This window comes from Halichoerus grypus, chromosome 8 (assembly GCF_964656455.1).
Source record: "Halichoerus grypus chromosome 8, mHalGry1.hap1.1, whole genome shotgun sequence".
In the NCBI taxonomy this organism is placed as follows: domain Eukaryota; kingdom Metazoa; phylum Chordata; class Mammalia; order Carnivora; family Phocidae; genus Halichoerus; species Halichoerus grypus.
In genome coordinates this window covers 125,739,304-125,860,166 of record NC_135719.1, presented here as the reverse complement: position 1 = coordinate 125,860,166, position 120,863 = coordinate 125,739,304, and the positions used below count along the sequence as shown (strand labels likewise).

General features: G+C 47.6%; 1 protein-coding gene, 1 long non-coding RNA gene and 1 other non-coding gene across 4 annotated transcripts; all 3 read right to left on the bottom strand.

The window, feature by feature from the left end:
* Positions 1-26,432: 26,432 nt before the first annotated feature.
* LOC118523291 (uncharacterized) lies at positions 26,433-95,515 on the bottom strand. Of its 2 annotated transcripts, none has more exons than XR_013440785.1 (4): positions 95,375-95,515; positions 91,334-93,781; positions 83,044-83,213; positions 26,433-27,692 (listed from the first exon to the last, which is right to left on the bottom strand). It is a non-coding gene; the product is annotated as an uncharacterized LOC118523291 (long non-coding RNA). The 2 variants fall into 2 exon arrangements; XR_013440784.1 differs by lacking the exon at positions 26,433-27,692 and adding an exon at positions 77,602-77,995.
* Positions 83,883-84,011, bottom strand: LOC118523306 (small nucleolar RNA SNORA17). Its single transcript, XR_004911045.1, has one exon. It is a non-coding gene; the product is annotated as a small nucleolar RNA SNORA17 (small nucleolar RNA).
* Positions 95,516-104,168: 8,653 nt separating the features above from the next.
* Positions 104,169-107,609, bottom strand: FOS (Fos proto-oncogene, AP-1 transcription factor subunit). Its single transcript, XM_036072783.1, has 4 exons — positions 107,297-107,609; positions 106,284-106,535; positions 105,743-105,850; positions 104,169-105,616 (listed from the first exon to the last, which is right to left on the bottom strand). Exons 1-4 carry the CDS (start codon positions 107,435-107,437, stop codon positions 104,975-104,977), a joined length of 1,143 nt encoding a protein of 380 aa, XP_035928676.1. The 5' UTR covers positions 107,438-107,609; the 3' UTR covers positions 104,169-104,974.
* Positions 107,610-120,863: the final 13,254 nt, after the last annotated feature.

Sequence of the window (120,863 nt, the reverse complement as noted above, 5' to 3'; positions counted from 1 at the left end):
AGAGGGGATCTCAGCACGTTTTCATCCTTGGACACTGCATGCCTGAGGGAGTGAGGGAAGGATCTCGCGAGCCGCTTTTATTTTTCCGTGGAGAGGATGGGCGGAGGATTGCCCCCACCTACTAGCCCACCTGGCCACCGCGGGCGCCCTTCGGCCCCGGGTGGCTCGCTGCAGGGGGCTGCCCTCCTCTGGGGCTGCGGCCAGAGCCCACCGCTTTCTCTGGGGACAGGCTGACCCCTGGGCTTTCTGTCCCACTCCAGCAGGCTTCTTTCGGCTCAGGGACACTCCCGTGAGCAGACCCAGCCCTCAGCCGACCCCAAATGGCCTCTTCTTCCCCATTAGGACTTCCACTGCCAACATACTCCCACCTTTCATCCTCCTCGAGTGGTAGATGGTTAATGGCGACTCCAGAGGAAATGTGCCCTCCAGTATGTAAAGGCACAGAGACACAGAGCCCTCCTGCACACATGTGGCTCCCGAGGCCTTGTCACCCTGGTTGGCATCTCCTACCTCCAGACCCCCTGGGTGCCCAGCCTACCTTTCTGCCTAAGCCAGATAGGAGTGACAGTGTTTATATTCGGTAACCTTCAGCCTCCTTCCCAGAGTGATGTCAGGTCATCACCCAGAGAAGAAAGGAAGTGAAAGAAAAAGTTCATGCCTTCTTGGAGCGCAGATGCTCAGAGTGAAAGAAACAACAAGACTTGAGACAGATGGGAGCAGATGAGCAAAACCGAATGAGCCTGTCTCTTCAGCGTGAGTACAGTCAGGTTTTATTCTCCTTACTTCCCATTACGGTGGAATCTTTCTGGATGACAGGACTGGTCTTACCAGGGAACGGCGGATCAAGCACCCATGACACTGACTGACCGGGTTCACCTTCACCATCAGCTCTCTCCCTCAAAACATTGAAGTGAGCAAGTAAAAACAAAGTAAGGTCCTCAAGGAATATACAATGGAAAATGAGTAGTAATCTGATAGTCTTGTGGAAGAACAGGACTCTGAGCCCCAGAAAGGCCAACTACACCTTTACTACAGCATAAAGATCAAAGCTGCCTTATGAAACTGCCTTATGATGTTTCCCCCATGAGACTGAGGTCTGGACGTTTATATGGAAGAAAACATTGAACAGGGGCAATGTTACTTTATGTGTCTTCATCTGGGACTTTGAAAAAACTAAACTGATCTATGTGTGGGGACTAATAAGTAGTGTGTGTGGTTAGAGCGAGTCCTCTCCGGGGCCTGCTTTGGACGTGGCTGGGCCACCGGCAGTCCTACTGGGCCTTTGCTTCCCCCACAAATTAAATACGCTACAGGGGTGGCACCGAGGGGTAAATAGGGGATCTTCGGCCCCCTCCACCTCCCTATACTGCCCATTAGGTCTTCTCTGTTATTTGATATGGATGTTTTTGAGCCATATATGGAATGCCATGTAAATACAGCTTCAAGCCCTCCCTTCCAGGCACACTGCCCCCTCCCAGATCTCTACATAGTCATTGACTCTGGAAGTAGCTGGAGGGAGAGGTCACACACTGGCTCATCTATGGAGATGTTGGCCTGCTTCTTCCTACCCTGCTGGATGGAGCTGACCTACCACTGACTCTTAGGGACAGGCAAGAGACCCAGCCTAAGACTGTTCGAATTTAGCTTTCCTATCACTTGCAACTAAAAGAGGCCCGATTAATACACCCACCCCTGGCCAGTGGCCTGAGTGAGAGATTGTCACATATCCTAAGTGGGTCTGATGAGGCTAGGAATTTTGAGGATCTGCTGGGAAGAGAAGCTGCCAGAAGCTTGACCTGAAACTGCCAGAGGGGGACTACTGAGAGTGAAGCTAATGCAAAGAAGAGTAGAGTATAGCCAAGCAAGGGAGGGAAAGACAGATCAAGTTCAGATGGCACTGCCAGCCATGCCTGATGTTATCCCTCCCTCTGGAGTTTTTAGCTGTAGGAATCAGTGAATTATATCCTACCTAAGGCAGTCTGAATTTAGATTTCCTATTACAACAGTCCTTAACGATGGTTCGACTTAGGATTTTTCAGTGTTACAATGGTGCAAAATCCATATGCATTCATTAGAAAGCATAGTTTGAATTTCAGTCTTTTCTGGGGCTAGTGACATGCGCACGATACTCTGTCCTGATGCTGTGCAGCGACCGCCAGCCGCAGCTCCCGGGCAGCCACGCCATCACGAGGGTAAACAACCACTACACTGACCACCATTCTGTACCCACGCAACTGTTCTGCTTTTCACTCTCAGTACAGTGCTCAACAAACTGCATGAGCTATCCAATGCTTTAGTATTAAATAGGCTTTGTGTTAGATAACTTTGCCCAGCTGTATGCTAATGTAAGTGTTCGAGCACATTTAAGGTAGGCGAGGCTAAGCCACGCCGTTCAGTAGGTTAGGTGTATTAGATGCATTTCGACTTTTGATATTTTCAACTTATCATGGGTTTATTGGGATGTAACCCCACCGTAAGTCAAGGAAGATCTGTAGTGCAACTAGAAAAGTCCTGATTAACACAGTGAGTTTTGCATCTCCGACTTATTTAGACGATTGCATTTGAAAGCTTAATGGACATCCATGACTCCCAAGCTCTTTGCAGACAGGAAGAAAGTGAAATGGCAAGCTGAAATAATTAATTCCCCAGACCTGTTTCTCCAATATTAAAGAAGAAAATGATAGTCCTGAGTAATCAGCCAATCCACGAGTCTTTGTACTAGTATTTGTTGGTTCTGTATCGTGTGCCTGTGAGGTCCACAGAGTTTTAGACATGATTCCTCATTGTCCCCGCCTCCTATCTACTTAGGAACACAGTCTTGAACACTAACGAACAGCAAGACCGGGAGTCACGGAGAGCTGGTGTGTGACACAGACGATGGGCACTGTAGGAGTTCCGATAGGATTGCTGCACCATAGGAAAGGCAGTCATCAGTTGTTCCATTCAAACCGTGTAGGCCAAAAATTGCAAAGTGGCAGGTTGAATTTGGTTTTGCTGACTCAACCTTACTTTTTTTTTTTTTTAACATATCAAAGATGTCACACAAAAATCTAGATTTCTAACTTTTCTTGAAAAAGATGAGTCAGGCAACATTTAATAGGATGAAATAGGTAATGCAGCAGTACGAAACATCCTCCAAAACTCAGCAGCTCGACACAAGAAAGGCTTATTTTTTTACCCACCCAAGACAAATGTGGGTCCAGGTGATTGTCCAGGGCAGAAGTCCCACAGGGGATGGCTCAGTACTGCACCGCCATATCAACGAGTGTATCCATGGCCGCAGTGGCAGAGAAAGAGAGAGAGAGGTTGGAGAGAGCCAGGCACCAGCAGTTATAGGTTTCCTCCTGGAGTGAAATATGTCACTCTAGGGTGCCTGGGTGGCTCAGATGGTTGAGCGTCTGCCTTCGGCTCAGGTCATGATCCCGGGGTCCTGGGATCGAGTCCTGCATCGGGCTCTCTGCTCCACGGGAAACCTGTTTCTCCCTCTCACACTCCCTCTGCTGTGTTCCCTCTCTCGCTGTGTCTCTCTCTGTCAAATAAATAAATAAAATATTTAAAAATAAAATAAAATTACATATATATATATATATATATATATATATACACATATATTTCAGAGACGCCTGGGTGGCTCAGTCGGTTAAGCGTCTGCCTTCGGCTTGGGTCGTGATCCCGGGGTCCTGGGATCGAGTCCTGCATCGGGCTCCCTGCTAGGCGGGGAGCCTGCTTCTCCCTCTGCCTCTGCCTCTCTCTCTCTCTCTCTCTGACTCTCATGAATAAATAAATTTAAAAAAAATTAAAAAAAAAAAGAAATATGTCACTCTAGCTTATATTAGCCAAAGCAAGTCACATGACCATTTTTAATCTCAAAGAGATAAGGAAGCTCAGTCATCCCAGGTGCCGTGGAGGGGAAGGGAACCATGTATTGGTGAATAATTAATATCTACCACAGCATGTACTCCTTAGTGGCGGTAGTGGGTTGCAGCCCACTAGAAGCTGCCCCTTGAGATGGGACTCAAACACCCCAGTTTGACGCAGTTTCCACCCACCCTGCCAGGTCCTTTAGAAGACCAGCTGGGCCCCAGGGCAGGTGGGGGGCATTTGATTTTGCAGTTCCTGGTACAGACAAAGCCAATTTCAATATTAATTTTTCTGTGTCCCTGGTGATTCATGGAATTATCACAAACTTTTCAAAAGCAGGTATTTTTCTTAATTTGCTAATTTTAAAGAAAATGCCATAAAGAATTCTTTGGTCCAGGGCAGGATGGTATTATGAAATCAAACAAAAAGTTGAAACCAGCTATTATATATTCTGCAAATTACAGAGACCTATTCATGATGGTTTCTTCCTCCTGCTCTTCTCTTGCTCAAGCAAACACCTACCAGAAGAGACCAGGAGAAATGAACCTCCCACTCTCTTTCTTCAGGTGGGAGAAGAAATTACATGGTAGTGATCTTGGGGAGTGGTTTGGCTTAAAGTTTTCAAAGATATACATATTTGATATATTAAAAAATATGTATGATATATGATAAAATATAATAAAATATACATTTGTATATTATATATTATTAAAATATATATTATCCTATGTAATAAAATATATATGATAACATATATCATATATATGATAAAATATATCAGATTAAAATATATATGATATATATTTTTTTTCAAGGCTGAAGTATTTGAGAAGAAAATTTGTGAGCTGAGACTGAGAATGCTTTTCTTCCAATAACCACCGATGAGAGTTTTATAAAACAACAGGTATGTCTAAAGGTTTTTTTTTTAAAGATTTTATTTGAGAGAGAGAGAGAGAGTGCACAAGCATGAGCAGGGGGACGGGCAGAGGGACAAGCAGACTCCCGACACAGGGCTCAATCCCAAGACCCTGAAATCATGACCTGAGCCGAAGTCAGCCGCTTAACTGACTGAGCCACCCAGGTGCCCCTGTCTAAAGGTTTAATAATAAATTGGCACCCACAGAAATGCAGCCATTTCTGGGGAAAGCCCAACACTTTCTCTTTAATCTAACACAATAAGTCTTTAGAGGGTGAAGAGATAGTAAATTCTCTGGTTAAAATCCTGGGCCAGGTGGAATTAGGGAGAGAAGTATAGTGGGTGTATGTTGTTCTCTTCAGCATTCCTTTTATTTGGAGAACCACTACTCTCCCTCTCTCCGTGGCCCTGGAGGAGTCTCAGTCCTGGTGCCCTCTTATCCCCCCACCGAATGTGGGTGTGTGACTGGAGTTGGCCAATTAGAGTAGTCTATTTTCAAAGCTGTGGTGATTGGTTCAGGGGTGTGCACATGATCCAAACAGGGCCAATCAGAGTCTTCTCTGAGATTTGCTATGTGAATGTTAAGGAAGAGGGGCACTCCCTTCCTTTAAAACACCAGTGTGAGAATGTAGTTTGTGGCTGTCAGTGGCCATTTTTCCTGTCATGTGACAAGAACCTGACTGAGAATAGACTCAACACGCAGAAGAAAAGAGAGCCGACTCATACAAAGAGAGAAACAGCTATGAGGTCATCATTTGAGTCCCTGAACCTAACATACCACAAAAACATGCTGAATTAGTCTTTGGACTTCACAGTGATGGCGTCAATCCATCCCCTTTCTCTTGCTTGCTGAGATAGTTTAAGTTGGATTTTCTGACACTTGCCACCAAAAAAAAAAAAAAAAAAAAACCAACTGAAGAATACATGAATAAAATGGCCCGAAGTCAAGCTTATAAAGGACAGCTGAACTGACACTGGGGAATTTTATCTGCTTACTATTCCTCCCTCATCCATCAAATGCCACTCAACCATCTGAGACTAAATACAGAACTGCACCGAGCTGCCTTCTTACAGCTCAGGGTTCAGTTAGTCATTTAAATAATTTAGTCAGACAACCTTGTTTGAATATTTGCTATGAGCCACACCCCATTTGCCATTCTGTTTGAGGATGCAAAGCAAAAAGAAGGTATCATCCCTGCCTAGAAAGGATGACAGACCAGGAAGATGAATGATGTTCATAGAAATGGGGGAAATGAGGACCTGAGTGATCTGGGGGAAATGTGATACATTCTGCACCCATAATATCGTGTTTCGAAATTGTCCTGAAGACACCCGGGGAGAAGATGAAAGATCGTGTTGGGGATGGCATCGTGTAAGTCCTTCATATGTAGGTGCTCCCTGAAATTAACACCAGGATTGTTAGATAGAATCACCAAACTCCCTCAGATCAAAGATGATTTTTAGAAATATTAAATTTCAAATAATAGGTGATTAACAAGTTTTGAGTTAATGAATAAGCAGAGGCTGGTCTATGACTCAGTCTTAGGAGATGCTAATAATGAACAAACTGGAGAAATAAGAGGAAGCAAAGAAGTTAGCAGACAAAGGGTGCCGCAGAAGGTAGAAGAGAGGAAGGCACAGACACAGGAGCACAAAACCTCAAAGCTCCTCAAATCCTCTCTCTCCCTCGACGACAGGAGTGGGCTTCCCACTGGCAGGGAAGCCAAAATGGGTTGTCAGTATGGTCACATAAAACAGAGAAATCAGATTTGAGATGAATCAGTTGCATTTGTTCAGACCAGAAAGGTACATTATAACCTTAGGGATGTATATTCAAGAAGCCTCAAGCCATTTTTAAAAGAGGAAGTTTAGGGCGCCTGGGTGGCTCAGTTGGTTGGGCGACTGCCTTCGGCTCGGGTCATGATCCTGGAGTCCCTGGACCGAGTCCCGCATCGGGCTCCCTGCTCAGCGGGGGGTCTGCTTCTCCCTCTGACCCTCCTCCCTCTCATGCTCTCTGTCTCTCATTGTCTCTCTCGCAAATAAATGAAATCTTAAGAAAAAAAAATTAAAAAAAAAAAAGAGGAAGTTTAGTCTAAAAATGTAGACATTATGTTACAAAGATGTTTCCACCTAGCACCCACATTAATACTGCTCCTAGAGGGATTGAAGACCCTTCTCCATTCTTTCCTTCTTTCTCAATCCTGGTCTGCTTTGCTTCCAGAAGGTGTTACTATGGGTTGGTCAGATTCCTCGATAAAATATTTGGACCTCAGTTCCGTCATCTGTTAAATGGGGATAATACTGGTGCCTGATTTAGAGGGTTGGTGTGAGGATTAAATGTGATACTTATAAAGCACCATATCAATACCTGCCACATGCTGAGAGTTCAATAAATGTGGCCATATTCATATCATCATTACCATTCATCATCACCATTATCATCATTATAACCATCAACATCATATTTTAGCCAACCCAAGCCCTACTTCTATGGAGTCTTCTTAGATCTGTCAAACCCACAGTGATCTCTCCATCCTCTAAACTTAAGGAGCACCTCCCTGCCCATCTAACATTAACCATATGTTATTTTAGCAGACAGCTTCTCCTTTGCTGTCCCACCCGCCGCTCCCTGCGGTGTAGTCAATAAACTTCTACCTCCTTTTAAAAAAATCATATTCTATCTTAAATTATTCTCTTTATTTCATACACGTATTGTCATTCCGGTGGGCTTGAAGTTCCCTTACAGATAGCGACAACACCTTACATTTTTAAAACTTCAATAGCACCTACCATAGACTGAGCTTACCGTTGGCACTCTAATAAATGAGAGGCGGGGGCTAGGAAATAACAAATAACTTCTTTCGCATCTCCAATAATGCCGAAAGCAGGCTGGGCTCTTGGCACTTGAAAATTCACCGAACAGGTGCTGGGCAGAATGTGATGACCAGTCACTCCCCATGCAGCACTCGCTGGTAGGATATTAAATGAGAATGGGGCCATATTTTATAGTTGAGGAAATTGAGGCCCACACTGATGACACAGATCTAGCCGAACAAAAGTTATGATGGGAATAATTCTCAGGACGCTTTTTGTGCTGTGTGTTTTAAAACAACCACCAATAAAAAGTTATTTCAGCAAATGTTTATTCAAAGGGAAAAAAAAGTCCCCTAGGTTTTCTGTGGGAGGTGGCGTTTCCTCTCACACTCAACAATTTGGTGGTGTGGTAGAGAGAGGTGTGGGAAGGAGCCAAGGGGGCCCAATGACTGGGCTGTTGTGTGGGCCTGGTGTGTGGGGCAGGGGTGGGATTTTCACTTCTAGGAAAGCTCTTCCAGCTCCAGGTAGTCCAGGCCAGGTTTTGATGCCTGCTTTTCTAAAGCAAGGCCCTAAGTTGGCCCAAACGGCTTTCCAGAGAACACCACTCACCCAGCTGGTACCTGGGCTGGGGAAGACCCTGGGCCAGACTCAGGGAAACTCAGCCAGGGACCAAAAGAGTTTCCCACACCAGGAACCGAGGGGGAATCTGCTGTCCTTGCGTAATTGAGGATAAGACAGTTACAACTAGAACTCACTTCTGTACCAGGAGAAATCTCTGGGCTGGTCTCAGGACGAGGCTCTGAGGGAGGCCTCACGTCCTGCCCAGGGAGGCCTCCGGACAAGGGCTTCTTTGGTAGCCCTGGCCAGGCTCACAGGCTCCCTTTCAGGTTTTATGCCCACATTTCCCTACTCTCGCCTCCACCAGTGTTTCTCTATCTCTTAAATACACCTCCCTAATCCTCTCCTTCCTCTTTTTTAAAGCCTGCCTTTCCTTTTAAATACTTCCTCAAATGCCAACTTGTTTTTGCGCCCTCCCCTCCAAGAGCCTTCCCCAAGAGCTCTGGCTGAAAGTGCACTTCAGACCACAGGGCTGGACTTTCACTCACTCATTCATTCATTCACTCATTCATTTATTCATTCAACAAATACTGGATTATCTACATGTGCAGGGCTGTAGCAATACAGTTAAGAATAAGACTGGCCCAGTTCTTTGGTGAATGAATAATTAGCTAATTAACTGTATGATTGCAAGTGTGCAAAGGAGAATTAAGGGCTATTATGAGACAGAGACAGAAACCATCAGAATCAACCTTCCTCAACTTGTCAGAAATTCTTATCAAAATCAGCTTGGTCGCCTGGGTGGCTCAGTCGTTAAGCGTCTGCCTTCGGCTCAGGTCATGATCCCAGAGTCCTGGGATCGAGACCCACATTGGGCTGCCTGCTCAGTGGGAAGCCTGCTTCTCCTTCTCCCACTCCCCCTGCTTGTGTTCCCTCTCTCGCTGTGTCTCTCTCTGTCAAATAAATAAATAAAATCTTTAAAAAAACAAAAAAACAAAATCAGCTTGGTGCCCCAGGCCTATTCCACTCCCTGGCACAGGGGCAAGTGTCCTTTAAAAGCCTTTCTGGAGGGGCGCCTGGGTGTCTCAGTCGATTAAGCATCCAACTCTTGATTTCAGCTCAGGTCCTGATCTCAGGGTCCTGAGTTCAAGCCCTGTGTTGGGCTCCGTGCTGGGTGTGGAGCCTGCTTTAAAAAAACAAACAAAAACGCCTTTTTGGAGACTTGCTCCTTCTTCTGGTAGGTCAAAGAGTCAGTGCTCCAGGGGATCTCCACTGCCCAGCCCTAGCTCTCTCAGACTTGTTCACTATCTTGGTGTCTCAGGTTGTCACCCATGGCCATACGTGTGGTTTTCAGCTAGTTACCTGGTCTTTTAAGGTTAATGCAGCATGCAAGGCCATAAAGCCTAGTGGTAAAGAGTGTGGACTCCAGAACCAGACTGTCCCTGTTTGCATCCCGTCTTCGATGCACACTAGCTGTGTGGCCTTGGGCAAATTACTTAACCTCTCTGTGCTCAATTTCATCATTATTAAAATGGGGTGAGTGTGATAATATCGGATTCAGAGAGGTATTATAAAGATTTAAATATATAAATATACAAAAAGTTACTGTCTGGAAAGCTCTTGGAACAATGCTTAAAACAAGTAAGGGCTCAGGAAGGGAGCTCTTTTTTTTATATATATATATTTTTTATTTTATTTTAAGTAGGCTCCACATCCAACGTGGGGCTCAAACTCACAATCCCGAGATCAAGAGTCTCACGCTCCACCGACTGAGGCGCCCAGGAAGGGGCCTCTTGAATGCTAGAGTTTGGATCTCCCCTGACAAGGTGTCCAGTCTTGGCTCCTGGAACTCAGCCTGGGTCAGTCTCAGGCTGCTGCTTCCCTGGGAGGAGAAGCTGGAGCTTTTTTAAAGAGACAAGGCATTGGCAGCAATGAAGACTGCCCAGAAGCTAAATAGACAAGGACGCTAAAGCCAGCTGGATGTGCAACAAGTTGATCTCAGTTCCCTAATACCAGGAACCACTCCAACTGTTCACTGCTCGAGCAAGGAGAAGGGAGCCCAGAGATCTGGTTTCGAGGAGGGCTCACTTACCCATCTAGCTTCTTATGTGGTGCTGGGCAAAGATCATTTCTATACTTCAATTCCAGTATTTATGGCAGAGGAGAATATTCATAGAATCATGGAGTTTGGAGTAAAATTGACCTTAGAGAGGCCATATTATAAACCCCTTATTTCCCGTCTAAGGAAATTGAGACCCAGAAATGTCATGTGACATGGGCAACAGAGGCTAGATTGGAATCCCAGCCCCAAGACTTAGTCTCTTCTCTGAGGTTCATTATACTCTTAGGTAAAGTGAAGGTAGGAATTCCTACTAAGTAGGGTCACCATGAAGACTAATGGGGCCACATATGATGCGCCTCACCCACAGTCTGCAGATGGTTGGGTATGTACTCATAAGGGCATTTCCCAGTGTCACATGACTTGTTGGTAATTCCTTCCTTACCTTCTTTATTGGGTTGACAAAAGAATAAATTGAACCAATAGAAGACTCACTCTAGAAATAGAAATTCCATGCAATCATTCTGTGCTGCTAATGTTATCCTCCAATTAAGATTACTAAACCCATTTGAGAAACTGGCCAGGGTACTAGGAACAAAGGGGTTGATGTCCATGTGTAAAAACTTAGTTTCTGATTATTGGAGGTTTCTTATGGGACAGAGCCTCTCAAAGAAGAAAGGGTTTTTCCAAGCCACAGTGCTTAGTAATCATGGTCTCACAGAGAAAACTCACTTAAAGAGGGCATCCTTGCCTGTCACCCTTCCTCCCGCTGTGCTGAAGCATCAGAGTAAAGTGCCTGCTTGGTCTGGGGCTTGGCTGTCAGCCTCCTCTGAGAGCAACCGGGGGTCCTGAGTCCATCCTTGCCTGTCACCCTTCCTCCCGCTGTGCTGAAGCATCAGAGTAAAGTGCCTGCTTGGTCTGGGGCTTGGCTGTCAGCCTCCTCTGAGAGCAACCGGGGGTCCTGAGTCCATCCTTGCCTGTCACCCTTCCTCCCGCTGTACTGAAGCATCAGAGTAAAGTGCCTGCTTGGTCTGGGGCTTGGCTGTCAGCCTCCTCTGAGAGCAAGCGGGGGTCCTGAGTCCACAATGCTCCCCTTGGGCCAGCCACTCAGGCACATCGAGCCTGGACAGCTGCACCCTCTCCCAGGGGTGGCGAGGCTCCCTGCCCCTGGCCTGGGTGTAACTGGTGCCAAGTGCCATCAAACCATAGACCCAGCCTCGGTGCCATCCAGAGATGAGCCAAGGCCCACGGGCCCAGACTCAGAGGAAGTTAGCCAGGTGCTCTTCAAAAGAGGACCACATAAAGTAGGAATCAAAATAAAGCAAGTCCAGTGGAAATACAGAGTTCTGCCCATCAGAGAAAGAAGACAGTTTCTTTTCCCTACTCAATTTATAAGGTGACAAACCTCTTTCTTAGGCCTCCCCTCACATCACATTGGCCAGACTGAGTCACATGCCCACCTCTAGGCCCGTCTCTGGCCAGGGTGCTGGGATGATGGTGATTGGCTTAGTCATTTGGAGAAGCCATAGGTACCTGAACAAAATAAACTGGGGCTCTGCCCCTGCCAGGCAAGAAGGAAGTGGGCTTTTAGAAGTACAACCGGTGATCCCTACTCCAGCCACCGGGTCACATAGAGCAAAGGGAGAAAGTGTTAAAACTTAGAGGATCAAGGGATGCCTGGGTGGCTCAGTTGGTTAAGAGTCTGCCTTTGGCTCAGGTCATGATCCCAGGGTCCTGGGACCGAGCCCCGCATCGGGCTCCCTGCTCAGCAGGGAGCCTGCTTCTCTCTCTCCCTTTGCCACTCCCCCAGCTTGAGCTCTCGCTGTCTCTCTGCCAAATAAATAAATAAAATCTTAAAAAAAACAAACAAACAAACTTAAAAGGATCGAGTATGGCTTTGAAGCCAAAGAGCTGGGTCCAAATTAAGCTGCTTAGCAACTGAAAAACCTTGAGTGGGACTCAGCCTCTGAGAGCCTCAGATTTATCTAACAAGGCTGCTGTGACGTTCAAATGATGTAGCTTAATGTTCATGTGAGCCCTGGGTAGACTTTCACATCTAGCACTGTAGGATGTCCTCTATCACAGCGATCATTATCAGTGAAAGTGGGGTGACATGGATAAATCTTCTTGGGAGGGGAAAGTGTAGTTGCCTATTGAGGGCACTCACTACTTGGTCTTTAGAGGCTGTGACCAAGTGACCCTTTTTGGCCAAGGTCAACTACAGGGCCTACAGTTCTTAATTACATTAATACCTGGCTCATTCTTTATCTGTAAGCAATATATATCATTTAAGATTCTTAGGGCCTAAAAAGAATATGTCCTTTAAAAAAAAAAAAATCCTAGGGCAACCCTCTCGGGTCCCCTTCCTCTTTGGGAGCTTTGTACTATCACTCAATAAACCTGCTTTGCTGCCCACCCAAAAAATAAAAAATAAATAAAATAAAAATCCTAAATTGAAATGCAAACTACTTGTTTTGATGTATATGTGCATAAATTCCAAACACAATAATGCCATTAGAACTATTTGGGAGAATGTCCAATAAGTATTACATGCATTTTAAGTATGCAGCACAATGTCCAAGTTCCTCTAACAGCCCATGGCACTCAAGGCTGGTTGCTATGGTCAAAAGATAGTAAGATCACCTTAAGCTTGAACACCAACCTTAGTTTAATAGAACACAGAGCTTTCTTCCCCAGAGTGACATCAGAAACACAACATGCTTGGTTGGTGAAAGAAAGAATGGGGACTGAGGGACCTGCCAGGTCACTCAGGCAAATGAGACGTAGATACATCACTGCTTTTTCTGCCTGATTCATTGGCATGGTCCCATCAAGAGGCATTTTCTCTGGGCCTCAGAACACGTGTGGGCTTGGAAGCTCTGGCTCTCAAAAAGATCTTCTACCCCAACATACAGCAGAGAGAAGTCATCCCATCAGGCATCTGATTGTTTATCCTAAGTGCAAGGGATTGCTATGGTCAAAACGTAGTGGCAACCAGTTGATTGGAATCAGCTCTTTCAAAGGTTCACATTTTAACAGTAGCTGATATTGATTGAGCACTTACCAAATGCCAAGCACTGGGCTAAATGCTGTAGATTTATTAATTCATTTAATCCATGCAAAAACCCATGAAGCAGGCACTATTATTATCCCCATCTTACAGATGAGGAAACCAAGGCACAGAATGTTGAGCTAACTTGCTGTTGGTCACAGCTAGTTAGGCAGAGTCAGGCCTCAAACTCAAACGGTTGAACTTCAAAGCCTGTGCTCTTAACCATGCACTATTTGGCATTTTATTTGGTTTTGGTTTTGATTTTTACAGACTTTATTTTTAAGACCGTTTTAGGTTCACAGCAAAATTGAGCAGAAGGTACAAAGATTTCCCACTTACAGTTGACTCTTGAACAATTCAAAGGTCAGGGGCACTGACCCCTGTGCCACTGAAAATCTGTGTATAACTTTGGACTCTCCAAAAACTTTACTAATAGCCTACTGTTGCTCAGAAGCCTTATCGATAACATAAACAGTCAATTAACACCTATTTTATATGTTATATGTATTATATACAGTATTCTTACAATAAAGTAAGCTAGACAAAAGAAAATGTTATTAAGAAAATCATAAGGAAGAGAAAATATATTTACAGTACTGTACTGTATTTATTGAAAAAAATCCACGTATAGGGGCACCTGGGTGGCTCAGTCGGTTGGGCATCTGCCTTCAGCTCAGGTCATGATCCTGCGGTCCTGGGATCGAGCCTCACATTGGGCTCTCTGCTCAGTGGGGAGACTGCTTCTCCCTCTCCCTGCCGCTCCCCCTGCTTTTACTCTCTCTCTCTGTCAAATAAATGAATAAAATCTTTAAAAAAAAGAAAAAGAAAAAAATCCACATATAAGTGGACCCATGTAGTTTCAACCTGTGTTGTTCAAGGTCCACTATACTCTCTGCCCCCTCCTCCACAGTCTCCCCCATTACCAACACACCTACCAGAGAAGAACATATATTACATTGATGAACCTGTAGTGACACATCATTATCACCCGAAGTCCATATTTTATATTAAGGTTTACTCTTGGCATTGTATAGTTTATGAATTCGGACAAACATATGACATATATCCACCAATATATCATCTAGAGTAGTTTCACTGCCCTAAAAATTCCCAGTGTTCCACTTATTCATCCTTCTTCCCTGCTAACTCCTGGCAACCATGGATCCTTTTACTGCCTTCATAATTTTGCCTTTTCCAGAATATCATATAGTTGAAATCATATAGTATATAGCCTTCTCAGATTGGTTTCTTTCACTTAGCAATATTCATTTAAATTTCCTCCAATGTCATGGTTTGTTAGCTCATTTCTTTTTAATTCTGAATAATATTCCATTGTCTGGGTATACCACAATTTATCCATTCACCTATGGAAAGACACCTTGGCTGCTTCTGAGTTTTGGAACAAAATTGCTAATAAACATTTCTCATGCAGGCTTTTGTGTGGACATCGTTTTCCAACCCATTTGGGCAAATGCCAAGGACTGCAGTTGCTGGGTTGTATGGTTAGACTATGTTTCCCTTTGTAAGAAACAGCTGGACTGTCTTCCAAAGTGGAGGTACCATTTTTGCATTCCCATCAGCTTCTAATGAGAGTTCCTTTTGCTCCGCGTCCTGCATGACACCCACATTTGGTGGCATTGGTGTTTTGGATTTTGACCCATCTAATAGGTGTGTAGTGGTATCTTATTGTTGTTTTAATCTGCGATCTGTAATCATCTGTGATGTGGAGCATCTTTTCATATGCTTTTTTATCATCTGTGTATCTTCCTCGGTGAGGTGCCTATTCAGGTCTTTTGCCCATTTTTAATTGAGTTGATGTTTTCTTTGTGCTGAGTTTCACAATACAGCATTTTTAGGGATGCACTTATGGATTCATAGAATTTCAGGGATGAAGGGTCTCAAAAAGCATCCAGTCTATCCCCCTCATTTTCCAGATGTAAAAATGACAGCCAGAGAAGCTCAAATGGGGCAAAACTGGAAGCAGAGCCCAGGGGCTCAGTGTTCTTCCCCACAGTGCCTGCCGTTGGGCAGTTTCCTTTGTGAGCATTTAGCCCCCAGAAGGACAGGAGTCCCACCTGACCATCTGTCTGTCCTTCCCCCACACGGTGCTTGGCACACATTCAGTGAATGTTTGTGGGAGGAAGGAAGGAATGACTCTCCTTTGGCATCCATGCACCCTCCCCAAAGTGAAGACCTCTGCTCTAATCTGGGAGAGAGGGAGAGAAGAGAATTAGCATTCTAGATCTTCCATGGGCCATGGTGGGGGCAGAGACCAGGTCGGAGTGTAATCCTAACCTTGGCTGTGTGTCAGCCTCACCTACAGAGCTTGTGAAGGACTGGATACCTGAGCCGCATTCCCAGGGATGCTGATTCCATACATTATTCTTGGTTGGTGTTGACTGTGTACCAGATCCTGAGCTAAACCCTTTATGTGAATTATCCTGCTTAATCCTTCTTTTTGCAATTCTCTTATGTGGGCCCTATTACCATCCTCACTCTGCAAATGAGGAAACTATGTTTCAGAAAGGTTAAGGAGCTCACTAAGGGTCACACAGCTAGCATGTGCTGGAGCTGCCCTGCAAAAAAAACCAATCTAACTGCTTTCAGAATTGCTGGCCAGCCTCTCTGTCTTGCACACGTGTGTGCACGTGCACACATGCACTGAGGTCTTTACACTCAACTCTGCGTTTGGAGCCCCTGAAAGCTACAAGGCCCCAACAGGCTGCCATGAGAAAAGTCTTCACAAGGGTGTGCCTGTAAGACAAGCCTTAGGGGGCCCTGAGAGCTGCAGGTGAGACCCAGAATTCCAGCATCAGCTCCACCAAAAACTGAGATCCTAGATGCCTATACCTTCATTCTAATTTGCACACCGTTCAGAAAGGGCCCCACTCTTTTATTTTTCTATACTTTAAGTGCATTTTTTTTTATTGAAGTGTAACATACAAACATAGAAGTTCACAGATCCAAAGTGTGCAACTTGATCAATGTTCACAGGGTGGACACGCCTAGTAATCTGCTCCACTTAGTTTAAGTAATAGCGGCTTTACGCATCTCCGGTTATCTTAAGGGGTTTCACTGAAGATTTCAAAGCAAACTCTTTTTTTAAAGATTTATTTATTTATTTTAGAGAGAGAGTATGAGCAGGTGAGTGGGGGGAGGGCGGGGGGGTGGAGAATCTCAAGCAGATTCTGCGCTGAGCACCGAGCTCCATCTCACAACCCTCAGATCATGACCTGAGCCAAAATCAAAAGTCAGATGCTTAACCGACTGGGCCACCCAGGCGCCCCAAAGCAAACTTTCTTTATTGAATTTCATATCACAGATAAATGTCCTTTTACAAAAAGGATATTTATAAAATCAAAAGAAAGAAAGAAAAAGAAACAAGCAAAAGCAACTGAGCATTACAAGTCTAAAAAGACTAGAAATCACTGTGTTGCTATTTTAAACCAAATTTGAACTTCTGAGGAGGCGAGTTGATATTTATTCCAGATAATTAAATCCTGGGAGGGGTGCCTCTGATATATTCTCTCCACAGGGCATGCAATGCACAACGGCAGCGAAAGGGAAGGCCCCTCTAACCTGGGCTTGCCTTTTTATTTCCTCTGGTTCCGTTTATCCATCTCCCCGTACGTACGTGCTTGCTCCCCTGCGGGTCTGCTCACAGGACTCAGACTGAGAGGCAGTGTGCTAGCGGAATCAGCAGGGGCTCGACAGTCGGACAACCTGGGCTCAATTCCAGGTCCCTACCACCGCCTGGCTCCGCGACCCCAGGCAAGCCACTTAGCCTCCCCTAACATGGAACATGGGTGCCCTCCCCTGCAGCCTGAGCTCCCCTTTGTATGCTATGTGGCTGTAGTGGGGGCAAATGAGGCATGTGAGTGCTTATCACAATGCCTGGCATGTGGATAAACTATTGCTTAGTCCTTATGAGGATAACCTGCATCCTATTTCCTGGAAAATATGCAGGGAAAGAGAGCAGTCAATGTAGATCCAGTACTAAGCAAGGAGGACGGGAGCCAGCAAAGGGGAGTCCCAGAAACATTCCTCCTCCAATCAGCGGACGTTTGTCGCCTGCCTTCAGGCCCTGACTCAGAATGTGGAGGGGCAGTCTTATTCCTGCCAGTCAGCAAAGGGACTTCCGTGCCAAGCCAAAAATACAAATATTGATTCTTACGGTTGAGTTCTGGAAGTCCAAGGTGTCAAAGCCAGAAATGTGACGGTCCCTTTATCTAGAGGGTCTCTCGGTCCAGCCTAAATCAACACTGTCAGCCAGGAAGTTAACAGCTTGCCTTCAGAAACATCCACACCATCTGAGATCGGCTCAAGGAGAGGTTGCCGTAACAACCCAGAGGGCTAGGTCAGCTGGTAGGGTTGAGCCCCTCCCCCCCCAACACACAAGTGCGCACACCACATGCTCAGACCCACCTCGGAAGGACCTGGCTCTCTGAGCTGCATCAGTTGGGTCCCAAGGTCAGGAGAGAGCATGTGGCTCAGTTGCCTCCTGTCCACGGAGCACTCCAGGCTCCCTTCCCGAGGCCTTATTAGACTGTACTTGACCGGGATGAAGGTGCTCTCAGAATCATTGCCCACACCGAGGAGTAGCTCGCTGAAAATGACCAGCCTTAAGGCCTCTGGGAATCAGGTAGAGAGCTAACCTTGGGCTCATCAAGGCCCCAGGGGATAGGGGCGCAGGGCCAATTAAACACTTTTATTCTGCCCCACTCCTCCCTGCCCTCAGGCCTCTACTTGTGACCATCCCCCATCCCCCAGCCCCCACCCCCACTGGTCCATTAAACTCTCCCTACTCTGGTATTATAAAGGCTTAGGGGATGATACTTCCTTGGGGCTTTTGCATTTTAACAGAGACTCTTGAAAATCAAAATGCTTTCAGCCTCAAGGAATAAGTCTTTTAATGGGGAATTTTGGGGCTCCCTGGGAATGGTGGTGGGGAGTAGGAAGTAAGAGGGAGATGGCGGCAGAACCAGGGGAGAAACACCCTGGCCAAAAAGACTACAGTTTGGGTTTGGAGTCCCACAAGTTTGGCTTTAAGTTCTCCCTGTATGGACCTTGGGTAGGAGCCTCAGTTCTCATTCCTGTAAAACGGGCTCATGATACTTCCGTCACGGTTGTTAGCACGAAGCCTGGCACAGAGCCTGCACAGTGTCTCGAGACCTCAAAGCAGGAATGGCCAAGAAGACTGTTGTCCACCCCCAGCCAAGGACGAGGATTGTTCTGACAGTCTGGGCTTGGGCTGGGCGCTTACCCGTAGCACCACATCCAGCTACCAGGGATGGAAAACGGTGGGAGAGGGACCTGATTAAATAACCAACACTCTGATGCAATTGTGTTTATAAATTTGGTTTTTCCTCTCAGGAGGGGAGACTGAGAAAACCTGCTGGCACTAGGCACTTAGAGCCGGAAAGAGAGAGAGAACGTGCCAAAGGGGCCAGAGAAAGGGAAGCCCTGAGGACCACCTGCCCCGTCACTGCTTAGCTCGGGGACCCACAAGACACAAGCACTGCTGAGCAAAATGCTTGAGCTGTGGGCAGAGGACTTGTTTCTCTGCAGGGTGTCTCCACCAGTGACAGGGGCCGGTGTTAATGCTGTCCATGCATGACCGTCTGTCCCACAAAGCCATCGGCCGCTGCCCTAACTGCAACGGGGTGACGTTTATGAAGCTAGTGTAGCTGCGGGACACAAAGGATGCTGAGCTAGAAGGATCCTAGTCAACTGGGGAGAGATCTCGATTGAAGACAAACCCCCAGTAACACTTGGCACACTCTGCTAAGAGCCTGCCACCCTTCTCTTCGGGCAGCGGTGGGATGGAGCGGAGAGAGCCGTGCCCCGCACCATCCCAGCTCTGCCACGTCGGCTGCGTGCCGGGGGCGAGTCCCGCAGGTCTTGAGCCTTTGTTGTCTCATCTGTGTAATGACAAAATAATTCTACTTGGATGGACTGTGAGATTAAATGTCATATACATGAAGCAACTAGGGTAATAGCCTAGGATGTAAACATGCTCGAGAAATGTTAATTTCCTTCTTTGACGAGCCGAAGAGTAGACTCTATTCTCTCCTTCTCCCAGCAGCCTCGCTGGCAGCCACTGAGACACGTCTCATCGGGCACGCTACCAGCTGCAAATAACAGAAAAATCTATCAACGGCGGACTAAATAGGCATTCGCTTTCCTTAAATGAGGAGAAGTCCAGAGATGAGTAGCCACTGGATCTGGTTCTGCGGCTCGGCAACGTCTGTACTGTTGTCTCTTTGATTCTGTTGGCCTTTCTCTTATGGTTAAAACATGGCTACTGCAGCTCCCAGCAACACAGCGCAAAAAAAAAAAAAAAAAAAAAAAAAAGGCAGTGAGTAAGCCAACCAGCCAGCCCACAGTGTCAGCCACAGCGGTGCCTCTGGTTAAATACAATGTTTCATGTTTTGTATTCAACAAGTGAGTATTGACCATCTATTGCACTCTGAGCTGGGTGCTGGGAGGATTGAGGAGTAAAATCAGACTTGGTGCTAAGGGGTGATGCGCCTTTGGCCTGACTCTGTGCGGGGGGTTGTGGGAGCACAAGATCTGGGGGGAGGGGAGAAAGAGGACTTCCTGCACAGGTGCTGCCAATGCCTAGGAGTAAGCCGGGTATTTGGAATGGAGAGAGGCGGGCAGGCTGTCCATACGGCGCTCCACGCAGAGGACCAGCACATGCAAAGTCCTACCAGCAAGAGAGATCATCGTGGGCATTCAGGGAACGAATGAAAGAAGGCCACCAAAGTTTATTCAAACAAGAAAGATCAAAAGCAGGGCCCACAGATGTGAAGTGACTAAATCTGACTACAGGACCATTAAACCATGGTCGGCCAGTCCCTTCCCATGGGGGAGAGAAAGCCCTGGCAGCCTTTTTAAACACAGAGGCTGCAGGAAAAGCAGAAAGCGTGGGGAGCTGCCGAGGACAAACTCGGCTACCTCTCTGGTAGTCCTCTGAGAGAGGAGAGATGCAGACCAGGCCAGCTGGGTCCTGCACTCAGGGCGGGGTCTCTGCCTTCCCTAGAATCAATGACAGGAGGCCTTAGCACCTGCTGTGCCCTCTGCCTGAAACCCCTCACTCCCATGCCATCCTCACCTGTGAGATTTTAGTTCTGGCCACAGGGCCCCCCCACCACCACCACTCTGAAACATGTCACTCGTGGGCCAGCCATGCACCGGGGACCTCTACCTTGTAGCAGTTACCTTAGCTGTGATATTACGTTATTTGTGTGGATTTTTTAAAAAGTAATGGCTGTCTCTCCTGGTAGACTGTGAGGTCTAAGAAGACAGTCACCAAGGCTGGCTTGGCCCACTGCTGTGTCCCTAACACTCCCGTTGTGCCTGGCCATAAGAGGAGCTCAAGAAATATTCAGAGCTAGACCCTATCAAACTGACACTATTCAACAATTTTTGACCTACAGAGTGGCAATTTCATCCTAATATTAATTGAATGAATGCATGCATTCAAATTTTTCTGTGCACTATTTACTGCCGCATGGAGTTCAGTACTAAGAGTGTCCACCATGGGCCTGTTTAAAGGGTGGGTTTTCCTGAAAGTGTAAAGAGCTGGGGTGTCTGTCTGGTCCCTGGTCATGGTCTAGGCTGGAGTGGGGCTTTTCGCACTTCAGTGTGCATTCAAAGTAGATTCTGATCCAGTAGCTTTGGGGTGGGGCCCGAGATTCTGCATTTATAACCAGCTTCGAGGTGATGCCTATGGGGAGGCAGCCAGAGGGAAGGAAGGAGGCCAAAATGCAGACTTGGAGCTGATTGGTGAAAGTGCTCTGTGCCATCCCCGAGGAGCCCCAACTAAGGCTCCTCTCTCTTTTCTCTTTTAGCCAATGCAAAATTCAGAAATTCACTAGAAAATAGGTGGGACCCCAGGTCACTACCTATAATCTCCATTGGATGGATAGAAGAAGCTGAGCAGGTATCATATATAAATGAACTTTCCAGACCACCAAAACTTAGCCCTCCACGTGCCCAAACTCTTTCCCTTTTAAGTGTGGAAATGTTTATAATGTTATTAAATGCTATCTTGCCTTCTTCAACAGAGCAAAATGGACAAAACCTGACTCTTGTTTTTTTTCTTCCTTCTTTAAAAAAAATGGTTGGTGGGATATATTCTATATATAAGTAAAACACGCATCTACAGTTTAAAGAATATAAATCAAGTAGATACCAACAGAGCCACCACGTGGATAAGAAAAAGAATATCACCGTATTACCTCAGGTACTACACTCAGCCCCCTCTTTCCATATCAGAGGTAACCAGGACACCAATTTTTATACATTAATCCTATCCTTGCTTTTCTTTATTGTTTTACCACATGTGAATGTAGCACCAAACAGTAGAATTCATTTTGCCTGTTGTTGAACTTTATATAACTTGAATCTTACTTGTGTATTTTGTTGTGAATAGCTCCTTTTGTTGAATGTTGTGGTTTTTAGTTTCATGCATGCTGCTCTGTGTGGCTGTAATTTGTTGATTTTCTCTGCTGTATAATATTCCATTGCAGACCATACCACAGTGCATTTGTTCATTCTACTGTTGGGTGGTTGTCTGAGGGATGTTGAATACTATTTCAAACAGCGCTGCCATGAACTTTCTGGCTCATGTCTTCCACAACCATGGGCAAGGGTTCTTTCCACACAGATCTTCCTCAACTTACGATAGGGTTGTAAATATCACGAATTGAAAATGCATTTAACCTACCCAACATCATAGCTTAGCCCGGTCTGAAATTTACTGAATCCTGTACTGAAAGTGAAAAAACTGAACAGTAAGTGTCTTGGTCTTGTATCCTTGCGAATGCGTGGCTTACTGAGAGCTGCTCCTTGCAGCCGCTGCCTATAACATCAGGAGACAATATCGTGCCACATGGGCCAGTCCAGGAAAAGATCACCATTCAAAATTCAAAGTACGATTTCTACTGAATGCATATGGCTTTCAAACCATCATAAGTCAAACTATCATAAGTCGAACTCTTGTAAGGCGGGCCCATCTGTATGTAGTAGGAGAGGAACTGCTGGGTCAAGGATTCTGCACGGGCTGGGCTTTATAAGGTGCTGCCAAACCAGTTTCCTAAGTGGTTATTCTCCCACCAGCAGTGGGGGAATCCACCCACAGTGCTCCAAATGTTCACCGACACCGGATACGGGCCCACTTTTGAATTTTTCCTAACTTTCCACGGTGCTCAGGGTTTTCCTGAGTAACGCTGTCTGGGGGCTGTTTGGGCTGCCATAACAAAATACCACAGCCTGGGTGGTGTATAAAAACAGAAACTTACTTCCCACCACTCTGGAGGCTGGAAGTCTGAGGTCAGGGTGCTGGCATGGTTGGGAGAGGGTCCTCATCCAGGTTGCAGACTCATTATATCCTCACATGGTGGCAGGACGGGGAATCTCTCTGGGGCCTCTTTTGTAAGGGTGTTCATCTCATTTGTGAGGACTCCACCCTCATGACCTAATCACCTCCCCAAGACCCCACCTCCTAATACCCTCACCTTGGGGATTAGGAGTTAGCATATGAATTGGGGGGGACACACTCAGACCACAGCGCACACCGCCCCAATCTTGGATGGACTGTAACACAGGGTGGTTCCGGTTGGACTGAATGGCCCCAGAGGCTGTGCGGTGCTCTCCTGCCTTTGTTTCTGCCTTTAACACTAACAAACATCTTCTCATTCCTATCAGAACGTCAACCTCCGGCAGCCTCCCCCTCCACACCCTCAACGTGCTTTTTCAAATCTGCTCTGGAATGGGAAGTTCTTCACCCAAATTTTCTCTGGAATTGTGTCTACACAAAGAGTAAAACTGAACGAGGGTCTAAATGGTTTGCCTCTGGGTAAATGCATAAACTGTGAGGGATGAGTCCTGGGACATTTATTTTGGCTGTGAGTGCTCTTTTTTGTATTGTTTTGAAGGTGGTTATTTGTTTCCTCATCAGTTTTTAGGTTTTGTTGATTTTCGCTCCTTTTCTGTTTCCTGTTCCAAATAATTGAGGTTGCTGTATGAATCACCTCTGGATATGTGAAGTGCTACTGCACTTGGAATATGTTTCTAACCTAATTTTGTATTAAATTTAATTAAATTCATATTTAATTTTGGTTGCTGGTATCCTCCCAAAATACCATGGCTTTAACTAGCAGATGGCACATATCCTTGTGACAAGAGACACCAAATATTCAAAGGAACTTAATTCTGCCCCCATCAGAAGCATCTTTAGAAACAAGTGTGTTGGAAAATTCCGACTTTTAAATGAAATTCATGCCTCATGTTGAGTCTGAATTAACGGATTACAGATTCATCGGTGGATTCATTTGATGGCAAAAACCAACACTCTTGGTGAAATCTTACTGCCAAAAAGTATTTTGACAGGGGCTAAGACTGTGGGTTACTGACCAACTCTGACAGATGTGACTAGAAAGGGAATTTATTAACAGGAGATTGGATAATTTGCTGGAAGACCCAGCTTGAAACCATGCAGCCAAGAATAGGCCAGTTCTGCCTAGTGAGGACATGCTGCCCTCACCAAGCACTGGGCCCTTCATCTTGTCTGACCCACACAGCCAGCACTAGACACTGGATGCAACCACTACTCTAGGAACTCAAGCTCCCTGCTGAGGCTGCCTTGACCAGAGAGCCTTTCTTAGGTAGAGCCTGGTCACATGCTGTGCCCTAGCTGCAAGAGAGTCTGGGAAGACAAATACATCATTTGTGAACACTTGGGTTCCACGCCACATAATGGAAAACTCAAAATAGCTGTGGTGTAAGCAAAATAGATGTTTATTTCACTCTGTGTAAAAAATTGGAAGGCAAAGAGTGCAAGATTGCTACTGAAGCTCCTTTGACTGCCTTTGCATGCTTCCTTATGGACCAATGTGGCTGCTTGAGCATCTGCCATCAAGTCCATATTTCAGCTATCAGGAAAGAGAAAGAAGGAGACGCCCTTCCTTTACAACCGCTTCCTGGAAATCACACACTTTGCTTACATTTCAGTGGTTGAAACTTGATTTGGCCACATCTAGCAGAATGTAGTCTTTGATCCAGATAGCCTTGTCCCCAGCTAACAATTGGGGGGTCTCTTACTAAAGAAGAGAATAGATATCACAGGAGATGATGGTGGCATCTGCCATAGCAAGTTCCTAGCATTTTTGTCCTCTGTACTGCGATGTGAGCTCTGTTCCCTACCAAGGCTCATAAAAGTGCGTGTGTGTGTGTGTGTGTGTGTGCACAAACTTGCGCACAGGATAGAGACATTTCCCAAACACAGAAAAGGGGTTCAGAAGCAAGGCAACCAGAAAGCACAGACAGGGGACACAGAACGGTACTACTCCAGACCGCTGCCCTTACTATAACCATGGGAAGCTAAGTAACCGAGTCGCATAGCATTGGAGCCTTTGAACGTAGTCATTTGCTAGAGGAAGACTGGGACAGGGAGAAAAAGACATCTGGAGGCACAGCGGGAACTAAAGGTATCCAAGCTGGGCAAATCTTTTATTTTCCCCTAGGCTTGTGGGATCAAGGCAAGAATTCAAATCAAGACCCACATACCATATATCTAAATATTTAAATGCTATTAGTCAAGCTAACAAATTGTTAAATAAAATATGTCTTGAGGCACCTGGATGGCCCAATCTGTTAAGCATCTGGCTCTTGATTTCAGCTCAGGTCATGATCTCGGGGTTGTGAGATCGAGCCCTGTGTCAGGCTCTGTGCTCAGTGCGGAGTCTGCTTGGGATTCTCTCTCTCCCTCTCCCTCTGTCCCACGCCCCCCTCCCAGCTCGTGCGTGCATGCACACTCTCTCTTTAAAAAAAAATTATAAAATAAAATAAAATATGTCTTATCCTTCTACCCTCACAAACATACCTTCCTCAACTTCTGGAAGGCCAAGAGTGAATTTAGAATTCTCAGGCTCCTCACACCAGAATGTGGGAGCACAGGGACAGGCCATCCCAGATCAGGGCTGGTTTCCCTTTTTTCCCACCCTCAGTGAGGGGCCTGGCTCCCGTGCGTGCACCTGACACCAGTCTGCACCTCCACATTCTGTCCAAGTGCCCCAAGCAGCCACCTCCAGGCTACTGGCTGAATAAGCCACCCTTGGGAGGGAGGACCTTGGTAACGGGCCCACAGGGGCCCTGGAAGCAGGCTTGGGCCTTGTGGGCAGAGATTCTAGGGTCCTGAGTACCAGGAACGAGGACTAGACCAGGGTGGGTGTGGGCCTGGGCCTTGGCTCTGGCTGGGCATCTCCCTTGGTCCTGAGGCTGTCTCACTCCAGGGCGGCAAAGGAATCAGGGCAGGGGGCTTCGAAGGTCAAGACCTGGGTCTTGGGGTTGTACTGGGTCACATAGTCACACTGACCCAGGAGGCCCGTCCATAAAGTGAATTAAGAATAACTAAAAGTTATTTTGAGAGTTTTTCCTGTTTGATCTGGGGACTGGAGATTGCCGCTGGATTATGGACTATGGGAGAGGATTTCTTTCTTTTTTTTTTTTTTTAAAGATTTTATTTATTTGACAGAGCGAGAGACAGCGAGAGAGGGAACACAAGCAGGGGGAGAGGGAGAGGGAGAAGCAGGCTTCCCGCCGAGCAGGGAGCCCGATGCGGGGCTCGATCCCAGGACCCCGGGATCATGACCTGAGCCGAAGGCAGACGCTTAACGACTGAGCCACCCAGGCGCCCCTGGGAGAAGATTTCTTTCGCTGTGACTCTGCATCGGGGACAGGATTCAACACTAAATGTATGTCTCCTCATCTCCGGAAACAAACCCAAACTCAAACACCAAAACCAAAATAGAACAAAACAGGAATCCCTCTTCCGCCCTTGACATGCTCAGCCTATTTCTCTCTGCTTCCTCCTGCTCTGACACCCTCCAATCAGGCTCTCTCCCATCAGCCTCCTGCTTTTCCCTGCTCACTTTCTTCCCTCCACCCTCCTTCCCTGGCTGGAGTCTTAATCCCTGCCATAGCGACAGGGAAAACAACATAACAGTGGGGCAGATGAGAGCTGAATTTCAGAGCCCTGCTAAGAAGTGCGGGCTAGCAGGACCAGGAATTTCCATAATGATGCAGACCAGGGGAAGGGCTGGAATCTTGGAGAGACGATGAGGAAAACTTGGGGGTTGGCAGAAGAGGGCACATCTCAAGAACCCAGTGGAGGTCGATATAAAAGGGGTAAGGAGGGGTGCCCTGCAAAGCTGTAAAAGGTTAATATTGTTCCCTCAAAGGCTGTACAGCCCATGACCATCCCCAAAGACAGTCAACATTCTATGGCATGAATTATTGGCAGAGCGAGGAATGGTGGGGGGCAGACAGTTCTCAGGAAACCTGAGATCCCTCTTCAGAAAGGAGCTAAAGTGTTAATATTTTGTGAAGTGGAACCCCAGCATTGGAGGCCTGGTGGGATGGTAAGGGGTTAACACTCCCAGGGAGCAAAACGGATAGCCTGGGAGAGTATGGTCATGAAATTGATTTATTTTAGAAACATGGAAATCCAACGAATGTGCTTCTGGCCACGAGACAGGACAGGTGAGAAAAGAGAAAGGAAGGAGGGCTGGCCTCTGCTGCCTGGAAAGGGGGTGTTGTTACAGATCTCCCAGGGAGCACACACACCCCTCTTGTAAATGTATATAAGGCCTGATTACTTGGCTCACTCTCTGCGGCCCAGCGTGTTCCTGGTGGCTGCGTCCCTGGCGTTCTGGCACTTGGGCTGCCAACACGGGCCAACAACAAGGAAGCTGGGTATCGTGCCTGCAGCTTTGGGAGGCTACTTATGAAAGAGATGACTCAGCCCTGCGGGCAGGAGGAGGGTGCAGCTAACACCTAGCTCAGCAAGAAACGGTATGCTATTGACTCAATCCAACTGGCACAAACCAAGTGCCAGCCATGTGCCACATCCTGGAGATGGGGGACATGACGAGGCATAATGGGAAGAGGACAGGTGTGCCCATAAGGAACTGTAATCAGAGGCATGAATCCTACAAGAGAGGAGAATAAAGAGTCTGGCGGTGGAAGTGATTTCATGGGGGTACGTTGATGGAGGCAGAAGGAGGAAGGAGAGTGTCTCCCTGTAGTCAGGTGATGAGTCCGAGTCTTCCTGAAGCACACCCTGGTCCTCACGGCCCGTGATCCAGTCAGCCTGTCTTCTGTCACCTGAGTGGCCCTCAAACTCGCCCCTCTTCTGCGGTCTCGGCTCAGGTCCTCATTTCTGGCCTTGATCCAGGCTCTGCACTCAGCACCCCAAGGCAACGTCCTCCCACGTGGGTCAGTCAGCTCATACCCTGCTTGAAAGCCTTCCATGCGAAGAGAGGCAGCCAATGAGGCCGTAGGAGGACCAGAAACTGAAGTGCATTTATGGTCATGGGGACAGGCAGATTTCTGCAGTTGGCAGGTGGAAGAAAGGAAAACAGAGGCTACAAAGCAGAAGGAGATTAGCACCTGAAAGGAATGACCAAATGGAGGTGTAAAAGAAACAAAACGAGGTACCAAAAAAACCTATTTTCTTTCCCCTTACAAATAATTATATGGAATAAAGTTCTCAGGGACCATTTAAGAATTCCTTACTAATAGAATTTTCTTTGGGGTAATACTTGCCCATGTAAGTCTTTAATAAGCATGCAATGTCAAAGAAAGAAAGAGAGAGGAAGGAAGGAAGGAAGGAAGGAAGGAAGGAAGGAAGGAAGGAAGGAAGGAAGGAAGGGAGGGAGGGAGGGAGGAAGGAAGGAAGGGAGAAAGAAAAGAGAAAAGGAAAGAAAAGAAACAAAAAGAAAAAAGAAAATTTTCTACGGTCTTCTCTGGCCCCCAGAATGAAGGCTAACCCCAAGGTCTCTCACACTGTGGCCTAAGTCTGCTAAAGCCCTAGGGGTAGAATGAGCTTCAGGGTAAGTTTGGCCCAATGGCTCAACAATGTCATCAAAGCCCCTGCTTCTCAGGATGTTCCCTCTGCCCTCCATGGTGTTGTCTTCCATCCTTTGGCAGGCTTCTCTCATGGTGACAAAATGGCTGCAACAATTCCTGGCCTCATACCCACCCTCCAGGCCATGTAGAAGGAGAAAGAGAGAGAGCTTCTTTCCCTGAAGCTGCCGCAAGGGCTTCTCCAGTCTCTTGAGTTAGAATTGGGTCACTTGCTTATCCTTAAGCAAGAAGGGATTTTGCTGATGATTCTATTCTGGGACTATTCACCTCACCCCTAGGGCTAGGGCGGAGTCAACTTCCTCAGAAGTGTGTGGCTCTGCATCTAGTGTAGGGAGGGTGCATACCCAAAGGAAAATGGAGTAGTTACCAAGAGGGAATGGATATTGAGGAGACCACCACAGTGCCCCCTGCAGCACCCTTCCGGCCCCTCCTCCCCTCAAATCCCACCCAGCTATGTCCTACTCCCAAATATGTCATGTTCTTTGATGTTTCTAACCTTTGCACATGCTGTCCGTTTTACCCAGGGTGCCTTTTCATTCCTCTTGCTCAGTGAACACCTACTCATTTTTTAACCCTGCCCATCATCACCTTTCCTATTCTTCAGATATTATGATCACCTTAAGGATGGAAGCCAGGTTCTTATTCACTCTCAGCATAATATAATACCTGGCACACAATATGTGCTCAATAAATTCGAGTGAATGAGTGCTGCTGATGAGACAGTAGTATTTCCCAAGTCTACAACAAGGGGCTGGTGTGTCTTCAAAATCTTGCCCTCTCAAAGTCTAAAATGTAACAAATGTAAACAGAGTTGTACTGTGAAAAACTATGATGAGGAAAGGATGGAGCCCCCCAGAAGCTCAGAGAAAGGACTGTTGAGGGCAGGAGTTCGTCCAGGGGTCTCCAGTGCCATCCCAGAGAGAGGGCTTCCTCACGGCTGGCAGGAATGTTTCAGGTCTCTTGGCAGGGCGATATGTCCTTAAATGGAAAGGGGTCCATCAGGCCATGATAGCCTGATCCATTAATCTTCCAACCATTTAGATTATCCTACTGGGAAGAGTTTGCAAGAGTCAGCAGACCCAGGCACTCCCATCTGGCTGGCAATTACAGTCCCATTAACTCTTAATAAATTGGCGTCCTGGTTTACCATTCTAATCTGCATTTCTTTCGTGTGAATTGGTCTGAGACCAACACTACCAGTTGATTCTCAATATATGCTCTCTTTTTCTTCCTTAGTCACAGAACCCTCAAATTTTAGCTGGTCACATGGTTACTTAAAATCTAGACTACATTTCTCAGGCTCCCTTGCAACTAGGTAGGGTCATCTGACTAAATCCCGGCCAAAGGCATGGAAGTAAAAGTAATGTGTGTGTAACTGCTTAGAGTACCATTAATAGAGGGTTTCTTCTCTTTCCTTTTTCCCTTCCTGCTGGCTGGAATGTGGGTGCGCTGGCTGGAGCTGAAGCATTCGTCATGGACTGTTGAGGAATTTGGAAATGAAGCCGTGCACGGTGGGACAACAAGATATAAGACAGAAGCAACAAGAAAGGAGCCTGGGTTGAATACTACCACAAAGTGCCTCATCACATAACCTTTCATGCCTACCTGAACATTTATATAAGATAAATGTATTTCTGTGTTGTTTAAGTCACTTTTGTCATTAGCAGCCAAAACTAATTCCAGCCTCATACAATTCCCCGGAGCTGTTCTGGCCCATACATGTGGCTACTGAGCACTTGAAATGTGGGCAGTACCAACTGAGAAGTCCACGCTGCATTTTGACTTCATACCGAAAAAAAGAATGTAAGGTATCACATTAATAATTTTTATATTGAGTACCTGTTGAAATGAGAACATTTTCAAGACATTGGGTTAATCTATTCTTTTTACTTTTCAAGATACTACCTCTAGAAAATTTTAAATTACATGTATGGCTCTGCCATATTTCTATGGAATGGTGCTTCCCTGGTGCTGGTCACCTATGTCTGAACTGATAATATCAAACTATTGAACGATCGAAAGCTGAGAGGTGATCAGAAACTGGGCCCCTACTTACTCGCCAGGGTCCAGACTCGAGCTTTGCGTCTAGCTTTGTCCGTCTGCCTGTCTGTTTGCTGCTCCCTGCCACCCATCACCCCATTTGCTAAACTACCTTACCTGCAGTAAGAATAGATACAAAGCTTGGCACAGAGCATGGTTAAGCCCGGAAAGAATGAGAAGAGAAAACAGGAGGCGATCAGAAAGTTTAAAAGACATGACTCTGGGGTCCAGGCTGATGAATCTAGCAGCATCTGCTTCAGGTAAGCCGATGCCGGCCGTGAGCCCCCGTCTTCACCAATCTCTCCAGATTTCAGGGTGCTGATTTGCTCTGCAACCCCCATTCTCTGAGGAGTTCAAGAAAAGTCATTGATTTTTCAGTTTGTGCTTCTTACTGTTATAAGCACAGGAATGACAGCATCTAAGCTTTTTATAGGCCAGAGCTGAATCTAGAATTCCATTGTGTGGTGGTTTGTTTTTTTTTTTTTTTTTCAATAAAATTCAAAATACATAGTAGTCTGGGCCTGCTTAGTGTGGCCTCAAGCCATCCTGTATACAAGATCATAAGGGCAGCGGAGCCCTACGGGAGGCACCCCAAGTCACGTTCCAGATATTCTATGAAACAAAGCAAAGAAGCATGCATACATTTTTTTAAACCCATCAAAATGATTTAAATTTGAGTTTGGGCACCCAAGTTTTAACCCTTCAGAACAACTTATCCCTCTGGGGTTCCAAATAATTGAGGTCTTGTTACACAGGCTCAAAATAACTGAGTGAAGAGATTCTAAATCAGGTTGAAGTCTTCCTTTCTTTTCCTTAGTTATTGTTTAAGAAACCTTAATTTAGAAATTTATGCATAAGTCATGTTCCATGTGAATGACCCCGAGCCATACTCTTCCTGGTGCCCGGAGGCTGGGCCCCAGGCCGCTACCGGAGGGATAGGCACCCAGCTCTACTCTGACCTGGAAATCTCTGCTCAGCTCCTTCTCTCTCTGACAGGCGAAGCTGGCCTCTCAGAATTCCCCCACGTACCCTGGGAGCTGGGATTGCTAAAACAGAGTTGCCATAGCTGATGTGCTAATGAATTCATGAAGCCGCCTAGTGGAATGAGGTTACAGGGAGGTGGAGGAAAAGTTCCTCTCTCTCTTTTCTTAAAAAAAAAAAAAAATTGGTTTTTCTTTTTGTGAGTGTACACACACACACACACACACACACCAGGCCTCTAACCTGAAAAAACTTTCCTTTCCAACTGCCCCAAATTACTCAAGGTGATTTTCCCATCTCCGAGAGCTCAGAGTGTTTAGGTTCTGGCCTGATTCTGCTCCTCCCCTTCTGGGATCAAATTCCCTTTCTCAAAACGCAGGTTTCTTCATTGCTCTCACTTGCATGCCATGCCTCCCTTTTTATGTCAGTATCTTCTCTCTTCTTGTAGACCGAAAGCACATCAAGAGCAGGGCCCATGTCTTATTCTTCTTATTAACTCTTGTATCTTCCAAAGCGCCTGGCATCCACAAACCTCACTCAAACACTCAACCAATGTTTATTGTGTTGACTTATTCCTCCAAAAATAATAATAATAATAATAATAATAATAATAATAATAATAACTACCACGTATAGAGCATTTACTATGTGCCAAACAGTGTTCTAGGTACTTCACATGGATGAATTCATTTAGCCCTCCCAACCAACCCTAATATTATCCCCATTTTACAGATGGGGAAACTGGTAGACAAGTTGGTTAAGTAACTGTCCACAGGTCACAGGACCCGTAAACCATGGCAGAGGCGAGATTTGAGCCCAGGTCTTTATCTGGCTCCGCTGACTATCTTCTAAACTATTTGGCTATGTAGCCTCATCCAATGTGCATAAAGACCTTGACATGATTTACCAGTTTAGTGTCCCGAAAGATAATTGTCACTGTCCTAGCCACAGAACCACCAGCAAGGTCTGACTTCCCAATGCCTATTTGCAGCTAAAGTTGTGCCATAAGTGAGCTCATGGTTTTGCTTCCAACCAGGCAGCCCTTGAAGCACTGAGAAGCCCACTGACCATGTAGAAGGTATCGTGGGGATGAGGAGCTGTAGTTGATTCCTTTTCAAATTTGCCATCCGGGGGAAGAAAAGCAGACTTATGACCCTGGTACCAAGCAAGGACACTGTGATGGTTAATTGCATGTGTCAACTGACTGGGCCGCGGGAGGCCCAGAAGGCCGGTAAACATGATTTCTGGATGGATCTATGAGAGCGTGTCTGCATGAGATTAGCATGGAAATTGGTGAATTCAGTAAAATAGATTGCTCTCTCCCATGTGGGTGGGCATCACCCAATCTACTGAGGGCCTGAATAGAACAAAAAGCAGAGAAGAGGGCAATTTACCCCTTTTTTCCCTGCCTGTCTGTGTGAGCTGGGACACTGGTATTCTCCTGCCCTTGGACTGCGCCTTCCACCTTGGCTCCCTGGTTCCCAGGACTTCTGGACTCCAACTGGAATTACACCACCACTTCCCTGGGTCTCCAGACTGTGGTCTATAGAATGATGTGGGGAGAACCAGGACGCCCCTGGCCTGTAGGTCACTTGGATTTGGCTGCCGCCATCATCTGTTGGTTCTTTAGAGCTAAGTGCCTTTGGTCCTTCTCTTGAAGCGTACACGTTTCCTGAAGAAAAGTCATGTGTAGTGTCAGCAAAAATATCTTTTGATATGGAGTGGGGAGACCTGGAATCGATCCCGGTCCCAATCACTATCTCTGTAGGTAACAGAGATCCAAAATCCCCCATCCCCCCGTGAAATAAAAGGGTTGGACTGGCTATCTCTGAGGACCCTTCCAGCCACAAGAACCTGCAGTCTTTGATTACAGCTGGGCTCCCTGGACAGCCTTCCTCCGGGATAGGGCAGAGAGCACAAAAGCCCAATTAGAAGACGTTCATGGATCTGGGTTCAAATCAGCTCTACCAGAGATTTACAGGCCCTATGACCTGTGGGCAGTTACTTAACCAACTTGCACACCAGTTTCCCCATAGCCTGAGCCCTCCTCATTTTCGCCAGAGCTGACTCTGGCCAAAGGCAAGGAGAACCTGGGCCTGCGAATTCTGCCAGAGCTCAGCCAGCTCCCACAGCCCCTGAGCTCCACATTAGCAAAGCTTTGTTTTGGAAGGGTTCAGGGAGAAATTTATTGATGTAAGCTGGAAGTTGGTTGGTCACATTAAGAGCTCAGCTTCCCCCTTCCCTTGGTCCCACTGGCTACAAAAGGAGCTTTGTGTGCGTGGGGGCAGCCAGTGCAGGACGTGACCACCAGACGGAATTCAGCCTTTAATAGGCTGCAGTGTCTGCTCAGAAACACACAGCCCCGAGCTTCTGCACCTCCAGTGCTGGCTGCCCTGGGCATCAGTGCAGGTCAGAGTGACTGGGTCATCCCTCTTGTCCCATGCCTCCCATGCTTATGCTGAAAATGAACAGAAATGGCTGAGAACACAGCCAGGTGAGCTGAGGCACTTTCCTTTCTCTGGTTCCTGTGACAAGAGCTGCCCAGGGGGGTCTCACCCGGGTCAGGAGAGAGTGTGGAGCATGAGTGGGATAGGTAGAACCCTGTACTCAGAGGCTGCAACATCTTCCCTTCCACCCTCTCCCCAACTTCCTGCCTCACTCGGTGACCAATCAGCCCCCATCATACCCGAGGGCTAAGCTGTGACATGGAGAAAAATCTGTCTCAGGCACCCCACTTCTCTGTGGCTCCTCTTCCATCCAGGCCCCCCGGGGCCTTCACACTCTCCTCTTGCACCATCCCAACCCACATACCCAACCCTCTACTAGCCCTCAGATGCTCCAACGTCCTGCTGTCAGCTAGACCTCATGGTTGGGAAGTGATCTTAAACTAAACTCGTTGTGATTTCCCTGTGCGCAGGGATTATCTTTTCTCTGTGGGTCCCCAAGCCCTCCACAGTGCCTGGCACACCAGAGTCATCTAATACGGGGGAGTGAGTGAGTGAGTGAGTGAGTGAGTGAATGCTAATGTTACTAAATTATACTTGATGTGATGCCCCTCCCAGAGGTATGTGCATTTTGTTCCCTTGATTAAATCCTACTGGAAGAGATATTTGATGGCAGAGCACTTTCCTACGGCCATCAGACCTCACCAAAGAGGTGGCTGCCCTAAAAATAAGGTTTCCATGCGGTGGGGGTGGGGAGGGGCTGTTTGTGGGGGAGGGAAGCTACATTGGCAGGAGGAAGGAAGCAGTAATTTTTGGCTCTCTGAAAACGTTGCCTAGAGGCATCTGGATTCTGCCCAGCCTGCAAAAAGAGGATCATTCAAGACTGTGGCTGTTCCAGCTGTGGAGAAAAATGGAGAGAGTTTGGTCCATCCCCAGGCAGCCAGCCAAGTGTGTGGCCATAAGAACTCTCATAGCCAGTGGGAAGGAGTAAAAGCCAGGGGAGAGGGTGGGACTGCGTCTAGTTGGAGATCAGGGAAGGATGATGATGGCAGAGGGAGCTTGGAGAAGGGAAACAGGTTTGTACACACAGACACTAGATTCGGAAAGGCCTTCCAGGCAGAGGGGCAGAGTCAAGGCCCGATGGCTAGAAGACACAGGTGCGCTGGAGAAGAGTTTGGCAGTGCACAAGGTATGTGAAGGGAGTAATAGGACATAAATTTGAAAAGGTCAATTGAGTTTCAATTATAGAGGGCCTTGGGCTATGCTGAAGAGTTTGGACTTTCTTCCATAGGCAAGGGGAGCGTTGTAAGGTCTCTTAGCAAAAAAAGTAACTTAATTAAGGAAATAAACCAAAATGTGCTTAGCACCAAAGATCAGGCACTCGACCAGTGTTATCACATGTAATCCTCACAGCGATTCCATGACATGAGTGACATAATCCCCGAGTTGTAGTTGAGGAGATTGCAGTACAAATTGGTTAGGGCCTTGCCCGAGTCACACAGCTAAATCCTCATGGGAGGGCTTGATATTTCCTTCTTGTGCATGCTTCGTGGATGCGTGAAATGAGAATGTACTCTAACAAAACCGGAGTGAACATCAAAGGAACAAAAGGATAAGGTGAAAATACAAGAGATGGTGCAATTAACCAGAGTCCAATGGAAAAAAAAATCCCAGAAATGATGGCTGCCTCCAAAGAAATTGGGGTCCAATAAAATGTCAATGGTTCCCAAGGAGAAAGCTTTTTAGAAGAATATAATAGATTCCCAGAAACACATAAGATGAGTAAAAAGCTAGATAATATTTGCGACAGGAGGGCAAAGACTTAGCTTTCTTTGCCCAAACAGAAACAAGAAAGTCATCAAAAATTCTGGGAAAAGCAAACCACTAGGTCAAGAAAGTCATGGTTCAAAAATGAAACAACAAAAGAGGTAAGATGAATTTGAGCAAATGCTGGCACATAAAACATCTATTTGATCTTGGGGCTAAGAACATTGTCCTTTGAGTGACACAGGTATCTTTCCCTTGGACATTCGGGGAAAGAAATACAATCATAGACCATCACCGGGCCCTGTGATATTCACCCACACAAAATGTACTACTCCGGTTGCTATTCATTGGTCTTCAACTTTTAAAATGGACTGCGAACAAAGAAGGGAAAGGTTCACTATGATTTTAGGACAGGATATAATGTGACCACACTTGACAATGTAGAAATTAAAAAATAGCTGAGAGAAGCACTTAGCAACCTAAGTGTCCATCAATAGATGAATGGAGAGAGTAGTTGCGGTATTGATACACAAGGAATATTAGCCATAAAAAGGAATGAAATCTTGTCATTTGTGACAACACAGATGGACCTAGAGGCTATTACACTAAGTGAAGTAAGGCAGACAGAGAAAGACAAATACCATATGATTTCACTTTATGTGAAATCTAAAAAATGAACAAATGAAGAAACAAAACAAAAGCAGACTCATAAATATAGAAAACAAACTGGTGGTTGCCAGAGGGGCGGGGGTAAGGGGCAAGGGGTGAAATGGGTGAAGAGAATTAAGAAGAGTAAAACTTCCAGTTATAAAATAAAGAAATTACAGAAAGGAAAAGTACCACAGGGAATATAGTCAATTACATCACAGTGACTCGGTACAATGACAGATGGTAACCAGACCTCTTCTGGTGATCATTTCATAACGTGTAGAAATTTCAAATCACTATCTTGGACTCCTGAAACATAATAGTGTATGTCAGTTATAATTCAATAAAAAAAATCAGCTGAGCGAAGAGTTGGGAAGGGAGGAAGACAGGATAATGATACTAGTATCCTACCTCATGGGATAAGGAGTCAGGTACAACGGAGAGCTGATGGAACAGAGTCATCAAGAGAGGAACTGGGAGGGGGGGCACCTGGGTGGCTCAGTCGGTTAAACGTCTGCCTTCGGCTCAGGTCATGATCCTGGAGTCCTGGGATCGAGCCCCGCATCAGGCTCCCTGCTCAGCGGGGAGTCTGCTTCTCCCTCTACCTGCCGGAGCTCCCCCTGCTTGTGCTCTCGCTCGCTCTCTCTCACAGATAAATCTTTAAAAAGAGAGAGAGAGAGAGAGGAACTAGGAATAGTGACTGCATGAGTTAGAATTCAAGAAAATAAGGAGCCGTCAGGGGGACTAGACCTCACGCAGTTCCAGGAGCTGCTTAAACGGTATGTGTAAGCCCCCTGCCTCTGTGTCTGGTGTTGGTCCTGAGGTCAGCAGCCCTGGCAGTTGGGAAGAAAAGATGGAAGTGTGAAAAAGGAAGAACCCCCTGGAATCCGCAAGGGCAACCAGAAATGTGCATCTGTCTCAGTGCCTCCGGTCTCCGTGATGTGGCTGAGCTCCCGGCAAAGCAGGTGCCCCCGTCATGGAGCCGCACGTGCATCTGGCCCAGGACACGGAGGAGCTGAAGGAGGAGAAGGGGGTGGAGGTGGAGGAGCCCCGGGCAGCCCACCAGCAAGGTGAGGCCCCGGCGGTGGCAGCCTTCAGCGAGCAAAAATGACTACTGCTTCATTTCTGCCTTCCAACTTTTGCACAAACGTCCCTCGTGGCCAACCCTGACTTGGAACCACCGCGGGGAGGGAATGTGGGGGAATGTAGCTCTTATTCAGTCAAGTTGACACAGTACAAATTGATATACGCTGAGAAACCACAAGAGGGACAAGGGTGATTGTGGCTGGGGGCTCCCTGGAAGCAGACGCTGAGATGGGGCTTGGGGTGCATGGTGTTTATTAGGAGGGACACCTGTGAAAAAAAGGGGAAAGAAAAAATTGGCTGGAGAGAGAAGTCAACTGTGATGCAGACCCAACCAAGCCGGCCCAGAGCGCTGTGGGGAGCATCCCCCATTAGAGCCCCACGTTGGGCGGAAATGGCCTTATTCCCTCTCACTGTGCTCAGTTACTGGGTGCAGGCTGCCCCACAAAGGCTGTGACCTGGGGCCAGGTGGCTCTCAGTGCCTCCGGGCTGACCGGGCCGGAGCTGACAGCTGGGGGCCATCTCCTGCCCATGCTCCCCACAGCTGGGAGGCAAGTCCATTTTTGAAGGTCTGGATGGTGCTTTTCCATGTCTTCGCAACCGTACGCATGAGCTAAATCCTGCTTTATCAGAGCGGGGAGACAACAGATAATGTCCCCGGAGGATCCACGAGAAGACAGCAGTATTCGCGTATTACTAAGAGATAGGAAGGTAAACCGGCAGAACCCAAAACCGAAGCAGTTAAAAGCCGTAGCCCCTGAGAAGCAAGACTGAATCCAAGAATGGAATGGAAATCTGTTTTTAACTATAAGCCCTCTGTACCATTTTATTTTTCTAACCATGTGCATGTAGTTCTGCAATTAAATATTTGTAAAGTTTTTAAAAATTCACGTCTGTCTGATTCCAAAGCCACATCCCAGAGTTGTGCCCCAAGCAGGCCTATTTGGAGGGGGCAGACAGAACCTTCCCTTTCTCCAGGGGAGGCAGGCGCAGCTGTGAGGGCCTGGCCTGGGCTTGGCATGCGATGCCTGGCCCATCCATTCCCAAGGCGGGAAGCTGGCCAACTCCTTCATCTCGTGCCCCAAATGGATAGGCGCCCGGCCCCGAGAGTCAGGGGAAATACCAGCCCCTGCATTGCACTGGATCGGGGGCCTCTCCATTTCCACTGGCGAGCTGCTGAACTGCAATCACCGAGAACAGGGGTGCCCTTTGGCATATCCGGGCCCCTCCTAAGCTTTAATATCTCGGATTCAGACTCCAAGCCGAGGGCCCAACACCTGGAGAATGCCAGCAGCCAGGCTGGTGCAGGAAGATGGGCTTGTCCGCTGTGAAGTACTCCTCAAAGGCTAGCTGGACCGGTGGTTAACGTGGGAGGGTCGTTTGTCGGGTGACGGCCCTTCTTATTTAAAAAAAAAAAAAAATTATATTTATGAATGGAATACAACTACAGCACAGAAAGTTAGAGAATAGAGACCAGTTAGCCTAACCCCACCACCCTAACACAGTCATTGCCTGTTACCCATGTTTCCTCTCACTTCTTCCTCCTCCGCATCTGGGTTTTTTTAAGCCAGTTGTCATCACACTGTACATAAATTTTGACCCTTGCATCTTCTGCCAAATCCATATCACACTCATTTTCCATGTTGTTACCTAGGCTCCGTAACTATCATTTTAAATAGCTGCATCATGTGAGGTCGGGGATTTTGTCCCAGAACCTACCAACACAGGACCCTGGCGCACAGTAGACAGTGAATACATATATTGTGTCATGAAGGGAATGAGCGACTGGGCCCTAATTTGTTTTACTCTTCTCCTACTGTGAGGTATTTAAGGAATCGGTTTCTAATTTTTCAGACACATTGTCTTATTTCTTTCCTGGACATCCTTCCTTTTTTTTCCTTTTTCATTCAGTTCCCCAACAAACCCCTCTACTCTGCTCTTTGCCTGCCTCTCCCAAATCCCACGGACTCTGTCCTTCATGTGTCATAAATCAACCAGGTGTGTGTTGAGCAAGCCCCTGGGTCCCCTGCGAAAAGGCAAACCATGCTGACGGGTGGCTTGCGGGGTGGGAAGCGTGGGGCTCGTGCGAGCCGGGCCTCCACGTACTTCAGGGTCCCTGTGCTGGGTCAACGCTGCTGTCGCCATCAAGTACGCTTCGTCTTGAAATAGTGGCCCAGACCCTGCCAGCTATTTCATCCCGGTGCTTATGTTTTTCATGTGAATTTAAACATTCAAACATCATGAGCATGAAACATAAACACTCAACCCGCCACAGCATTTTGATGAGGTTCAACTGGGTTCAGTACGTTCCATTACTTACAATTGTGTAAAAGCTTCTTGACCCAGATCACTTCCTTAGGTCTGGCCCATTACAGCCAAGACAAACTTTGTGTCTTCTGAGCACTTTAAAGGTTGGAGGGAATTATTCTGGGCAGATGGTGAACACAGAGCCCCCCCTCGGCTCTGATTAGCTGAGCCAGCGGTTTATTTGAGCCACTCAAAAACTCCTAAAGAGGAAAAGGCTAAGCGATAAACCACGATCAGAGACCATCACTCACTTGCCCCGAAAATGCTCCCACACACCTTTGCCTTGTGCCCACGCTTTTCCAATCAGAGCCACCTCTGCAGCCCTTCGATGCTTCTCATGGAGCAAGGAAAGAGTTTTTCGTATCCCCCTCTAACAGGTGTGGCAACAGGGGTCTAGAAAGATAAGGTGACTTGTCCAAGACCACAGGGCAAAGAACTAGCTGTCCAAAGTTCCTTCTACGCAACAGATTTAGGTACAGACTGAGCCGTTGTAATAAAGAGGCTTCACAATAAAGAGGCCAGAGCACAGAGAGGTGGTCCAGGCCATTAGATGACTCTGCCATCCTCAACACACGGTTTCCCCTGCGTCGTCGGAGATGGCCTCCCCTGCGGCCCTCAGCCCCAGCTGTAGGAAGAGGAAAAGGGGAGGGGGGGTCATGCCTTCCTGTTAGGGCCAACTCAAATGTGGGTCACGTCTACTCATGTCCCAGTGGCTGCCTAGAGTGGTATGGCCATACCAAGCAGCAAGGGAGGCTGGCGGGGGGTTGCTCAGCTCAAACTCAGGAGTTCTACCACCAAATGAGGGGGAGCAGATATCAGTGGACAAGCAGCCCGCTCCAGCATACACACCATGGGTGACCCCACGGGTGGTAGGGACGGGCCAGCGAGAGCTCTGGTTGTCCTGGATTTGCTCCCCAGTAACCGAGCAGGGCTTGTGGCCAGCCTCTCTCTGTGAGACCCCTGGCCACAGCAGCACCAGGGGACTTGGTTATGACCCACGCCGTAACTGGGCTTGGTGCAAAGGAAAAATGCACGGGAACTGAGGAAAATCTCGTCCATGGGGAGCTTACAGTTTAAGAAGCAACAAAGCAAGCCACAAACAGGACACGCTGCTGACCAGAGACCAAAGAATGAAACCAGCTGATGAGTGAATGGCAAGGTGTGGACACACACCCCGGGCAAGGGTTTCCCTTCCAAGGGACCAGGGCATCTAAGGATCAAGTGAAAACCCATGCACTGGGCTGGTCTTCAAGCTTGGCCTCCTGCCCACCCTCGGTTTCCCACCACTTGCCCCTGTGCACCGACTCTCCCCACCCAGACAACTCACTGCCCATCCTCAGAGCCTGCCAGACACTTACCTATTTCCTTCGTTCTGCTAGTCTAGCTCAGATATCTTCTTCTTTTTTTTTTTTAAAGACTTTATTTATTTATTTGACAGAGAGACACAGCGAGAGAGGGAACACAAGCAGGGGGAGTGGGAGAGGGAGAAGCAGGCTTCCCGAGGAGCAGGGAGCCCGATGCGGGGCTCGATCCCAGGACCCTGGGATCATGACCTGAGCCGAAGGCAGTCGCTTAACGACTGAGCCACCCAGGCGCCCCTAGCTCAGATATCTTCTTATCAAGAGTTCCCTGAATCTCCTGATCCAAAATTAGTCACTTTTATCTCTATAATCCCAAAGCACTTTTTTTATATGCAGATCAAATCACTTATACATTGTATGTATTATGATTAGTTGGGCATAAATGTGTCAACCTAGCCAGAATAAGAATTTCGCCAAATCTTGTACACCCAGTGCCTAGCACAGTACCTGGGAAACAATGAAGGTTAAATGAATGAATGACTTAAAAAGGCAGAATTGGGGGCGCCTGGGTGGCTCAGATGGTTAAGCATCTGCCTTCGGCTCGGGTCATGATCCCAGGGTCCTGGGATCGAGCCCCACGTCCGGCTCCTGGCTCAGCGGGGAGCCTGCTTCTTTCTCTGCCTCTCCCCCTGCTCGTGCTCTCTCTCTCTCTCTCTCTCTGTATCCCTGTGTCTCGAGTGAATAAATAAAATCTTTAAAAAAAAAAAAAAGGCAGAATTGTATCTTACTTATCACCATACACCTGGTGCACAATACATGCACATGCTTGGCATATAGTTGGTGTTCAATAAATGGAGCTTGATTGACTTAACTTGAACATAACTAAAGAGAAGCGCAATCAGGTGCAGCAAAGACAGGCCCCAGAAGGCACAACTCGGCTGGTGCCAACCCAGTCCTGTTACACCAACGGGATTTTTTTTTTTAAGATAAAAGATTTTATTTATTTATTTATTTGTGAGAGAGCAAGAGTGAGAGAGAACAAGCAGTGAGGAGCAGCAGAGGGAGAGGGAGAAGCAGGCTCCTCGCCGAGCAGGGAGCCCCATGTGGGGCTCAATCCCAGGATCCTGGGATCATGACCTGAGCCAAAGGCAGCTTAACCGACTGAGCCACCCAGGCGCCCCTCACCAATGGGATTTTCAGAGTCTATAGATCCCACACGGCCAGCTTGGTCTGCCCCATAGATGTGAGGCTTACAGTGCACTTGACAAAGGTTGTCTGGAGCTGGGGCCAACCATACTGCACATTGGGCTCCCACTCCTTTTCTCTCCCCATACTCCCTCCCGGGGCTCAGTCTTTGGCCTGTGACTCAGGTCCCCACCCTCTGTCCCCCAGCAGAGACTCAGCCTCTCAGCAGGGCACTACTGGATCACTTTGTACTCAGTGTCTCTTGCATGCTAAGCACATGCTCGTCACTAAGGTAGAACAGTGAACTAGTCAGGGAAGGTCCCTGCCCATGTGGCACATAACACCTAGCAGGGGACTACACTAAGCTGAATGACCCCAAAGTGACCTGCTCAGGTGTCCCTTTCACCTTGAGAGTAGCATCTTCCTTCAGGACACCAGGCACTTCACACTCAGCATACCTTCTCTCCTGAATTGGGATTCAGAGAAAGTGAGTGTGAGTCTGCCATCTGAGTTCCAGACCTGTCCCCCGCCAGCTACGAGCCTATCATTTATTCTTTCCAGACTTGTCCCTCATCTGTAAAATGAGGTTGGTAACAACACCTGTTCTGCCTGTCTTTCAGGGTTAGATGAGGGCTAATAAGGTATGTGAAGGGCTGCCTACTCTGTAAAGTAATAAATCTTACTTAGTACTATTATAGTGAATATAACTATTCCTGCGTAACCCTTCCTCCTAATTTTCCCTCTGATCATCAGTGCTGCCGACATTCTCCCGGTCCCCAAGCCTAAAGAGGGCTATTGTCTCAGTCTTCCCATACTTTTTCTCCCCTTCATCAGCCACCCAAGCTCCCTTTCCCTGAGGGCAGTGCATTCTGCGTGGCACACATTTCTGGGCTCAGAAGCCTCCATCCCTCTGTCTACAGTGATTGGCTCAGAGATGGGCACACGACCTAAGCCAGTTAATTGGAGTCCTTCTGGGATTTTCTCACTAAAGCTATGAAAGAAAACTGTCCCTTTCTGCTGACAGAGCATGATTCTGGGGCTCCGGCAACCACAGATGCCACGGATACCACGGATGTGGTATCAAGAGGAGGAGAAAAAGAAATACTATCCTGGATCAAGCTGTTCCTAAAGCCAGATCTCCCCGGACTTCCCAGCCACCCAAATAAAGATAAGCTCTCTTTTAAGCTACATTGAGTTGTGTTTCTATCGCTCAAAAATGGAAGACTCCTGATCAGTACAAGACTCAAAACTTGGGTGATATGTTCTATTTGTCCTTTGAGCCCCAACGTTTAATCTGTTGGAGCTTGCCCACAAAGTCCCTTCCACTACATGTTTCTTCCACTGTCATGGCCAGATTCCCTTTGTCTCATACTTGGGGGCGGCCTGGTGGGAAGAGCTGTGGGATTAGAGCCAGACATAGTTGGAATGAATCCGGCTCCATTACTTACTCCTTGGTCATGTGATCTCGGGCTTCTCTGGCCCTCAGTACCTTCATCTGTAAAGCAGGACAAATAATCCCTACCATGCATGGCTGCTGAGTGAAAACATGTCTATGAGGGTCCAGTGGAGGCTCAATAAGAGGTAGCTATCATTCCTATAATAATATAGTGGCCTCTTAGCCCCATCAGTAAGGAGAAGGTAATACATTCGTCCTATTTTCAGTTGGGACCCTAATTAACTTATCTAGACTCAAACGTAAAAAAATGACAGTAGCCCAGTCTGAGAAAAGGCAGCCCAGGCAACTGTAGATAGAACAAGAGGGGATGTAACTGCTGGAGGAACAATGCTTAGGCAGGGGTGGTCCCAGCACCAATGAGAGGGGTCCTGGGTCACAAAGCCCCAGCCACTGCAGCAGCCAATCAGAGGCGAGAAGTAAAGAGCGTCCTCTGCCAGGTGAGGTTGAGGGTGGGGTCAGTGCTGAGGAACTTAGTATTCAGGATTGACTATGAGTGGATAGTTTGTAGGCTCCCTGCAAAATACCAAGCTCACAGCCCACTCTTTCCTCTTCTTGACCACTGGTCTGGCTTATTGTTCCTGAAGAAAGAGAAGAGGACTAGGAGTCCGGTACCTGGATTCCAACCTTATTTGCAGTTGACGAGCTCTGTGACCTTGGGAAAGGGGCCTCCCCTCTCTGGGCCTTGGTGGCCTCCCTGTAGAGGGGGATGGAAAGGGGTGGCTGATGTTCCCTCAGATCCCTGTGAGAGCTCACATTCTGAGTCCAGGCCATCCTCAAGCCCTAAGGGTTAATCAGACATGGTCCCTACTTACCCCTGACTGCACTGAAGACTTTTTTGTTTTTCCAAGGGACCCGAGGCAGGACGTGGGGAGGGGGCAGCCTCCTAGTTTCTGCAGATGTGTATCCTGAGAGAAATGATGGGGTGTGCATTGAAGGTGGGCAGCCCTGGGGACTCTCTCCCCACGGGACAGTGCTGCCTCTGTGACCCCCCCACGTGGAGAAAGGTGAACCAGGAGCTAGGGGGTGAGCCTCCCTGTTTAACAGCTTTCCATTTGTTTACCAAAAAAATATTGTTCCATCATAAAAATTCCCAAAATAGTTCCTTCCCTGGCCAGACTGACTGGCAGGCGCCCAGCTTGGGAGCCCAGCCTCACTGGAGACGTGCTCTCAGGGAGGTGAAAATAGCTGGGAAGGCTGGGGGCTGCCATTTGAGGACCACCAGCCCCACACATCCTGTGGGGTGGGACACAGAGGGTTAGAGCCACAGAATCGTCTCTCTGGGAGGCTCTGGGCCCCCAAAAGCTCGGCAAGTTTCTTTTTAGCCAAGAAGAGCATCCTCTGCTCCTGGGAGAGTGGCAGGGGGACAGATGGAGGTGGAACAGATGCTTTATGCCCTGCTGGAACGTTCTCTCCCTCACTGTTCTGGCTAGCAACCTTCTCATCTCACAGTTCTCAGCTGAAATGGCAGTTCTTAAGAGAGCCCCCCCTTAAAGCCCTCCCCCCATAATGACCCAAATTAGGGCCGAGGCTACACAGTCCCATAAGATTCTTCTTTTTCCCTTTGGAGCACTTACCATGGTTTGTCCTTACAAATACAAGTATCAGTATTTCCACAGCCTGTAAGGTTCTTGGGCAGAGAACATTGGTACCTTACCCATAGCAGGTGCTCAGTAAGTATCGTTCCCATTAACAGACTATTTCTATAACTTGCTTGGAGCTCAGAAAGACCGAAAAACTTGTCCAACATCATGCAGCTCACAAGTACTAAAAGTGGGATTTGAACCCAGGTCTGTCTGACGCCAAAACCCACGTCTTAACCCCACTGACCAGCTCCACATGCTCAGCAAGACTGGACAAGTCACTGAATGAGAGGGCACCAAGCAACCATAATTGTGTCATCTCTCTCACCTTGTTTCTGCCTCCATGGCAGGGGAGAAGGAAGCTGTTAGGCTGTCCCCAAGAAGATGCCAGCTTGTCCCAGATACCCCACATCTCACAGATGCTCAACAAGTATGTGTTGGGTGTTGGGTGAATGTTCCCTCTGCTGGGCCCCCAGACACCTCTCAGTGGCCGACCAGTCTTGTGGACACCTGTTCTCTATTTGGGGATGAGGGAGTGAAGGACAGGGGTACAGAGAAAGGATTCAGTTCCATCCCTCCAACCTCTCTGTCCTCCTGCCCTCCATCCCAACATAACCAGAGCAGGACCTCAATTAGGAAAGTGACCCGTGGTTAAGAGTCATCCTCACAGAAGACTTTTGCTGTAGCAGCCCAGGGCTTCCAGGTTGGGCTTCGGAGCAAATGCGGGCAGACACCCTCAGTGCCCTCCTTAAAAGCCCTGCTTTTATAATTGGACCTACTCCATTCTCCCTACCCCATACCTTCAGCTTTCTCAATCTTAGGTGAAGTGGGAATAAATTCACATTAGACTTTAATACATTAAATTTAATTAATTAAATATGTCCACCTTAAAATAAAATGCTAATTTTGTTGATCTACAAGATGCAGTCTAAGCAATTATAATGCCTTGTCTTGCAAACCCAGCTTTTTTTATTTTTTTAAGATTTTATTTATTTATTTGACAGAGAGAGAGACAGTGAGAGAGGGAACACAAGCAAGGGGAGTGGGAGAGGGAGAAGAAGGCTTCCCACAGAGCAGGGAGCCTGATGCAGGGCTCGATCCCAGGCCTGGGATCACCTGAGCTGAAGGCAGACACTTAACTACTGAGCCACCCAGGCGCCCCGCAAACCCAGCTTTAAGATGAGCCCTCACACCGCATCCTGAGAAGAGAAAGAGAGAAAGAGCAATTTGAAGAATGAAGATGTTTCCTGAGGCCCTGTTCCACTCAGTGAGGATGGACTCCACAGGGTGAGGAACAGGATGGGAGAGATTTCCTCCCTGACTGGTTTCAGCTCTCACAAAGCTTAGCACCGCTTAGCACCTTGCATGGATTCTGGTATATAAATACATGTATCTTTTCATGCATCTTGGCCCCTAAATGCAAGGCAATTAATGTGTGATGCACAAAGCCATGTACATCCTATCTTAGTAGGGGAGTTATCTTCTGAGGTAATTTTCCTGGACACGACTTTCTTCTTTACATAATGACTTGAGAACCTGCCACCACTTAGCATCCAACCAGATTGTCACATCTATTGTGGGGAAATCAGACCTTAGATCCAAACGAGAGAAAAACAATCCCCTGGAAACCCACCACTGTGCATTTCAGATGGTCTTTTTTTTTTTCATTTTTTGTTTTTAAAGATTTATTTATTTGAGAGACAGAGAGAGAGAGCATGCCTGTGCATGCTAATGAGGAAAGGGGCAGAGGGAGAATCTTTAAGCAGACTCCTTGCTGAATGTAGAGCCCAACGTGGGGCTCCATCTCACAACCCTTGAGATCATGACCTGAGCTGAAACCAGAAGTTGGACACTCAACCAACTGAGCCACCCAGGAGCCCCTTAGAGGGTCTTAAGGCAAATGTGTACAAATGAGTATTTATTATATAATATCTCATAAAAAAAAAACTGGAAAGAAGATGGTCTTTTGAAATCTACAAGTTGTGATTTTTTTTCAAAGTGGTTTTTTTTCCCTAAGATTTTATTCATTTGAGAGAGAGAGAGCAGAAGCAGGAGGAGAGGGAGAAGCAGTCTCCATGCCAAGCAGGGAGCCCAATGCGGGGCTCAATCCGAGGACCCTGGGATCATGACCCGTGCTGAAGGCAGACAACAGACTGAGCCACCCCAGACACCCCTCAAAGTGTTTTCTTTAAGAACACAGTGGACTCGATTCTTTCTTTTTTCAACTCCCCTCCATACTCTGGGCCCATTTTCTGCACTGTTAATATTTGTACCAGAAAATCTCCTTGACACCCTCGATTCAAAGCAGGTGAGAGTCAAAATCACTCCCAATGGAAAAGGGGCCAAAGGAATGAGGACCAATCTTTTCCTTCTCCCCAGTTTGGCCTCTTGTTGGTCCTGTAGGAAAGCAAGCCCAAGAAGACTGAATCACTTCCCCAAATGACACCTGTGTTCTGCCTACCCCCAGGACGCTGAGGTGTACCCAATATTTGTACCATCTGTGAACAGGTAGGCTCCTTACCATTCCCTCCTGTGACCAGACGACACAGGGAGAAATGGAAGGGATACTTTGACTGAGAAAGACACAGTTGACCCTTAAACAACATGGGTGTTAGGAGTGACCTCTCCCCACACAGTCGAAAATTGGTGTGTAACTTCGGACTCCCCAAGAACTTAATCACTGGTAGACTACTGTTGACTGGACGCCTTACTAATAACATGAACAGTTGATTGGCACATATTTTGTATGTTATACTTATTATATACTGTATCCTTATGATAAAGTAAGCTGGAGAAAGAAAAATGTTATTAAGAAAATCATAAGGAAGAGAAAATACATTTATAGTAGCGTACTGTATTTATCTGGGGAAAAAAACCACATATAGGTGAGCCCGAACAGTTCAAACCTGTGCTGCTGTATTTAGAAAATAAACACCCTTCCTGGCCCCATTCAAACCATTTCTAGCTTCGGCTTGTTTCTTTTCCCAGTCAAGAAGAAAGATAACTTGAAGAGCAACAGGGTTCAGTGTTGAGTGCTAACTAGGAAAAAAAAAAGAAAAAGTTCAACATCCAATGTATTTTTTTAAGGGCCTGGTCCCATTTCACTTCGCTTTCCTCACTACTTGGTGGTTGCAAATCTAGTCCAAGATTGGCCGAGGATTTGCAAAATCAGTGGTTTTGATTAAGGATTTGGACTTTGATCTTTGAATGGGATTAACCTTAAAAAGAAAACAGTGCAGCTTGGATGAAAGAAATCCCCAGCCTCTTGCTCCCCCGAGTGTAGAGGTACTTGCATACTATGGCCAAATGACTACTAAGGAATTTGATAATTACCTTTGCAGTTAGAATGGCACATATTCACCGCTCAGATTCAAGAATTTGTTTAAAAATGCAACTATAAATAGTGCAGGTACTTCCAGAGTTTCTAACATCAGTCTTGCAAATTTCCTGTACTTATGAATAGCCTGTTGTTCAAGCCACCCAACCACAGTCAGCAAATGGACCCGTGTGAGCTAGCGCCCCTTCGCCACCCTTGTATTTAGTTAACCACCTTGTTCCCAAAATAATTTAAGATGAGTTTTTAAAAATACATGTACTATGATGAAGGCAAAACAATAGATACACAAGGAAATTAAAGAAAAGAAGGAAACAAACAAAAAAAAGATGAAGATGCAAACAGTGAGATTTTTAATTCTGCAGGTTGTGAGGGTAGATATACTTGCTCAAGATTGCTGCAAATTTTAGGGCGCCTGGGTGGCTCAGTTGGTTAAGCGGCTGCCTTCGGCTCAGGTCATGATCCTGGAGTCCCGGGATCGAGTCCCGCATCGGGCTCCCTGCTCGGCAGGGAGTCTGCTTCTCCCTCTGACCCTCCTCCCTCTCATGCTCTCTGTCTCTCATTCTCTCTCTCTCTCTCAAATAAATAAATAAAATTTAAAAAAAAAAAAGATTGCTTCAAATTTTAATATAAGCAGTAAAAAAGAGACAGGGTCAGTTATATGATTCCAAGTATCCATAAAATAAAATCCAGTTTTTTAGGAGAAAAACAACTCTTCCTAGAACAAAGACCTAAGAGAAATTTCTTCTGTTGATCCTTACAAAGAATACGACATTCTTACCATAAATGTGACAAAGAGTTCCATTTTGTCTCTTAAAACATCCTTCAATGGCTTCTTAAGAAACCTGAATTCATTGAAAGCATTTCCACGGGGGACCAAAAGCACGTGGTTCAGATCCACAGCTGGTGTGACTTGTAGATAGATTTTAAGAACAAAAACAATCCATAGGCTTTATGACCTTCAGGCCATCCTCATCCAACCTTATTTCTCTAACCCAAACATTTGCAAGCACAGTGAGTTTTTGGTTGCTTTCTCCCGGACCAGCACTCGTGATGTCAGTTAAACATCATTTTATTTGCTTTAACTTGAGCCAAGCCAGGGGGTAGGGCCAATGTTGCTGGCAGACAGTGCACAGAAATGACCACATCTCATCCCACCATCCCCTTTCTTCTCTTACTGGGAAGACTTGAAATGCAAATTTTTTTCTTCTTTTCTTTCTTTGCCATTCAAAGTCTATTTGGGCCCATCTCAGGATAGCATCTCACATAGTACTGCCTTTAGACAAGTGTAGCTATGCCCCACTTGAAATTTTCTAAATCCCCCTCTCTTGCCCCAGACCCTGTATCTTCCCTTTGGGATGCTCTCCAACCCTTCTATCCACCCCCTCCCCTATCCTATCCCCACTCCCCAAATGTATGGGGGTGACCAGATGTCCCAAAGGGCTCCAGACTTCATGTCTATAGAGTTGTTCTGCGGTTCTGGCTGGGTTCACATTTCAGGAAGGCATCAGGGAAAGTGAATCACTCCTGCTGCCGAGCAGAATATTTCCTTCTTGGGACTGTTTGGGCCTGGGCTGCCAGAATGGTGCTGACATGCTGATCTGAGGTGACTCCCATCAGACACAGGGAGAGTTCAGGGCTCTGGGCTACCACTGACCGTTGGGCTTGAGCCACGTGAGTGGGCTGTGCATTAGCTCTCTCCTGCTTCCCTTTCCCCTAAAACATCAGTGCCGGGGGATCCATACACCGTAGGGTCTCCCCACTCACATACACAGGCAGTTCATCTACCCACTTTCTTCCAACTCCTACCTAGTGATCTCAAGAGGGAAAATGCTTCCCTCTTTCTCTCTTCCTTCACTTTATTCCATTTGTCAGCAAAGCCCTAACCACATCTGATTAACTTAAACAGTGGGGCTAACAATGCCCCTAAAAGTCAAATTAACCATATTAAAAAAATCAGGACCATCACTCCCAAAGCCATCAGAATATCTAAAAGTCCCATCTAGAATTCTCAAAGTCTTCATCTGCCTCCACGCCTAATAAAACTGCTCACCCCACCACCAACATTCATGATAATTAAAAAGGAATTCTTATTTGGTTTTATAGTTTTTCTATTTAAGCACTGATGGTGAAAAAGCAGTGTTTCATGCTTACATTAATTCCAAATGGGCAGCATTTCAACTATATATGAAGTTAAACAAGTTTCAAGGATTAACCAAACCATATAGCCATATATAATGTTGTTTTTAATGAGAAAATGTATTCCCAGGTCCCATAACCACTTTATAATTGAACTTCTGGTATAGAAAGTTGGGCACTTTCTACCCAGTATCGCCTACACATGCGAAAAGCAAGGCTTGGGAACACTGACCACCATTGGCAATGAATAATTGCCATTGGCAATGAATAACAGCCTGAGCATCTAAAGAAGGACAGATTCTTCAAAAAATGGGCACTTCTGGAAGAAACGAGTTCTTCCAGAAATTCCCTTGAGATATTGATGCAACAAAAACTATTACGACAAAATTCCCTTGGTAGCATGTACACATATGCCCAGGCGCATCCACATAGATGACCCTGTATACCTCCCAAAGATTTCCAAGATGTGGGAGTTGGAGCAGGTGTTAAAGCCCCATTCAGTACAACAGGTTCGAGTTCTGTTATATTGACAATTCTATGGGGTCGTAATATCCCTCCAGGGAAGTGATACAGGCAATGGGGAAAGTTGTATTCTTTTTTTTTTTTCAGGCTCCTGGGAATATTTAAACCTCTTACCAAAAAAATACTGCTTGTACTTTTGATCATGAAAATGCAGTCATGTATCTGTATGACATTAAATTACTATTGATGGGGACGCCTGGGTGGCTCAGTCGGTTAAGCGGCTGCCTTCGGCTCAGGTCATGATCCCAGGGTCCTGGGATCGAGTCCCACATCGGGCTCCTTGCTCGGCGGGGAGCCTGCTTCTCCCTCTGCCTGCCTCTCCCCCTGCCTGCCTCTCCCCCGCTTGTGTTCTGTCTCTCTGACAAATAAATAAATAAAATCTTTAAAAAAAAAAAAAAAAAAAAAAAAAAAAAAGAAAAAAAAATAAATTACTATTGATGGGTTACATAAAAAATGGGGGTGGAAGAGCAATGAATTAAGGGACAGGCGTCTCCAATTCCTGACCAGCCCTTCCACTAAGAGCTAAGTTGGTCACACATACCCTCTCTGAAACTCAGTCTGCTGCTCTGGGAAAGGGCAGGGGGGAGGCCAGATTCATGTCAAAGATTTCTCCATGCTGAACGCCCAAGAGTTTGCCCCTTAACCAGCCCCGGGTCACTCTAGGCTGTCATCGTGTCCATGCAGGCCCCCGGAGCACTGTCCCAAGGCTGGGAACCTCTGACCAGTTTCTTAGGCAAGAAGGGAACCCTTGCCACTTAGGCAAAGGTCTGCACCCTCTCACCTCACTCCTCCTTCTCCAGACATTTGGTGGCCTCCTGTGTATACAAACCCACAGAGTTTCGTGCTGCCGAAGATAAACAGAGTGTTGTTCCTACCCTGAAACTATGAGGGAACAGCTGATGGTATCATAACAAAAGGCAGAAAACTCGGGAAGCTTGTCCAAACCACACGGCAAATTCACGGCGTGATGTTCACCCCACTGCAGGGGGAGCTGAAGGTGGTTGCTGAGGTTGATGATTCTCCCAGTTCTCACCTCCCAGCTCTGTATTCCCGGAGGCCCAGACGGCATGCCCGGAGCGAGGGTGAGGATGGATTCTTCCTCCTGCTTCCACCCTCTTGGGGCACCTGGCCCTGGGCGGCCCCTAAGAATGTTTGCCGGCTGCGGCGTTGGCCACAGTCAGAAAAAGCCCCTCCCAAGTACTGGTGTTCGTGGAACCGAAACGCAGCCTCCAGGATTACACAGGAAGAGAGGAGAGCTGTGTGAGGTGGTATGGATGGTGTGTTTGCGGTGGTTGGGGGCGGGGGGGGTCCTCTGCGAGACTGAGTTACGTTTTTACAATGCTAATAAGTTATGGACGTGTTTCTGCCACACACCAGGCCGTACCAAGATACACCAGGCCGTACCAAGATACACCAAGAACACAGAACTAGGCCTGCATCGGGGGCTGAAGAAAGGCCTCTCCCCTGAACTGTAAACCCCGAGAAGGCCACGGTTTTGTCTGTCGTATCCACTATCGTGGGCACAGCTTCAACTCCGAGAAGTCTTCAATAAATGTTTGTTACTTAACCAAAGAGCAAGGAGCCTTTGAGTGAGAGGAAGTTTATTTTAAATAGTGGATGGGGAGGATCAGGCCAGAGAAAAGGAGACCACTACAGTCCAGATTGAGGAGGAAGTGGAAGGAGGACGACTTTGCATGGCAGGTCAGCGTTGCCTTCCCAGAACTATAAACATTCATCCCGGAAATCTGGTGAGCCACCCAAAGCTCTAAATACATTATATAATTAGGGGGGTGGGGGTAAGCTATCAGCTCTCGGGGTGTGACATAGTGGAATTTCCCATTTTCTGAAAAGGCCCAGCCTAGGAAAGGAGCCCCTCACTAGCTGGGGGCTGTCCAGTTCACTCTGGTTCTCCTTGGGGCAACTTCTGGCCAGGCCAAAGCTCTCATTCCCCCTGAGCCCGAGGCAGTGGAGGGCAGCAACAAGAGTCAGAGGAGAGGAGGAGAAGGCCAAAAAACTTCCCTTTATCCACTCCAAGCTCTCCCCTCCACCCCAACGTCCTGAGATCACCCTCCCCGGGGCCTACAGGGGGCAGGGGCAGAAGTCCCCCCCCCTCCCCAACTCATCCATGGGTGATTCTCTCCTCTTTGGTTTGTTGCTAATTTCTGGAAAGAAGGTTCTGGGAGCTGTGATCGTCCTGTACCCTTAAAGACTTTCACACCAAGAGAGGTGCGGAAGTGCCGGGGTCAGATGGTGCCATTAACAGCAGCCAGGGTGGAATCCCGCTGAACTCCCAGCCTTGTGAATTTCACAGCCTGCGACGTCTGCTTGGTCCAGCCTTAGGGCCTCTCACACCTAGGTCCTGCTGGGAGGAGGCGGGGAGGGGTGTGAGGGGACATGTCTACTTGACTATCTCCCGACATTGGTGCCAGGGCCCAGTGGGGCAAACCACAGGCCTTTGAGGATTCAACGAGATGATGCATGGGCAGAACTCAGCGCGGCGCTTGGGAACCAGGCATGCATTCAACAAATATTTATTAGCAGTTGCTGTGTGCCAAGTACTGTTCTAGGTACTAGGGATACAACTGATCACAATAAAATCCTGTTCCTCAGGCAGTTCCATTCCATTAAGGATAAAACAACACACATCATGTACCATGGAAAAAATAAAGCAGGGTGAGGGGATGAGAGGCTTCCATCTAGGCTGGAGTATCAGGTAAGGCCTCCACGAAGGAGGCCACAGAGCAATAACCACCAGGACATCCAGAGGTAAGAGGGCCGAGTCTAGAGTGGGACACTCTCTAGAACTAGTAGCTGCTCCTTAACACAGAGTGGGAGGAGATGGGGAGGGGAGGGGTAGGTGGATTATCATTATCCGGAAAGACGGTTTGGTATAGTTTGAATGAACTTTCCAGAAGCCCTTCCCTCACCAGCTGCAAAGGAGTCATTGATTGTCCTAAAGTGCTGCCCATTAAAGATTGTTTCCAGATGCCTTAAACCAACATAGCAATCCCCTGTGTGTTGGGAGGGGAGGAGGCTCCTCCCCCAACAGCCAGTATTGCCCAGGTGCTGCCTCAGTTTCCCCAGGATGATCAGTCTTTAGGAGTCTCAAAGCCAAACCATTTGGATCAAGTTCTTGATTTGGCACTTAACTGACATGTGTCCTTGAGGAGGAAAATTCCTTCAACTCCGTGAGCCTGTGTTGTCCTCTGCAGTGTGGAGATTAGTCCTGGCGCCTACCCTGTGGAGCATCCATGAGGATAATGGAATATGATAACCCAGGAAAGCCCTTGGCATACAGCCTGGCACACAGAATGGCCTCAAAATGTTTGCTACAGACTCCAGGCCCCGCCCTGCCTCTCACGGGTGGATCAGACCCATGATCTTTTAACCTCTCTGGCGCCAAGGGGGCCGCAGCTGTGAGGCGTGAGGTTTTCCAGCTCCCATCCAAGAAGCTGAGATCCGAAGACCACCAATAGTACATCCCTGTCCTAGAGGAACAGGAAAATATATCAGGGAACCAGGCGGAGACCCTTACCCTTCCGGAAAGGCACTGACCCTCAAGAACATCAGCTGGTTTTGCCACCTAGATTCTATTCATGCTATTTTCAAGAAGAGTTCTCTGATTTCCCCTGGGGAACCTGGAATTGTTTAAGCCCCATTTTATGGATGAAAAAACTGAGGCTTAGTAAGATCAAATGTGCCCGAACACACACACGGCTGGTGCACAGTGGAATAGCTTGCTTTGCGTTACTCACGTGACCAGAGGAGCCGTAACATATAACTCACGTAGCCTCCAGGACCTGAGCGGATTCTGTGTACCAGAGGAGGTCATGTTAGCAGTTACACCCCAATGTAGTTGAGTCCTGGCCCCTTTCTGCTCACGGGCACCTAACGCTACCCATCCTTTGTCCTTCTCTCACCCCCACCTCAGACACCTGTATAAAAAGCAACTCCCTGTTCCCTGTGTCCTGGTGCAAAGCACTCCCAGGGATGCCGGGGGAGTGTCCACCCTACCAGCTCAGCTCCCAGGGCGAAGCAAGGTCTCTCAGCTCCCGCTGCACCCTCACCGGCTGATCATGGTGTAGGCAGACTTACCAGGTTTCGGAGATGGTTGGTTTCTCTTCTTAGCTCCTTCCCACTTCCACTCCCACACCATGAGCTTCCTCTCAGTTCATCTTAGTCCATGGAGAAGTAAGGCCCTTTCTGGCTCTCTTCAGCGTGTGAAGTATAATCTCTTTAGTATCTTCCTCCACCCTTGGCTTGTGAGTCTCCAAAGGCATCTCCTACCCTCCTGACCACACCCTTATCAGCTCCTCCTGCCATCCCCTGATTCTGGAAAGTCACAATGATTCCATCCGGGACCCCATACTGTTCTCCCTTTACAAGCTCTTCCTCAGGTAAATCACTCCTCTCCTGATTCAGTGAGAGCTTCCTTGAGAATAGATTCTAACCAAATCTCGGGCCTCTTTTCAACGTCCCATTGAACTTCCACTTGGATATATATCCCTGTCACCCCAAAGCCTTCATGCTTGGAAGGGGCCCAAAACCTCCCTGGTGATCAGTTTTCTCTCCCAACCCCCTATGTCTATGGTCATGTCCGTCTGCTCTCAGTTTATGGGAGGAAAATCGCAGCCAGGACTCTGCCCTAACGGGTGATGCTGGCCTCCACTCTCTCCCTCCCCAGTTTCAAATGAGTTTTGTTTTTCAAATGAGTTATTTTGTAATGGGGTAGCAAATGACCACTCTGTAGCAATCCAAAAATTTCAGTGGCTTCACACAGTATGGGTGTACTTCTCACTCTTGTTCCAGACCAGTGAGAAACTAAGGGTGATGAACTCTGCTCCACACAGCAATCCGGGGTCCCAAGCCCCTTCACCCTAGTGGCTCTATCACCTCCTATGTCCTTGGAGTCCTCCGCTGCATCCTCAGCACCCAGCTAGCAAATCAAAGACAAGAGGGAGTGTAATTGCTCATAGGAAATGCTATACGGGCCAAGCCTCGAGGTAGTATATGGCACTCTTACCCACATTCCATTGGTCAGAACTCACCCACATCCCCACCTAATTGCAAGAGAGACTGGGAATGTAGTCTAGCCATGTGCCCAGGAGGAAAGAAAGTGGGGTTGAGGAACACACAGCAATAACCTGAAACTAAGGATTCTCAGCCTACAGTGCTCAGTCTGCAGCCTAACTCCCCATGAAGTCCCGTACCCTGAAACATTTCAGCCTTCTGTCCAACCACGCAGCCCAACCTCAGCTGTTCAACTGACTTCTGAGTATCAGCTTAATGACATTGACCCCCTATACAACCGCTAGCCTTCATTCATTCAACAAACATTTATTGAGCACCTAGCGTGTGCTAGTCACGGTGCTCTATGCCAGAGACCCTTACCACCTCAAGCCCAAACTACCATGACTGCTGCCGAATACCTCTCCTTGGATTCCCTCCCTCCAACATACACTGCACACCGTCTCCACTTTATTTAATCTTAGTGGGAAAACAAAACACGTTCTGCCAGTCATGGATTCAGGAAACTCTTTTATCACTGTTCACTGCCTATAAAATTCAATTCCATACAATAAACATCATTTTAGCATCTGCTGTGCACCAGATTCTGGGACCACCACAGTGAGAAAGCTGGGTCCTTTCCCTCAAGGACCTGGCTTCCCATCCCTAAGAGGAAGTAGACAAATTAGAAGCAAGGAAACGAAAGAGGCCCCATCTTTTGACCAAGGGAAGTTGACATCCATTGTTTCCACCTACGCAGTAACAATTCCCCTTTACTCTGGCAACAGCACTCTGCTCTTCCACTGGGGAATCTCTCAGTGTGGGTTCCTGCAAGAGCAGACTCTGGGCTAGTGGATTCAGGGTGAGTGGTTTACATCGGAGGTGATCTCAGGAAAGACCAGCAGGGAAGTAGGAAAGTGAGGCGGGAAAGGGAAAGAATTCAACAAAGAGCAAGCTTACTAGCATTCAAGTGACTGCTCTGGGTAACTGGAACTGAATCCCACTGGGGACTCTGAGAAACATTATAGAACAAGAACCTCAGAGTTTTCCCACCCAAGAGATAAGAGGGCTGGAGTCTGTATGCGCCAATTCCATCAATCTCTGGTGGAGGACTGCTCTTAGGAAAGGTTCATTCCCTGGCACTTTTGGCCAGTCTTGAATGTGTAGAGGTGGGCTCTGGTGGTCCTGGAAAGCCCCCAGGCAAAGAGAAGCAGGTGTTAGATGGAAATCGAGCCAACATCCACTAAAATGGGAAGGGCTAAGGAAATAAGGATGACGCACCAACAGCATCTGCCACAGCAACCATCCTTCCCCATGGTCATGGGCCCTCTTGGGCCATGTCACTGGTCAGTGAGAGACCCCCTATTCCCCTGGTCAGAGTTCTAGTTCTGATGGGGGTATGGAGTGGCTCATGACCGAGGAGAGCCAATCAACAAGACTCAGCCCTGAGAATTCTGAGAATCCTGCTAGAAACATTGAGCAAGAGATTGCTGAAGCAAGATGATGTAAGCCTGGAGTTGCCAGGAACCGCCACATGGAGAAGGCCTGCTGGAAAGTGAAACCAACACAGATGAACCCAGAGCTGAATCCTCACAACAGCTGAGCACCTGGATCTAGCCGTGTCTCAAACTCATGCCTTGGGCTTTTTAATGAGATGAACCAATAAATTCCCTTTCTCTTAAGTTAATTTGAAGTGGATTTTTATCACTGGAAACAAAGTAGTCCTGATTAATACATGGAGCAATCAAGATTCTCCAAAACGTGGTCCTAGTTCAAGGTTCTCTTGTTACCTCCCACAATTCTTCTACTCACCCCTGCACTGCTTCTAGGCTCATAACTGACCATTCCTCCAGTGGATTGTGTTGACATACACACACCGCACCTACTCCAAGCAACCTTCACCTCATGCCCACACTCCAGGACTGTCTGTCTAAATCCCACCCATTGTTCAAGGCCAAGTTCCTGTCCTGCCCTCTCCAAAAAGCCATCCTCACCATCCAAACTACAGCTCTCCTCTGAGCAACATGACTGCCATTGTCTGCACCATTCATTTGGTGCTTTTCATAACACGGCTACTGCTATAAGGTTGACGTGAGTATATGTTTGCCTGGCTCCCCAGGAAGACCAGCAGCCATGTGTTTAACCCTTTGCGTCTTTCAGGATGCCCACAATGGACTAGTATTGTAGTATGCAAAACAATACCCTGGTGACTCAACTGTCTTTTTGGAAGTATCTTAAAAATAAATGAATGGTGATGACAGTTGGTTGTGTGAAGAATCTAGAACACAAGCATTTCTTACTTCTCCATTTTGCCTAGGACCAACTGAGTGCAATTCTACTGAGGGAGGCCCACCAGGGAATCCATTGCTTCACCCACACCGTGGGGCACTTTCTTCACACTGCCTTTTCCTGAGTAGCCCGGGCCACAGCTCACAGACCCCCTGCAGCCAATCTCCATCATTCCTTACTTCCTGAAAGGCTTGGCATAATCTCTTCGTGTTTTAAGGATATTCACGTCAATCGTGTGTGCGCGCGCGTGTGTGCCCGTGTGCGTGTGTGCTGGTGTGTAGACATTTCCCAGCTTCCCTTGCTGCTGGGTACACACATGTGGCTTACATTTTGCCACTTAGCTGTACACCCGTGAGACTTTGATTTGGAACAGGAGGGATGCAGGCACGTATTGTGTGGGTCCAGCAGGTGGCAGGAATGGCAGATTTGCCAGGTGGGAGGCAGCAGGGGCAGCAAGTCCCTGCCAACCCAATCCTGCGGCGTGGCTCTGGGAGGTGTTTGTAGAGGTTCGGCCTGGAACCTGCCCCTCCGCGGCTCTTGTTAGAATTCTGCGAGCCTCGCAATGTCCTCAGTGAAATCCCTTCCTGCCTGAGAGCCGCTGCGGTGAACTCTGTCGTCCGCAACTGTGCTCTCTAACCGCTGCAGCTATCCCCACCACCCATGTATGAATCAAAGCTATGTGGCCTCATCTGGCTAGCAGCCAGCTTCAGTTCTTCCAGAGGTCAAAATCCCTGGAGCTTCTGGATTTATCTGCTATTTCACTCTTGGAAAGAAGGGAAGGGGGTGAGCAGCAAAACCAGATGGCCCTGGAAAATCTGCCCAGGTTCCTGGCATTCCGGAGGTTTTTCCTAGTCTGATTGGGGATTCTCCCGTTCACCCAAAAGGTGACTTTTAGTTGACTGGAAGGTTTAACTAAATAAATGTAAGATCACTTTGTGTCTCCTCCAGATTTTTATAACCCCAGAAATTCAAGAGTTTAAAAAAAAAAGAGACAAAACCCCACCTCTCTCTCCCAGTGTGAGGTCTGACTACAGACCAAGTTCCTCTGGTTCAGGTTCCTCTTGTTGGCTTCTGACTCAGCTAATTTTCCCCTTCTTGGGCCTCTTGAAGACCTTCCTCAGCTCTCTCACCCCTGCTCCCGCATGGCTGCCTAAATCATATGTTCCCCCTGGAGCGCCTGGTAACTTCCCAATAAAACTCGACCATGTCTGCGAAGTCCGGGAGTCTGGGGCTGGGGTTGGGCTGGTCTTCATCCTTCGTAGATGCCTTTTCTCTCCCATGTGACCCGGAATCCTAAGAAAAACCTTTCCTCCCCCTGCTTCACACTCTCTACTCCAACTGGCTGCAGACTAGGCCAAGAATTCCCCAAATCAGCAAGATGGGCTGCCTGTCCAATCTTTATGGCCTCTTTGAGGGTAACCAGCCATGGGGATTTCTTGATTCTTCTAGTGCAGAACCATGTGCAGGCATGGGGCCACCAAAGGTGCTCCACAGAAATTCTTGCCATCGCCCTCCTAGACATTCATTCATTAACATGTATTCCTTGGAGAAACTGTTCTGGACTGAAACCCTAGAAGAGGGCAGGCTGGGGATGGCTTGCCAGGGTCTGTCACAGATAGGCTTCTGTCGACAACTCCTGGCCACAGATAGGCTTCTGTCAACAACTCCTAGCCAACAGCTTAAGGGGAAACAAGGTCTTAGGAGGCCCCCACCCTGCTGTCTGATCATGTGACACCGCCCCCCCCCCCTTGGCTTCATTACAAGGACGCGCTGTTCCTCCTGGAGAGATGGCTCTATTGGGGAAGTGACTGTGTCATATCTGGGACAGGAAAAAAGCTATTTCAAGTCATGAAGTAATCACTCGCTCAGTTAGTGCAGCCTTTTCAGGAACTGCCTGGACAGTGGAGAAAGACCAGTACTGAGGGAGGGTAACCAAAAGCCAATGTTACTATGGCAAAGGCAGACCACCCGGAAGGGAGAAGAGGGGCTGGGGTTGCCTACATCACTCTTCCACTGAGACACATTTCTGGATAGCCATGAAGTGATGACAGGTGGAATCAATACACATGACCCCCAAACTGAGATGCAGAGACCTCTCCACACTTCTAGGCACAAGGAAGAATGGGAACATCCTCTGGTTTCAAAAGCACACTGAGCAACAGGATGGTACCTGAGAGCTGGGAAGATCTCTCCTGGACTGGGTAGCATCCCCCGTGTGTAATGAGAGATCTAAGAAGGCTCACTGGTATATTTCCTTCAGGAATCCTGGGATTTAGAGCCAAAGCTTATCATTTCCTCACCACGAGGATAGGAGGAGGGAAATATGGGTTACATTCAGAAAGCTCATGGACCCACACATAATGACCAGTCAGTGGAAACGAGAAGGGGGAAAGGCTTTATTTCTGGAAAGATGATCTATGTTTTCATTGTCATGCATTTGCCTGAACACTGTAGGTGTTCAACACATATTTATTGGATGAAGGGGTTCATGTTTATATGTAGAATTTTTACGTTATTCCACATTCTCAATTGCCTCAAGAACAGAGACCATATGTATGTTTGAGTCTCAGGGAGGTAGAAAGATTCTGAGTCTAGATTTTGCTTCTCAACCATCAATTAATCAGTCATGTTAACTTGCTTTATTTGCCTGACAAATAAAAAAGAGAAGCAATGAAAGGGAGAAGGGTGATTTACTACAAGTTTGTAGAGTTCTGGGTTTACCTCCAGGAAGCCCTGGCCTCACCCAAGAGGTGTCTACATTATCAGGCAAAATCGAAGAAAAATAACATTACTCTCAGAAATTCTAGGACGACTGCTATTTTGAGCATCCAGCTTGGAGATGCATGCTTGCTACTGCTTTGTATTCTGTGCCCATGACAGACATCACTAATCAATCATTATAACCCTATACCTAGAGTCCTTCTAAACATTGCATTCCAGGCAGCCACTACCAATCACCTATAATTCACACAGGAAAAGAAATCAACTTGTCATCCTTGCTTTGTGATACTTTTATCACATGATGGTCTGTGATACCTTTATATCCTAAATCTATCTGGAAATTCTCACAATACTCTTTATAATAACAGTGAACACTAAAATTACAGAATTATAGATCTGAAAGGGACCTTAGAGATCATTTAGTTTAATTCCAAATACAAGATGAGCCAGGAGCATCTTATAGTGCAAATTGGGACACTGAAGTCTAGAGAGGTTAAGCAACTTGCCCAAGCTCAGAGCATTAGCTAATGCCATTAACAATCCCTTACATCTGTATAGGGCTTCAGAGATGAAACAGTCCTTTTACCTGAAACATCTCGTGTGATCCTTAATTCATTCATCCCATAAGTATTTATTAAACTCCTACGGTGTTTCATGTACAGTGCTGGAGATTAGGAAATCAGCAGTTAGTAAAGAAAAAGAAAAAAAAGGTTTGATTCCTTTGTTCCAATTAGGTAGGGACCCTTAAAATAACCCCCTGATCTGGGCAAGACAGACACTAATCTCAATTTTTTAGGTACGGGGAGGATGACAGTTAAGAGAGAACATGACACTGACTTAAAAAAAAAATGGTGGCTCTGGAATTCATAAGATCCCTCAAGTTGCCACTTTTGAATGACATCACTACTGTGGAACATGCAGGGACCAACTTTGCAGACCCATCAATCATTTCTTAATCCACTCGCCCCCGCCCCCTCGTTTCAGAATGCACAGGGTATGAAGAAATGTTCCTGGATCTACCTCTCTGTTCAGGAAAGGGCGGTGAATTCTCCCACCTGTTTAAACCATTTCAAAGGGGCTTTTTCTGCAGACCTGTGACCTCTGGCCCTGTAGCCCACACAGAGAGGCAAGAAGAGCACAGACACGGGAAAGCAGAGTCCTGGATCCAATTACCTCTCCCTCCCCTTTATGGCTCTAACCATCTAGTTCATCTTGAACAAGTCATATCGCCTCTCTAGGCCTCAGTTTCCCCATCTATAAGGGACATTGAGCCACGAGATCTCCAAGTCTCCTTCCCCCTGACATTTGACGAGTCTGCCTATGCAAGGAAGAGATACTCAGCCATACTTCACCTCCTCCTTTGACTAGACATTGTCTGTCACAGCTGTCTCTGCAGCCCAGACCCACCGAACAAACAGCAGCTCCAGGAAAGGTAGCGTGGTCCAGCGAAGCCCGAAGTCCCCAGGTGTAATCATGGGTCCAATTCCTCCTCCACATGTCATGGTTTCTTCTTCCCTCACATGAAATAATGAGATGATCAAAGGTGAAGCCTCATGTGGAAATGCTTTGAAAATATTAAGATGCACCCATCAAGAAGTGGGGGAAAAAGAACTGACCTAAGTAACTTTGGAAAGCAGTGTTTCAACAGGAATCTGTAAAGCTAAAGACAAAAGGAACTATACAAAAACACTGTATTCTCATTAAAAATTTCTTTCATAGGGATATGGACCAGCAATTCTGAAACTACATGCAAAGTAAGGTTGAACAAATAAGTGTATAAATTGTAGACAACGGGAGCCAGGTTTGGTAGTGTCAGAGAAAGGAGGGACAGTGAGGAAAGGCAGAAGGCCGGGACAAACCCAGTGGTGCTGGATTCGAGTCAGGGATACCAGTGTGAACTCCTTTTTATTTAAGGATACCTAGAGACAGGTGTAGAAATATAGATATGTGCATACACATTGGCCACTCTACATACAGACGCTTCCTAGCTGTGTCCACTGAGAGGGCAGAGAGCAATGACCCAGGAGCAAAGAGCACACCCAGCACTCAGAACTTGGTTTCCAAAGACCACCTTCCAATAATGGAACCAGGGCTCCCTGGAGAAAGAACTGATGCTAAGGCAGGGAAGAGACAGATGAGGCTGCAGCACTGTAGAGTGTCAGAAATAAGATAATGAAAAAAATGGGGGGCACATGAAAAAGACACAGGAGCCAACCTGAGAGAGATCCCAATGACCAAAGCTGGAACAATTTGAGCAACGATTTGAAAAAGGATTGCATTATAACTCAAATAATGAAATAAATATCCCTGAGTCCATACTGATATAAATAAAGAAGTGAATGAATAAATAAATTACGGAGATGAGACAAATCTTCTCTATAGAATAATTCCCAATTATATACATAGATTCTCCCTCCTCCAGGGAGCAGAGCTTCATTTCCCTCCCTTGCAGTAGGAACTGGACTTAGTGATTCACTTCCAATCAGTAGAGTGTAGAAAGGGGAAAATGATCATTTTACAGTGGAGAAAACTGGCAGAGCCACCTTACCCATGTGATCAAGGTTAACCTCACCGCTAATTAGTCATGTTGATATCATGTACTTCCTGATATAGCATGAAAAGGAAGGGCACTTCACCCCTGCGGTATTCTTTCAGAAAATCCATAGCTCTGGTCTAACCATGAGAAAACTTCAGGCGAGCCTAAATTGAGGGACATTCAATAAAAATACCTGAAAATGTCAAGGTCGTGAAAAAATAAGGAACAACAGAGAAACGTTCACAGATCACAGGAGACACGGTGTGATACCCTATCCGGAAACAGAAAAAGGACATGAGTGGGAAACCTGGGGGAATCCAAATAAAATCTGTATTTTAGTAAATGGTATCACACCAATGTTAAGTTCTCAGTAAAGTCACCCAGGGAAATGCTCTCTGTAAGACAGGATCGTTGCACCTGCATTTAGAGGTAAGGCTGGAATTCTAGACCACTAACTACAGGGTGCTACAGGTGTTACAGTGGCCGGGGACCAGTTATGTCACTGTGCGAAACGAATTCAAGGAGCCAACCAGGGTAAGGGGAGAGAGGCCCGGCTCCAGCCGGCAACAACGAGGGTGGGGCGTGGAAAGCTGCTCTGAGGCCGCCAAAGGCTGGCTGATTTCTCGGTGCCATTAATAGGCTTCCTGCAAGAAACCACTTCTGTTCCCTCACTCCGTTCTTACCTCTAGGCAAAGTCATTCTCTGGGAAGCTGTTTCTCTGAAAGGCGCCTGCTTTGTGGTCAGAATCTATTGTCAGGGAGCGAGATCGTTCCTTCTCCCACGCGAATGCCAGGCAGGGGATGGTGCCAAATGGTCACAGGACCCTCATTTTCTGCAACAGTGATTGCTTTGTGTAAAGGGGGCAGGATGCCAGGGCAACTGCTGGGGACACTGTCTGCTGCCCAGCATTGCAGGGCCCCAAGCGTTTGGGGAATTTCAGACTGAGGCCAGGGGAAGAAAGAGAACTTCCCCCACGTGATCCCCGCCATCTTCTGGAAGTCCTTGGCCGGGAAATTATGGTGAGACACGGCTCGTTCCTGATGCACAGATGCAGTGGGGACACCAGCGGCAGATGAGCAGAGCCCCTCCAGAAGGGGCAATGTTTAAAGCTAAGGGTCCTCTAGAAGGGGTTACCAGAGTAGCCCAGCTTTTCAGAGAGAGGGGTTAACTCATTTAACCGTTTAACTTTGGTAATTTGGTTTTGATAGAGATCTTGTTAAAGCTTGTTACTCACTCCCCCTGCTCTGTTAAGAGCTTGCAAAATATAAATTAACCTTTCCTGGGTAGTTCAAGGTCACTATGATGAACATCAGTTATGCCACGGGCTGAGACACAGAAGTGCATTCAGTGTTTGGGACATTTGCTGAATGGGTGGTGATCTCAGCAATGGCCCTGAAATGTGCTTTTCTGAAAGAATCCCTGACATCAGCTTGTTTTTGCTTCAGAAAAGCGCAGTGCCATGTTCCCTCTTCTTCACAAAGGCAAAACAGAACATTGGCCCCAGAAGCTGTGTGACCCTGGCCAAGTGATGTCATCTCTTAGTGGCTCAGATTCTTCATCTATAAAATCAGCAATAATGTCGTGAAATTAGATTGCGCATGTTTAGAACATGCATGAGATGCAATAGAACAATGCTAAGAACGGTGCCCACCAAGCACGTAAGGAGAGTTCTATGTGTTCCTTATTACTATTCCCCGCTGAAGACAAATCCCCAGATCTGGTTTATTCGGTCTCCGTCCTTTTGCAGTGTGCTCACCAACATCCGCTAGCTGATGGGAAGCCACACCCCTGAGACCCTGCCCTGGCTTCATGTGGCCACCAGCCACTGTGCCGATTCTAATCAATGCGGCTCACCTCCAGCCCGGGCCTTGTCTAGTAAGAAAGGGCAGAGATTTCCCTGGGTCAGGGTCCTCACTGGACCACAGGCCTCTTGCACCCCATCCCACGACGTCTCAGAAGGAAGCGCCCTACCAGTGTGCGCTCAGGGCAGCCGCAACAGGCCGACTGGCCATTAAGTAACTGGGGCGTCTGGGAGGGGAACAGAGTCACTGGTCTCCTCGGGCGCTTCCACCCCAGATTGGAGGATGAGTGCTTGGCTGAGAGGGAACTAGGAAGCCCCCCCCCCCCGCGCGCCCCCGGGAGCGGGAGCAGGGCCCAGGACTTCATCAGGATCTGGGGGCGCTGTGTGTGGGGGGCAGGCTTGGAGCGGCTCAGAGCAGTCGGGGTCCCGGCTGGCCAGCCCCCATCGCCCGTTCCGCCAAAGCCCTCAAGGAAGGCACCCTCGGGCCTCGACGATCGCCTTTCCACCGGTGATATCAGCCGCAGCGCTTCCAGCTGGGAGGAGGGCAGGCAGGACCGCACCCCGCCGCAGCCGCGCCCTGCGCCCTGGGCCGGCCCCTGCCCCCCGCCCCGGGGGCTCCACACTCTCCCCGCGATTCACCGATCTCCCGAAACGCCAGGACCGGCTACTTCCCCAGGTCATGCCCCTGCTGCTCCCCCCCAGCAGGGGCGCGGGCGGCCACAGCCAGGGAGGCCGCTCTCCTCCGGCAGGGCGCTGGCGCGCGGTTTCGGCCAGACCCCGGGCACAGAGGAGCCCTGCGCAGACCCAGGACCGGGGAGACTGGTGCCCCTCAGTCCCTCTCCCACGCGAGGACCAACCCCTTCGTTTCTGCGGCCTGCTTTCTCCCTTGCTTTGGCGGAGGCCGTCCCGCCGACGCCACCCGCTCGGCACCTGCTGGAGGCTGCCCCGGCCTTACAGCGGAGCCCTGCCCCTCAGTCCCCAGCATAACCCTCCCTCCTTATCAGCACGCACAAACCTGCACACCTGCCCCTACCCTCGCTCCACCGACAGTGACTCACTGAAGGGGTGAGCAAGAGGTCAGGCAGGTTTGGGGGGAGCCCCGCTCCTGGAAGCCTGGAGGGGGCAGAGGCAGTGCCCCTGACCACACCTGGCAGGCTGCGCCTGTTCGAGATTATTTTTGCTCTCCTCTTCCTCTTTTCCTTTCTCCGTATCAGCCTCTTTCCTCCCACCTCCTGCTCTCTCTGGTCCCTGCTCCATCCCTTCTTCTGCTACTTTCTCTCTTTTGGGTGGTTGCCTCCAGCCGGCCAGGGACACCCAGGAGGACTGAAGGGCTGAGAGGGCTCCCTTGCCCCCCACCCCCAGCTTCTCCTGGCCTAAATTCCCTCTAGTTCCTTCTCCACTTGGCTTGTCCCGTGTGGTCTTGTTAAGGGAATCTGGTCTATAGCAACCTGAACATCCAGAATCTCTACCTGAAATGCACTTCTGTACCGTCCTAGGATTTTCTGGCAAACACCGCCCCCAAGGTTTTCAAAATGCCAACTTATGAATTAATGTGCATTTTGTTGGGTGTGATAATGAGAAGGCAGTTATATTTTTAAGTCCTTATCTACTAGAGATATATTCTTTGAAGAATTCGCAGACGAAATGCTGCAACGGGAGAGGAGCAGGCTGGCGGGGGCATGGACAGGAGGGGCAGGAGGGAATCCTGCCTCCGTCTGAAGTTCTCTGGGAGTCACTGATGGGCGTCTGGGGGGCTATTATACCCCACTGTCGCCTTTCTCCATAATAGAAAGTTAAAAAATAGTGCTCTGGCAATCAAAAGAGAGATAAATGAGTAAATAAAGATTGGCAGAATGTTAATAATTATTGAAGCTGGGTGATGAATACATGTGGGTTCTTTGTATTATTTTCTGTTTTTTTATATATATACTTGAAAACTTCTAGGGTAAAAAAAAAAAGCTCAAAAAGTTTAAAAGATGTCACTTTAGGGGCTTCTAGGTGGCTGAGTCGGCTAAGCACCTCCCTTCTGCTCAGGTCCTGATCCCAGGGCCCTGGGACTGAGTCTTGCATTGGGCTCCCTGCTCAGTGGGAAGCCTGTTTCTTCCTCTCCCTCTGCCTGCCGCTCCCCCGCTTGTGCTCTCCATCTCTCTGTCAAATAAATAAATAAAATCTTAAAAAAAAAAAAATGTCACCTTATCATGGACTCTTCAACTGTGTAAATCTGCTCTCCTGCACAGAGTGTGCACTGCCTACATGTTGGTGACAGGTTTTCCTCAAAGGCTCCAAGTGCAGCTGCTGCCTCCTCTCTCAGACCAGCACACTGAAATGCTCCAAGGACTTTTCTTGGCTGGGCAGTGCTGCTTTTACATCTCTGTGCCTTTGCTCATGCCATTCTCTCCATGTGAACCGCCCTTCCCTGACACACCTGCCCCTCACTCAGCCCTGGTCCCTCTCCCATCAGACTTTCTCCGACACTCCCAGGCTTTGTGCCCCCACTGAACCTTGTACATGCCTCTGTGTCATACCATTCACCTTGAATTCCAATATTTGTTTATATGCCTGGCCCCCACCTTACACGAGATTCTTAGCTACTCAAGAGCAGAGATAATTTTTCATTCAACGTTCCATTGTCATGACTTCAAATACCATCTATGTATTCATGACTCCCAAATTAATGTCACAAGCCAGACTCTCCTAAGCACCAGAGCCATAGATGCAGATTTCAATGTCCCCTGAACCTCTCCCCTTGGATGTTCTAGACCCCTAAAATTCAGTGAATCCAAAACTGAACGTGTTGTCTTTCCCCTAAACTTACTCCTCCTGTTATTCTTAGCAGGTGAACAGATCCACTCTCCATCCAGTTGCTGAACCCACACATCTGAGCCTCACCCTGCATGTCTCCTCTCCTTCACCCCTCCTGTTGATTCCACATCCCACACAGTTGCTGGATGTGCCCACCTCCGCCATCCTCACAGACCCTTCCTTCCTTGAGGAGCATCATCTCTCACCTGGTCAATGCAAAAGCTTGCTAAATGTCCTCTACTCATGCTGCCTCCACCCAGTCTCCACAGAAAGCCTGATCTTTCTAAGATAATCTTTCTGAAATGCCAATGTAATTCTATTATGCCCTAGTAAAATTCTTCTGTGCCTCCCTAAAGTCCAAATTCCTCAGCATGTAACATGGCTTGCAAGGCCCTTAGTGACCGCTCTCAGCTTATCTCCCTGCAATTTCCCTCCCCACCCCTGCCCACCAGCCCCCAGGACACACACACGATAGGCCCCGCCCCTCAGAACAGTGGGCAGTCTCCCAAGGGGTTATTCCCTCTCTGTGTGGTCCAGGCAGCCTCCCTCAGCAAATATTACCCATGCTCCCCTACACTTCTAGCCCGGCCGCAAGGCCGTGGAGCCACGTGACCAGTTCTGGCCAATGGGTTGAGAGCAGAAGTGATGCTCTCCCTCCCAGGCTAAAGCCGCTCACCGCCAGTGCACCTCCCTGCTCTCTCTCCTTGTCTTCCTGGCCATATATCAAGATGATGGAGTCTCGAGATGGAAGTATCCTGGATCACTGACTTCCCCCACACCCCCATGGAGGCCAGTTGCTCTGAACTCCAATCCAACTTTGCTTGAGTGAGAAATAAGCTTTCCTTGTGTTCAGTGACTTGGAGTTCGCGATGTTTTCTCCTCCTGCAGCATCATCTACCGTAGCCCCTCCAGATCTTTCCACATGCTCTCCCCTCTGCCCGTAAGGATTTCCCATACTGGCTCTCTACCCCTCACCTCCACACCTGGCCAACTTCTATTTTTCTATCAGGCTTAGCTTAACTGTCATTCTTCCTGGACTTCCAAGTCTCAGTATAGGACTCTAAGAACTTGCTTCCCACCCTATGAAATGGCACTTTGTTTTTTTGTTTTTTGAAGATTTTATTTATTTTGACAGAGAGAGGGAACACAAGCAGGGGGCGGGCAGAGGGAGAGGGAGAAGCAGGCTCCCCGCTGAGCAGGGAGCCTGATGCGGGGCTCGATCCAGGACCCCGGGGGATCATGAACTGAGCTGAAGGCAGAGGCTTAGGACCCCAGGATCATGACCTGAGCTGAAGGCAGAGGCTTAACGACTGAGCCTCGCAGGCGCCCTGAAATGGCACCTTGCACCGTAGGTTGTAACTAGCCGTTCATTTGCTTCTTGTTCCCCCGCAGCTCAACGAAGCCAGGGCCCACGCCTGTCTTGGCCCCAGCTCTCTCCCCAGCACCTGATACAGGGCCTGCATGTAGGATATTGAGCGAATATTCACCCAGTAGTAAACTTCGTATTCATGGGACCGAGTCCATAGTTCAATAAATATTTGTTAAATGAATGAATGAGTGACTTTGCAACTCCTAAAATCAAATAAAAAAAGGGGGGGGGAATTCTAAAAAGCAGCCCAGGACTCATAAACAGCCATGAATTATGCAACTGTGCTCGCAGAAGACTATAGATAGACAAATTAGCAGGGTTGCCCTACACCAAAGGTCAACTACTTTAATGAGTCTTTAGTCCCTCTCCTAATAGTAAACTATTGGAAATAACTGAGGGACTGGGAGGGTAGGAAGTTCCCCTTTTTAGTGACTTATACTCAGCTGGGGAAGCTAAACACGACATTGAGAATCTACAGCCAGGTCCTTCCTCGGCCCCTCCCTCACTTCCTTCGTGTTTAACTTTTCCTCCGGCTTACCTACTGGGACCGCAGGAGGACTTGCTCCGGGCTTAAACACAGAAGCCATGTAAATAAGGGAAGCATCTGAAGCTCTGGGGCCATTTAAGGCCACAGCTGTCCCGCAAAGCCACAGGCGCTGCTGTGGAGTCAGGCGGCTGGGAGGGCCAAGAAGGGGGGCGGAGGGGCCCCTCTCCTTAGCTGCCGATGCCTGGGGTGGCGCTCAGGCCCTTCAGCTCCTCCATTTGTCATTCTCAGCAGAGCCAAGAGCTCAGGTCTCTGGAGACCCGGACAGACTGCTGCAATTTTTCCCAAGGGTTTTGGCTCAATCTGGGTGAAACCTTGAGAAATCAGCAGGGAAAGAGCCATCAATCAGATGCAATTCAAGGCAGCAAAGATTTATTGGGCATGCACATACATGAGCCCCTGGAAGGAATACTAAAGAAATCTCTGTCCCAGATGGCGCCCTCAAGGGTCTGAGCCCCGTGAAAAAACACCAGAGTGAAGCATGTGAGAAAAAAAAACGAGAGGACAGTACAAGGCGGTGTATAATCAAGTGCTACATTACGCGGGTCGGGCTTTACAAGGATCAAAAAGGCAAAAGAGTCGTGTGACCAGGAGAAAGCAAGGAGGACCTCACTGTAATACTTGACGTTGGATAGCTGCTCTGCACCAAGCAGCACATAGATTAGTGCTTAGTCTTTACAAACCTCGTGACATCGGCCCAGAGAAGCTCAATAACTTGCCCAAGGTGACAGAGCTGGTGAATGGCAGAAGCGGGGTTCTAACTCATGTCTAACCTCAGAGCCTGTCCAGACCCCCTCATATATATGGCCTCATAAAGGGTATTGCTTATTATGACCTAGACCTTGAGCCAACACCTTCACACATACTGTTTTTCTTCGCCACACTGCCCCGGGGAGGGAGGTCTTACAACTCGCAGTTGACACTTGGCAAAACTGAGGCTCAGAAAAGTTAATGTGCCATGGGGAAGGGGGGAAATTGGGAGACCCCCTAATTGCCGTACCATTCAAGCTAATTCAGGTAACCTGTGCATTTTCATTGTCCCCTGCCGCTGATTTTTATTTGAGCCACAAAGATTTCAGAGACACAAAGGTGCTATTTTAGGAGTTGGGCACATTTAGATACTGTAGATTACCTGTTTTTCAGAGACAAATTGGTAAGCAGTCTTTTTACAGCTCAGCATTTCCCTAGGAAGTAAGCACAGCCTCGTGAGGACTCACTACTGACCACGGGTATATCCCCACCAGCTCCACATTGGCTACTATCACCATGAAGCATCGTGGGTGAACTTTTTAAAAAACTTTTTCTGTGCTTTTGCAGTTTCTTCACGTTTTCCAATTGCCATCAACTTCCGTTAATCATTTCAAACACCCCTATATCCTGGGCACATTGCTAACCCTTCTTTCCACACCAATCCCATTTTGTGGATGAGGAAACTGAGGGCCAGGGAGGATGTTACTCACTCCAGATCATACAACTAGTCAGTTGCAGAGCCAGATTTCCTGCCTCCAAGACCAGAACCTGTTTTTACATCATTCTCAGTGAAAACTCTCACCTGAGAAGGCAGTAAGGCGTCTCTTAAATCAATTTTTGAAAAACTTTCAAACCTGTAAATGGGCACTTTCTTCATACAAAAATACAGAAACACGTATTTGTCCATCTCATTGACAACCTTTGTAACTGTTGACAAGTAACATAATCTCTCTGGGCCTCAAGCTTCTCATCTCTATTTTTTATTATTTTTTTAAGATTTTATTTATTTATTTGAGAGAGAGAGAATGAGAGAGAGCATGAGAGGGAGGAGGGTCAGAGGGAGAAGCAGACTCCCCGCTGAGCAGGGAGCCCGACGCGGGGCTCGATCCCGGGACTCCAGGATCATGACCTGAGCCGAAGGCAGCCGCTTAACCGACTGAGCCACCCAGGCGCCCCAAGCTTCTCATCTCTAAAACATGAGGAAGATAGCTTCTGTATCATAGAACCGTTCTGAGGACTAAGTGGGACAGTGTATGTAAGACACCTAATATCATGCCTGGCATATGATAGGCATTAAATAAATGATATTTATTAGCAGTGGCAATATTTGTTTATTGACTACTGTTTTCCAAGCCTTATGCTGTGTATTATAAAATAGTATATATAATAAGAATCTGACATCATATGTGGAAAATACATGTACATATATATAATACATACACACACACACACACACACACACACACACACATATATATATATATGAATGATCGGAGTATACAGAAAACAGTCTAGAGTGACATAAACCAAAAATATTAACAGTGATTATAGGAGGCTTTCATTTCCTTCTGCACCTTTATGTATTTCCCCAATTTTTCTATAAAAACCATGGATGGATTATTTTTGTAATCAAAATAAAGAAAATCTTGGGAAATCCATTTGAAATGCATTTCATTTTGGAATGAGAGGAATGCTTTATTTCAAAGAAGCAATAAAAGTTTAAAACCTTTTAAAAGGTGCACTAGCTTAATAGCCCCGGGAGGGAAGAAGTAGCTTTTCCTGCAAAGCTGAGCAAACCCAGCTGACTTCACAGGCAGTTGCTGTGACACCTGGTTCTAGAACAAGGACCTTAGGATTGGAAAGGGAAGACTTTTCAGTGGCAACAGCCCATCTGGCGGCTCCAGTCTCAGTTGTAGTTGTTCTGAGGCCAAGCCCCGCCAGGACTCAGAGCCCTCCTGCATCTCATCACACCTTCACCGTGACATATGCATCCTTCCCGAGTAGAGACCCCACACGGATGCAGGTGCAGCTGCAAGTGGCTGCCCGCAGCTCTCCCCACCTGGGAAGGCAGATCCAGCTGTGAAGCCAGGACCCACCTGGGCCGGCTGGACAGCAGTGTCCAGGGACTCAAGGGGTGGCATCTGGGGAGGGAAGCAGAGAGAAGAGGAAGTGGTAGAGCAGCGCTTGGGGGAGGGGCAGAGTGCTTCTGCTTCCCAAGGAATTTCCCATCCAGTCCTCACCATGGACTCGGGGGGTCGTTGGGAAGTCCGTCTTGCAAGACTTGCTCAAGTCCACGGCTAGTGTGAGGAGAGAAGCTACCCTGCGTGCATGCGTGCATGCGCTTTATTTCAGACGGCCCCAGAGCAAATGTTGCAGGAGGGGTGAGGACCGTGGCCAATCAGAGAGCTGAGCTAAAACAGGGCCAGCTTTTCAGCTCCAGGGGCTGTGCCATGCCTGAGTGCAGGCCCACGGTGGCCGGGTCTTCTGACTGTCTTGTGAAATGTCTCCGCTTCTGAATGTTGGATTCATCTTCAAAGTAAAATCAAATGAAGGCATTTGCAGGTCAGCCAGACACCCCCCACCCCGAAGGCTGAGTGTGGCCAATCAACCTGAGCCCTCGGCCTCACGAGTTGCCTGGGTCAGAGTCGGGCTGCCCAGCCTGTCCAGCAGTGCGTCTTCTGCATGCTGCCTGGAAGTGTCACGGATTTCAGGCTCCCCTGGAGAAGAGCTGATGCTTCCCATCGGGCCGGGGAGGTAACCCCAGAGAAATAAGAAAAGAGGATGATGACAGGTCCAAGAAGAACATGGCCTAGGTCCAAATTAAACAGGAGAGCTGAGCGCCGGATTGGTATCAAGTTCTCTCTGACCACAGACCCTTTATTCTGGTAGGTAGGCTGAGTCCATCAGCAGACATTGCTTCGGTGATGACTATACATTCACTTATACCGGGCAAGACCCTGGGGATAAAGTTAGGAACAGAAAAGGAAAAATCCTGCTCCAAAAAGTTTACAGTGGAGAGAAAGGAGGCAGAAAATAACCAAGTACATACGCCCTCAGGGCAGAAAGACCCAGGAAGAAAAGGGGTTTTTTTGTTTTGTTTTGCTGTTGTTGTTGTTGTTGTTTTAGATTTTATTTATTTAATCGACAGAGAGAGACACAGCGAGAGAGGGAACACAAGCAGGGGGAGTGAGAGAGGGAGAAGCAGACTTCCAGCCGTGCAGGGAGCCAGATGCGGGGCTCGATCCCAGGACCCTGGGATCATGACATGAGCCGAAGGCAGACACTTAACCTACTGAGTCACCTAGGCGCCCCCCAGGAAGAAAAGTTAAGCGGGCTAAGGAAGCCAGGGCACATGGACCCAAAGGCCTCTCTGATAAGGTGAGGTTTGGACAGAGACCTGACTTGACTGATAAGCCATGTGGATTTCTGGGTACAAGCAGTTCGGGAACAGTAGGTGCAAAGGCCATGAGGCAGGAGGACACATGACGCGGGAAGAGCCATGAGTCAGTGTGCCTGGAGCGGAAAGGAGAGTAGGGGGAGATGAGGTCAGAAGAGGTAAGCAGAGGTGAGCAGGGAGGAGAGGGCTCCGTTATGTAGGACCATGTCGGCCATTGTCAGGACAGGTTCTACGGATAAGACAATAATGAGAGCTGCCCTCAGCCCTCAAGGGACTTACAGCTTGACTCTGGGACCGCTGTATCCCACCCCCATCCCCTTGTAAGTACTTGTCATCCTGAATTCTCCTCATACCCCCATCGGTCTCAGAGCCATCTGGCTGCAGGTGGGACCCTTCAGGGATTCGATTCTGCGGTCACTCCAGGTGTGGGTGCCCAGCAAGTGACTCAGACCTTGCAGAGCCCCACATCAGAGTCAGGCTAATGCCCTTGCTGAGCAGGCCTCAATCCCCTGATCTTGAACCCAAATAGCCTTCCCCAGACCCCAGAGGCTGTAGCGTGACAGGACTCAAGCAAAGCTCCTCTGAAGAGACCACTAACACCTGCCCTTTGGCTAACAATGACCTCTAATGGGCCCCAGGGGCCCCAGAGTGGGGACAGCAAGGATTTTCCCCCAGCTGCAGAACGTCCTTTTCTGGGTCTCTTGAAATTCACCCTGTGGTGACACAGCCAGCGCCGGGCCGTGACTAACCCGGGTTTGAGGTGAGTCTTTCCATGATGGGGCAATGAAGCTTTGGAAAAAGCCCCCTGCTGCAGGGGTTTTCCTTCTCCTGTGTGCGCTGGCTCATCCTGAAGTCACAGAATTCTTACCTTCCTCTTCCCCATTTTCTGAAGCCCATACATATCCTGTTCCTGTGGGAAAAGGAGAGGGGCAGCTCCTGCAAGCTCCAGAATCCAGCTCTTCATCACTCTGCTCTGCCGCCCCTGAGCGCTTGCTCGCCTCCCGCCTTCTCAGGGGCTAGAGCTTCAAGGCCTGTCACCACGGCAAGTGCCCATATCCTGGGGGCCCACACTCCAGTGGGTGGAGGACAGACACACTGACACTCGCAGTGCAACACGGCATGCATCCTAACAGAGATCAGTCCCGGGCCCTGGCGGGGGGGTAGGGGTTGGAGACTGGGACAGATGAGGAAAGGCTGCCCAGAGCTGGGGGCAGGGAGTCTAGAATTAGACACTGAGTTGATGAGAAGCAGGCATAGGACAGTGAACAGACAGATGGAACAGTATGTGCAAAGACATGAGAAAAGGAGGTGCATTCAAGCTCTTATGAGCGGATGTTGGCGTGGCGGACTATATTCTTGTTTACATTTCCACACTCTGATGAACTCAGGCAGGACAATGGGACTTCCTTGGCCACTGAAATTTGAGCAGCAGTGACACCCATTCATTCCCAGACAGAAATGCATGGTTCAAGAGCCAGTGTCCTCTTTCTCTACCCCTGCAATCGTGGAACCCTGTCAACATAGGGCTTCTCCCAGCCTGGATCCCTGAGTGACTACAATGAATAGACCCCCCTGCTGGTCTGAATGGCCACGTACCATGAGCAAGAAATGAACCCGATGGCTCATTTGTTACTGCAGCACAAGCTAGCCTGTTCCTCACTGGTACTATTGACCTGGCTCCAGAGGGCTCATATTGGGGGGGGGGGGGAGGGGTCAGGAGACGAGCCTGCATGTGTATGCGACCAGCTAGACACCCTATTATTCTTTCTCCAGATCTTAGCTAGCAGCACAGGCTGTATGTGAGTGGATTAGAATCCTAGCTTTGTCATTTACTAGTTCTGAGAGTTTGGGATGTGCCGTTAAATCCTTTGAGCCCAAGTTTATCCATCTATAAACTGAGAATAATGAAAATAATATTACCTACTTCACAGGGCTGCTGGGTTTCCTGAGTAAATCAGTGCTGGATCTTCCCTCTCCCCACTTATGACCCTTTCACAGCCTGGTCCCAGTCACAAGGGTACATATTTAAAATGCAAATTCCTCACCCCCACCCTAGACCTGCTGAGTCTGAATCTCTGCAGGTGAGGCCCAGAAACCTGTGCTTTTAGTAAGCCCTCCACGTAGTGTTTTTTGCATGTTAGAGTTTAGGAAGCACTGCCCTTAAAGTTTTGATAGACAGTCAAAACCTCTACCCTAAGGAAGGATCATTGCTTGGAGGCTGGCTTGGTCTGAATCCAAGAATCTTCAGCCTGCTGCTGATCAGGTGGCCACAGTGCCTTGCACAAAAGCCAGAGGCTTAGAAGCTCCGTATTACTTAGAGAGCAGGTAACCTCACTTGGAGCCCGCTCAGTGTGTACGACTCCAGCATTAGCCAGCCCTCTGCAGCCAGCCTCGATCTGTGCTGAGCTTTTTAGGAGGTGTTCTTCTCCAAGGGAGACCCTTCAGCAATGCACCTCTCCCCACCCCTGCCCACCCCAGCCTGGCCTAGGGATCCTGGGCATGTGGTACCAGTCCCTTTTCCTTCAGGACAAGGCTGATTCTTAAGAGGATCAGGTAAGATTGAGACCAGAAAGAGGGCTGCAAAACTAGGCCTTCTGAGTGAATAGAGCTGCCCAAAGGCTGCCGAGGAGAGAGATGCTTGAAGCTCCCTGTAGTAGTGCCCAGACCAGGCCCAGCTGCCCTCCTTGCCAGCAGCTTCCTCCCAACACATACCACCACCATACAGCTCTCTTCCTAAACATTGCTCCAAATCACACATATGCTCAAGAGCACACCATGGCTCCCTATGGCTTCCTGCCCATGGAATCAGGTGTTAACTTCTTGCTCTGGCTTCAGACCCTTCCAAGTCATATGGCATCGTGCCTTTCCAGTCCTTTCTCCCACTACTTTCCCAGCCTACTAAGTTCTCTCTTCCCTCCCTTACCACTGTAACCCACCTGGGAGGGGAGTTCAGACCAACCACCCGTAGCAGCTGCCGGGGCCCCAGCCAGACCTCCTTTCCTAGGCTGGCACATCCATTCCCTAACACCAGGTACAAAAGACTGGCCCTCTTGCCTCAAGGAAGGTCAGACCTGCATAGTATCCACGCTTTGAGGCTCTCCATGGCACCAGGCTGAGGTTATACATCAGTTGAACCTCATCTTTGTGTGACCTCTTCCCTTCTCCCATCCTGTTTTTCTCACTTCCTCACAGACTTTGTCTCCAGACAGACCCCCCTCATAAATCACTTGCACAAGAATTTATGTCTTGGGCTTTGCTTCCAGGAAGCCTGAGCTACGACTCCCATGTCATTTGTGAAGTTTCCTGGAGGCAATGATAGCTTCTGACACCTCCAGGCAGCCTATGCCAGAGGTCACGGAACAGAAAGGCTCACGGGCCAAATGAAGGTGCTTGAATCTCGGCATTTATTTAATCAAGTTAGAACACACACTGGAAAGAAGCAAGGCAAAGAGACAGGACAGGTGAACACCCGTAGGATAAGTGCCAGCAGGTAGAAGGATCACCCTAGCTGAATCCTGGGTCACACAACATCCTACCTCTTGTTCTCTCTCCGCCACAGCAGCTTTCTCTCCTGCTGGTGTGGCTGCAGAGGTCAGCGTTGAGGGCAAGCCAAGGCGACCGGCTGGAGGGGGGGCCTGAAGTTCACACACAAACCGCCTCTCTGGGGAAGACTCGGGGCCAAGTGCACCTGTTCACACTGCAGCACCCCAGTGAATCTCCTGAGCGGCTGCAGGTTTTATCTGTGTTTCTTGGGGTGTCACCACTGAGTGGCCAACATAGGAGTGACGTTGCTTCAATCTAGAGAAGACATGATCCACGCCTTATAAATATTCAAGGTTTACTTGGTCTTCTTACTCCTTGTCTATAAGTAACGTTCTCATTTGATCTATATTCAACCCATATACGTTCTCTTTATTCTACTGTGTCTAAAAAATCTCATAAGCTACTTGCTTCTATACTTAATTTATCTCATTTTCTAGAGCAAAATTGAATATTCATAAATAACACGGCAAACAAGACAGTTGCCTTTTCCTGAGTTACCATCTCCTCCTACCCACTGGTCTCCAGAGCTTTGTGTCAACCCAAATATAAAACCACAACCTTCAGTAACAGGACTAGAACTCAACTCAAGTTCTGAGAACTAGTCTGTCTGGTTCTAAATCCACTGTACTGGGGAACGTGTTGTTTGCTAATATGACTTATCTCCCCTGCACATGGTAGGGACCTGACTTCTCTCTCTCTCTCTCTCTCTCTCACACACACACACACACACACACCATGCTTGCCCGTGGTGGGCCCTTGAATGATGCTGTGGGATTCAGCTGAATCCATCAGCATTTTAGAGAAAGCACAGCCAGTTTGCTTTCCTGCGTCACCATCACTTGGCTTAAAAAGCCAGAGGACAGAAACAAGCTTCCCCCTCCAGCAAAGCTATGAGCAGGGTATGTGCTAAATCCTGGTTTTCATTTGCCAGATTCAGCCTGTGAATACCAGTGTCCTGATAGCTCTCCAGACTCAAGAAAGCAAACTCCTGCCCCCATGTGACTATAAAACCAGGAGCCTCCATCCCTTTCCAACTGGTCCACCCATCACAGCACTAAAAACTGAGTTTTCGTATGTGAAAAGTGCTTGCCAGATTCCCAGAACAGCTGTGGCAGGAAATTGAATAACAAGGTAAAAGTGTAACCCTGTACTACACCCTGAACATTGGAGGGGAGAGGGTGGTACAGTCCATTAAGAAAGAAAAATCTTACTGTTGGCCAGTCAAGCTCATACACAGAGCTCTACTTGAGGTTCAAGTCACCAAGTCCAACCCAGAACTGGAGACGAGGATTGGAGAAGGATTCCCCTGCTCCACGTAACAACCCTTCAGCTCCACAAAACATGTGTGGTCATTCTAGCCATTCTGCACTGCCCCGTATGGTCACCCTTTCCCAGTTAGTAAGAAAACCTCTTCACACACTTTCTCTTCTTTTCTCTATCACTTAGAATGCTTTTGGATGAGGATGAGGGTGAAGATAACAGCTAACATTTATTGAGTAGGTTGTGTTCCTGAGAAGAAACTCAGAGACCAGCATGCATGATGTGCTGTTGGGATTAACATCCACAGAAAGGGAGAAAAAAGAAGCAGAATTGGGCAGAGGGAGAAGTTGAGCTGAGATGGAAGCCCAACAAAGACGTCCATCAACCCCAGGGAGAGTTCCAGAACCAGTGTGACCTTTCAGAGTGGTCCTGAGTTGAGGCAAGGGGTCCAGCACTTATAGTTCCTCATAGATCAGTTGTGGGATGTAGACTGTTCCCAGAAAGAGACCCTGGCCTTGGGGCAACATGGTCATCTTCCCCTGGGGCAATACTTGTAAAGCACTCCGTGTGGCTGGGAGAAATAAGGCATTCCCAAAGCATGGGGTGGGCGGCACATCAGAGCCCCTGCATCATGCCCAGTCTTGTCCCACACCCTTCACATTCTCTCATTTAATCCTCACAACAATCCTACGAGGTAGGCACTAGAATTATCCCTTTTTTGTGTGCGGAAACTGATGCACAGAGAGGTTTAGTAACTCGCCTGATGTCACACAGCCACAGAGTTGTGGAGCCAGGATTTAAACCTAGGCAGACTGATTCTGGTGATCATCAGCCCACCACTCTTCCCATGCTAGTAAAAGAGAAGCCAACAAAAACTGGACAGGGATGTTTTTCCCCCAAAACATGTAGAAGAATATCTAGCACATAATAAGCATTCAAAATGTTTTTGAATGAATGAATTGGTTCACAAAGGGGAAAATCCAATGCTATGTGTTTCAAGAGCAACTGGGAGTCTGGCTCCACTTCTCTGCTCTTCCATGTGTTGGCTTTGTCCTCAGGATGGCTTCCATGGAGGTCACAAGATGGACCCAGGGTTACCTGTCTCCACCAGGAGGGGAGAGAACTTCACTTCTCTATCCATCAGAAGACTCAAGTGTCACACTTTGAACTTCACAATCTGAACTGATCACAGAGGTAAAAGGATTAAGATGATGCTGATTGTTAGGACAGTCAGGAACCTCCTTGACATCCCACCCAAACCCAGAAGGCAAATATGAGTGCTGGTAGGAAGTGGGGAGAAGAGAAATGGATACTGAGTAGGTAATCAATGAACAACCACTGACCCTTTATCCATGGGCCCCCAAGCTCTTGAACCCTTTGCTCCCCTCCCCAGGGTCTAGCTTCACCTACTCCTCATCCCCTGCCTAAATGTCCCTTGTCTACCTCCATTCTGCAGCTGAGGGTTTGGGGACATGGGCTACCCTTAGATCCTGTGCAAGAAGGGGAACAAGAAGAAAGCAGTCCACTGAGAGTGGGGTCTAGGCTTGGGATGTTTAAGATAATTCTTTACACAATTAGATTAACCACTTTGCAGAGCCTCAGATAAGCCCCTGTGGCCACACTATGTAAAATATGCCATTCCCTCTCTGCTTTCCCTGCCTTATTTTCTTCATAGCCCTTATCTCTGTCTAGACTTCTATTGTGTTTATATTTATTCAGTTGTTTGATGTCTTTTTTCTCCACTGGAATAGATGCTCCACAAAAGCAACTACTTCATCTCATTCATCCCTGAGTTTTTGTCACCTAAAACAGTGCCCGGCACAAAACAGGTCCTCAGTAGACATTTGTTGGGTGGATGACTGGATAACCGGTGCCCTTGTGTTGCTATGGTAACAGGCTTGGTCCCCTCCTCCACTTTGAATAGCATTACCAAAGACCTTTTTCTGTTATTCCCAACTTCAAAGTGACAGGCACCAGGAAGACAATTAAAGAAAGACAAAAGATGGAATGCCATCCTCTCTCGAATAAATCACAGTCTGTCCTCACATGCCAGAGAACATCTGATCCATAGACACTGGTCATCTCTAGGTAGCCCGCGGTTTCAGAGGAAACAAATCAATAAAACCATTTTGTCTGTACAGATTTCACAAGCATGAAGTGTAAGATTTTGACAACAGTCCTTTTCAATTCTTAATAATCATTAAATTGATAGAAATCACACACGCACTACAAGGCCAGCAACGGCTGGCTTGCCTCGGCTAACGTTTAATTAGAGGGTGCTGACTATCTCAGCCAACACGTGTTCACAGGGTTCACAGGCTTGCCACCCACAGAATAAGGAGGATAATTCTATCACCTTCCACATGGTGATCTGGGAGCACCAGTTAGGGGCGCCTGGGTGGCTCAGTCGGTTAAGTGTCTGCCTTCAGCTCAGGTCGTGATCCCAGAGTCCTGGGATCGAGCCCCGCATCGGGCTCCCTGCTCAGCGGGAAGCCTGCTTCTCCCTCTCCTCCCCACTCCTGCTAGCTCTTGCTATCTCTGTCTCTCTCTCAAATAAATAAAATCTTTTTAAAAAAGAAAGAAGAAAAAAAAAAAAAGACCACAGAATTTGAAGCCAATCTCCCTGGGTTCCAACCCAGCTCCCCCTTTTACTGTTGGGTCAGTTGATCGATCCTTCTGTGCCTCCACTTCCTTATTCATAAACTGAGGATACTGTCAGTGGCCACTACACAGGACTGTTGCAAAGATGAATGAGTTATTACATGGGAAGCACGAGAGGAGCGCGTGGCTCAGAGCGAGCACCATGTAAGCGTTGGCTGTTGGAATGTCTGGTCTTCAGTGTTGAAGAAATCAGTCATCAGGCAAGTCTCCTTCACTTCCACAACCCACTCATACACATGTAATACACACACAACACACGTAACACATCCACAACACATACAACATACAACACAGAAAGAATAAAACATACAAGATGCACAACACACACACACACACACACATACACACATACATAACACAGCCAAGCATTTTCATACTCTGTACTTGGTGGTTTCATCCAACTTTAGAGCCAGATCCCTGCTAAGACACTCATGGTATTCATCACTCTTCCCCACTGCATGTCAATGGGACATCGTGCAATGTCATGATAAAGCAATTTACCACCTGCTCATTCAAATTGCTCCCAGAGCGAAATAGTCATTACCAATTGTGTTTCAGAAGCTTCTCAGCAATAGTGTCTTCGCCAGTGTAGTGTGGTGTTCTGGTGCAGAGCTCTGGAGTGAGACCTGAGCTCAAATCCTGACGTTACTACTTACCAACTGTGTGACTAGGGGTGAGCTGCTAAACTGCTCTGGCTGTAATATTATTCTCATTTTACGGACGAGGAAACCAAGAACCAGAAAGAACAAACTGCTAAACATGACCCTCATGTGGTTATCCACAAAGATTTACCTTGCATGGTCGTCATAAGAAATGAAAAGATAGGGTACGTATCTAGACGAGGGCTTGGCACATGCTAATAGATGCTAACATAACATGTTGGGTAAGTGGTGGTGGTGCTGATGAATTTCTTTGAGTATTTCTTCTAGTGGAAAAAAAAAAGTCTCTTTGACTAAATCGTTAACCATTAATGAAACTGATGGTGACTTGAGTTCCACCAGCACATTTGGGTTCCAGATCCCATAAACTTTGACCCAGCAACGTGTTGTAACTATACCATTTCCCTTCGTGAAATTTGAGAGGTGATGTTTTGACATTGTTTCATTTCGTTTCATTTCCTCCTGATGGGTGGGCTTAACTTGTTTCTCAATTTAGGCAAAGCAAAAGGGAGAAGTATTTTAAATCGCTGTGATAGCCCAAGTCGGTCCTACCTTCTGGTCCCGGAGAAGGAGCCCCAAGTTCTTTTCTCCTCTCCTACAGTATTTGGGCTTTTTCCAGTTCCTGCGATTGCCAAATATCATCCTTTCCTTTGTTTCGCCCCTCCTTCATCTTGCCCCCAGCATTTGGGTGCCTTAACAAGGAGTTTTGAAATAATATCTTACCCATATTTCACGTTCTTGTGGTGCCTTTCTGTTCACTCGGTGCTTGCACGTCCATTCCTCATTCCTGGCTGAGGGAAGACGTCCGTCCTCCCTATGATGGCACAGCTAAGGCTCACAGAGGTGAACCAGCAAGCCCTGGGCGTCGGCCGTCAAACAAACACCACGGTCTCCTGGTACAACAAGAAGGCAGCCTTTAACTGAGACACTTGAAATTGCGGTAAAATCTGGGGCGCCTGAGTAGCTCAGTCGGCTAAGCGTCTGCTCAGGTCATGATCCCAGAGTCCTGGTATCGAGCCCCGCATCGGGCTCCCTGCTCAGCGGGGAGTCTGCCTCTCCCTCTCCCACTCCCCCTGCTTGTGTTCCCTCTCTCACTGTGTCTCTCTCTGTCAAATAAATAAATAAAATTTTAAAAATAAATAAATAAATAAATAAAAATCGTGGTAAAATCTACGTAACACAGAATGTACCATTTTAATCATTGTCAAGTATACAGTTGAGTGGTGTTAAGCACATTCACGTTGTTGGGCAGCCCTCACCACCATCCATCTCCGGAACTATTTTCATCTTCCCAAACTGAAGCTCTGGACCCATTAAACATCACTCCCTCCTTCCCTTCCCCAGCCCCTGGGAACCACCTTTCCACCTTCTGTCTCTACAGTGTGACTGCTCTGGGGACCCCACATAGGAGGACTCACACAGTGGTTGTCCTTTGGCGTGGCAGACGCTTTGGCAGCGAGATTGCTAGAGGACGTACCATGATTCTTTCCTCCACGGCATTTGTTTTGCTAATATGGCACATTAGCCAGAAAGAATGTCTATTTTTTTTTTTTTTTTGGTCAAGTGTCAGACTATTAATTATCCAGATGCTCACAGGCCAGAACACTGAGCATAGACAAGCCTCTCTTTCTGCCACCTAATGACACAAGTGTGACCACACCAGCCACATCTGCAATGCCTCTGAGGGCAGGAAGGTGCCTATTCTTTCCCCTAAAGTAACCTATCCTCACGGACACCAGCACCTCGCAGGCCCTGCCCTGCAAAGCAGATGTTTTCTAACGTTTTGTTTTACGCTGAATGCTGTTCGTTCCTCTTGCCCTCCAAGTAATTACTTGACTTGTGGACATCAGCAAAAAGAAAAGAGAGAAGAGAGGAGAGGAGAGGAGGGCAGGGGAGAGGAGAGGAGGGCAGGGGAGGGAAGGGGAGGGGAGAAGAGAAAAAAGAAGAGAGGAAAGGAAGAAAAGAGAAGACAAGAGAAGAGAAGAAAAGAAGAGAAAAGAAAAAAAAGATGAGAAAAGAAAAAGAGCTTCTGAAGAAAGACTAGGCATTTTCATGTTCCACCCCTGACAGTCCCAAAGACCCCCTCTCATCCACTGGCCTGTGTGTCGTCGTTGTTGTTGTTGTTGTTTTGGTTTGGTTTTTTTTGTTTTAAAGAACTCTGTGATCTGCTTCAATTCATGTTTTGCCAAGAAAGCTAACACAGCTGCAAATCCTTTCTGCCCGGAATGCCTTCCAGCCTTCCCAGAGGCCTCTCCGCTCGTTCGGTGGCCACTTCCCTCCCTCCCGGGCTGGCCAGCCTCTCCCAGCCCACTGCCCCCCACCCGCACACCCCCGCCCCGCCGTCCACCGGCTCCTGCGAGAAGGCACCACTCAGAGTGGCCGTGCCTTCTCTGTGGGTTTCCATTTCTTACTGGGAGAAGCGCAGGCCCCCTCGGGCACCGCAGCCCCCCTCCGTAGGCTTCCCCCTCAGAAAACTGGCTCTGCTGCCCGCTGGTAAACGGGCTGGCTGTCACCATGACAACTGCCTGGCCCAGAGCCTGGATGACGCCAGGCCTGACTCCCCTCCCAGCCTCACCCAAATCTGTTTGTTCAAGTTCCAGCTGCATTTGTTGGGCTTCGTTTTGCTTGTCAGTTTGAGGCAGCTCCGCTGCTGATTGGCTGCCGGGGACTGGGCTTAGACTCCCTGGGATACCGACCGGGAAGTCAGCTCCCTGCCTGGGCAGGAATTTCCTGACGCCCTGGGGTATTTCCCCATCACAGGAAGGAGAGCTACAAGAGCCTTTCAGGCGAGGCAGAGCCCATAGGAAGCCAAGGCATCAGATCATCCCTGAGTGCTTTGATCCCTCTGGCGACGTCAGACTTCAAGCAACGACGCTCTCACTAACCCGCCTTGGCTCTGTGACGCTACACTCTCGACTAAGCCAGCTTGTTGTTTGATAAAACTAAAGAAGCAATGCACCATGTTGACAGAACAGTGCAGCTGTGCATTAACATCAAAATAAATAAAACCAGGGGCGCCTGGGTGGCTCAGTCCATTCAGCGTCTGCCTTGGCTCAGGTCATGACCCCAGCATCCTGGGATCCAGCCCCCGCGTCCTGCTCCCGGCTCAGCAGGAAGCCTGCTTCTCCCTCTTCCTCTGCTGCTCCCCTCTGCTTGCTGTCTCTCCTGCTCTCTCTCTCTCAAATAAATAAAATCGTTAAAAACAGTAAATAAATAAATAAATAAATAAATAAATAAATAAATAAAACCAGGAAGAAGAAGAAACATGTGGATTTTTGAGGAACAGTTTTAAGTGAATGTAGCAATAAACATCCAAGTGAATTTTCACCTCAACATTTGGGGTGGTTTTGCTTCTGTTATTTGGATAACTGTAGAAGCAGGAATCTGGAGCATCGTTTGTGACCAATTTGAAAACACACTGTCTTGCCTTTTGTCATATCATCAGGTTTTTCTCTCCCAAATAACTCATTTTGGGAATTTGCTTGGCCTCTAGGGCTCCTGAGTTTACCCCAGATTCTCTGATTTGTGATATACAAGGGGCTTCTTGAATGTCACCCTTTGAAGCTGTGTCAGGAGCCCAGCTCCTCATCTATAAAATGGGAGTAAATTATGCCAACCAGCCCAGCTGTAGAGTACTTAGCTTAGTCTTGGCACTTACTGAGCTACTATCATCATCAACTCCTACCAATGCCTGTTTTCTGAGGATCCTGACACTCTTTATAAAAATTACATCATTGATTCAACAAATATGTATTTAATAAATATTTACTAAGCCTCAATTGGCCAGGCACTTTGCTAGCCACAAGTGATAAAGTGATAGAAACAGACACAGTTCCAGCCCCTTGGTAGCTTCTGGACTAGTGAGGGTGACAGGCACAAAAATAACCACACAAAATGTAAAATTACATCTGTGTCCTCTGAGTAAAGCCATCTTAGACCCTCCAGACCAGCCTATCTCCCAGCTGAATAACACAGAGGACATCAGCCTTTGCCATATTGAGCAGAAGAATTTCCTGGCCAATGCCTGTCTTAATTCCTAACTCACAAAATCATGACATATAATAAACTGGTTGCTGTTTTAAGCACTGCTCTCCCAAAAAATAAATTATCTGTATTAAGTGCCTACAGCATTAAAAGAACATGAAATGGAGGAACTAAACTGCATTTTACCCACTTTTCCTAGTTATAATACAAGAGTTAATGTAAGAATTTAGAATGATTTGGTCACCTAAATCCCAGAGTTTAGAGCAAAACCCAGAGATGGAAATTCTCAATCCGCAATCCTGCAGAAATATCCCGGTGGTTCCTTATACCAAATCTTGTTTCGCTGAACAGCGCCCTCTCCTGGCCAGGGTCCCTTTCTCCAGTCAGCTATTTGCTCCTTGGGGCTTTAAGGAATTTATTTGTAGACCAGGATGTCCACTCCTTCATCAAAGGTGTGCTGAGCACCCAGGCCCCCACAGGCTCCCCACTCTTATAGAACTGACAGTCATTTGAACTTCCTGACATTTCTGAGAGTGTAGGGCACACTTCAGAACTCCTACTTGATGGATAAGATCTTAACTGAGAAAAAAAAAAAAAGATCTTAACTGAGTCAGGGACGACAGATAAAACTTTGTTACGTTATTGATAATTTGGGACCAGATCTTAGGGCACAAGGAAACAACAAACCGCCCCTGAGCATGAGATTGGTCCCAAATTCCTCATTATTCGTAGCCACACCCTGCCTCATCACCCTCTACTTCTTAACCTTGAGTTCCCTCCTGCTTGGGAAATCTCCCCATGGTCCCCTGAACCAAGGGCCCCCACCTCTCCATCTCTGTGGCCTCAGGTGCCTTTTCCAGCCATTTCATCTCTGCAGTGATTTCTCCAAAGCCAGCCTCGATTCTCCCTCTTCCCAAAGACCCTACAGCCTTCCCTGAACATCTTGTCCCTTAGTATCCCTGCTACCGTAATGTACATTTGGGAACAGATATCCAGGCAGGTACTTCGATGTACATCCTGTCACATCAAGGGCACAGTCTTTGGAGGGATCAGACTGACCTGGAGTTCAAATCCCAGATCTGCCACCCACTAGGCTGTGATGTGAGGAAAGTCACGTCACCTTCTCACTCTGATTTTCTTGGGGGCACAACATGGGCAGTAACACCTACCTAAAAAGGTTGTTCCGAAACTTAAACAATATGTTTCAAGCACTTGGCACAGAGTAAACACTCAGTATTTTGTATAAGCCCTTTAACGTGTCCAATCTGGGCACCTGCGTTAAAAGCAATCTGGCCCTCGAGGCGTGTCCTACAGCCTTGGGCGTGTGGGTAGAGAGATAGAACCCAGGCACCGCGCAGAGAACAGGGCTGATACAAACAGCCTGGTGCCTAAGGCCCACAATATTTTCACAAATCCACGGAAATGGTTTAATTTCTTTTGAAAATCAGAAGAAAAAAATTAACTTTTACATCGAAAAATGACAATATAGGGGCGCCAAAGAAGCGTCTGCCTTCAGCTCAGGTCATGATCCCGGGGTCCTGGGATCGAGCCCCGCATCGGGCTCCCTGCTCAGCGGGGAGCCTGATTCTCCCTCTCCCACTCCCCCTGCTTGTGTTCCCTCTCTCGCTGTGTCTCTCTCTGTCAAATAAATAAATAAAATCTTTTAAAAAAATAAAAAATAAAAATGACAATATATTATATATGTTAACATATTTATCTTTATACCAAAACAATCATAAAATACAATTTTCAATTAATTTTTATAGAGGAAGGAGCCCACAGAGGCCAAAACGCCTAGGCTTCATGCAAGTCATTACGCATCCCTGATGAAGAAAGGCCTCTGCTATTTAAAAAAAAAAGGAAAAGCAAACAGTGGTGAAAGAAGGAAGTCGTTCACTAGCTGAGTGTCAGGGTCCCTCCCAGCCCTAACATCCTTCAGTTCAGGGCATTCCTTTTGCCTCAGCATGGCAGGATCCTTTACAGAGTGCTTTCTTTCTTTCTTTCTTTCTTTTTTAAGATTTATTTATTTATTTTTTGAGAGAGAGAGCATGAGCGGGAGGGGCAGAGAGAGAGGGAGAGAGAATCTCCAGCGGACTCCGGACTGAGCTAGGAGCCCCACCTAGGGCTTGATCCCCTGACCCTGAGATCAGGACCTGAGCCGAAACCAAGAGTCGGTCACGCCACCTAGGTGCCCCCAGAGTGCATTCTTAAGAATACATTTCCTAATACTTTCAGAATCTGTGTGCCACTCTGCTTTTAGCAGAAGATTTTGTCCCCCAAGAATTTGGCGTGACTTAACAAAATCCGTGTAGGCGCTCTTTATCTACTTGGTCAAGGATTGCCATGCCCTTCAGTGGCCGACAGAGGGCGAAGCGACCCAACCTTAAGGGTGAGCATCCCAGTGACGCCGGGAATAGAAAGCCTCCCTGTTCAACCAGAGGCGCGTGACCTGGGAGCTTGCTAGAGATGCAGAATCTTGGACCCAACCCTAGGGAGGATCCTAGACCCCCGCGATCACAATTCCCATGTTAAGAAGATCCCCAGGTAATTGATATACAACATCAGGTTTAAGAGGCACTGATTTCAAGTTTCTAGTCTGAGAAAGGAAAGCCCACTTGCTCAAGGGAAAGGAGGAGGGGAGAGGAACTGGCTAAGGCATCCCTTTCAGCCCCCAAATCTCCTGTTCCTTCAGCCAATCAGCCAGCGCCAATCAAGATGAGACTGAACCACAGGAGGGATGTAAAAGCATTTTACAGGTCACAAAGCAACTGGTTTCTTCTTCCATTTCAATAAATACTTATTGAGTGCCTACTATGTCCTGGGCATCAGGGATACAATTGTGAGCAAAAAACAGACCCTGTTCCTACCCTGGTGGAGCTTTCAGCCTAGTGGGGACACCAAGGGAGAACCATCACACACGTAACTACAGACCTTGATGTTGCCATGTGGGTACAGAGGCCATGAGCCAGTCACAGGAGGGAGGGGAGCTGGTTTATACCAGATGGTCAGGAAAGGCCTCTCTGAGGAAGTGAGCTTTAAGCTTGTGATCTGATGCTGCCTAAAAGTTAGCCAGGCGGGACGCCTGGGTGCCTCAGTCGGTTAAGCGTCTGCTTTCAGCTCTGGTCATGATCCCAGAGTCCTGGGATCGAGCCCCACATCGAGCTCCTTGTTTGGCAGGGAGACTGCTTCTCCCTCTCCCTCTGCCTGCTGCTCCCTCTGCTTGTGCTCGCTCTCTCTGTCTCTGACAAATTAATGAGTAAAATCTTTTTTAAAAAAGGGGGAGTGCTTGAGTGGCTCAGTCGTTAAGCGTCTGCCTTACAGTCCTGGGATCGAGTCCCACATCGGGCTCCCTGCTCGGCGGGAAGCCTGCTTCTCCCTCTCCCACTCCCCCTGCTTGTGTTCCTGCTCTCGCTGTCTCTCTCTGTGTGTCAAATAAATACATAAAATCTTAAAAAAAAAAAAAAAAAGTTAGCCAGGCAAAGAGTAGGAGTTCCTGGCAGGGGGAAGAGAATGTACGAAGGTCACACAACACAGAGGAACGTCGCACTCAAGGAACCGAAAGAAGACTGGCAGGGAGTGAAGCAACGTGGGGCTCAAGCCGCCTGGGGGGATGGGGCGCCCAGAGTGGAGGACAGAGGCTCCGCCCCCCCAAAGCGACTGGCACACGCCCCTGCTGCCCACATCCCTGCTGACATCTCACCCCTGCCCCCTGAGTCCCACTCCCTCCTCTTCTAACCCTTCCTCACCCTCCTCCCCACCAGCCCCTTCTCCACTACCTGTGCACCTCTACCGTCCCCTCTCCAGCATCTTCGCCATTTACCATTTAAACCTGCCTGAGTTCCCCCCCAACCACACTGTCCCAGGCAACCAGACCTCAGTTTCAGGACAACTTCTTCCCCTGAAGGAAAGACAATCCAGACATCAACAGTCCTGACAACCGTCTTAACTACACAGCTACTACCGTTCCAGTTTTATTTTTTTTTTTTTTTAAGATTTTATTTATTTATTTGAGAGAGAGAGAGAATGAGAGACAGAGAGCATGAGAGGGGGGAGGATCAGAGGGAGAAGCAGACTCCCTGCCAAGCAGGGAGCCCGATGCGGGACTCGATCCCGGGACTCCAGGATCATGACCTGAGCTGAAGGCAGTCGCTTAACCAACTGAGCCACCCAGGCGCCCTCGTTCCAGTTTTATAGTTGAGGAAATTGAAGTGTTGAAAAGGTAAATAATTTTTACAATTACACAGCTAGAAACAGGGTGAGCCAATATGACCTTCCCCTTTGTCACAGGGCCTGAGCACTCTACCTTGGGACTGTCTCTCCTGAGGGCGCAGCTACATTTCAAAAGCCTCAAGGAGCACACTCTTGGCCCACCCCCAAAAGAAATAATCCTGGATGTGCACAAAAAATTAGCTGTGAAGATATTTGCAGCCTTGTCTATAACAGCAAAAAATTTAGAAACTGCCCCAAGGTTATATTTCAACAATGCAGAATTGGTTAAATTGTTGGATGTTTATAACCAGAATCCTATGTAACTAGCGATTAAATTTGATCACATAGAAAAATATGTTCATGATCTACGGTGTAGAAAAAGCAGATTACAAAACATGATTACAGCGTGGTCCTATTTTCATAAAAACCACAGCATAAAAGCTAAAGACTATAAAGTGTACAGGAAAGGTAAAATCAAAAATAATGACAGTCATTATCTCTGTGATGAGACTACAGGTGATTTTTTATTTTCTTTATTTTGATTGTTTGAATTGTCAAAGATTTCACCAGGAGCATCTATTTCTTTTGGAAAGAGAGGAAAAGCAACAACAAAAAAAAAACCAGAGGGTGTTTGAACCTTCCCATTTATTATCTATTAAAAAAAAAAAAAAAAACTGCTCTGCTGGGAACATTTTAAAAACATCCTTTCTTCTTACAAAAGCAATAGGTGCTTGCCAAAGACAAAAAATCAGAAAGTACAAACAAGCAAAAAGAAGAAAAACACATTCCCTCTTCGGCCACAGACAACCATTACTGGTACCTTTGTGACTCTTCATAGGTCCTGGGTTTTTTTACAAATAGTTTCTTCCTTTGAGTTCTGCTCTGGATGCTAGTCACTGGGGTCCACCCTGTTGCCATCATGAGAAATAGGAGTTTGGAATGGGGCTTACAGATTCCTATGTGATCCCCAAACAGCCCCTAAGGTGGATTTGTCCAGGTCTCAGACTGTGTCTGGGATCCCGGAATAGTGACCTCCTTAGTATAGAGCCTGATAGAGCCTGCCATCAGGGAGCACACAACTCCTCGCGGGTCACAAGGGACAAGCGCAGTCAAGCGTGAGGACCGTAAGAGTGATTCCCAGCGTGTTTGGGATTGCAACACCCTATCATTGTTGGGATTTTGCAACCCTCCTTCCGCCTTCCCCAAAAGAACTCAAAGGAATACAAACAGCATTTGCATACCCCATTTAGTACTTTTCCACATCTGCAGCTGAAGGGAGGCAAGGTTAATTCGGCTTTAAGACTATCACCGCCCCCCGCCCCCTTCCCCCAGCCCTTGGAGAATTGCTGGCAATCAGTCCCGGCGTCGTGGGACAGGTTTGGGAATGGCAGCACTGAGGAGCTGTGCGGGCGGGTTCTGCCGTGAGGGAGGGCCACACCAGTGCTGGAAGTCCGGGTTCCAGGGCAGGATGTCTCTGGGCCATTCCCACACAGGCGCACTCCACAAGGACAGGTTTCCGAGGCCCACCCTGCCCACACCCTGTCAAGTCCCCTCTCCTGGGAAGGAGTGCAGAAGGACCTACAAGTGGCACCCAGCCCCACTGGATCCACACCCTCAGCGCAGCCTTGGGGCAGAAATGTTCCTAGAGCTGATGTACAAACCATTCTTGGTTTCTTCAGCGCCTGTGATATCCAGTCATGGCCCAGACCCAGGCCTTCCCCCTCACCACCCCGAGCTCCGTGGCTGAGCTGGCCTTGTGGCTGTTCAGTACGCTCACTCTTTCTTGAAACATCATAGATTTTGGAGACCCTCTTCTTTAGGCATGGCTCCTCTCATCAATAATAACCATCGCTTCTGTTTATTACGCTCCTTCTATGCTTTAGGTACTTCCCAAGCATGCAATGCACACACCAGTCTTTTGAGGTAGACACAATTATCCTCATTTCACAGATGAGAACACCAAGGCTCCAAGAAGTAGAGCAATTTGCCCAAAGCCACACAACTGCTAACAGAGACAAGAGTCAACTCAGGCCTGCCTGACCCCAAAGTTCATGCACTGTCTGGAAGGCTGGTGTGAAAGGGAACCGAGAGATGGTATAATAATCTCCATCCCATTTACAAGACACCTTTGCTGGAAAATTCATCTACAAACTGTTATATAGCACTTATGTGCTGGGCACTTGGCAAATAGCAACTCAATTTATCCTCATACTATTACTAGGAGATGGGTACTTATTTTTACTGATGAGAAACTGACACCCAGAGAAGGGAGTGAACCTGCCTAAGGCCACACGCAGGTGGTGCAGTCCGGATCCACACCAGGCACTAGGGCCTGAGCGGCCTCTCTGAGCCCAGGAACAGGGGCCTCTCCCTCCTAATTCTTTGTCCTTTGACCTTTCCACATGGCCACCCTCCTCCACATCTCTCTCTGAGAGTCCACTTCAAACTTCCTCATCCCTCCCTGGGGGATGGTGGTGTTCTCTTGTGAAATTCTTTGTGGAAGTACTTATTGTGCAAGGCGATATTTGGTTAGGTCACTAGATTCCCCCAAAGAACTGACAGTTCTGGAAGGTTGGTCGAAGTAAAGGCTTAGAGTTTGCTTTTGCGGAGATTAATCAATTAATTTACCAATTAGTCAGCAAGAGCTTATTGACAGCAGTTTCTGTCCCCAGCCCTGTGCTGGGCATATGCAGTCTACGAACACAAAGACACACAAACCCGGCTCCCGCCCTCAAGGAAACAACACTAATGACATATGTAAGTGTGCACTCTGTGTGCTGGGTCTGTGCACAGCTGTATTTTAGAAGATATATAGGAGCGGGAGTAAGAGAGATTGTTATGAAGGAGGCGGAACTTGAAACAGGGGTTGAAAAGGGGGCAGGGTTTGGATAAGCGGGAAGGAAAAATACAGTCCAGGCAAGAGAAACAACACAAGTCTTTTCTGCATCCAAACGGACCAGATCCTCAGAAATAAACTAGAAAAAGAAAGGGCTGGGATTATTTTTCTTCTGCCAAATTTTGCCATTTCTATCCGAGGGAACAAAGAGCGCTTCCTTCCTCTAGTCACCACCACGGGGCTGCTTCTGGAATTGGAGAAGGGCGCTGTGCCTCAAACGTCCACCAGGGGGCAGAGCGGCTGCTTCTACCGCTATAGCTCCGAGTACAATCAGAGGCGGAGGATCCCAGACTCCTCCAATCAGCCGGTGGGGATGGCTGAGGCCAGCGGTGGGCACCAATTTTCTCAGTCTGAGCTGCCTTCATACTCAGTCTAGAAGTTAAGGAAGAAATAGAATATGGAATGTAAGAGGAAGTTGGTTGAGACGGACAGGGAAGAGAGACGGGGACATTTGAGGCATTCCCCTACAGAATCCAACGTCTGTGCACCATGAAAAGACCTTACAATGAGCAAAAAGGGGTTCCCACGGGTTCAGGCTACACGCCTTCTGCTGTTGCCTTGGCTGAGAAAAGCTTAATGCAGGGCTTGGGTAACTATGAAAAATGACCTACTGCTAGTCTAAGCCTGGTTTCAGGACAGCCAACTCGGGTTCTCTGGACAAGAGAAGCCATTCCAGCCACTGTAAGGAGGAATACTTGTGGCTTTGGCAGAACACACTTCCTGCACATCACTGCAGGCCCTGGGGTCGGGCTGTGGGCTGTGTAGAGCAGAAGGTGTCCCACTGGCATCCTTTAGGAGGCCTGAAGTCAGTATTTAGCTTTACTGCACAGCCCACCATCTGAACCAGGCAGCAGGGTCCCCAAGCCACAGGAGCACAGGGGGTTAGAGGCGAGGTGGAAAGGACTCTAGTTTGAAGCCAGAAATCCTCATCTCTATCTGTCTCTAACTAGCTGTGCAAGTTTGGGTGGATGAATCAACTTCTCTGAGCCTTAGTTTCCCCATTTGTGAAACAGAAAGGCTGGATTAGAGGGAAATGTCTGACATGCGTTCCAGCTCTGATATTCTGGAAAACACACAGTCCTCTGGCCAGAGAAACTGGGGAATTGGGGGGAGGAAGGGCGCGCGACTGAGCAGCTTGAAGAGTTAGCCCCATGCCGGCAGCCAGTCGAGTCCCCAGCAGTGGCCTCTGCGACACTGCCCGCCTCACCCCCGCCCTCAGGGCCTGGCGGCATACACCCACGGCTCCCTCGGAGACTTCTGGAATCTCGCTGGATTCCTCCCAGGAATGCTTATTGCCCTTTACATCTGCAAATCGCTTTACATCAGCAACCCTGCTGCGCGATTATTAATCATCGCAATATTCTTCCTTCCGCCTGTAAGAGGAATTGCGGGGATCCGGATTTATGAAGGTGAAATCCGAAGGTAATTTACCTAGGATTCATTCAATAGTCAGTTAACTGAGTTAATTAAGCGCCTCATACGAGCAAGGCTCAAAGAGCCACACAAATCCAGTTACTGTAAGGATCAGAATTGTAGGGGTCCTCAGCGAGCTTCACTGACATTCCAATTATGCCACGGGGATACGGGATAGTTCGAAGGTGATGGACGATCCCCGCCCCCCCCCCCCACAAACCTGACTTGACACCGCTGCAAACAGTACGATCACTCCACCCACCCCTACAGCTCATTTTACCAGGCCGGGTAAAGGGAAGTGACCCTTCCCAAGGTCACTTTTCTCCCAAGGGGCAACACTGATCCCAGAACCTCCAGCTTCAAAGCTTTCCACTGCGCCATGGGCGAGAATTTTGTTCGAGCCTATAAAATAAGAGTTAGGCTAGGGATGGCTCTTTCCATGATTTCCGGCACCGAGTGAGAAAATCGTGATCCGAGCTCACCCACCCGGGACGGACGAGACAGCCCCAAATCTTGTCTGCAGCCTCAAAGAGTCAAGGAATATTTACAGACCTCAGAGCTCATCCGATCACCCACGCCCTCTCTAGGGCTCCCTAACGCCCCCGTTCCTCGCCGCACCTTGGATCTGCGGGAAGGGGCGGGGGCGGGGGGCGCATGACACAGAGCGTCCGGCAGCACCCCCGCGAGGGCGTGGCCGGGAACAGGGGGCGGGGGGAGGCGGGAGCCCGGCTCGCAGCCTCCTACCGACCGGCGACTCGCGGGCTACGCCAAATATGGGCAGAGCGGAAGCGGCGGGCAGACGTCACGGCGCCGGGTGGGGGCCGCGCTGCGGGGCCTGTGACGGGAGGCGCTGACGGCGCCTACGTGTCACCATGGAAACCAAACAGTAAATAGAGGACTCGCGAGCTCCTGACCCTGCGACCTGGCCTGGAGCAAAGGGCCGGAAGCTGGGAAGGGCCAGGCGAAACCTGGGCCTGGCAGACGAGGGCAGAGAAGGGGACGCCCAGAGAGCACCCCCTCGGGAAGCCCGCTCTCCCTCCGCCCAGGATCCAGCAGGGGCCGGTCTGGAACAGAAAGCAGCCCTCCTGTCCTTTTTGAAGGGCTTCCATCGGCCTGCAGGGTTGTCGGGGATATTGGTTTTGCTTTGTCTTTTCTCACTAGCGGCTAAGAATTCAGGGATTGGAGCCACATTACCCGGTTCAAATTCCAGCTCTGCCACTCTAGTTGGATGATCTGGAGCAGATCACAAGCCTTCTGTGCCCCAGATTATTTTATCTATAAGATTGATAGCAGGACTCACCTGCTAGGGTGGTTTTAACGAGTTCATACAGATATGAGTGCGTGTGAGTGTGTGTTTGGAAGAGTCTAGCCCATGGTGAGCCAAATTAGGGCTAGCTATTTTTAATCCTAAGCAGGAAAACAGTAGCTCACCAAGTATTAGGCAACTACTAAATCATAATGTTGTAATGTTTTGTTTTGATTCGTTTTTCAGTTTTCCAATAAATATTGTTAAGGGAATTTTCCACTTTAAAGTTAATATTAAAATTTAGTAAAGTATTTCCTGTATTAGCTGAGATGTGTATTTACCAAGTAAGAACATCACACTTCTCAGTTTGCATCGCTTCCTTCACAGTGTTAAATTTTAAACACAAAAACTCCCCACGGTCATATATAATAACAGAAGTGAAGTAACTCAAGTTCAATTTCTCAGTCTTTACAGTCACTGTTGTGCTCATTTATTTCAAATCTATTTAAACACAGTACTGTGTACTACCAGAGAGTTTGAGAGGTGCACTGCACCCAAAACAATCTCAAATGACTCTGAACCATTACAGCTTTACTCTTAAAATGAAGGCATATAGCTAAGTCCATGTGTTGGGGACCAACTGTTAGAGTAACTTGGGAGTTTACTTCCATGTAGAATACAATGCATTAAAAGATAAGTAATTTTAAAAATGAAGCTTACCTATGCATTGTGAAAACTCAACAGCAATCCCAGCAACTGTTTAGACCTTAAAACAACAAAAGACTTTTTTTCAGGAAGAAGTATTTGACAGTTCATGGCATTAATAAAAAAGCAGACCAACTTTAGTTGGATTTATTATTACTTGTAAGTTCTCAGTAGGTAACGTGACCTTTTGTGGATGACAGACCCTCGGGGGACCCCCAGTAATTCCTACCTCCTGGTGTCCACACCTTTGTGTAAATCCCTCTCCTTGAGTAGAGATGGAACCTAAGACTTGCCTCTAAGCAATAAAATATGGCAAAGGTGATGGGATGTTACTCCGATGATATATAATATGCACTATTTATGTATCTACTATATCTATTGCTATATAAGGGAGATATATAGATATAGATGATATAGATATCCATCTAACCAGCACATACTGGTAGGTTCTCCTGGCAGGCTTGATGAAGTGAGCAACCATGTTGAGGAAGCCACCTCCTCGACCTGACAGTGGCCTCTGGCCAAGAGCCAGCAGCAAGTCAGGCCTTAGGTATACAATCATGAGGAAATAAAGTGTGTGACAACCAGAGTGAGCTCAGAAGCAGACTCTTCCCCATTCAAGCATCTGGCTAAAAACTCAGTTCAGCTGACAACTTGATTGCAGCTTTGCAAGACCTTGAACAGAGGACAGAGCTAAACCACTGAGTCCACAGAAACTGAGAGGAGACATGCGTGTTGTTTCAAGCTGCTAAGTTGGTGGTAATCTGTTGTCCAGGGGTAGAACCCTAATCCACCTGCTTGGCCTGCCCCTGGGACAGACGGCTCCCACCTGGACGCTCCTGGTGTGGCGAGGTAGCCCCGCGGCAACTCCTCAGGCCTTGGGCCCTCAGTGACGGGGTGTGGGCCCCCGCCGTGCATCTCCACGGGAGTCGTCTGACGTCAGAGTTTTGAAGCTGGAAAGGGAGCTCTGAGATTTTTGAACCCCACTCCTGATGTGGTAGTCTCAGAGGGGTTCGAGCCTCACCCTAGGTCACATAAGTACATTTTTAGGAGATGTTAACATTCTAACAAAACTGTTAAGAACTTCGGACTTTACAGTCACAGAGAGCTGATTTCAAATCTCAGATCTGCTGCTTACAAGTGTGTGACCTTGGTCAGTGTAATCTTTCCTAGATCATTTTCCTCGTCTGTAAAACGAGGATCCTAATACTATCTGCCCCATAGAGTGGTTGTGAGGACTAAATGAGAGCCTCCATTCAACCAAATCATTACTGTGCGCCCAGGATGTGCCAGTTACCGGAGGTAAGACGATGAGCGAAGCAAATATGGTCCCTGATTTGGCAGGGAGATGCGTGGCACAGCTTGGCACGCAGCAAGTATGCGTGAAATGTTAACCATTATCAATATTATACCCTAGGGCTCCAGGTTCTATCCCAACCACATGCCTCCAGGCAAACTCTATAAACTCACATATAGAACCTCTGGTGTGCAATTCCAGCTGCCCACATCCCCCCTGGATGTTCACAGGCGTGGTAAGCTCCACATGCCCAACACGGGCCTGACCTTCTCATCCCCCAAACAGGCCCTTCTTCCACAGTCATACAGCCTCCTTGTGTGTCAAGCCCAGTGAACCTGAGAGTGTCTTGGATTCCTCTCCCTCCCTCACCTCCCACATCCACTCAATCACCAAGCCCCAGCAGCCCTACCCCTTAATTACCTCTTGTTCCTTCTCCATTCCCACCACCACGGCCTCGGTTCAGCCTACACACAACTGAAGCAGGTAAATACCAGGCTCTTCATGATCTGGCCACAGTTACCTCTTCTTGACCTGTCTCCAGCCCCTTCCACTTTGATGCTGCAATATTAATGTAAATGAAATCAAATGTACTTATATGATGCTCTATAATTACATCCTCTCCTCCTCCCCCCTCCACCCACATTTTATAGTCCAGCAAAAGCGTGTTTTATGAGTCTGTGTCTTTATAGTGCTATCCCTCTCCCTCCTGGAATCCTTCCACCTGGCACTCGCTCATCTAGCAAACTCCATCTTCAAAGCCCAGCTCAGAGGTCACCTGCTCAGAGACTCCCCCCGATAGTCCATCACTCCCTCTTCTGTGCAACCATTGCACCTTCTGTTTTCACTGTTACGGTGTATTATGATGTATGCGTTTACATGTCTTTCTCCCTTCCTACACCATGAACTCTTTGAGTACAGGACTGTGTCTTGCTCCCATCTGAAACCAGCACCTGGTAAATAATAGACACCCAGAGACTTTTTATTGAATTAAATGAAGCCCATGCTTGCTCCAGAGGGTAAATATTTTCTCCCCTGACCCCCATCTCCCTTAATTATAGAGATAATAAATAATAGCTAACATATCTACACTGTAACGAGCCCCAAATACATAACTTTTTTAATGCTTGCAGCTATCCCAAGAGGTAGGTACAATTATCTCCCTTTTACTAATGGGAAAACTAAGGTGCAGAGAGGTGAAGTAACTTGCCCGAGGTCAGGGAGCCAGGATTCAAAGCTGAGTCTATACTCTGAACCACTCTGCTATATTGGATCCAATTTCTCAAATCTAGATTAATTTATCATAGTTTTGATAATTATAGCTGTGATGAGAGTCTCATAATTGATCAAAAAGCCTGAAAATCAATCATTGTTTCTGTAGATCTGACCATAAATTGTTGCCCAAAGTAAACATGGCAACCACTGGGGCCTGTGCCATCCACCCTTATGATGAAGCTGCTGCCTCTTGCTCCTCACCCTTTAACAAGTACTCCTTCCTGGGGGCCTGCCCTAATGGAACTATCCACCCAACCCCTCCAGGTTCTTATCCTAATCAACTGATTGATCCAAACCTAAGCGCCTTGTCGGTGTGAGCTGAAAGTAAAAAGGGCTTATTAATTAAGAAGAGCTGATGGCAATCAGGCCAGGCAGCCTCCCTGGGACAATGGCCAAGAGCCCTTTCTGCCCTTAGGCAAAGGAAAAGCAACTTAGTTTAGTCCTTGAGTGAGTGTGGGAAGCCACTGAAATGAATTGCTTTGAACTAAACCAGTTTATGCTTCTGTTGCTTTCTCCTGGGTGCAAAGAAAGTGGAAATGTATCCAGCCAGCTCCCTTCGGGAACTTTGAACTCATTCATCAGAATTCAGTACGCTCTATTCCTGACTGTTTTCCCTCAGGTCTGGGCATATTCCTGCAAACGATGATTATGATAATGACATTGATATCAACAATGACAGTAATAACAGCTAACCCTTATTCTTCTATTCTAATGCAGACTAAATTGTAGGCTTTATACTTTAGCTTACCAATTGCTAGGCATCAGTGAACTCAAGTGGATCTGTGTGAAGGTCTAAAATTTCATATGAACAAGAGTGAAAAACATAGGTTTATTTGTTTCTTTGAAGATGATTATACCTATATTCACCTATACATCCATTCTTCATTTGATGTTGAAACAAATTTCTCAATTTGTAATTAGTCTGGAAGTGTCCCTGACCTGCAATATGCTTGTATTTTTGGTGCCTCTTAAAATTTCTTCCCACGCTAGCTACTTCCTCACCTTAATATTATAGAACCCTTGACAGGAATTTTTTTAAACAAAGGACATGCTCTTCTACCCAGGAAGAAGTCTGTGAAATACACAGCTTACCTTTACCTTTAAATTCTATTTATCTCCCTTTAGATATTTTTGTAATTTTCAACTGCCTTCATTTATTTATCTGTCTTCATCCATTTAACAAGCCTCTAAGTGCCTAATAGATATGGGCATACAGACGTGGTCAAGACAGAAAAGGGCCCCGCTCACATGGAACTTACAATGCAGTGGTGAAGGGCAGAAATTCGTTAAAAAGGAAAAAAACACATTAATTAGATGTTGCAGACAGTGACATGTGCTATGGGGAAACAAAGCAGGATAGTGAGACCCAGAGTCATGCGGAGGAAATGTGCACAGAGATTACTTCAGATAGAATGATATGGGAAGGCCTCCTGGAGGAGATGTCCTTTGAGCTGAGTCCTGAATGACAGGAAGGAGCCAGCCTTGGAAAAGAGGCTCAGGGAGAGGGACAGCAAGTGCAAAGGCCCTGCAGCAGGAATAAACGTGCTTTGTGTCAAGAATGGAAGGAAGGCTGGTGAGCAGGGTGCCTGCAGGGGAAAATGATGAGAAGGAGATGGGGAGGAGTCAGGAGTCAGCTCTTTAATGTTAATAGCAAAATAGCACACCTTAAAGCGATCTGATGTTCAGCATTCAAATGATGCTCACATCTCGTTTATTTTCTGATTATTTGATTATTCTGTGCTTAGATGAAGTCTCATACATAGTTTAAAGATTAATTTTTTTTTTGCTTTAGATTTTTTTTGGTTTGAAAAACATTGAAACTTCAGGTGCTCTCAGAGTAATCACCTGAGAACTTTTACTTTGCCTCAGTCTCGCCTTTGTCCTTTAATTAAAGATAGCAATTGATTTACTTTCGTTCACACATGGAAAGCTGTTGCTGATACAAAATTACTGTTATTAGAACAAATTGCTAAATGCTACCCTTTAATTTTAATAATTGCACATGATGCAGGGATGTGCAAAGACAATACAGAATCTATAATCCACTATTGTATAGAGATAAATATTTTTTTCTTCTTCCCTTTTTCTATCTAAAATTAATTTGGAGGTGGAAACACTATGGCAGGGTATTCACTTTGAAATTAAATGGGCAGAGGTAATCCAGAGGTGGTAGTCGATGAATTCCAGGAGCCAAGGACAGAGTGGGGCATGTGTTGAAGCCAGACATAAAAGAGGTGAAATCCCCATTGCTTAATATCATAAAGGGGTCTGGATATAGGATATTTTTTTTTAATTAAGTAGGCTCCACACCCAGTGTGGGGCTCAAACTCACGACCCTGACATCCAGAGTCACATGCTCTACCAACTGAGCTGGCCAGGCGCCCTTGGAATGGGAGAATTTAGAGAGTATGTGTGGAATTTATTTCTGCTATGGAAATAGTGCAGAATGTATTCTTTCACCCATGAGGCAAATATTTCTTAACCCTATACTATGCACCAGACACTGAGACAGGTCTGGGGATCCACTGATGAGCTAAAGTAGACATGTTCCCCAAGAGGAAATGACCCCTCCCATCCTTATTCCCATCCCTTTCTGTTATATGTGTATCTTTTCTATCTTTTGGGATAGTTGTTTTCTTAAGACCAGCGTGAGGTCATATCTTGTGGGTAGAGATCAGTCTTTCCCGAGAGGAAGTCGACATTCCTAGAATCCACCATCCGTGGGAGTTGTTGAATCCTGACTCAGGAAAGGAGCTTTCGGGAAGAGCCCTTTGGCTGAAAGAGAGGGAATTCCTTTCTTCCCTTGATCCCACAAGAATAGTCCACAGGGAGCGTGGTGGGATGTCAGTCCTGTGGAGCACACTCTGGCCTCTGAGAAGCCTGTTAAAAGGACTCCTTATATGCAAGTACCTCTCCCTGGACCTGCAATGTGGTCTTGTTCATAGAGCAGCCTGGTCCCCACTGGGTTATGGTGCACTAGAGGAAGCGTCTGGACATAGGCTAAGGCTGTCAAAGTGAAAGCAGTGTTCTTTCTCTAGTCAGCATGGGATTGACAGGGGCCATTAGTCAGGTCCTGGGAGCAGTTCAGTGTCCAGGGCTGAGGTCCAGCCACACTTCTCCACCTGGGAAATCTCCTTCCATGGGTTATTTCTGTACACGTAAGGGGAGCCAGCTGGTTTCCTTACAGGGTATCTCACCTTGTTATTTCAGATCTGGGTGTTAGTTACAGTAATTTTGTAATTAGTCTAAGCCATATTTAGAGGCTACAGAGGGGTCCCTGGGTGCCTCAGTCAGTTGAGCCATCCGACTCTTGATTTTGGCTCAGGTCATGATCTCAGGGTTGTGAAATCGAGCCCCCTGCCCCCCACAAGGCTCGTGGAGACTGCTGAAGATTCTCTCTCCCTCTCCCTCTGCCCCTCCCCCCACTCACTCTCTAAAATAATAATAATAATAATAATAATAATAATAATAAAGGCTACAGAAAATTTACCCTCTGAACAGCAAACAGGGAGTCTAAAGCCACTTCCATTATGGCAAGACAGGCAAAAGTAATATGCAAGTGGTATGTGATATATCAGTGCTCTTAAGAGCCTAAAGTAAGTTGGTTTCAAATGTCAATTATTATGTGAGGCACAGTGAGATCAGAGGTGAGAACACCAACCTCAATGGAACTGTCATTTTCAATTAAAACTTTCAACTTGATTGAGTGTGACACCCCATAACCACCCAGTGATTTTCATTATCACTAAAGCATTGGGAGGCTAGCACTGAGGCTCTCTTGCCCCAGGCAGGTGTGGAAGGATGGTCTCTGGCTTCCAAGCATGGGGCCAGCATGGTACCTGAGAGCAGCAGAGAGAAGGGCTCCTCTCTTTGTGGTTTGTGCATGTGCGTGTAAAGGCCCCATTACTAGAGGTGCCCCAGACAAAGGTCATGTTCTTCTTTAAGATGATAAAGGTTCTAAGTTACAGCTTATTCAGAGTCATGTTGACTTCTCCATAGTGAGCTATTATGTAACTTTTTATTTACCAAATGATCAACCATTATTTGTACTGTTCGAGATCTCTTTCAAATTCTCAGAGCCAGTTTTCTCCTCCCCCGGTGTAAGCTAAATGGCAGGCATATGATGTTCAAGAAATGTCAGAAATTACAAGGCACTTATTACTAAGGGATAGGATAATAGCCCTCCTTTCCTTATGAGAATAAAGATAGTCCAACTAAACGTATGTAGGGATTAAGGCCTGAGAAGTTTTCTTTTCTTTTCTTTTTTAACTAAGTATTAAAAGACAGCTCAGCCTTAGAGATAGGGTGAGGAATGAGGAAGTGAAGACTTGAATCTCTCTAGTGGAACATTGAGAAAGTCATTCATTCTAACCATTCTTCAGTTTGCTCACCTTTAAGGTGAGAGTAACCCCTCACATAATTTTGTGGGAATAAGAAGTTAAAGTGGTTTATACAAAGCTTAATTCCATTTGCCAAAGGGACCCTGTTAAGATTAAGACAGTTCAACTTAATATAAGCACAACTAGATTTAAATATTTCCCCCTTTGACTTTCAAAACAGAGAGAGAAGCAGGCAGACATGTTCCCACAAAAGCTATTGCACAGCCAATTCCCACCCCAGAATCTGCTAGAGAATCTTAGCACCGCCATGTGAACACATGTATTTGTAAGACATCCCAACATCAGCTCTAGAGTTTCCTTCTCCTTTTTGATACGGGATCAAACAAAGGGGCGTGTCCCCCTCCAGGAGCCACCCTTCTGGACAAACTGGTCTCCAATACCTTTCAGAATCTTACAAAACTTCCAGAATGAAGAGCACAAGGTTGGTCGCATTCAACTTAAATGCTTTTATTGACAATGTCTTTGAACAATAAGCAAACAATGCTTAAATTTTTCATTCAAATTCACTTTCCACATGTCGAAAGACCTCAAGGTAGAAAAAAATAAAATAAAAATATAAATATCTGAGAATCCATCTTAATAAATAAATTAAAAACACAATAAAACGTTTTCATGGAAAACTGTTAATGTCAGAACATTCAGACCACCTCAACAATGCATGATCAGTTAACATTACAATGAACATTGATGTTGAAGAAAAACTACAGTACATGGATATAGCTATTTATTTCTATCTACTAGAAAATAAAGTCGTATCTTTTCTTAGTTGAATATTGGTCATTGCTAATCAGAACACACTATTGCCGGGAACACAGTAGTTATTGTTAAAATCAGCTGCACTAGATACAATTTGAAAATATCCAGCACCAGGTTAATTCCAATAATGAACCCAATAGATTAGTTAATGCTATGAGAAGACTAAAGAGAAAGAGATAAGAGACACAGACCCAGGCCTGGCTCAACATGCTACTAACTACCAGCTCTCAGATGTGTCACTGGGAACAATACACACTCCATGCGTTTTGCTACATCTCCGGAAGAGGTAAGGACTTGAGTCCACACGTGGATGCTTTCAAGTCCTTGAGGCCCACAGCCTGGTGTGTTTCACGCACAGGTAAGGTCCTCCCTAGGTCTACGGGAACCCTCGAGGGAAGACGTGTTTCTCCTCTCTCTAATGCACCAACTCGGGCAGTGGCACTCAGGGGTGCCCTCCGCCTCCCCTCCCTGCCTGCTCACAGGGCCAGCAGCGTGGGCGAGCTGAGCGAGTCAGAGGAGGGTTCGTTACTGCTGCTGCCCTTGCGGTGAGCAGCCGCGCAGCTGGGGAAGGAGTCAGCCTCGGGGTAGGTGAAGACGAAGGAAGACGTGTAGGTAGTGCAGCTGGGAGTACACGTGACCACGGGGGTGCACAGAGGCTCCAGCTCTGTGGCCATGGGCCCCATCCCCAGGGAGCCACCATGCAGGGGCTCCCAGTCTGCTGCATAGAAGGAACCAGACAGGTCCATGTCTGGCACGGAGCGGGCGGTCTCAGAGCCGCCGGGCCTGGACGATGCTGGGAACAGGAAGTCATCAAAGGGCTCGGCCTTCAGCTCCATGCTGCTGATGCTCTTGACGGGTTCCACGGAGGGCTTGGGCTCTGGGTCGTTGAGGAGGGGCAGGGTGAAAGCCTCCTCGGACTCGGGGGTGGCAGCTTCGGGCAGGCCCCCGCTCAGATCTAGGGAAGCCACAGACATCTCTTCAGGGAAGCCCAGGTCATCGGGGATCTTGCAGGCAGGTCGGTGAGCTGCCAGGATGAACTCCAGTTTTTCCTTCTCCTTCAGCAGGTTGGCAATCTCGGTCTGCAAAGCAGACTTCTCATCTTCTAGCTGGTCTGTCTCCTGTATAATACAGAGGGAGAGAGCCAAGCATAAGACACGGGCTTACTCAAGGACCCTGTTCCCCGATACCCGGTCTCCAACTTTCCCCCTAAGTTGGAAAAGGAGTGACCCACGGGATCTACCTACCGCTTGGAGTGTGTCAGTCAGCTCCCTCCTCCGGTTCCGGCACTTGGCTGCGGCCATCTTATTCCTTTCCCTTCGGATTCTCCTTTTCTCTTCTTCTTCTGGGGACAACTAGAAAAATAATTTTCAAAAAGACCAACAGTCAGTAACAAGGTCTGCCATCAGCTCTGTTCATCCACCCCAGCGAAACTGGCCCCTGCTGCTTCCCAGCTTCCTGGCACCTCTGCTAGGAAGCCATTTCTAACCTGCAGTTGCAGGCTGGGTGTGACTTGCATTTAAAATAAGATCCTCAGCAAGAGAACAAAGAAGAGCCCAGTCTAAAAGCATGAGATAGGAACCTCTTAGGGAAGAAATTATTAGAGTATTTCTTGGGGTGGGACTATCGGAGTCTGGCCTGGGATGGAAATGGCTTAGAGCCAGGGTTCTCCATTGAGGATATGTAGTGAATTCTATGTAGTTGCTTCACCCTGTCTACTGTGCCCCCCCCCTCCACCAATGCCAACCCACGCCCCCTACTGAGAGAAGGTGCTGAAGAACTCCTCACCTGTTCCACCTTGCCCCTCCGGCCAATGCTCTGAGCTCTGCCTCCCGTCATGGTCTTCACAACTCCAGCCCTGGAGTAAGCCCCAGCCGAGGGGGTCGGGACTCCATAGGGGTGGGGGGCTCTGGTCTGTGATGGGGCCACGGAGGAGACCAGGGTGGGCTGCACCAGCCACTGCAGGTCCGGGCTGGTGGAGATGGCAGTCACCGTCGGGATAAAGTTGGCACTGGAGACGGCCAGATCCGTGCAGAAGTCCTAGAACGAAACAGAAGGGGAAAGCTGACGTGAGTGAGCAGGTTCCGGACACAGGTGGGGCGAGCCGAGTTTCCAGTGCCGCATGCAGCAGGGAGAGAGAGAGAGGAGAAGCATGCCCGGGACTGCTCGGGTCTTTTTATATGCCCCTCATCCTGGATGGAAGGGCTCCCCGTTCCCTCTCAAGAAATCCGCAACGCAGTGCCTTTCTCCTCCACCCTGCTGCTGCGTCCCCGTTATCCCTCCGGCATCACTCGCTTGAAAGGGGGTTTGTTATAAATATCCCTGACGTCTGCGCTGACGCAGGCGCCGCTCCGGAGTCTCCTGAATGAACTCGCTTTTTATCAATGAAACTGCCTTACACACCCGCCGGCTTCACCCTCCTCCCCCGCCCCTCCTCCCTGCTCCAGGCTGCTAGGGGAGGGGGGATTGCCGCTTTCTGTCGCCTCCCGGAGGAGCCAGGCTCTAGTTCGCGAGTCTTCGCTTGGGACGCGTTTTGCCCCAGCGAATGTCAGAGACCAGGCAGAGAGCGCGGTCCGAGGGCAGCTCAGGATGAGCCTGCCGCGGCAGAAGAGAACCAATTTTTACTATGACAGGCGTGCGTGCGCTCTGAACAGTGCGGGGCTCCCGAGATAGGGCTGCTCCGGCCGGGGCAGCCTCCCACCCCGGTCAAAGGGGTCCGCGACTCGTCTTCCCGAGCGTCCCGCCCCGGTGTCTCCTCCCCGGTGATCCCGGGCCCCGCGGCGGCGCGAAGCCCGCCTCACCTGCGCATTGACGGGAGAGCCCATGCTGGAGAAGGAGTCGGCCGGTGAGTGGTAGTAGGAGAGATTGTCCCCGGCCGGGGAGGCGCTGCTGCAGCGGGAGGAGGACGCCTCGTAGTCGGCGTTGAAGCCAGAGAACATCATGGTCGCGGTGAGTCTGGGCCGGGGCGAGGGGCTGAGGGGCAGAGACAGGTAGGAGCTGCGGGGCAGAGCTGGGTAGGAGCGCGGTCACTGCTCGTTCGCTGCGCCGCCGCCGCCGGCTCTGTCTCGGCTTCTGGGCTGCTCGCTGCAGATGCGGTTGGAGTACGAGGCGCCGCAGCCACCGCTTTTATAACAGCATTCTATGAATGAGCCCCCACACACGTCATGGGCGCTACCATCGCGGCGCTAGGGGGGTGGCGAGAGGACCTGGGCACCTCTGCGGCCTCCTTGCCGCCTCCGCCGCCCTCGCAGCTTCCGGCCTCCCGTCTTGGTGTGTTTCATTTTCTCCTGAGTGTTTAATAATCTAGGTCTTAGGGGTCTCGGGGACCCCCTAAGATGAGGGACTCCGGGCATGGCTCCCCCCACGACCGCAGGGAACGGCCGTGGAAACCTGCTGACGCAGATGTCCTAATATGGACATCCTGTGTAAGGGGGGACGGATTGACGGGAACTGCTTGCCGGCTGCAGCCAACACCGAGGGTGCAGCGCGGGGGGAGGCGGGGGCCGCGGCCGGGGGAGGGGAGGCGGGAAAGGCGAAGAACGCGAGCGAATATTCGCACCTGGTTCAATGCGGACCCTTGTTCCCGGGGCGGGGTGGGGGGATGGGCTGGGAGGGCCTTTTTACTGGTATACGGAACCCCGGAAACGTGCTGGGGCTCAGGTTTGGGAGAAACAGGTACACAGCCCGAGGGCTTAAGCCTCGGCCCCAGAAGGAATGCGCCTCCCCCCACCCCCCGCCTTTCCCAATTCTAGTCGTAATTCTGTGCAAACTGTGGAAGCAGACCCTCAAGCCCCCAGTCTGGAGCAGTATTAGGACTGTTACCGCATTTGGAAGCGGAAAGTCGGGAGATCCAAAATAAGAGAATATGATAACCTACTTTATCTACGATGTTGGGTATTTTAATTTTAATTGTTTTGTTTCGTTTTGTTTTTTTCGTTTTTAAGGAAAAAAGGCGCATTTTTTTTTTCTCGGCCGTACTTAGGGATATTAGTGTTACTGTCAAATCTGAGGCACTAGCCGGTAAACATTGTGCAGAACCTCCATGCAAGGATGTCTGATGGGTTCGTTTGCCTAGTTCTGAGCTGGGACCTGGGGAGTGGGATGTGGTTGGGGGGGGTGCTATGTGGACAAGGTGGTCAGCTGGGGGTACAGGGTGGAGAGAGCCTTTGGGGGAGCACAAGTCCGAGCTGGGGAGTTAGATGAGGTTCGGTTCCCCCAGGAAGCTGGGCTTAGTGACAGCCCACAGCTGGTGATTTTCCAGCGCGGACTTGGAGGGGGGAGGACCGGGGGCGCTGGAAGGATCCTGGCCAGCAGCTCCCAGGCGGGAGAGCTCGGCCGCTGGGACTTCAGGCGCGGCTCTGTGGCCTGGAAAACGGGGTTGGGGCAGCTAGGTGCTCGGGAGTGCGTTGCGCCCCCAGACGCCCCCAGCCTCCTGCTCTGCTGCAAAGGACACCTAGGGTCACATTGCCCCCGCCTGGGTCCCAGCGCGCCAGCCTCCTCGGGGACGCGAAGTCGCAGATCCCAGCAGAGCCCCTGTGTCCCTTCCCCCACTCTGTCGGGCCAGGGGCTCAACGGTGGGCCCCTGGAAAGGGGCGAGGCGGGATTAGGGCAGCGGGCGGATCCCTCGGGGCGCGCGGGGAGCCGGACCGCGGACCTGCCTCCCGCCGCCGCACCCCGGAGCCAGGCGATCCTGCTATAGATAGTAACAGGGAAGCGGCTGTTTACAGCAACACTGAGCCGCCGGGGCTTGTCTCCAGGCGACGCCGCGCGGCCGGGCGCGCAGTCGGCCTGGCCAGGCCGCCCTCCCTCCTCGCTCCCCCGGGGCCTCGGCCTCCCCGGCCCGGCTGCGGCCACTCCCGCCGCCTGACATCATCCTCCGGGTCCGGGGGCTGCGTGCGGCTCGCGCGCGGCCAGGCGCTAACCTCCATTCTTAGAGATGAGAACCCGGCGGGAGCTGGGAGGGCAGGGAGGCGGGGATTCGTGGAACTGGGCCACTTGCTATTTTTGCATTCCCTGTCACAGGCAGAGGTGAAAACAGAATTTCATCATTGTATGTCACTGGTTTATGTTGGTGGGAATTCAGGCGCTTTTTTTTTTTTTCCTCACTTAAAAAAGGAGAGAGAGAAGGAAAAACACATAATACATAAACACAGACTTTTCGGAGATGCCCTGAATCCTAAAGCAATTCTTCGGCCTTCAGTTCTCCTAATTCTCTCATCTGTCAGGCTATTTCACTGTCCTTGATTATTAAAAAAAAAAAGAAAAGAAAAGAAAAAAAAAGTTATGAGAGCTGAGGGCAAATCCATCTCTCTTCTTATTAGCTGGGACAAAGTAGGTCAAGCTTTGAATCCCTGGGTCTGGCCTTGCCTTCCATTCATAACTGGATCTCAGGCCACTTAAGAGAAAACCTAGAATGATTTCATTGACTTCCCCTTCAGAGTTTGAATCAGCTCAGCCCGACACCTAAAGGGTGTATCAAGATTTTATATCCAGGATTTATCCCATATATCACTTTATCCTGTCTTTGCCAATAAAAGGAAAAGCGTCTTTGGATGAACCTGGCTCCTCTCAAATAGCTTAACTCTTTCCTTCCTGGCACCATTATGACCAGAGCGCTGGAGACTTAATAAATCCATCCTCTGAAAAGGACAGAACCATGAATTCATAATTCTTTTATTTATTTGTCAAAGAACTATTGAGAGGGAGCCTGGGTGGCTCAGTCAGTTGAGCGTCTGCCTTTGGTCCGGGTCATGGTCCGGGGGTCCTGGGATCGAGTCCCACATCGGGCTCCCTGCTCAGGGGGGAGTTTGCTCCTCCCTCTGCCCCTCCCCCCGCTTGTGATCTCTCTCTCTCTCTCTCTCTCAAATAAATAAATAAAATCTTAAAAAAAAAAAAAAAAGAACTATTGAGAGCCTGCTATGGCCACGCACTCCTATGAGTGCTGGGGGCTGGCACTTACTGCAATGAACAGAGTGGACCAGGCCCTACCCTCCGAGAGACTCCAGTCTTGGCGAGAAGACTGACAAATGAGTAGAGAATTGCAGAGCAGCAGCAAATGCTTGGACAGAAGTAAGACTAGGGTGAGATGGAACACGGGAGGGTTTGGAGAGCAGGATCAGAGGAAGTGACTACAATAGAGATGGAACCTGGATCCACTGTCCTCTGGGAAATGACATGATAAAGATTGAAATGCCAGAGCCTCCGAATCTGTGATCATCCTGATGTACTCTCACATCTCAATCCATTTCAGGGCTGCAAACTCACATTTTTAATATGGAGCTCACATGGTGTAACCTTAAAATAGAGGGAAATCAGAACCAACAAGTGAAATTATCTTTGCCATTTGCCAAGGTCAGGGTGACTTTGAGACAGATGCTGTGTGCCTCTGTGAGCATAGTGCTGCCTCCCAGCAGGGCAGGGATTCTGTGTTCTGGACGAGTCTGAGCGTATAACCAGAACTTACGCAGTTTGTGATTATCTGTGTGCTGAGTTCCTCCTATTTGGGTATCCAAAAGTGAAAAGGAGGGTAGAATCCCGTATCTGATTTTAACTCAAATTGAAAACAAATCTATCTCTCCTCAACAGTTGTTCCTTATCAGATGGAGACTTTTCCTATTTTGCACTTTTCTGGCATTTGAATTAAGAGATCTGACCCACATCAAGCATTTGTTCAGTAACTCTGGAAGTCAGTGCACATTGTTTAGCCTGGTGTTATTGCAACATTAAGTGAAAGGCTGCTGTCTGTGCCGCCTACGTAAATGCTGCCGCACACAACCCGTCCCCAGCATGCAGAAGTAGTTATTTATTTGGGGAAGTGTGGTCTAGCGGTGAAGGGTTGTGGTCAGAGCACGGGACCAGAAGTCAGGAAGATGCGAATAGCAAAATCAACTCCTTCAGGGACTTGGGGAAGTCGCTTCTTAGACTTGTTTAACATCTACACACTTTTGGCCTTTGTCTTTTTCATGTGCTGATACTCACTTAGCACCTAGCACAGTGCCTGGCCCATGGTAGGTGTTCAATAAATAGCTCTTGAATGGATGAATGAATGAATGAATGAATGAATACCCTCATCCAAGCAAGGCAAATATTGTCCTTTATGGGTCCTTAGCCATCAATGGATGAGGTTCTTTAAATCTTTGGAAAAGCCAAACAGGCTGAGTCTTTTATTCTTGGGTATGAATAGGCAAAAATTGGGGAAGAGAAAATAACAAGATGTTAGGGCTATTTTCAGCTGGTGCAGGCTCTGTGTCTAAAGAACACCCCAGCGGTTCGTGATGAAAGATCAGACTTGCCCTTGTTATCGAGCCCCGTGATATAGACAGCCAGTGCCCGTACATAAATGCCACATTGTCTGCAATGACAATGACCATGTTACCACCACCCTCTAATTTATTCATTCTAAATGTCTGGACCCCCGGAGGAGAAGCATTCCACAATTCCTGCAGGACTCACACACACATGACACCCAAAGGAGGGCTTTAGGGGTCAAGGTTACTCACCCTATGGCTCAGACAGTGAGCAAAAAGACTGCGCCTATTTTAAAACGGTGGAGGCACGGGATTACCACCACACACACACACACACACACACACACACACCACTACCGCCACTAATTAGTACTAGGGATTTAGCCTCTTTGGGAAAAACTCGTCCTTCTGAACAACTCTTGGCTCTTTGACAGGAGGTGATGATTCAATGGGATCCCCATCCTTCTGCTAATGTGAGCATTTACACAAAGCTCCGTGTAGCCCCTGGGATATACTCCATCTGGAGCTGAGGAAATTGGGGAATAGTTATGGTGCCAAAGAAGGACACCTTTTTCGACCCAAGCTAGCAGCATTTTTCACCACCACCAGCATCATCAGCCCCTCATTGTCGGTCATGCTGAAACTTCCTGCACGGGCAGACAAGCAAGTCCTCTCCAGGCTCTCAGCTCCTTGGATGTCCTGAGCTGACCTTCTGCAGCTCGGGTGGGACTCAGCTGCTGGAATTCCAAAAGAACCCCACCTACGTCACTAAACCTATAGGATGACAACACACCCTGATGAAAACCTGCAACTGCAGGACTCCCATCCAATGGGAAAATTCTCCGAGTCCGCGTGGGTAGGGCCAGGGATGGCCAGAATGGGCTGGCACATGACGTGCTCCGAGGTGTTAAGACATCTCAAGCATAGTTTACGCCACTTTATCCACCACCTTGCTCAACAAGAAAGATCTTTAAAAGAGACAGTAATAAATTGTGATGCCAAGAAAAAAATCCCAATCTAAACCAGAACAATCCTGACTAGTATGTAGGAATTCAGAGTTATGCTGCCTTCGGATCTACAGATTAGAGTCTCACTCTCAGCTATGAACATTTTTTGTCTTAGTTTAGTATTTGATTGTGTCCTACAAGAAAACTTCCAGTTGCAACTCCCAGCTGAGGTCTGATTTTCCCACTGATATTTTACCTGGGGTGTCAGTGAGTTAGAGATCACTGGTAAAATCCCAAAAATGACTCTACTGAAGAGTTCCACCTTCAGACTCTGGCCCACCCAAGACTGAGAGGTAATCAATTAAGACAGGGACAGATCGAAAGGTGGAAGTCTACTCTCCCCCTTAGTGGGGCTCTTAATTAAATCATAACACTAAACACTAAATCATAAATCCCTCCAAACCTGCTTAGTGCAGGTTAAGTGCAAGTTAAGAATTACACTTAGAAAAAAAAAATCTACATTCTTTACTGAGGTCTGCCAAGTATATGACCCAGCCCCTGCCTAGCCCTCCAACCTCATCTTGACCCACTTTCCCTCATTTACTCCACTCCAGCCACACTGGCCTTCTTTCTGTTCCTCAAATATGCCAAGCTGGGTCTGTAGCTGGGATATTCTACCCGTTGTTCCCTCTTCCCCCCGCAGATATTGACATGTTGACTCTTCCTTAATGTCTGCTCAAATATCAATTCTCCAAGAAGCCCATCCTGTCCCCCATCCAATGGGGCATCCCTCAGTCACTTTCTGTCACATTACCTGGTTGTATTTTCTACCCAGGACTTATCACCATGTTACCCTATTTGTTCATTTATATACTTTTTCATTGCCTTCCTCTACTAGGCCATAATCTCCACAAAAGCAGGAACCTTATCTGTCTTTTTCAGTAGGAGACTATCCTCAGTGTCTAGCTTCTTGACACTAGAAGGCACTTAATAAATGTTTGTGGAAAGAATGGACATTAAACAGAAAGCTCATCCTCTATTGTCCATGTGGCTGAAAAGACAGTATGGATTCTCTTTTTGGATAAAGGGCCTTGATGGGTGACTTCTTACCTGTACCCTCCACAAGCGAGTGGAACCAAAATCCTGATCAGCACCTTCTTTATCAGGCATAATAATTTAGATGCTTATAAAACCCATGGACACACCCATTCTGGGAACTGTACAGATCCATCACATTTGCTGTCTAAATGCTTCTATTACCTGTCCTACAAGAGGGTATGGGTGCTAGAGTTTTAAATCCACAATCACCCCTTCCAGAAACAGTGATCAGCACAACGAGATATTCTGTCTAGGGCAGGCTGTCCCCCAAATCCTTTCTTTTTCACAAGCTCAAGTTAATTCTACAAGCAACTTTTTAGAAAATATTTGGGCATTAAAAAAAAAAAAAGAAGAAATATTTGTATATAAAGGTTAAAAGCCTAACTTTTTGTTGTTGTTGTTGTTTAAAAGTACTGGGAATGGGGCCAAATAAAATTTTTATGGCCCCTATACTAAAATGATTATGGTACCCTCCCAAGCAGTTCAAAATAAGAACAATATTAAACTGCAAAATAAAATTTTATTTAAAAAATAAAACTTAACACTATGCTGAAATAAGGCCTGCATGTGAATTCATGAGGGAGGGAGCAATCTCTGGTTCCCCCAGGAACCGTGCCTTGCCCGAGAACAAGCCCCCAGTAAATAGAATGACGGCTACAGTTTTCCCAGTTTTTTCTTGAATGCCCCTTACCCCCATCCTTGCCCCAGTCCTGGCCCCAGCATGTGCTTACTTGGCTTCTTGGGCAATCCAGCCATGATTGGGCATGTAGCAAGGGCCAGGTCAGTATTTGTTGAGTATTAGACTTGCACTGGACAGGCCTGGAGTATCACATACCACAGGATCACCTGAGGCCTGGATGCAGGGCTTACCTACATCAGCCCTATCTGGGCTGGAGCTGATATTCAAGGTTACATCAGAGTGCCACGTGTTCCTGCCCAGTTCAGATTGCTTAGCTCGGTGGATGGGATCAGAACCCTCAGGATTCTTCATTTGCATCATCTGGCACAATCATTCTATTCCTTCCTCCAGATTAATCAGGTGGTTTGGAATAAACTGTTGGTAAGCTATCCAGAGGGTGTGGGTGAAGAATCTTCGTTTTCCCTGTGAATGGGACACTTCACGGTAGGTGGGGTTTTGGGGGTTCCTTTGCTACTATAACTTTGCCTATCCAAGTCAAGTTTTTTGAACCAGGGCTTCATCCAGCTGGTGTCTGTCTGAGCTTGGAACTTGGAAAAGAGTGAAGCAGGGGGTTGTGAAATAGGCGGGGGAGATGGAGAAAACCTGGTGTTCTTCAAATAGCACACCACTCACTGGCCTGCCTGCCAGATCAGCAGGCTCACCAGACGGCAGCTCCAAGCCACAGTGAATATTTTGACACTCCTTACCCATTTCTGGCCCATGTGGTAAAATGACCAGAGAAGTACATAAAAATAAATAAATAAATAATAATAATAATGGAGAACTCTGAAGAGTTTCAAATGAAGTGATTTTGGATTGTATGTTTAGATAAGAGCGGCCCTGTGGTGTTTATATCACACATCTGGTTTGAGATTAATTTAGTTGTAGTCTTATCAGAGATCTCTATCCTGCTTTCTATTTTTCCATTGGTTTCAGAATCCCCTCCAGGGAAGAAAGGGGTTTCACATGCCTCAAATTGTTATTATCTTGCATAAGAGCCAGAAAAAAACAACTACCTGTGGGTACTAGGTAAGACCTCTACAAAGTTCATTTTTTCATAATCAGATTGTACAGGGACGATTATCCTATTCTTTATTCATCGTTCAGTATCTTTCCTGAGCATCTACTATGTGCCAGTCCCTGCAATCCACGGTACACGGACAAGCTTCCTATTAAAGTGAAGCTCACAGTCTAGTAATGTAATAAACAAGAAAACAAACAAAAATATCAGATAAAAGTGAGTGCTGGGCAGGTCATTAAAATGGAGGGATGTGTTGTGAGCATTCGGATTAGGTGGAAGGAGGTGACTTTCATCATGAGAAGTGCGTGACAAGAAGGAACCAGGCATGGGAAGGACAAAGAGCAGAGCATTCTGGGCAGAGGAAATGCTTCCCAGTGTGAAGTTAAGTACTGGGAAACATAACTGTTGATTCTCCCGAGCCTTTGAACCCAACAACCCTCTGTCCTTGCAATGTGCACCCTCAAGCTCTAGTGTCTGAGCTGCCACCAAACCATCTCTCCCTCCCCCAGACGAGAGACACCAAATTTTGGATCAGTGCTACCAAATTTGGAGATGTCCCAGCTATTCCCAGTTTACTTTCCTCCCTAGTTGTCACTATGCTTCAGACCGGGTATGGACAGTTCTATTTCATTTTTATGCAATAACGACCCATATGGATCCTTCTTATAAATGGCTCCACACCAGAATTGGTGGTTGGTAAGATCTTTCTCAACAGCTTAGAGTCTTCATTGAAAGCATTGGAGCACAGTGACGTAAATACCCAAAACCAGGCTCTGAAGTCTTCCAGGACCCTTTTTCAGAGGAGTTTGAAAACAGGCACATTCCATTTTGCCCTCTGTTAGAGAGCTACTGACAATAAACAGAATTCGGCTTAGAATATGTGCTGTAAAAACAGCAGAGCACTGAACCAGCCCTGCATTCTCACCCAGGGCAACACTTCACTGGATTCTGCTGATATTCACGCAGGGTTTAAGCAAAAACATTTGGGAAGTTTATGGGGAATGAACATCTCAAAGCGTTAATTCCTTGAATTCTTTGTTATTTTGACTACACTGAAGACTGTTCCACAAGCCATTATCAGAATCCACCCATCTTCAGTTCCCGTAAATATTATGTCTACCCAGAACTATGTGAACTATTTCGTCGCTGGAATATGAACCAGGCTGTGAGACTTGCTAATGGGAAGGAAATAAGAGGAGCATTGAAACCTGAAGGAGAGAAAGTTCAGTAGCAAAGGGGAAAGTGGACTACAGGATTATGTATGTTTTGGGGAAAGAAGATAGCTCAACCCTCAGGGATGGATTATTCAGCCTGGGCTTGATTATTTAAATCCAGCGGCGAATGTATACTGACACATTCCTGGGTGACTTTCATTGTAACAAGTTAAAAGAAGCTGAGTTCAGCTCTCAGAGGTCATTCTTGTTGTAGTTGGTATTCATTGTTCCGGGCAATGGAGAGCTAGGGAAACTGAGGCAGTGACTGTCAGTGATTTCCTGGGAAGGAGCCAATAGGTAGCTGCTGCTATGTGTTCTGGAGCTGAGACTGAATTCAGTCCGGTGGCAAAGCTCTGATGCAGGGACCATCTCCCATCTTTGGCAGTCCTGGCCTCCAGCACATTTGTGAAAAAGCATTGTAACCTGGAAGGCATGAATTACATGTGAGTTACTAGCGTTAAACATATGTTCTCTGCTCCCGTCTCCCACACTCTCCTCCTCAATTAAACCTACTCTCCAGATTTCAAACTTGAAATTGTCGGGTCCTCACTCAAAACTTCCCTGAGCACCCAGGCTCTGCATTTATAGCACTTAACACCGTTTCTAATAATAAATACTCAATTAAAAAGCAGTTGGGCTAATATCTAAAAGATAAGTTCCACCAGGGTTGGGATCTTTGTTTTGTTCACTGATGGACCCCCAAACACCTACAGAAGGCCTAATATAAGTAGCTGTTCACTGTTGATTGAGTTTGTTTGGTGTCTGTCTCTCCAGTCCAGGAAGGGAGAAAGCTTGCCTATTTCGCTCATGATGGACTCGCTAGCCCCTAATCTAGTATCTGGCCATGTACTAGCTGTTCAAAAAATTCTTCTTGAATGAATGGAAATAACAATAGCTAAATTTATTGAGTACTTGCTCTGGGATTTTGCTGTTTTACAGATATTGTTATGTTATTTAATATTCACCCAAATTCAACGATACAGGTATATTATTATGCCGTTTTGACTGGCTAGTTTCAATACATTCTTAAAAATAATGATCTTATAATTCACTAATCCACAATGGATAATTGGGCTGTTTTCTCCCGAGTATAGTAGGTAGGTAGTGCCCTGGTTACCTGAATAAGTGAATTTATTTTCCTAGGTATCTAGCAGGAGTGACTGATGAGAGAGAAACTCAGTCTCATGGGCCTTAATTATTCTTAAATTGCTTAGAATTAAATTATAGCCTCAACTTCTATTTACATTGGGTTTTGGAGGGAAATATATATATAATACATAATACTATATATATAATGATATAATGCTGGTTGCATTGGGTTTTATACAACCACAAAACAAGGAGAGTGTACAGTGTTTCCAATTCTAACCAACCGAGCTAACCTGCCAAGCAGTGTTTCCACTTCTGCCAGAGGAAACAGCAAACGGGAAAAAAGTGTGGGCCAAACCTTGCCCAAGCTGCTGGTTAGACTGGCTCTGCCAGTGTCTCTTGCACCTGCCTGGGACACCAGTTGGAAGGCAGGCTTGTTCCCTCCTCTGGGCACCATGCCAGTCTTCACCATTCAGCCCCATCTCATCTGGCTGAACCAGGCATAGGGCAGTCGACATCCCACCTCCCCAGGTAATCCTGGAAGTGTTTGGGTGGGTGGGGCTCGGTCCAAGCAAGGATCAGACCAACTGGAAACAAACTGACTCACCCCAGAGTGGAAGTAATTCCAAGGGAAGTACCCAAAGTATTATATTCCCACATTGTATTATAGTCTTACCCATCCTGGTGAGATTACATTACTCTCCTTTGCCAAAGAAACTGGTGATCCAAAGGTGCACAGTGCAAGAAGGGGTCAGTTTGATCAGGAAAATGAAACAATGCTTGAATTAGATTTTTACTTCATGATTCCTCTGTCTGCTCTTCACCCCTGTCAACACCACCACCAACCCATGGGGACCGAAGAGGGAATAGAACGGTCAGGAAAAGAAAACACAAAGCAGGGAGTTTTATAGAGCTATACATATTCTATTTAAAAGGGCTGTCCTTTAGTCTTAGAGTATGTCCTTTTGACTTTTGTACTGTTAAAATGTCCTCTTCTGGGGCGCCTGGGTGGCTCAGTCGGTTAAGCGTTTGCCTTTGGTTCAGGTCAATGATCTCAGGGTCCTGGGATCGAGCCCCGCATCAGGCTCTCTGCTCCACAGGAGTCTGCTTCTCCCTCTCACTCTCCGTCTATGCTCTCTCTCTGAAATAAATAAACAAAATCTAAATAAATACATAGATAAATAAATAAAATGTCCTCTTTATAAAATGATGGTGATAATAAATGGTCACTGTTTGGTAAAATTCAAAGCTGGCAACCTATGTCCGTGTACCAACTCCTTAAACACTTTGCCGGCCCCTAAAATCCAGCAGTGTGGGGAGCTCTGGATTACTGTACAGTAGTGTCCTCAGAGGTTTTGGGAGAGGATGGGGAGGAGAGTCTCCCCTCTTCATGTATGAGTAGAGCTCCAGGTCTGCTGGGTGGGCTCTGAGGATCCCGGTCACCAACTAGCACAACGATGAGGGCAGACTTTGAGTAGAATAAATAATGTTCTCTAGACTCCCCGGATCCTGTTTTTCAGATCTACCAGTACCTTCCTGTGCTGCTGTCTCCCCTGTCAGGGAGGAACTTGTCTGATTACCTGATTTACGTTCAACTTTAATTTACTACTCATCAGAAAACTTGTATTTTAAAAGCTAAGACCTGAAGAGAGTGGTAAATGCTTACTCCAAAGGCATATCCCACTGATAATGAAATCTTAGGGACAGCAAGGGAGCATGCCTTGACACGGGACATATCAGATCACACAGGTGGGCATTCATCCAGCCTGCCTATGAACCACACCCAAGTCCACCCTGACACTGCTCCATTTATAGGCCACCTCGTCTAGTAAGACAATTTAAAACTTGAATGCCTTCTGCTTTGTGGTTTTCAAAGCCCTTTCATGAACATTCCCTGATGTGACCCTCCTAGCTGAGAGGTAAGCAGGGCAGGTAGCAGTATCTTTGTTTTTACAACCGAGGAAAGCCAGACTTGAGGAGTGGGAGTTGAAGAGCTGCATTCGGTCATGGCTGGGATGGGCAAGAGGTACAATGTGCACTTTGGTCTGGGAAGGCCAGGTAGGTCGCTCGCTGCTCCTCCTGGCCTGAGACGAGGCCTTTCTGCTATGGAAATGTGGTGGGCTGAGGCTTCACTCAGTGCTAAGATGGGGAGGTTTTGGGGGAAATTGTGCCCATTAATAATAATCAAGCTTTTATACACCATTTGGTATTTCCACAGTACCAACTGGTAATCACTATATCATTGTAGTCCCCTTAGGTCTAAGCAAACATGTAGGGTCAGTGAGTTCTCCAGATCCCATTTTATAGCTGAGGAAATAAGCTGGGGAGATTAATCGTCTTGCGGTTTGAGGAAATCAGCAGCAGAGCAGGACAGCACGGGCCTTAGGTTGAATTTAGTCAGCTAAATGGAGCGGCTCAGACAAACCCCAGGGCAGGAAGGGTCTGTGCGCGCATGTGTGCATGCGAGCACATAGGAGAAACTGCTGTTTTCAGTACCATCAAAACTATAATCCATTTGGTATTTCCTGGATTAAAAACTCCCTAGGCCACATACCATGGCCCACAACCATGTTTGGGTCATGGCCAAAAGAACAAAAAGAAAGAACTAAGTCTGGGGGATGGAGAAGGACATGGAAGCTTTGAGGTTACAACTGATGCCCTTGGACAGAATCATAAAATCCAGTTCATGTGCTAGTGTCAAATCTAGGCACTTAGAGACTCTGTCGTCTTCCATTGTACTCCCCTCTTCTTAATCCACACTGAGAAATGCCCTCAGTCACCTCTCCTAGCTTTTCAGGTCATCTTCAATGTAGAGCGTAAATATTGCCTTATTATTACTCTTTCTGTACAACCCAGATAGATTGGCTGTCAGAGACCAAGACATTCTGTATTCCTGGAAACGTAGAGATGATAGAATTCGAAAGGGATGTTTGATGGTCTAAAAATGATCTTATATCAGACTTTCAAATATCTCCTGGCAGTGTCAGGATGGGAGGGAGACTCACCTGGCAATGTAATGTATTTACTGGGTAAATAGTAAGCACTTGCAGTCTCTGTGACTTAATCAGAATGA

Coding starts and splice junctions, on each gene's coding strand:
- FOS (XM_036072783.1), bottom strand. CDS start 107,437: ATGATGTTCTCTGGCTTCAACGCCGACTACGAGGCGTCCTCCTCCCGC. Junction 106,536..107,296: donor GCTCTCCCGTCAATGCGCAG/GTGAGGCGGGCT, acceptor GTTTCGTTCTAG/GACTTCTGCACGGATCTGGC. Junction 105,617..105,742: donor TGACTGACACACTCCAAGCG/GTAGGTAGATCC, acceptor TGTATTATACAG/GAGACAGACCAGCTAGAAGA.